The sequence below is a fragment of the Podarcis tiliguerta genome (assembly GCF_965153285.1).
Source record: "Podarcis tiliguerta genome assembly, chromosome: 4".
NCBI lineage: Eukaryota > Metazoa > Chordata > Lepidosauria > Squamata > Lacertidae > Podarcis > Podarcis tiliguerta.
The window spans coordinates 12688616-12810511 of NC_139537.1; the positions used below are offsets into that span (position 1 = coordinate 12688616).

Here is a 121896-nt window from a genome sequence, read left to right on the forward strand (position 1 = left end):
AGAAATAGTACCTCGGGTTAAGAACTTTGCTTCAGGATGAGAACAGAAATCATGCGGCGGCAGCGGGAGGCCCCATTAGCTAAAGTGGTACCTCAAGTTAAGAACAGTTTCAGGTTGAGAACGGACCTCCGGAACGAATTAAGTACGTAACCAGAGGTACCACTGTATTTATGAAGCATTCCCTGTAACTACAATAAGCTACTTTTCAACTAGCCATTCAAAATCTAGACGATTTCATTTGTAAACCACTTTGCAATCTTTACAGGTGAAATAGAGAAACAAGATAACACATTATTAATCTATCCTTTTTAACTGTATTTCTTATCCTCCCTTCACACCAGGTCACCAACTTCATATTTTGGAAAATAGTTTGTCTCTCAATAGATCATTGCCAAACTTAGCACAAGGGTTCCTGAGGTGGGAAGCAGTGATCTCTGTCAACGTCCAGATGCTGAACACCATTATGATTCAAGATGGCAATTTGAAATATCATTTCGGCGTGACTTTGCCTGGTTTTGGGGGGGCATAGGTTTGGTTGCCTCTTGAAAGATTGTCACCAAACTTGACATGCATGTTTCTGACATGGGGGTGGCAGACTTTGGATGCTAGCCACCATTTTGAATCAAGACAGTGGACTGAAATGTCACCAATATGGGCCTCCAAGCCCACAATCACTTCCTCCTTCCTCTCACCTCTACAGGAAGTTACCTCCTTAAGTACTTCCTGTTGACCTGGGAACTAACTATATACACAGGGAAGAAACCTGGTTTATGCAGAACCAAGATTCAATATGCAAAACCCAAAAGAGAGATGTAACATTACTGTGCACATTAAAGCTCTGCTCCTTCCGAATGGAACACTTTTTTTTTCTTTTCTTTACAACTAAAAGTTTGCAAACCTTTTACCACACCTTGATTAAAATTGGATTTTGAAGTCTTTTTTGAAAGCTAGACTGTTAACTAAGCCAGGGCGGGACCTTTTTCAGCCTCTTATGGGCCAAGCCAGAACACACAATTGCGGGCTGGAACCAACTAATCGGCATCATTTAGCTGCACATAATTAAGGCCTTAAATGCAAGTTTCACGAACACAGAGGATGTCAAATTATAGCTGGTGAGCATGTTCAGCTTGCTCTGCAGTATTTTTTCCTCAGAAATTGTTAGGCATTAAGAACTGCCCCAGACCTTGAAAAACAGCCTTTAAAATTATGGAGTTGGAAAATAATAATAATTCAGTCTTAACACACACACACGTTTCCAACTTTTACCATGTTGACATTACATTATTCAAAATTACACACACACATGAGCACAGACATTCATGAAGCCCAGAATGCTTTTATTTTAAATGAAAGTCAATATGTGCAACAGTCAGCCTGCACTAAAATACTTTGGAGGCTACTGCATTTAGTTCACAAGACTGAATATCACCCCACCCTTTCAGCATTGTAATAAATGTGAAGGCTGACTACGCATCTAGACATAAGATCATTCTTTGCAACCTCCTGCAAAGGCTGCTGTTAAATGCAATTAAACAACAACAACTAAAAATAAAGGCATGATCCGAAACGTCTTCCCAAGTCCTCAGTCAACACTAGGCAGATACAACTGTTGGCGCCTGTTATTACCGTATTTTTCGCACCATAACACTCACTTTTTTCCTCCTAGCAAGTAAGGGGAAATGTCGGTGCATGTTACGGAGCGAATGCCTACGGATGGCGGGGGGATCTGCTGCAGTCGTGAGCAGAGGATCCATGGTTCCCCTTCCTTCCCTCCTCCGTGGCTCACTCTGAAACAGCAAAGTGGGAGAAGAGCCGCTGCGTGGGGAGGAGAGAGGGACAGAGAGCCTGCTTGCTTTAAAGGAGCAAAGCGGGAGAGGAGGCTCCTTTAAAGTAAGCAGGCTCTCTGTCCCTCTCTCCTCCCCACTCCTCTTATAAGAGCCTTCTCCTCTTATACCCCTCTTCTGCATTATTAACAGCATCCTTCTCCACCCACCCCACGCGTGTTCCTTGTCCCTTGAGTGCTTTTCCTTCCCTCCCCACTTAAAACGTGGTTACAAAGCATGGATCCACATGGATCCTCAGGATTTTTGCATTGGGCTACCCCAAACTCACCGTCAGATCACATGTCTGTGGCCACAGCATGAACCACAAAAATCATACATCCACTTTTTCGTTTAGAATATTTTTTTTCTTGTTTTCCTCCTCCAAAAGCTATGTGTGTGTTATGGTCGGGTGCGTGTTATGGAGCGAAAAATACGGTATTTACTAGCATTATTTAGATGACCCATGCAACACAATTGCTAATCTCTATTATTACTACTACAGCTATATCCTACCTCTTCTCCAAGGCATTGTTCTCCTCAATTTGACAGATTCCCAGTTTTCATTTAAAATAATAATAATAATAATAATACATTTCTACCATTTGTAGAATGATAGATAGCACAACATGGACCAACACTATCCGCCTGTGTTTTTGTAAGAAACTATTTTTCCTATTTTGCGCATGGTTAAGTGGTCTAGAGGCACTGGAAGGGATGATGCAAGCATTTTCTTTATTCTTAGTGAATAATAATAGGAAATAAAGAGAAGACTATTGAAATTGTAAGAACAATTACTAGACAGCAAGACCCACTGGCAGAATTGAGCTGTAAGAGTCTGGGAGGGAGTTTCAAAGGGTATATGCCCCCACACAAAACGCCCAACAGAACAAAACACACTTCCTGATAAGATGGTATCTTCAGGGCACCCGCTCCTGCAGAGCTAAGTGATCTATTAGATATGTAAAGGGTGAGACAGTCTATATTGTTGGTTGTAAGACTCTGGGGAGCAAGCAAGTTGCTTGCGCTTATATGAAATTTGGTTGACGTTGTCATGTGAGAAACACAGTGTGGGAATTACAAAATGCCAATGTACCTTTATAGATTCGTTGATCGTGATACTTATCTTCCAGAAAGTGAAAGACCTATCATCACGACTCTAAATTTCCTGTTTCTTTATCAGTGTAACTCAGAAGCTCTGTTTTGAACATGAGCCGGAACTGGCCGTCAACTTCAAAGACATGGGTTGTTGTTTTTTAATGCCATGGCACAACTCTGCCTTCCTCAAGCCTTTGGCAAGGGATGTGTTGCGAGACCTGAGCCCAGCAACAAGGACGATGACTGGGATCTCCTTTGGAAGAATTGCCTTTGTTTACCTTTCCGGATTCCAGCCTCCATGAGTTTATCATTCAAAGAAAATATACTAGTAGCAACAGATTAAATGATATGATCTTCTGCCAAACTGTACGGTTCTTAAGGTTCAATCCTGCCAGTGTGTCTGACTGTCCAGCAACTATTCTTACAATTTCAGCAGTCTCCTCTTTATTTTCTGCACCTTGATCAGATTTTTAAGGGAGATTAGCCCAGCTCATTCACCAAACAAGCTCTTAGTAAAATTTATTGAAGCTACATTGCATGCAACAGCACACACATTTGCCCAGGTTGCAATCCTATATCCACTTAGGATTGCAATCCTATACCCTGGGAGTAAGCTCCACTGAAACTCAATGGCACTTTGTTCCACATGCATATGTATATAGGCTTGTGCTGTTAAATCTCAGTTGCTGTAAACTGCAGGAGGGGGAGAGAGCTGTTGTGATCAGATCCTGCTGGGGGCTTCCCATAGGCATCTGCTTGGCTATTGTGAGAACAGGAAGCTGTACTAGATGGGCTAGCAGGCTCTTCTCAGGTTCTTATCTCTCACTTCTGAATTTTCAGTGAAGAGTTACAGGTGGGACTACGACAGCTGGGAGAGCTCAGTTGGTAGAACATGAGACTCTTAATCTCAGGGCCATGGGTTGGCTACGTTGGGCAAAATATTCCTGTACTGCAGGGGGTTGGAACAGATGACCCTAGTGGTTCCTTCCAACTCTACAAATTATATGATTCTAAGAGTAACCTCAGGGTAACACCTGGCGAAACTGTCCATTTACATCCCTGTTACGACGTGCAGAATTCAAAACAAGATCTCTCTCTTCCTCTCCTTGCCCCTTCCCTCCTGACTCCTTTTATTAGTTTCATTTTCTCACACTGCGTTTTCTCCCCAGGACAATTACTGTTGTTGTTGTTTAGTCTTTAGTCGTGTCCGACTCTTCATGACCCCATGGACCAGAGCACGCCAGGCACTCCTGTCTTCCACTGCCTCCCGCAGTTTGGTCAAACTCATGCTGGTAGCTTCAAGAACACTGTCCAACCTTCTCGTCCTCTGTCGTCCCCTTCTCCTTGTGCCCTCCATCTTTCCCAGCATCAGGGTCTTTTCCAGGGAGTCTTCTCTTCTCATGAGGTGGCCAAAGTATTGGAGCCTCAGCTTCATGATCTGTCCTTCCAGTGAGCACTCAGGGCTGATTTCCTGAAGAATGGATAGGTTTGATCTTCTTGCAGTCCATGGGACTCTCAAGAGTCTCCTCCAGCACCATAATTCAAAAGCATCAATTCTCTGGCAATCAGCCTTCTTTATGGTCCAGCTCTCACTTCCATACATCACTACTGGGAAAACCATAGCTTTTACTATGCGGACCTTTGTTGGCAAGGTGACAAAGATGAGTCTAAAACAAGCAGGCGACTGCTTTCCCTTCTGCAGAAATTTCAAGCATGCACCCCAGGCCAACCTCTTCCAGACTTATCTAAAGCCAACCGACCCTGTATTTCTCATGCTTTTAAAACAGAAGTATGGTTTGTCATGGTCCAACAGTGATTGCCAAGTTTTAGGCCTGGAACAAATTACCAGCCCATTTTATTCCCAAGATTTTATGTAGCTGGCAGGTATGACTTCCCTTTATATGTTCTCATTGTGACAGGGGGTGATCCCATCTGCCTTGAAGGATCCAGATTTGTGAATGGGAGGCTTTCTAAAACCCTCAGACTCGAGGCCAAGGATACACCTATTTATAATTATGATTTACTACAAAAGCCATTAGAAACAGCCAACAGCAAAACATTTAAGGGATGCAAAAGCTTTCAATATTTCAGGACGGTGCCAGCTGTGAAAGGGACAGAACTAAGGGCTTATCCACACTTAACTTACCTTTCCTCTGCTCTTTCTAGGCTCAGTTAGTTAGAGTGTGGTGCTGATAACCTCAAGGTTGCAGGTTTGATTCCCCGTATGGGACAGCAGAATATTCCTGCATTGCAGGGGGTTAGACTAGATGATCCTCAGGGTCCCCTCCAACTCTATGATGAGGTCTGCACTTTAAAGCTCCATGTCCAAGTGTGGGTTGATGTTGGGGGGGGGGCAGCAGTTTGTCCCAGAGCTTTCAGCACAAAAACCCGCTCTTTAGTGCTCAATCGGAACAAACATCAATCCACAGAAAATCTAATCCAAATTGGGGGGGGGGGGAATGCTTAGAAATGAAGGTTTAAAGTGTGGACCTGTGCCTGGAAAGAGCTGGAGAAAGGTAAGTGTGGAAAAGCCCCAAGTCTTGCCTTTTGCATGTACTAGTAAGTGACTTCCTGGCAGGTATACAAACGGAAATAATCCACCTTAGCTGAAGGTGCTAAGCAGGAATCAGTTAACATTCAAGCACTCAATAATTCCACCTGGGAGCATTCTTTCGCTTGCAACAACCTGCAGTCTTGCGACAACCTGCAGTCTCTGCATACCAGCTGAGGACATAACTATATTATAGACCAATCTGTCCTCATACATGCTGACACTTGTTTTTTTTTTTAAAGAAGGCTAAAGGAAACCAAAAGCAGTTGTCAGTCAATTCTTGCTTTCCTCAGTCAGCCTACAATTATGGCCTATGCCTCTGTTAACATGACCAAAGTTCCACCTTTAACAGATTTCTCAAATGCACCTTTGCTGCTGAGAGGTAATATTATGTGTGTAATAATACAGCAAGTCTATCCACAAGTCCTCCTCCTACAGCCATGTATGATACAGCCAGCTGCCCCCCACAATTTAGGAGGGGCTCTATGACTCCCCAGAGGAAGACTTTCCAGGGATTGGAGAAAGAAGATGGGAAACCAAGTTCCTTCAACCGTTCCTCACAAGGCTTGGTTTCCAGACCCTTAATCCTCTTGATCACCCTCCTTTACATACATTCCAGCTTCTCAATATCCTTCTTAAATTGTGGTGCCCAGAACTGGACACAGTATTCCATGGGTGGTCTGACCAAAGTAGAATAGAGTGGTACCATTAATAGCTTACTGTGGCAAGACTGACAAAAACCACGTGTTTCCACCATTCAGGTTACCAGAGGATAACATAATGAGCTTCATCACTGAGTTCTGCATTAAGACTGTGAAAGCAGAACAACAAAAGGGGTCACGTTCTTGTTCTCTCAGCTTACTTCTTCCTCTTGCCACCTTCAGTTCAGATCAAGTTACAGCTTAGAATGAAAATTTAAAAAAACAAAACACCTGAGAAAAGGTACACAGCATATTTTCAAGAGAGACCAGAATCCCACATAGCAAGTTACCATGCCTGGGCAAAGGTGGGTGACTCCCTGCTACAGGAATGAAGAACGGACTGAATTAGCCACTAAACTGCAGCAACAGCCAATTCCACGAGACACTCTCAAAAACAAGAGAACTGGAAACAGCCAGTTCACTGGGATGAAGGGCAGGGCAGGGCAGGGAATCATGCAAACAGCATACAGTATATAGGGGGGAAATCCAGACTCCGTATCAGAGCGACACCTTTATTAGGCCAACCAAAACGTGTGCAAGAATTTCAGGGTCTGCAAAACACTTCATCAGGCTACAGAAGCAGTTCCAAAACTGTGATCTGTGGGCCATGAGCTTGATCCAGGCGTGGCTGTGGATTTGCAGTTGAAGACAGGAGCTGGCACATCCATTTCATTAAGTATTCACATTTTTAATTGTATTTTTATCACTGATTTTGTTTTGGTTGTTTGGTTGAGTGTGTGACTTACAGATGACCAAGAAGACTGCACTTCTTTAACCAGCTCTAATTCATTAGACTTATGCAGCACGGGGGGGCAAAGGCGGGCAGCAAAAGCTCACGGTTTTGCACCACATTAATATGCACCTGGGGACACGGGTGGCGCTGTGGGTAAAACCTCAGTACCTAGGACTTGCTGATCGCAAGGTCGGCAGTTTGAATCCCTGCGGCGGGGTGAGCTCCCGTCGTTCAGTCCCAGCTCCTGCCCACCTAGCAGTTCGAAAGCACCTCTAAGTGCAAGTAGATAAATAGGTATCACTTTATAGCGGGAAGGTAAACGGCGTTTCCGTTTTCGGCGATCAGCCTTCTTTATGGTCCAGCTCTCACTTCCATACATCACTACTGGGAAAACCATGGCTTTTACTATACGGACCTTTGTTGGTAAGGATGGCAGGGGTACCTTTACCTTAATATACACCTAGACAGCATCTTAAAAAGCAGAGACATCACCTTGCCAACAAAGGTCCGTATAGTTAAACCTATGGTTTTCCCAGTAGTGATGTATGGAAGTGAGAGCTGGACCATAAAGAAGGCTAATCGCCGAAGAATGGATGCTTTTGAATTATGGTGCTGGAGGAGACTCTTGAGAGTCCCATGGACCGCAAGAAGATCAAACCTAGCCCTCAATGCTCATCTATCCATTCTTCAGGAAATCAGCCCTGAATGTTCACTGGAAGGACAGATCCTGAAGCTGAGGCTCCATTACTTTGGCCACCTCATGAGAAGAGAAGACTCCCTGGAAAAGAGCCTGATGTTGGGAAAGATGGAGGGCACAAGGAGAAGGAGACGACAGAGGACGAGATGGTTGGGCAGTGTTCTCGAAGTTACTAACATGAGTTTGACCAAACTGTGGGAGGCAGTGGAAGACAGGAGTGCCTGCCGTGCTCTGGTCCATGGGGTCACGAAGAGTCGGACACGACTAAACAACAATAACAATATGCACCAGGGAACACACACACCCCAAGGCACAATCTGAAACGCAAGGCTCTCTCCAGCAGCGCTGACCACAGAGAGGTGGCTCCATCCACCAAACTGAGGAGAAGCAACTGGTGTGATCTGCCTCTAATGATCCGGCCCTGCATATATGTCACCTTCAGCAGGATATAACGCTGGACGGGGCTTCTAATGTCCCCTCCACAGATGCATGCTAACCCTGAGCCACACACATAGAACAAAGCAGTGTACATCATTTCATCTCTGGGAGTACAACAGAGAACTTCAGTTCCATAGCTGATACTGCACAGCAGAAATAACTTCAGACATGGCAGTTCTGCCAAGAGGAAAGTCGGATACATTTTTGTCATGTGCTCCTGGAACTTCAGGGGAGGGTGGAGCACAGCAGGTTCCCTTGACTTCCATCTCTCCATTCGGGTTCTTGGTTAATCTCCACTTCATTCTATAAATGTGCTTCCATAGAAGGCAGAAGTCATAAAAGTCTCTTGCCCTGCCCTCTATATATATTTTTTTAAGTACTAACCTGGAACAGTACATTTACAAGTCGGGTAGGGAGAAAAGAGAGAGATAAGACTGTGACAAGCAGAGCAGCGTTCAGATCCATCATTCATCTCCTTGCCGGAGGGCTAAAATAATTCCTGATGCTGCAAGTAGGTTATGAACTCAGAAGAATTCTTCATAAGGTTGTTTTTAACATTTGTAGTTTTCCTTTAACTGGGGCATGAGAACAGGGCAAGTTGTGCAATTCGAATTTTTACAGAGACTCTCAAGAAGGTAAAAAAAAAACCTCAAAAAAGGGCACAGTGCTCAGAACATGCAAACTCATGACACATGCACAGAAACTGCCAACACCCTCCCTAGTTGGACATGCGGGTCAGTTGTGCAAATATTTTACCTGGAAGGGGCAGGTATCTTTGCCCAAGGATACACCCTTACAAGCACAAGGGAGGTGGTGTGCAGAATACACAGGTGTGACCAGTGCTGCCAGCATCGACATAAGCCGTGTGACAATGGAGAAACCAATGCAAGATGAAGCCTCAAGTGCATGCAGACTGCAAGGGCGGAATGCATGGCCATTAATGCTTTCGGCCTCTGCGATAAGCACCTGAAGACCTGCCTTTAGAACCCATTAGCTCCCAACTAGCGCAGCCATAGGTCAAGGATGATGGAAGCTGTAGCCCAGCAACAGCTAGGGTGGGGAGGTAGCTTCCTCAGGCTTGCTTCACACAGCAGCCCAAGTTTTCCGCAGATGCTTCCACACAAAAGCATGAACTAAAGACACACAGCAGGCTGGGGAAGTCAAACGATTGAGAAATGCTAACAGTCAGGGTAGATAGATGGACCAGACTCAGTATAGGGCATCTGTTCCTAAATTTACTTTTGATCTGCAAATTAAGCCAGACACCCTAGCAGGGCAGTAACTCAGAACTGCCACATTCATGTTTATTCCGGGGGTGGGTGGAGAGAAAGACAACTGCCAACCCACCTTTTTTTTTTAGTAAAAAAACCCAAAGTCTAAGTTAGGAACTAAGACAGAACTCAAAGGTTCCAACTATTCTGTATTAATCAGCAATATAAACTTGGCAATGGGTGGCAAACCTGTGGCCCTCCATATCCTGCAGAACTACAACTCCCATCAACTCCAACCACACAGCCCGGGTAAATGGCAGATGTACTCGAGCACACTGTTCAAAACTGGCCAGGCATCAGGCGCGTTTTGCGACTGGCCCAGGTCCAATTGCAACCATGTGGAGATCTCAGGATGCCTGGTTAGCAACTGAGGAGAGCGAAATGTCACTTAGAGAAGGATCTCCAAACTTGTCATTTGAAGCTTGAATTTGTTTTATTCTGGGTTGTTTCATTTTTATGTTTTTATGTGTTATAAGAGATTTGATCTTTATAATATAAAGCAGTGTAGAAATTAAATGAATAATAATAAGGTAAAGGGACCGCTGACGATTAGGTCCAGTCGTGGCCGACTCTGGGGTTGCGGCACTCATCTCACTTTATTGGCCAAGGGAGCCGGCGTACAGCTTCCGGGTCATGTGGCCTGCATGACTAAGCCGCTTCTGGCAAACCAGAGCAGCACACGGAAATGCCATTTACCTTCCCGCTGGAGCACTACCTATTTATCTACTTGCCCTTGACGTGCTTTTGAACTGCTAGGTTGGCAAGAGCAGGGACTGAGCGACAGGAGCTCACCCCGTTGCGGGGATTCGAACCACCGACCTTCTGATCGGCAAGTCCTAGGATCTGTGGCTTAACCCACAGTGCCACCCACGTCCCTAATAATAAAGTCCACTGCAAAAAACAAAAAAGGTGCCTAGACATTCCATTGTGGTGACCGTAACCCAGGTTTAAGGCACCATTTGGAGATTAGATTATATATATTTGAGTTTCTAACACTGCATAGCACCTGGAGACCCTTACCCTAGCAGTGTTTCTCATACTTGGGTCCTCAGCTGTTATTGGATTACAGTTCCCATCATCCTTAGCTAGCAGGACCAGTGATGGGAGTAATAGTTTAACAACAGCTGGAGAATAAAGTTTGAGAAATACTGCTAGAAAAGTATCTACTACAGTGGTACCTCGGTTTAAAAACAGTCCTATTTATGAACAATTCAGTATACGAACTATGCAAAACCGGAAGTAGTGTTCCGGTTAATGAACTTTACCTCTGTCTATGAACGAAAGCTGAAAAATGGAAGGGAACCGGCAGCGGGAAGCCACATTAGGGAAAGCGTGCCTCAGTTTAAGAACAGCTTCAGTTTAAGAACGGACTTCCGGAATGGATTAAGTTCGTAAACCGAGGTACCACTGTACTAGTTGCTGTAGAAAAGATACCGTATTTTTCGCTCTATAACACGCACCCGACCATATCACGCACGTCGTTTTTAGAGGAGGAAAATTCGTAGGCATGCCACCCGTAGGCATTCCCTCCATAACACGCACAGACATTTCCCCTTACTTTTTAGGAGGAAAAAAGTGAGTGTTATGGTGCAAAAAATACGGTAATCTGCTCACCTGCGTTTTCTCATCCAAGTCCCCCTCCACCTCATTCTCAAAAGATATAGGAACGCAAAGGTTTGCACGCAGAAAGTCTCAGGATTCAATCCCCAGTTTCTCCTAGAAGATCTGGGGAAAAACTTTGGTTTGAAACCCTGAAGACAAGGCCAGCCCTATCATTTGGTAGAAGGAGACAGCTGCCTGGGTGTACAGAGTATGCCACACAATCTGTCCTGTACTCTCCTAGGCTGCCCTTAGATGCAGTGGATGGCGCTATCCCAATGCATAAGGTAAGGTTCATGTGCCCAGTCCAATTGATTTTTGCTGCCTAAGGCAGCAAAACGCTTTGGGTTGGCCACAGGCCAACCAGAGCCAGAGTAGCAACTAAACAAAGCTAGATGGAAGAACGGTCTGATTCAGTGGAGGAGCTTCCTATGTTCCTACTCCCAGCATCGGTGAACAGGAGCGCACACGCTCCAAAGATCTGAATTAAGTCGATTTTTAAGATTCACTGTATGTCAGGACATTCCTGTAGAGGGAGGAGATGGGCTTGTGCTCACCTGGTGTACACACTGCCCTTCTCATGCACCAGTAGGACAAAATATTCCTGTTTTACAAGTGCCATGAAAATTCTGAGATCCACCAGCAGAAATGCTACCTTAGGCTAAATATGTCTAGCTGCTCCACAGCAGGCTGAAAACAACAATGAATTTCATGTGACAAAAACACCCGGATCAGCCCCAGGAAAAAGCAATGGGCATGATTTTGCTTTGAGGCTTTGAAAAGTTTGCTTTAATACACCCGACACTCGTTTTGCGGGAAGTAAATAAACCAAGAGCTGGCATGTATTCCAGAGCCACTAGCTTAGCTTAAAATGTTTATTACTGCTTTCCTGTTTCCTTACTCCCTCAGGCGGAAACTTTGACAAACCCAGCTTGGAGGTTTAGATGCAAGATATTGATCCACTGGCAACGCCAGTGCCCTCTTCTCTCTGTCCTTTGCTGGAGAACTTGCTACAGTCCTAAGCACTCTTGGCTGGAAGCTTTCCACACAATAATAGAATCTTGGAAGGGGCCCAAGGGTCATCTAGTCCAACCCCCTGCAATGTGGGGATATTTTGCCCAATGTGGGGCTTGAACGCACAAGCCTGAGATTCAGAGTTTCATGTTCTACCCACTGGGCTACTATTGTTCTTCGCTCTGTGAGTTACTTCAACAAAACAAAAGTGCCACAAGAAAAAAACAGAGAGCTGTGCATTCAGCTAAGAGCGTAGACCCGCTGACATTAATGAACCTAAGTTAGACATCCGTTTACTTCAATGGGCTTTCTCTGAGTAAGGCTAGCAGTGAATATCACCCATAGTCTGGTGACAGATAGATAGATAGATTATTGCTGCCCAAGCTGGGCTCCTGTAGAAGGAAGGGAAGGATATACCATAAAATTTAATAAATAAAAATAATGTTAATCGGCACTCCAATCCACCTTAGCACGTATCAACAGCCGTTCCGAAAGCCGAGTGCATTCCAAATGCCATTCCTACAAGAGAGAGAGAGAGAATATTCCCATCTATTTGGCAGCAATGCCTTAAGGGCAGAGTAAATCATCCTATGGTTATTCCTATATATTTACTGACACACCCTCCTTTTTCCCGACAAGGACTCAAGGTGGCTTACAGATATACAGCTAAAAGCATTGGGGGGGGAGGGGAACCAACTTAAATAAAATATTTTGGGGCAGGGGGAGGCCAGGTAAGACCTGGTCCACATGATGGATCACAAGATGCGGGACATGCACACCATTTGAATGGCAATGCCTGTTAACTTTTTTTTGGGGGGGGGGTCACAAATATTTTATTGGGGGGGGGGAGTTGGTTCCTATTGGGGGGGGAGCACAATTTTTAAAAAGACTGACAGCATCCTAGAGCGAGATAGAGAGAAACTCGGCGTTATTGTTCCAATGGGGCATCCAGAACTTTTATCTTCCAACTTCTATTGCGCGCACGCGCATCCCTCTCCCGCCCCTCCAGCTGGGGAGGGGGCTTCCCGCCCCCCCAACCCGGTCTTATCTCGCCGCCCGGCTGGTCCAGCCCCCCTCCCCTCCTCGTTACCTCAGCAACGCCCCCCACCTGCGAAGCGCACCTGCGCCGTCTCCGCCGCCTCGCCTCAGGAGCCCCCCGGGCGCTGGCGAGCGCTTTCCCTTCCCGTTTCCGAGGCGGCTAGCAGCGACTCCCGAAAGCGAGCGAGAAGCGGCAGAAACTTCCGAGGCTCGGGCTGCCCAGAAGGAGGAGGAGGAGCAGCAGCAGGGTAAAAGCGTTACCTCCTCTTTCCTGCCTCTGTTTATGTGCCCCGAACTGCAGCCGCCCTCCGATGCTTCAGCCGCGCGGGGCGCGCGCGCTAAGCTCCAAGGGCAGCCGGGCGCCTCGCGGGGAAAGAAGGCGAAAGGTGCGCCGCCCGCCCTTGCCTGCGCGGCAGGCGCAACGCCCCCCTCCACCCTTCTGGGCCCTCTGGACCAATGAGAGGCCAGCGGGGACTAGGAGGGCCCTCGGAGGCAGAGCGGGAACGCCCTCAAGCAAGCTTGCCCCCACCTCACTGTTTCCTCTTAACTCTCCCGCATTGATCAACAGGTTAAAAAGCACAGGTCTACCTTGGGAGACTTCACTTTCCACATCTCTCCATTTGTGTTTATTTTTTATTTTTCTCTCTCTTTGGCGATCACTAGTAGCCGAGTAAGATTGTCTTCCATAAACATGGTTTTAACAATAAGACCATGACTGTGGAGGCCAATTCTGGATTCACAGGTCCTTCCACAGTGCAGACATTGGTTTCCATTGCTTCCTCTTAGCACGTTTCTCCCTTGCTTTCTGAGTTCGAGTGTCTTCAAAGTCCATGACACCTTTGGTAAAGGTTGTTCTCCAACTGGAGCGCTCGCAGGCCTGTGTTTCCCAGTTGTTGGTGTTTATACTATACACACACACACACAGTGTGTGTGTAACTTCAGGTTACAGACTCCGCTAACCTGGAAGTAGTACCTCAGGTTAAGAACTTTACCTCAGGATGAGAACAGAAATTGTGCGCCGGCGGCAGCAGGAGGCCCCATTAGCTAAAGTGGTACCTCAGGTTAAGAAAAGTTTCAGGTTAAGAACGGCCCTCCGGATCGAATTAAGTTCGTAACCAGAGGTACCACTGGACACACACATATATACATATACATACATACATGTATAGTTTCTATTGAGTTTTCATTTTTCTACATATCAAATTAAACATCCAATGACTTCCCAACAACCAATATTTTACTATAGCCATTCAAATCAATTTTCCACTTTTGCATCACTCAAATATCATTTCCCCTCTCTTGAATTTATTTTAACGCTGCCAACGTTTTCAGCTGTGTACAATTATTTTCCATACATTCAATAAACATCTTCCACTCTTCTTTAAATATATCTTCTTTGTCCCTTATTCTGTAAGTTGAACCTGCATATTAACATCTTAAGTTGTCAATTCTCTTTTATAAGGGACCTCACTCACTTTCCTTTGGGGGGGGCAACAAAACACTCAACTGCTGTTGTTGCACACATAAAAAAACTTTTCTGGCACCTGGGAATTTCTGTCTGGGTTATTCCCAACAAAAAGGGTTTGGGGGGAAAGGTAGATTTAAACATTTTTTTCAGCTCATTATAAATCATTTCCCAATATTCTTTCACCTTTCTGCACGTCCAACATCTCTTTGTAGAACTGTCCACTTATTCCTGCTCTCTGTTTGCTGCTACTTAACCAATTCCTGTTCCACAAGAGGACCTCCCCTTTTATTAGTTCAGTTATTCAAGTGTGCCAAGGGGGGGTGTAAGCTCTCTCTGTTCAGCCTTCAATCTCATGTGTGATTTGGCTTCCTCTGTGCTAAAGTGCTGAAATCTGGGATTACATGTGTACCAATAACCAAAATTCAGCTTTCTACCATGTGAAAAAATACACGCATCCTTTAAAAAAAAAAAGTTTCAACATGGGTTTTATTTTTCAGCCACAACTTGTCAGAACTCAGTTGTGGCACCTCTCAGATGGGTGCCGTTGCCATTATAAGAGAACAAGGGAGGTGTTCATGGTGAGTTCCAGCGCCTCTTTTTCTAGAAAAATCACACTGGTTGCAACCCTAATCACACCAGGGCATCTTTCCTGAGTGCAGTCATACCTCATGTTACATCCGCTTCATGTTACGTTCTTTCTGGTTACATCCTGCGGTGACCCAGAAGTACCGGAAAGGGTTACTTCCAGGTTTCGCTGCTTGCGCATGCGCAGAAGTGTAAAATGATGTCACACACATGTGCAGAAACGGCGAATCGCAACCCGTGCATGCGCAGACACGCCGCTGCGGGTTGCGCTCTTTTCATGTTGCGAACGGGCCTCCGGAACGGATCCCGTTTGCAACCAGAGGTACCACCGTACTGACACTTCGATTTTTTTTACAAACTAGACGTTAGGAATTAGGGTCCTCAGAGCAGCTGAACCAATATCAGCTCCAAATCTGGGGGTGTCCATCCCAGTGAAGATGCATAATTCTTGTGCTAAAGTAGAAACCAGGGTGTTGATATATTTGAGGGTTTGCATAAACTGGAACAAGGAAGTTAAGCTGATTTCTGTTTGTTTTAGAAGAGGCTAATTGCATTTCTTTCTCTGGCCTGACTTGGGACGATGGAATGTGGTCGTGTCAGTATTCTGAGCAGAAAGGGCAGCATGCAGCAGATAGGAAGAATATGTGGTTGTTTTTGACCAAGCGGGAATATTTTCAGCTAGGAGATAAACGCTGGTTGGGCAGCAGCGGGAAGAAGCTTTCTCCTCTCCCAGCATTGTTAGGGAAAGTTTCAGATGCTTCCCCCAGCAGATGGAGACCTGTTGTATGTGTGTAAAAGGATTGTGGTCCTGAGGTTCCAGTCTTAAAAAAACACATGGTACAATCAGCTGTTATGTTTTCAGGCTGCAGATGGGCATGGAATTTTTCAGCACTCCCCTACATTAAAAAACAACAACCTTGCATTCAGAAAGCAAGCACAGCAGGGAATGTGGGCTGTAGGCCCCTCCAGACAACCTGTTTATGCGGAGGTTAGATTATATCTGGCCTTCATTGAGCTCCTCGCCCCCCCCCCCCCGATTTTTAAAGGAGGTAGCTGTATGACACTCAGCATTCATCCTACATCAGGGTGGATAAAAATCAATGATTTTTTTAAAAATTGATTTTTTTTCATTTAAATCAGATTTTTAAAATAAAATGCTTTTGGAGGAAAAATCTTTCTAAAGATATATTCTATTTAGGTTACATTATAGTCCTATTCATCAGGAAAGAAGGATTTGTTTTAAGTTTTTCACGTGTGCTAAAACTCAGTCTAAGGATTTGGGGTTTTTTAAGTTTAACCACATCAGTTAACAAACATGGATACATATGCTATAATGTATAAGCAAAGGTATTCCTACAATTTTTGTGCTCAATGTGAAGAGCATGCATGGTTGCTCGATGAGTGTGAAAAGCATGCACGATTGCTCGGTGAGCTGCAACAAAACTTGCCACGCCCTCCCCTACCTCTCCTGCCCCAGAGCATTTGAACGAAACCAAAACTGACTTTTTAAAAGTCTGATCACACAATTTAAGATGGTCATTCTGCCTGGGAACCAAGCACCGTTGGAAGGCTGCAGTAATAAAATTTGTAACACTCCATGGAACTCTGTATGAAGCTAGGGCTGCCATCTCCCACCCACCTCTGGCTTTAGCAGCACAGATAAGCAAAACCGTTTCCTCACTTCTTATCTCTGAAACAGGATCAGCATCTCCTGCTATATCCCCTCATGTCAAGCCATTAACGTTTAGCTGTCCTTACTTATTTAGGGACAGTTCCCCAAAATCAAAGTGAGGAGTGAGCAAATTTGCTAAAACACCGCTTAGTATGATGCCACCTCTGTTATTACCATTGGTTTAACTGCTTCGGTCATTTTTTGAAGACACACCTTTCCTTGATTATTGCAGTTGAGACATACCTTTTCTATGTTAGAATGCTTTATTGCGCTTCTGATTGCTATTCTTAGTAGTCTGCAATGATGCTTTTATTGTACAGTCGTACCTTGGTTGTCAAACGCCTTGGTACTCAGATGTTTTGGCTCCCAAACGCCGTAAACCCAGAAGTGAGTGTTCCGGTTTGCCAACGTTTTTTTGGAAGCTGAATGTCCGACGCTGCTTACACGGCTTCCAATTGAGTGCAGGAAGCTCCTGCAGCCAATCAGAAACCTTGGTTTTCGAACCATTTCAGGAGTCGAATGGACTCCCGGAACAGATTAAGTTCGACAACCAAGGTACAACTGTACAGGCACTTATGTGCGATCGACTCACACACAACCGCATATACGCATGGTGCTGGGAAACAAATTAATTGAATCATACCAGAAAATGGTGGGAAACAGCTGAAGAGTCCTTGTGGCTTGTGAGGAGGCCCCAGAGCTCATCAGTAAGGGCACAGAAAGCCCAGAAGAGGCCATAGATGTAGAGGGGCTGCTCGGCCTCCCTGCCTAACGGCTGACACTTGGGGCAGCGCAGCAGAAGCAGCTGCTTTCCTGCACATCCTGCAGCCTCCAGCTGGCTCCAGAGATCCAACTCTAGATATTTTTGTCTGGATTGGAAAGAGAGCTGGAGGACAGCAAAAAGAGGCATTTAGAGGGTGCTCCCCACTTACGAGATTTTCGCTTATGCATGGAGGGGCCTGGAATGCAACCCCTGTCAGCATCGCCCTTGAGCCAGTGTCACCAACTGGACTCATCTACTTCAGCCCCAACTGGGCTAGGCGAGCTGGGTAGCACTTCCAGAAGACCACCTTTCTCACAGGAACAGGTCTAAGTGCTGTGGACTCACAACTCAGAGCTGTGAGCACCGCAAATCACTCGAACAAGAAGACAGTCGTTGTACAGCAGAGTACAGCAGAGCATAAATCACTCGGACGACAGCGCTGAAGAATATCTTCTTTTATTTACTAACAGCTACTGTACTATACAAACTATATACAAATGGAGATGCTGGAGTGCACTGAGTGTTTCAGCTGCTTTCTGCAGCGACCTTATCTACACAGAGATAACACTCAGTCTTTTTCTCTCCCTGACTGACTCTCTCACTGACCGACTCTCTCTTTCACTGACCGACTCACACAGACTCTGGTGCTGGAGCAGAATATGTAGATATCAGAACACGCCTCCTCCTCTCTGCAGAATCAGCAGACTGCTCAGGAGATTCTTGGGTATGGGAGGGGTGAAATCTCCCCAACCCCCACATAAGTGGGGTGTGTGTCTGTATATCTTTATAATATTTGTGTTTTTACATTTTCTGTACAGCGCTTAGAGATATTTTATATTTTAAGTGGCATATAAATGCTTTTCTAAATCCAGAGGTTGACATAGGTAGTATGGGGAGGGGGGATTTGTAGAGAGTTGGACCCAACTCAGGGAGGGTTAAAGATTTTCTCTGAGCTGTTTAGCAACTCAGGTTTAGCAATGTTACACAAATGACTTTCTACTGCAACTAAGGTCCTGTAAGACCGAAGTCTCCTAGCAGTTCAGATTTAGCAAAATTCAGTTTTCAAGGAAACTGGGGCGTTCGAAGGAACTCCTATTTTAGCTATATGTTCAGGGTTTCTGCAAGACGCAAATGGTTTGCTTTGATAACAGTGCTGTTGGGTGGCTTGCCTTAATGGTCAGTCATCATGTTCGGGACATCTTAATAATGTGAGCTGGATGGGGGTGGAGGAAGTGAAGTTGAGGTACTCACATTCATGGTGGGAAAGAAAGAAATTAGGCCTGAAATAATTTTTCTCCATTTAGTTAAAATGGGTCTGCTCCCGAGGCCTGGAACAGGCAAAGCTCCCAATACGAATGCTACAAGTCCTATAGCCTGCCTCTCTCCTGTTTCTAGTTCTCATGATTCTTAATGGTTTGCCTGTCATGTTTGATTTATCATCCTTTAGTCAATAAATGCTTAAATCGAGCGTCTTGAGTCAGCTTGAGTCATCTGTTTGCAGGCCTAGCCCAGCATATGTCATTTGGCTAACGGGTGACACACTGGCCATTGACTTTCATCCCCTCGCCCCAAGACTCTCATTTAAGATGTGACAAGAAATCTTTTCCCACATTGGTCTTGTCTGCTGAGCAGAGCTGCGGACTATATTCTTTTCTAATTAGAAGGAGCCACAAATCACTTCAGAGGCAGCCTCTTGATGGCTGCCATTTTGTTTTTCCTACAATGCACTGGGCATTGTGTTGGGCCAATGCATTGGCGGGCAAACAAAATGGCGGCTGATAGCTGAACTGCAGCCACAGAACCTCTTGAAACCCAGTATTTTCAAATGTGGCTCTCCTCTCCCACTCACTGGCTCCAGTGTGAACAGGGACAGAGGTTTTTTTGACTCAGTCCTCTATGACTACATCTAGCCAGGGTTGCCAAGCAGCGGCGGAGGAAGTCTGCGCGCACCCAAGCCACCGCGTCTCTCCCACACCCACCTTCTTCCGCTCCTGTTGCCAAGGTGGCACCCTTGGGTGCAGTGATGCTCTTGAGGTCTTCCCCTGGTGCCCACAAGACCTTGGGATCCCCCTGCTCACTATCTGCTTTGATCATGAGGGAGTGAGATTGGTTACCTTCTTAAAAGGACACAGAGCTGAAGGGAGGAAGTTGGGGAAATTCCTTTCTCCCACTTCTTCTTTCAGTTTTTTTTCCCAAGATTCAGAGTAATTGTACTGGATCTGACTTTTGTCCAGGTCAAGTGAAAAAGTGAAGTGTGTGTGCACACACACTTATTCTTTCTGTGTTGGGAGGCAGGGACTGATTTGGAGAGAACCAAAAGAGGGTGACACTCATGGTATTCACTCACAATTCCAAATGTGCCCACTTATGAGTTGGAAAGAAATTTGACCCCTTTTGCATATAAAGGTAAACCTATCTAATTCACACTTTCCAAAGCAATAACCAAAACACAGCAATCCTTCAAAAGTCACACTTAAGTGAATTTTGCAATGCAGTTCTCTGATGTAATGGTGCTTGCAAAAATGCTATCTATATATCTATATCTATATATACATTGGGACGCGGGTGGTGCTGTGGATTAAACTACAGAGCCTAGGACTTGCCGATCAGAAGGTCAGCGATTCAAATCCCCACGACGCGGTGAGTTCCCATTGCTTGTCCCTGATCCTGCCATCTTAGCAGTTCGAAAGCACGTCAAAGTGCAAGTAGAGAAATAGGTAACACTCCGGCGGGAAGGTAAACGGCGTTTCCGTGCGCTGCTCTGGTTCGCCAGAAGCGGCTTAGTCATGCTGGCCACATGACCCGGAAGCTGTACACCGGCTCCCTTGGCCAATAAAGCGAGATGAACGCCGCAACCCCAGAGTTGGTCACGACTGGACCTAATGGTCAGGGGTCCCTTTACCTATCTATATCTATATCTATATATCTATATCATCTATATCTATATCTATATCTATATCTCTATATCATCTATATCTATATCTATATCTATATCTATATCTATATCTATATCTATATATCATCTATATCTATATCTATATCTATATCTATATCTATATCTATATCTATATCTATATCTATATCTATATCGATCTTCTTGTTTTCTTTCTTTACTTTTTAAAACCACTTAGGATTTGTTGTATTTAAATTTAATTACACAATAAAAACTATTAGGGGGAATGTGCATAAAATTAATATATTAATGAAAATAACATACAAAATGCATTATATTAGAGAAAATTGCTGGCAAATCTCTGTAGTCCAAACTACATACAAACACACTTATTAGGATAAATTCACACTGGATGAGTAAAATTCACAAATTGCCTCAGGAATGTTGACAGCTGAATTTATGATTGGATAAATGAGCGATGGAGAGAATCAAAATTGGCATATCTTTCCATCACTAGTGCCAGTGTGACTAAAATGGTTGGTAGCCCCTGACTCACTGGGAGTAAGTTGCTACAGGGAATAAGGTATTGGTTTTCTTGGGCTGAGGACTAATGCTGGAGGCCAGGCAGAAAGCTCATAGGGGCCGCCCTGTCTCGTAGCAAATGACAATGGCGACTGATTTAAAGGCACAGTCTTGACACCTCCACAGAATCCAGCAGCTGTTTGAAAGCGAACAGTTCCTAATAGACAGGAAGGCAGTGTAAACAAATGCCCTCCTTCTCCAGCAAAGGGAAAGTCACCTTTGGCAAATATTTATGTTGTAGGAGTGGATCTTTCGACAGAGAATGTGGTAGCACCGGTCAACCTGCAAAACAGATCTTGCAGACGGTTTAATAAATGACTCAGGCAGCGCCACCTAGATTCACTGGTGCTTTTTAACCAAGCGGAAGAGCATGTCTGCATATACCACTTGAATATACCTGAATATACTATTTGAAATATTTCCTGACCACTTTGGGGCACACAGACATATCCTCCAGTTCAGTCTTATGTACTCCTTAGGAGTCATTCCATTCATCGGGGTGCCTTTCCACTGCTCCTATTGTTGTCCATATGATATTGGGTGTGCCTCACAATTGCCTGGTGTGTGTGTGTTGAAGATATAAAGCAGGTGTGGGGAACCTCTGGCCCAGAGGGGTCCCATTTTGGCCCGTGAGGCTGTTTTCCCCAAACCACACTCATCCACTCCGACATGTGACATTATACGTGACATCATCGGGTGTGGAGCAGGTACAAGTAGCTACAAAGGAACAACCGGGAGCTTAAAGTAAGCTCCCAGTTATTCCTTTGTTGGAGCAAGGCACACTCCTGGTGACTGGGAGCGGCCGCCGAGACCATATAACACCAGTCCTGAAAGATCTTCATTGGCTCCCAGTACGTTTCCGAGCACAATTCAAAGTGTTGGTGCTGACCTTGAAAGCCCTAAACGGCCTCGGTCCTGTATACCTGAAGGAGCATCTCCACCCCCATTATTCAGCCTGGACACTGAAGTCCAGCTCCGAGGGCCTTCTGATGGTTCCCTCACTGTGAGAAATAAGATTACAGGGAAACAGGCAGAGGACCTTCTTGGTTGTCATGCCTGCCCTGTGGAATGCCCTCCCTCCAGATGTCAAGGAAATAAATAACTACAGTGGTTCTTCGGGTTAGGTACTTAATTTGTTCCAGAGGTCCGTTCTTAACCTGAAGCACCACTTTAGCTAATGGGGCCTCCTGCTGCTGCCGTGCTGCCAGAGCACGATTTCTGTTCTCATCCTGAAGCAAAGTTTTTTACCCGAGGTACTATTTCTGGGTTAGTGGAGTCTGTATCCTGAAGCGTATGTAACCTGAAGCGTATGTGTCAGGGGTTCAGGAGCAGAGTCACAGGAGAGGGAGGAAATGGAGAGCGAGGGGGAAGAGTCTGAAGGAAATGTAAGCGAAGACAGCAGTCCAAGGTCTCTGAGTCTCTCCAGTGACTCGGAAGATTCACAGAAAGGGGCCCCCATAGTCAGGGCAAGGGGAGTGCCCAGGGGGGCACCTCAGGAAGAAGGGGCCAGAGGGGACTCAGAGAGTAGCAGCTGGAAATCCGGACCAGCGTCCCCCCCAGAGGGCAGTAGGGGGGAGGAGTCCCAAGCATCGGGATCAGGTGGCGCGCGGGCAGCGGGAGAACGTGAGGCAGGAGGGACCAAACCCTCGTCAGGGAGCGAGGAAACGGTCATCAGGAAAGTTAAACGCGCGCGCGCGCCAAGTTCAAATGTACAGGAAGGCGGCAAGGTGGGCAGCCCGGGTAGGGAGCCAGGTCCTAAAGCCCGCCGAAGAGAGGGGGAAGAGTCAGAGGGGTCAACGTCTGCATCAGAAGAGTCCAGGAGGGAGGAGACACCGGGGGGTAGTAGGACCCAGAGGAAGAGAGAGAGAAGGAAGAGGTGGAGTAAGATTAGAGTGTTAAGCTGGTGCGCAGGGGGGGAAGACTCAGATGGAGCTTCGCCGGTCTAGAGTTCAGACGTAGAGCTGGGACGCTGAGGCTTTGAAATGCAAACTATTCTTCAATAAAGACTTTGATACTATACTATCGGCTAGCGTTGGTCCTTGGTGAGCTGGGACCCGGAGCCAGCTCTGACAGTAAGCTCCATCTCACACTGAAAAGTTTTGGCACCAGGAACCTCGCCACGTGAGTCGACGCAGCGAGGGAAGAAGAGGGGTGCTTCCAGAGCTCACAACACTCAGGCAAGATGACTACGGAAGAGCAAATAAAAGCCCTGCAAGACGCGGTGACACAACTCAGCACAGAGGCACTTGCATCCAGGAAGAGAGAGGAGGAAATGGTTAACGCCTGCCGGGATCTCCAGGTCAGGTTGGACGTGCTTTCTAAACAGGGGCAAACGGGATCCAAGGCAGAAGGCATTGGCTTGGGGAGAAGGGGAGGCAGCCTCGTATCGCATTTCGACGGGAGTTTGCAGCAGTATCCCAACTTCAGAGCAGACCTGCTGTTTGCGCTGGATCTACTTGACAAAGACTTTAGAGATGAGAGAGAGAAAGTGGGGTTTATCTTGTCCCATTTGCATGGGGAAGCCAAAACGTGGCTGAGGAATCTATGGAGGGACAATGATCCAGCGCTCCAAGATGCGAAGGCTTTTATTAAAGCAATGGACTCATGTTTTTTATCAAAGGTAGACGTCGATATTGCCAGGAGGGACATACATGGACTTAAACAAGGTAAAGCCAGCGTGAGGCAGTACCATGCACGCTTTTTCGGACTAGTTCATGCCCTGGGGTGGGAAAAAGATTCTGCGCCAGTCAGAGACCTCTTTTGGGAGGGGTTGAATGCAGATGTAAAAGCGGAGATTGGAAGGGGGGAGAGACCAAGGAGCACCCAGCAAGTAGTCCAGAGGGCTCTGGAAATCGGGGTGCATCTGGAGGAACGTCCTTGGAACAGGGAAGAAGGGCGTTGGGGAAGGGCACCAGCCAGAGCACCTCCCTTCTTTCCCAGAGAAGCAGCGCGTGCGCACTCCACACCCTCGCAGGGAGGGGGAGAAGAGCCGATGGAGCTCGGAGGTGCCAGGGCTCAGTCAGCTACCAGAGCCCTAACACCGGGAGCAGCCAAAACGAAGCCTCCTAGAGGGAACAGGAAGTGCTACATCTGCGACAGTGCTCAACACATGGCGAAAGAGTGTCCCCAGAGGCTCCACAAGCACACTGCAGCCTCTGCAACAGTATCAAACACAGCTTACCAGGGAGAACCACTGCAGGGAAACGGCAGAGTCTGGCTGGAGGAAGAAGCACTGGGGTCCAGCCAGACAAGTCAATGAAGCAATCCCCAGCACTTTTGCAACCCACAGACCCCCTCCCACCCAAACCAGTGGTGCAGCTTACAGCGTCTCTCCAACTGCCCGATGGACGCACTCTGGAGGTGCCGATCACCATTGACTCCGGCAGTAACGCTGACTTTATAGGACTGGAATTCATTCAGCAGCACAATATACCACTGCTGCCAGCCACGCTGCCACTGAACGTTGTCACGGTGGATGGCAGAGACTTGTTAGGGGGGCAGGTGGTGCAACAAACGCAACCAATGGTGATGCGGATTGGAAATCACCAAGAAGTCATCAGCTTCAATGTCACACACCTGTCGGACACGCCTGTAGTCTTGGGCATGAGTTGGCTGCACAGGCACAGCCCAGCATTGGCGTGGTACCAGCGCCAACTGACCTTCGGCTCCTCCTATTGCGCGGAACATTGCATCCTTCCTAGCCCGGAAGAAGGAGGGGACGACCCGCAGCTACAATTAGGCACGCTGCAAGCAGTGCCGCGCAAGTACGCAGCGTTTTTGGAGGTTTTCTGCGAGAAGGAAGCGGACAAGCTGCCTCCCCACAGGCCCTATGACTGCAAGATTGACCTCCTGCCAGGAGCGACGCTGCCAGCCGGGAAACTGTATTCCATGTCTGAAGACGAGCTGCAGGAGCTCAAGGAGTTCATAGACCTCAACTTGAAGCGCGGTTTCATCCGGGAGTCGAAGGCAGCGGGGGGCAGTCCTGTATTCTTTGTGAAGAAAAGGGACACGCCCCAAAAGAGGCTTGTAGTTGATTTCAGGCTCTTAAATGCCAAGACCAAGCCCACGGCCTTTCCCATGCCCAAAATAGATGACCTGCTGGCAACGGTGAGGAAAGGACGCGTTTTTACAAAATTGGATCTGCGAGGGGCGTACAACCTGATTCGCATACGGGAAGGAGACGAGTGGAAGACTGCCATGTTCACGCCCCTGGGCACATATGAATACAGAGTTATGCCCTTCGGTTTACAAAATGGCGCCCACTGTTTTCAAGCCTTCATGCATCACGTCCTGGCGGGTCTCCTCTACAAGACATGCGTCTGCTTCTTGGACGACATCCTGATATTCTCAGAATCTGAGGAGACCCACGAAGGTGACGTCAAGGAAGTTCTGCAGAGACTGCAGGAGCATCGGCTGTATGCCAAGCTGGAGAAGTGCCAGTTCGACAGGAAGGAGGTGGATTTCCTGGGCTACAAGCTGTCGGACAAGGGGCTTGCCATGGACAGCGCCAAGGTGCGCGCAGTGTTGGACTGGAAGAGCCCGCGCAATCGGAAGGAGGTCCAGCGGTTTGTGGGGTTCGCCAACTTTTACCGCAAGTTCATCAAGGGGTTTGCGATGCAGACGGCGGCCATTACCGACACGCTCAGCTCCAAGAAGAAGAAGTTCATCTGGACGGAGCAAGCGGAACAGTCCTTTCAGAACCTTAAGCGTCTCTTCTCGTCCGAAGGGCAGCTACTGCATGTGAATCCCAGCAAACCGATGAGGGTTGAAACAGACGCCTCAGACAGAGCCGTGGGCGCCGTACTGTTGCAGAAGGACCCGCATGGGGACTGGAGACCGTGTGCCTTCTACTCTAGGAAGCTCAGCAAGTCGGAGCAGAACTACACCATCTGGGACAGGGAGTTGCTAGCCATTCATGCAGCATTCAAGGCGTGGCGGCACTTCCTCGTCGGGGCCAAACACACAGTGCAGGTTCGCACGGATCATAAGAACCTGGAGTACTGGCGCACGGCAAGGTTCCTGAACCAGCGGCACATCAGATGGGCGGAATTTTTTGCGGATTTCGACTTCAGGATAGAATACATCCCAGGCGACAACAACATCATGGCGGATGCACTGTCCAGAAAGCCGCAATACCTCGAAGAGGCGGCACCAGCAGCGGCCAAGCACATTTTCGCTCCGAAAGCGTGGGCGTGCGCTTCAGCAACAGTGGACCTGGAGGCGGTCCGTCGAGCACTGCAGGAGGACCCCTTCGCACAAGCCAAGATGGAGGAGGTGCACAAGGGCACGGTGAAGGACGACGAGTTCCAAGTACGAGACGGATTGCTCATCCGCAGAGGAGCACTCTATGTACCGGGAGACGACCTCCGGGCGAAAGTACTGCAGCAGTTGCACGACGCACCCACCGCCGGGCACTTTGGCAAGGAGAAGACGGCAGAACTAGTTGCCAGAGATTTTTGGTGGCCCAAGATGCGGGGGGAAGCGTCGGAGTACGTCTCGAGGTGCGACACCTGCCAAAGGGCCAAGTCAGTGCACAAACCTCCGGCGGGACTGCTCGAACCGCTGCAGACCCCGAGCGAACCGTGGGAGAGGGTGGCCCTGGACTTTGTCACGGATTTACCCAGCTCAAGGGGTAAAACGGCAGTGCTAGTGGTGGTGGACATGTTCACTAAAATGGCCCACTTCATTCCATGCGCGAAGGTGGCCACGGCAGAACAGACCGCCAAACTGTTCATAGACCACGTCTTCAGGGTGCACGGTCTGCCACGGTCTATCTTGTCCGACAGGGGGCGCCAGTTCATTTCGAACTTCTGGCAGAAGCTGATGGGTTTCCTGAACGTCAAGATCAACCTAGCGTCGGCGAGACACCCGCAGACCAACGGCCAAGCGGAGCGCGTCAACGCCATCATGCAGCAGTACCTGAGATGCTATGCAAATCAGCAGCCGGCAACATGGGTGGACTACCTGCCGCTCGCTGAGTTCGCCTACAACAACACGAAGCACGTGTCCACGGGGGTGACACCGTTCTTCGCCAACAACGGGAGGCATCCCAGAACCTTCCCGGGATTAGGGAGACTGGGGGAGGGAGAGCCACAAGCAGCGGAAGTCTTGGCGGCAGAATTGCAGGAGGTTCACGAACAGCTTAGGAGGCAGTTAGAGCTTGCAAAGCACGCATACAAACTGCAGGCTGACAAGCACAGAAGGGTTGGGGAGGACATAAAGGTGGGAGACTGGGTGTGGTTAGCGGCACACGCGGTGCCGGCCAGATCACTAGCTAAGAAGAAACTCGGACATAAGCAGCTAGGACCTTACCAAGTTGAAGCACGGATCAATCCGGTGGCTTTCCGGTTGACACTTCCGGAGGGATCCAGAATGCACCCAGTATTCCATAGGTCGGTGCTCACGCCCTACAAAGCACCTCACCGATTTCAGGCGCAGGACACGGCACCAGACCCAAATGGGGAGACCCCCCCAAGGAGGGAGTCGCCAGGAAGGGAGCCCATCAACCAGGTCACAGAGATTTTAGACTCGAGATGGGGGGAAGAGGGAGTAGAATACTTTCTCGCCAGTGAAGGTACCCCGGCCAGCGCCAACCGTTGGGTGCCGGACTATGCCCTGAACGAGCCTCTTCTCAAGGAGGAGTTTCATGCCTTGTTCCCACACAGGCCCATGCCAGCCGAGTATTTCGACGACTGGCTTTTCACACCCACGCTTTCAACCAGCACCTTCCAGGGGTTCACCTCGGACGAGGAACCAGCAACGGAAACACGTTCCCCGGAGGGCTCGCCCTCGGGGTTTGCCTCAGACCGCTCGTTTTGGTGGGACGATCGAGGAGAGGAGCGGTGGAGCAGGAGGTGGCTGAGGGGTCCTTGGCGGGCAACGGACCCAGAGGACACCGAGGGTAAGATGGACATGGACGGGCTGGGGGAGGACGTTGGGTTCGAGCATGGCGGCACGGAGATGGAAGCAGAGGAGATCGAGGTCGACAAAGACAAGGAGGACGAGCCGGACTTATCCGGATGGATGCACGCCACGGGGGACGAACTGTATCCGCCATTCACCCCCACAACGACGGAGCACCCAGCACCCCCGCCGGAGGAGGGGGAGGGGGGAACGGGGGGCTTCGAGGGGGGGATGGATGTCAGGGGTTCAGGAGCAGAGTCACAGGAGAGGGAGGAAATGGAGAGCGAGGGGGAAGAGTCTGAAGGAAATGTAAGCGAAGACAGCAGTCCAAGGTCTCTGAGTCTCTCCAGTGACTCGGAAGATTCACAGAAAGGGGCCCCCATAGTCAGGGCAAGGGGAGTGCCCAGGGGGGCACCTCAGGAAGAAGGGGCCAGAGGGGACTCAGAGAGTAGCAGCTGGAAATCCGGACCAGCGTCCCCCCCAGAGGGCAGTAGGGGGGAGGAGTCCCAAGCATCGGGATCAGGTGGCGCGCGGGCAGCGGGAGAATGTGAGGCAGGAGGGACCAAACCCTCGTCAGGGAGCGAGGAAACGGTCATCAGGAAAGTTAAACGCGCGCGCGCGCCAAGTTCAAATGTACAGGAAGGCGGCAAGGTGGGCAGCCCGGGTAGGGAGCCAGGTCCTAAAGCCCGCCGAAGAGAGGGGGAAGAGTCAGAGGGGTCAACGTCTGCATCAGAAGAGTCCAGGAGGGAGGAGACACCGGGGGGTAGTAGGACCCAGAGGAAGAGAGAGAGAAGGAAGAGGTGGAGTAAGATTAGAGTGTTAAGCTGGTGCGCAGGGGGGGAAGACTCAGATGGAGCTTCGCCGGTCTAGAGTTCAGACGTAGAGCTGGGACGCTGAGGCTTTGAAATGCAAACTATTCTTCAATAAAGACTTTGATACTATACTATCGGCTAGCGTTGGTCCTTGGTGAGCTGGGACCCGGAGCCAGCTCTGACAGTATGTAACCTGAGGTACCACTGTATCTGACTTTTAGAAGACATCTGAAGGCAGCTATGTTGAGGGAAGTTTTTAATGTGTGAAGTTTTATTCTGTTTTTAATATTCTGCTGGGAGCCGCCAGAGTGGCTGGGGAAACCCAGTCAGATGGGCGGGCTATAAATATTATTATTATTATTATTATTATTAACTCCATCAGCTGATGAATGGGGGCATCAGACAAAGATGTTTGCATTGAAACTGCTGCTACAATAGAAGGGAAATGTGCCAGGTTAGCTGAAGCATTGATGAAAACCACTTTGTGCTACTGAACCCTGGAGGAGACAGGTATGAACTCACCACCCAGAAGTCGATGGGTGGGGAGTTCAAGCCCACCGGATCCACCGAGTGACCTAGTTTCCTATAGAGAACTCCACTGTGCACCCAACTCCTGCAGAAAGGAAGCTTGAACTTGCCACCCGTCACTTTGCCACCCACAAACCAGAAACTATCAAAACCTTTAATCAAACAGCGGGAGAAGTTCCGGCTGCAGAGTAGCAGCTTGCAAGAAAATGAAAATTAAAAATGACTTGACTGGAAAAGAACAGGATGTAGACTCTGCCACCACTATTCTAAAGCAATGAGATAAGGACAAAAATAACAAAACAGACCACATTTGACAAGCCTCCCAGGAGTTGATTAGTTTAAATTTCCTTTCGTTTTGATGGCTTTAATTGGCGATCGTTTCATTTCGCATTCGTAATGCTTGTGGATTTGAGGCGGTGAGACACAAAAATTAAAAATTAAATTTATGAAGGCAAGCATGAGGGTTTGCTACATGTCTGAGGGTCAGGCTATTCTCATGAGTATAGCGGCAAGAAGAAGAAAAAGTGGTAACAAGCCTCTGTTATGGTTTTTAGTGTTGAACCATGACCAGAGAGACCTGGGTTCAAACCTTCCCACAGCTATGAACTTGGAGAGTTACTTGGAGCAGCTACCATCTCCCAACATCTCCCAACTTGCTGGTTTGTTGTGTTGATAAAATGGAGGTGGGGGGGAGAGATCTTGGAGAAAGAGTATGACATAAACACAGCAAGTAATATGCATTTATATGAATTTTTATATTGTGCATAGCCCTGAGATCTACAGACGAAGTGTGGCATGCACATTAAGCAAACAAACAAATGACAAACAGATAAAAACCATTCAATTTAAACCAGTTCAGTTCTTAGGTCTTTTAATGCCTGCCAGTCATTTCGTAAGTGCTTCACAGCAGAACAAGTCAGAATAAGGCCAGGAATAACAGGCAGATGACTAAGAGGCTGGCGTCCTGTAACAGGCAAACTCAGCCCTACAAAATGCTGTTTATTATTTCTTAAAATCTGATTTTTAAGGCTTTCCCCCTGTCCTTTGCTCTGCCTTGAATGTTTGCCTTTTCCACATGGAGGTTCCTCAATGAAGCACAAGAGGGAGATGTTTCCCCATTTATTTATTTTTTACAAAAAGAAAAACTGCCAAGGACTTTTCTCTGAATGGAAAAAAAGGAGGAAACAATTAATCAATGGGGAGGTCTGTGGGCGGCCATACTGATGCGGTTACCGTGGTGACCGGGAGAGTTTATGTCTGGAACCAACCAGGAGGCAGCAGCCGGTAATAGACTCTGCCTACCAGCCCCCAGGAGAAAAATAGGGTAAGGATTCTGCCCTGGGCGGGGTGGGGGGCTGGGAAGCTCCCCTAGGGACACCCCTGAAGGGAATGACCCAATCCTGATGTTGAGACACCTGTGCATTGGGGCATCCCCTGCAACCGAGCTATAGGTACCAATTGATAGTCTTGCTCTCACCTGTGCAAAGCTTTTGTTCTCTTACACTTCTGGTTTCAAATCCTAGGCTGAGTTGGGATCGGCTTTCTTACGCACCTTATCAATGAGCCCTTTGGGTTGCTTTTAAACCCCTGGCTTCATGGTTGCCCCCCCCCCCCAAAAAAAAAAAAACACCACACTTTTCTTTTACTCAAGCCTTTCCTCAAGTCTTGGAGGACATTAAGGAACTGTGAAAAAGACTTGCAGAATCGAAAGTGGAGATTCTATGTACTTTCCCTTGTCTGTTTGTTTTGTAACACAAGAAAATCTTCAATACTTTTAAAAAATGTATTGGAGGAGTGGCAGTTTCATATATATATATATATATATATATATATATATATATATATATATATAATTATTTTTTGTGATCTAAAACAAACAAACAAAGAAGGGAAAGGACATATAGAGTCAACACTTCCAATTCAGAGAGTCTTTTTCACAGTTTACATTTGGTGTGAGACTCTGTTGCCATAGACATTGGGGGGGGGGAGGGAGAAGGTTGGGGGCTGGAATAGTGGTCTTTTCATTCTATTGCATAGTGTTTGTGCAGGGTTTTTGTGTCAGTGTCTCATAGGTGAGAGATTGGAGGGTTCGGAGCATTCTGTGACATTTGCTTTGAGGCTTGCTTTGGGAAAGCAATGGATAAAAATAACAAACAATAGCAATAGATAATAACCAGCGTTTTAAATTACCGACAAGACGTTTTGTGTTTTCCATACTTGTAAAACTTCTTTTTGTTTTGTGGAAAGCGGCGAATTAATGTAATAAATATCTTTTTTGAAATGATAATAATAATAATTTTGGGGGGGTTTTTCAAATTGCAGCTTTACAGTCACATACCCTACATACAATATAAAGAACATAAAGAATCTCCTGGATTCTTCTCTCCTCCCCTTTTTGGGTCCTATAGTTAATCATTTCCTCCGGCATCTTTTATAATAATCCAAACCTTTTGCATCTCCATTATATCCAAAATTCACCATTAAACTACAAGTGTTATTCCAATCCTGCTAACAATTTTAACTGTTTACAATGGTGTGTGTGTGTGTGTGTGTTCCTCCCATTCTTTATTAAAATTTTGGTTTTCCTTATTTCTGAGTCTTCCAGTCATTTTTGCCATTTTGGCATAATCCATCAACTTAATCTGCCATTCTTCTCTGGTTGGGACTTTATCTCTGGGCCAATATGTAAATGTAATAAACATCAATCCAAAGGACGATGAGGGATAATCACCCCAATTTTTGCCTCTGTATTTAAACTTGCATAGGCAACGGACAGCAAAGCCTAATTAAATCCAGGGAGATTATTTGAAGAGACAACCCATTTTTTAAACAGACAGGCAGAATTCCTTGCAAGAGTTGTGTTTTTAAAACTAGTTGGGGGGGTTGCTTTTTGCTGTTACTGCCTCACAATTATTAAAAGTACAGTAGTCTTGTATTACTTTTGGGGTCTCTGAGCTCATGTTGCATAAATGTTAGCAGGTTGCAGGACCTGCAGTTGCTCTGTTGTGTATGGTAATTTTGACCAAATACTTTAAATTGTGTATTCAGATACGTCATGATGCATGAAAACATTAATTATGTCCAGGGTCTAAAGTTATCTGTCTTCAGCACTTCACACACGGTGCCATGCAGTGCTTTTTTTCTAAAAAAAATGTTGAGGGGTACAGTGGTACCTTGGTTCTCAAACGCCTTGGTACTCAAACAACTTAGAACCCAAACACTGCAAACCCGGAAGTAAGTTTGCGAACTTTTTTCGGAATCCAAACATGCTCCATTTTGAGTGTTATGCTTCTGATTTGAGTGCCACACTTCCGTTTTGAGTGTTACTCTGAGGCCTGTCTGTTTTTGCTATTTTGCGTTTTTGTGGCTCTTTTTCTTTTTTTTTTGTGACTGTGTGGAACCCAGTTCAGCTACTGATTGATTGATTGATTGATTGATTGTATGACTACAGTACAATGTTTACTGCTTTCATTTTATGGATCAGTGGTCTCGTTAGATAGTAAAATGCATGTTAAATTGCTGTTTCAGGGGTTGGTTGTTTCTAAAAGTCTGGAACGGATTAATCTGTTTTGCATTACATTCTATGGGAAAGCGTGCCTTGGTTTTGGAACGCTTTGGTTTTGGAATGAACTTCCGGAATGGATTAAGTTTGCGAACCAAGGTACCACTGGGCTCTCATTTTCCTACTCATATTGAAAAACTGCCCCTCAATGAGGCCAAACTTAGATTCACAAAATGTGTACCCCTGCGTCGTCCCCCCCCCCAAAAAAAAGCAGTGGTGCCATGACTGCAGAATGCATGCAACGGTTTCAGAACAAAATAAGAACAGGGGAAATGGGAAAACCTTTCTATGCTGCCCTGATCTGTTTTCTTTGCTTCCCCAAGGTCTCGTTCAGTCTCTGAAGACTTAAACCATGGCGAAAGACAAGAAAAAGAAGGAGAAGAAGGAGAAGAAGGGGAAGAGGAAACAGCCCTTAGGACACATGTCCAAAGAGCCTCGAGTTTATTTTCCAGAAGCTCTGCTAGAGTATCAGTACGTATTGTTTCTGCTTGTTGGCACCCAACTGTCTTGAGAAGCAAAGGAGTATGCCTCTTGGGGTGAAGTTGAACCACTGTTGTTCGCAGCACCAAAGTGACCTCCCTGGGGCGCAAGCAGTGCCGGATTTACGTATAAGCTAAACAAGCTATAGCTTAGGGCCCCACTCTCTTGGGGCCCCAAAAGATTTAAAGGAAAAAAAACACCAGGACATACTTTTTCAAAATATAAGATATAAAACCAATAAAATAAAAACTACATACAGTGTCAGATCAGATGGCAGTGGTGGTTGCTCGTGAGTAACCAGTCAGGATTCAGACCTGTCTTTTACAGTTTTTATTTTGGTGCAAAACTATTTACAGTGCAGAGCCACAAGTTCGTGTCTGCCTCAATCGTTAGCAGAATCCAGGAGTGGTTGTTTCCAGGTCCTCCCCCTACATAAGAGCTTCGTCGCCCCCAGCCTTTTCCTTCCTTCTTTGTGTTTTACACCTCTGCGCAGGGTGGGCGACGGCAGAGGCGTGCTTCCCTCCTGGCCGGCTTGGCCAGGAGTGGTGCTGAGGCTCCTAGCAGCATCCTCTGGTCCCTTCCTCTCTTCCCCACTGGAGGTGTGGCTTTCCTCACCACAGGAAGAGGAACTGTTTCACAAGATTTTCGGAGGTTCCCTGTAACACGACTGCTCCTCTGTTTCCCTACCCTGTTCCGATGGCAGTACCCTGACATCCAGCAACAGTGTTTTGTGTTGTGTAGGCTCCTATGATGTAAGCAATGGGCCCCGCCTGCTAGCCTGCTCCCTAAAATATCACTGGTTTGCTCATTTCTATATATGGGGGCCTGCATTCTGCATGGACCGGTTGCATGACAACATGTGCAAATGGCTTGAGATACCTATTAGGTCCATAAATTACCATAGAGCATATGTTCAACACCAAAAACAGTGACAATTTGTTGTTGACAAAGGACAGCTGGACATATTAAGGGCCCCATTACCTTCAGTAATTAAGGGCCTCACCAAACCTAAATCCGGCCCTGGGCACAAGCCTGGGTGGTGTGTATGGAGATTGTGGGCTGGCCAGATAACAAGCACCCTCTTGATGTGGTCCAAAAGGAAAGCAGAGCAAGACATTTGGCACCAGCCGGGCTGCAGGAGTTGCTGGAAGGAAGCATGCAAGGTGCCATCCAACTGTCTTAGGGATTCCACTTTTTGATTTGTGTAGGGTTTCCTCCTTAGTAGGGTGGGTTTGATTTAAATAAAATCGATTTAAATCACGATTTAAATCACTAGTCGGTAACACTTGATTTAAATAAAAAAAAAATTAATAGAAAGACTCATTCTTGCTGGTCTAATCTTAATATTTACATCCAGATGAAGGTTTCATTTCTGGAATAATAAATTTTCAGAGTGGTTTTTACAGTTATATCGAAAATTGCTGATTTGGTTATACTGTTATACTGTCTATGTGACAGATAATTATGAAATTATGGTGAGGTTTAATAAGTTAACTGTTGATATTTGGACAACTTTTCTGCTGTACTTTACTGGAAGGAGAAAAACAAGCATGTCCTTAAGAACAATTTATTTAACTAAAATAATAACATTATAGGATGTGTATCCATGTTTGTTAACTGATGTGGTTAAACAATTTTTAAAAACCCTTTGAGTTTTAGCCCACATGAAAAACTTAAAACAAATCCTTCTTTCCTGATGAATAGCCTTTGGACCATAATGTAACTTAAATAGAAAACTACCTTTAGAAAGATTTCCTCCCTGAAAGCATTTTATTTTAAAAATCCAATTTAAATTAAAAAAACCCAATTTAAATAAAAAAATTATATGTTATATATTACACACACACACACATAGGCATCTCTTTGACCATCATCTCGACCCTTCTAGGGAAGTAGAAGCTGTTCACCTACTTACGCTATTTATTCATAACCTGTCCTTCGAGAGGTTCAAGGCTGGCTTGCACGTCACTAAAATCACAAGAAAACAAATTAAAAGAAAAACATGAAAACAAAGACACTGGAGTAGAACCCTGAGATGGAAGAACAGCATAAAAGGTGCTAGAAGTTTGAGCACACCAAGTGTTGTTGATGTTGTTGTTGTTGTTGTTGTTGTTGTTGTTGTTGTTGTTGTTGTTATCTCTTACACTCACTCACCTTCTTTTGCTCCTATTGACACTCTTACCCATGGGTAGGGAAACTAAGGCCGGGGGGCCGGATCCGGCCCAATCGCCTTCTAAATCTGGCCTGCGGGCGGTCCGGGAATCAGCGTGTTTTTACACGAGTAGAATGTGTCCTTTTATTTAAAATGCATCTCTGGGTTATTTGTGGGACATAGAAATTCGTTTATTATTTATTTTTTCAAAATATAGTCCGGCCCCCCACAAGATCTGAGGGACAGTGGACCGGCCCCCTGCTGAAAAAGGTTGCTGACCCCTGCTCTACAGCATGTACCGAAACCACTTTCTTGACCGTTGAACCAACCCACTATTAGTCTCCTCCCTGCATGCGATCAGTATGTATAGTAAATTAAGAACCTCACTTTAGGAACATCTGGGGGGCTACTGTTGGATTCCAAGCCTTTATCAGCAGAAACTGGCAACTCTCCCAGGCACCCGGCTTGGTCTCCTGTTGACCTCCCGGTCTGCTCTCCCGGCAGGGACCAGGCAGAGGTCGCGATAGGCGATCCTTCTCAGCGTGAGAAGAACACACCCCTCTTTCCTTCCCCCCCGGCAGGGGAAAGAGATAAGACAGAAACGTATTTACATGGCTTTATTCCTGTCTTTGCAGTGTTACAGAAAATATGTCTGCTCTCCTCAAACTCCAGCAGACGACTGAACAAGCACTTCCTGTGCAGCTCATATTACACTCTGAGCTAATTCCGGTGCTGTCTGTTTCCCACAGACACTCCCAACATCACATGGCTTTTCCAAGCAATCAGCTTGCAGCATCATTGCTTCAATATCGTAACAGCTACTGGCTCTTCTGCCTTATTGTACATTTGTGGGTAGTAGGACTTTCCCTCCCACCCCATCATAAGAAGAGTCTGCTGGATCAATCATTGGCCTATCTAGTCCAACATCCTTTTCTCCCTGGGGCCAACCAGATGTCTGTGCTCCTGCGATTCTCAGCAACTGATATTCAGAGGAATGCTCAGGGGCAGACTTTGGTCTCTCACGTTTCAGCAGTGCCCTGTGCGAGGCCAGAATTCTGTGTGTCGTCTCCCCAACCCACCCTTTGCCTTCCATTCTGCTCAATTCGCTATGTCCTAGTTGTGACACCCTAGGCTTGGCGCCCGGTGCCCTGCCTAGCGCCGCACTGCCCTAAATCTGCCTCTGGCACGATGCCTCTCACACTGGAAGTAGAACACAGCTGCCACAGTAAATTTGGCATGGGGAATCTGAATTATTATTATTAATAATAATATATTTATACCCCACCCATCTGGCTGGTTTTCCCCAGCCACTCTGGGCGGCTCCCAACAGAATATTAAAAACACAATAAAACATCAAACATTAAAAGCTTCCCTAAACAAGGCTGCCTTCAGATGTCTTCTAAAAGTCAGATAGTTGTTTATTTCCTTGACAACTGGTGGGAGGGCATTCCACAGGGCAGGCGCCACTACCGAGAAGGCCCTCTGCCTAGGTCCCTTACTTCTCGCAGGGAGGGAACCTCCAGAAGGCCCTTGGTGCTGGACCTCAGTGTGAAAGGTATAATGTCATCACATTTCAGGAACAAAAACCTATGATGAATGTAAGTGCAAGAGCAGTCTGGCTTGCTGCGGTGTCTAGAAACTTACATATTCCATGCTTTTGGATACATGAATTTGTGCCTTAACACTTCTTTTAAACTGAAGGGTATTTAAAAAGAAAAGAAAATATAGTGCACAAATATTTGAATGTTTAATTTATTTGTATCCTGCTTTTCCTCAAAGAGGTTCAGGTAGAGTATTTTCTTGGTAGCACCGTCACTTATCCTCTGCATTTTAATTATCTTCAGAATTCAAATAAAGGAAGAGATCATCGATGAGCTTCTTTTTGAAATAAAAAACTTGGAAGCGCAAAATGACCGAAACAAAGAAAGGGTATGTAAACATATGCTTCTGTTTTGATTTGGGGGAGTGAGCACAGCTCAGCTCTGTTTTGCAAGCGGAAGATTCTAGGTTCAACCCCAGTTGGTTTATTCACATGCGTAGAGAATTTTATTTGTATGCTGCCTCTCCACAATTCAAACCATGCCCAAGACGGCTTACAACATGAAAAAAATACACAACTGCAGCAAAAGTAGTAATAAAATTTCAAAAGATTTAAAAAACACATAACTGAACTGAACAACTTCCGCATGAGATTTCACCCCTCCCATATCCAAGAATCCGCTGATGTTCTCTGCTGATTCTCCAGAGAGGAGGGGCGTTTTTCTGCTCTCTACTTATTCCACCCCAGCCTCACATCAAAGAGAGAGAGAGAGACTGAGTGTTAGAGAGAGATCGTGTGTTGCTGCTAAGAGCAGCTGCAAACACTCAGTGCAGTTCAGCAATTTTCGTTTAGACCTCATTTAGCTCTGTATATAGTTGTATATTATAGTTGTAGATAGAATAAAAGAAGATATTCTACAGAGCTGCTCTCCGAGTTGTTTATGCTCTGCTATACTCTGCTAGAGTCTGCTGTGTGACGACTGTCTTCTTGTTGGAGTGAATCCGGTGCTCACAACTCTAAGCTGTGAGTCCACAACACTTTGACCTGTTCCTGTGCAGAAGGTGGTCTCTGGAAGTGCTACCCAGCTCACCTGGCCCAGTCGGGGCTGAAGTGTATGAGTCCAGTTGGTAGCACTGGCTCAAGGGTGATGCTGACAGCGCATACAGCAAGGTCTAAAATAAAGATTCAAAAAACCAACATCAGCAACTCCCCCAACAACACCCCAGCCAGAGTGTCTGCTCAGTAGCCTCTGCATTTGTAGCTGGAGTCAGTCCAGGCCAGTTGGAAGAAGGCCTGCAAAGCAGGGAGCTGGTCTTCCAGGAATCATAGGCAAAACAGCATCTGCAGTTCAAAGGATCAGGTAGATTAGGAGATGGGAAACAGTGCTAGTTCCAGGATTAGGAGGAAGAGGGGCTCTGCCCATACGGTTTGGGGGGCTTCTTCTCGCTGTTGGCTGTTCACTTGCTCTCTCTCTTTGGAAGATATGAAGCTGCCCTATACCAAATCACATCATTGGTCCATCTAGCTATCAGGCACCACCAAACTCAGCCCTCCAGATGTTTTGGGACTACAATTCCCATCATCCCTGATCACTGGTCCTGTTAGCTAGGGATGATGGGAGTTGTAGTCCAAAAACATCTGGAGGGCTGAGTTTGGGGGTGCCTGATCTAGCTCAATACTGTCTAAAGGGAAGGGGGCTGGAGAGGTCTAAGTAGGTGCTGTATATTATTATTATTATTATGTAGCTCAGGTGTGGGGAAACTTTGGTCCCCCTGATGTTGCAGAACTACAATTCCCATCATCGCTGGCCATTAGCCATGCTTGCTGCGGCTGATGGGAGACGCAGTTCAGCAACATATGGAGAGAAATAGGTTCCCTATGCCTGGTGTAGTTACTAGCAAGTTTGGAAGCTACTTGTGAACCAAAATAGGGGATAAAAATTCCTACTCTAATTTATTTGGTAATAATAATAATAATAATAATAATAATAATATAATAATATCTTTATTGTCATTGCCCCCTTCGGGGACAACGAAATTACTTGGCTGCTCCATAAAAACACTAATTAAAAGAAATATAGTAAAATACATAAAACACCAATTAAAAAAATATAGTAAAATACAGCAAAGGAGATTTGATGACTTTCAAAGTCCGGGCTTCCCATTCAGGGCCGAGATCGCTCTGGAGAAGAAGCTGTTCTTAAGACGGCTTGTTCTTGTCTTCATCGTCCTGTATCTCCGTCCCGACGGCAAGAGCTCGAAGAGACAGTGACCAGGATGCGATGGATCTTTTACTATGTCCAGTGCCTTCCTATGGCACCTTGTGGCGTAAATCCGCTCTAAGGTGGAGAGTGGGCAGCCAACAATGCTCTCTGCTGCCTTCACAACCCTGTGCAACCCCATCCTGTCCTGGGTAGTACAGCTTCCGTACCACACACATAAGCCATAAGTAAGCACGCTCTCAATGGCACAGTGATAGAAGGCAAGCAGCAGTTTCTGCGGAAGATGGTTTTTCCTTAGTATTCTCAAAAAATACAGTCTCTGCTGCGCCTTCTTCACAAGCCCCCTTGTGTTGACACTCCAGGACAGATCCTCTTGTAACTCAATGCCCAAAAATCTGAACGTTGTTACCCTCTCCACACAGACCCCATCAATCAAAAGTGGCTGGACATTGCTCTTCTGTCTCCTAAAGTCCACCACAAGTTCCTTTGTCTTCCTTGTATTTATGAGCAAATTGTTAGCTCTGCACCACTCTGTCAGCCGCTCCACCTCATCTCTATAATCCATTTCACCCTCCCTTTCAGAGATGAGCCCAATCACGGTTGTGTCATCTGCAAATTTGACAACCCTATTACTAGGGTGAGTAGCGACACAATCGTACGTGTAAAGAATATAAAGGAGCGGACTGAGTACGCATCCCTGTGGTGTTCCTATGTTAGTCTTAAGCATATTAGAGGTATAAGGGCCCAACCGAACCCTCTGGGGGCGGTCTGACAAAAAGTCCAATATCCACCCACAAAGTGATAACGGAAGCCCCAGATCTTCCAGTTTAGACATCAGACGTTGTGGTAGAATGGTATTAAATGCCATTTAGACATGATGTTAGACAAGCAATGGACTCAGGAAAATGCATGTATATAAGTAGATCTGTCGTATGCAATAGAATGATAGAGATCCGTCGATATATTTCCACTGGATTATTCTGACAATTGTCACCATTGCAGGGGGCGGACGGGGGGGAGGGGTATGTTGGTTTATTGTGAATTGCTTTTTTGGATATTCGATTCTGCAATTTTTTGCTTCCGTTTGCAATTTATACCCCACCTTCCCATAATGTATTCCGATATACAGTGCTGCCTTGGTTTAAGAACAGTCCGGTTTAAGAACGCTTTGGTTTACAAACTCCGCAAAACCGGAAATAGTGTCCCGGTTTGAGAACTTTACCTCAGTCTGAGAACAGAAGCCGAACGGTGGAAGGGCACCGGCGGCCGGAAGCCTCATTAGGTAAAGCACGCCTCAGTTTAAAAATGGTTTCGGTTTAAGAACGGACTTCTGGAACGGATTAAGCTCGTAAACTGAGGTAGCACTGTATGTTGCTTTGCTTGCCAACTTGACCATCCCAAAGAAAAGGCACGATTAAAGTGAAAGAAGTATCATTTTGTCAAAAAACTTTCCCCCTCAGAATCAGCAGCTAAAGAACGAGCAGACTTCGCACATCCGAGCACTCCTAGCCGCCCTGAAGGAGCAGGAAGAGGCGTTGTCGAAAGTTGAAATTGTTACCAGAGACGATGTAGAAAAAGCGATGAAGGAAAAGTGGCAGTATGTTAGGGATCAGGAAAAACTCATTAAAGGTGAGCTGGCGCTGAAATCCCTCAGTTGCTAGCTCAAATCCCAGGTGGAGTGGAGGACGCGATCTGGGACCCAGATCAGTTAAACAAGGACCTATAGATACAGTTTGGCCAAGAGTAGCCCGAGGGGTGCCTGGGCCCAGCACAATTTGAGATCTCTGGTGCCTTATACAATGTAGGCTATAGTGAGTGTTTTCTCAAAAGAGCATTCCACAGGGCCTACTCTGTGGTGCCCCCCATCCCCAGCTGCCAGTCACCTAACCTCCAAAGTCTTCTAATGCAGCTTTTAAGGTATGGACAGATTCTTATGCGAGTCCTGTTAATTAGAAAGGAGGAGAACATTTGGACTTCCTCAGGTTTGTAATATCTTCAGACAGCTCTGATCTCTCTGTGTGCTTCTAAGCAAGCACTATCTGAAAACACCAAGGGGGACAAAGAACAATGCACCATGGGGGGTGGAGAGATAGGATTTTGAATCCAATTCTGCAACAGTCTTTGCCCAGCCATGTCTAAGTGTCGTATCTTTGGGGAGCAAACATTGGCAATGCTTGTAGAGCGCCAAAGCACCAAGTTACAGTGGTGCCTCGCAAGACGAAAAGAATCTGTTCCGCGAGTCTCTTCGTCTTGTGGTTTTTTCGTCTTGCGAAGCAAGCCCATTAGCGGATTAGCGCTATTAGCAGTTTAAGGGCTATTAACGGCTATTAAAGGCTTAAGGGATTAGCGGATTAGCTGCTAAAAGGCTATTAGCAGCTTAGCGCTTTAGAAAAAGGGGTTGGGGAGCAGAAAAAAAAACTCAAAAATCGCAAGACATTTTCGTCTTGCGCAGCAAGCTCATAGAGAAATTCGTCCTGCGAAGCACCTCTGAAAACGGAAAACCCTTTCGTCTTGCGGGTTTTCCGTCTTGCGAGGCATTCGTCTTGCGGGGCACCACTGTATGTCTATTCCTTTCCTCCCCCCTCCCCTTTTATCAAACGCCATGCTGAGACTCCGTCGCTCCACACACATCAAATTGTTAGAACTTAGCCTGAAAGCAAGCAAGGAGCTCAAGAGCTGGTGCTGTCTGATAAATATTAATGATCTGAAATGGGGAATACAGGAAAATGAAAAAAATAAATAAATCCCAGGTGGAGATGATCATTTCTCATTAGCAGTTTGGGAAAGCAAAGGCTATCACTCCTAACACAGCATTTTTTTCTTCCAACCAGACATGCGGTGCCAGATACATTACCTCGAACAAAAACTCGTGCAAAAGCAAGCCGAAGTGGATTACTGGCTGGCGTACAAAAACGTCGGGAGCGCCGAACACGCCAAGCAGATTGAGTGCCTGGAACAGGACATCCAGAAGCTGAAGGAAGACCTTGAGGAAATGACGGGTGAGTTGCCCTGGGCTTGTACTTAAACCAGAGACTGAAGACCAGAGATGTCGGCCCAGACGCGAAGAACTAGAAATAATTATCATTTCCAGCGTGTGCTGGAATCTCTTCTAAAACGTATTCCCCCGTTTTCTGCTTTACCTTTCTCTTTTCTGATGGCTGGGGTTCTGTTCTTGTTTTCACCCCTGAAGAGTTTTTTAGGATTTCCCTGGAAGAGACGAAGGAAAGAACCGACAGATACATGCTGAAGCAAATGGAGCTGAAGAAAGAATGGGCGCTTGAGGTACTGATACGGCTTTGCAATTCTAGTCTTTTAATCATTATGGGCATGATCTGAGCACTTTCTTTTTTCTTCCTTTTTTTTTAAAAAAAATTATTAAGCAATTTCAACATAACAAATTATCAAACCATATAATCACATACATTATTCCCCCTTTTCCTGTTGTTGTTTAGTCGTGTCTGACTCTTCGTGACCCCATGGACCAGAGCACGCCAGGCACTCCTGTCTTCCACTGCCTCCCGCAGTTTGGTCAGACTCATGCTGGTAGCTTCGAGAACACTGTCCAACCATCTCGTCCTCTGTCGTCCCCTTCTCCTTGTGCCCTCCATCTTTCCCAACATCAGGGTCTTTTCTAGGGAGTCTTCTCTTCTCATGAGGTGGCCAAAGCATTGGAGCCTCAGCTTCAGGATCTGTCCTTCCAGTGAGCACTCAGGGCTGATTTCCTTCAGAATGGATAGGTTTGATCTTCTTGCAGTCCATGGGACTCTCAAGAGTCTCCTCCAGCACCATAATTCAAAAGCATCAATTCTTTGGTGATCAGCCTTCTTTATGGTCCAGCTCTCACCTTTTTTCCTACCCCCCCCCCTAATCCCTCCCTCCCTCCAAGGACTTTCCCTCAGCTCCTCTCTCTGATTTCTCTACACATATTATTCTCTGCATGTTATAAAGTTATACATATCCTCATCTTATCTACCTATCATGTTACCAACCAATAAATTTGTGTATGTTTATTCAAAACCTGCCAGGGAGTCCAATTCATTTTGCTGACTTTTTAGATAATTTGTAAAAGGCTCCCATTCTTCCTTAAAGTCACAGTTGTCCTTGTCCCGCAGTTTAGCCAACTCTGCATAACTCATCAGTTTTTCTTGCCACTGTTCTTTCATTGGGATTTCTTCATTCTTCCATCCTTGTGCTATCAAGATTCCTGCTGTTGTAGCAGTTGCTTTTCTTGGCAGGTCTTGTCCTACAATCCCTAACAAAAATGCTTCTGGTTTTTTTACAAATGTCATTTTAAACATTTTTTTTCAATTCATTGTATATCATTTCCCAATTTTTTAAACTTCTCTACATTCCCACCACATATGGTAAAAAGTCCCTTCTTTTTCTTTACATTTCCAACATATGTTTGACCTGGTTTTATACATTATTGCTATCTGTACTGGTGTAATATACAATCTATACATCATTTTCATACAATTTTCTTTCAAAAGAGAACAATCTGTAAATTTCAAATTTACCTTCCACATGATCTGAGCACTTTTAAGTTCATTTGACGTCTGCAGGAGGGATTTACAGCCCAATCCTGTTCTTGCTTATAATAATAATAATTTTATTATTTATACCCCACCCATTGAGTCTCGCTGTATGCTGTGGGGCTTATTCCCAGGTATGGGGGAACAGGACTGCAGCACTAAGCACGTACTTAACTTCCAATTTAAGTCAATGAGGTCCAAGAGGTTCTGGCTGGGTTTTATACTCATAAAGTAGGGTTGCCATATTTTGAAGAGCAAAAAAGAGGACGCTATGACGGCTGCCCCTGCTATATGTAGGCTATAGAAACTGTGATATATTGCTATGGGGGGGGGGCGGGAGAAGAGAAGAGGAAAGCAAGTCTTCAACCACCTGTTATGTCTCCTCCAGAAATAATAGCCAGAGACATTGTGGCAAATTTTTAAAAATACACCCGGACAGAAATTTTACCCCTGAAAAAGAGGACGTGTCCTGGAAAAAGAGGACATATGGCAACCTCACAAGCTTATTTGTGACATTCCTTAGAGAGTAAAGCAGAAATGCCTCTCTCATTTATTCCTTTTACATGAACTTGCTTCTGTATCCTGCCTTCCAGCTGCTCCTCAACTTATTAAAAACACACACATTAGAACAGCAGCGATTGAAATAAGAGTTAAAATGTGAGCAAGAAAGGTAACCCAGGTTAGATTGGGAGTGAAAGAAGAAGACGTATACTGTGCCTTCGAAACCTGTACTGTACTTGGCAAAATAAAAGCTTTTTCCTGCTTTCTGAAGGTAAATAGAGGCCTTCACATTCTTGTCTTCTCCTCAGATTAGTCTGCATGCTCTCTAGAGGCCTTTCTCAGCCTCTTGTTAAGATGCGATTGGTTGGCCATTGGGGCAGGGCCTCCTTTGTGGTGGCTTCCACCTTCTGGAATCCATCAACCACCAAGATCCCCCTTAAGCCTTCCTGTCAAATAAAAGCCTGTTGTATCTTGTGACTGAACCTTCTCTTATCTCTTTCCTCAACGCTACGAGAATCTGTTACCAAACTGAGAGTTAGCTCATTCGTTTGCTGTTCCACAGGCAGCGTAAAATTGTTTTCATTAGCCTGGCATTCAGAATAGCGCAGATCGCATCCATATTTTATTCTGGGATGCGTGTGTCTTTATGATTTATTACCATTAATGTTTTACGTGACGGGTCACTCAATAGGCAGCTGCGAAGCTCTTTTGAAAAATGGGAAAGCGAAAAAGAAATGTAAAATTAGATATATAGAAGGAAGTTTTGTGTTTTTATTGTTCAAAGTTTTGGATGTTCCTCTGTGGGTATCCTGTCTAGACGATCACTTCCTTCAATGCAAAGGTTCCAGCTTCAGCTGCGATTTCATGCTTTCTTTCCTCAGAATGCTGTCAAGCATATTGACAAGACCAGCTGCCGGGAGATTAAAGAATACGAGTGGTTAAAGGAGGAGGTAAGTATATCTGGAATTGTAATCTGGATTTCCAAGGAGAGGCACTGCCAATCAGTGCAGACAGTATTGAACTAGATGGACCGATTGTCTCCCACTGCTTCGTAGACAGGGAATGGTGGTGGATGGTCAGAGGTGGAACATACAGTTTAACTCCCCGACATCCACAGTTCAAAGGATATTGGGTGGATAATAATAATAATAATAATAATAATAATAATAATAATAATATAAATTAAAATTGTATACTGACATTCATCCATAGAGCTCAGGGCAGTTCACAGCATAGAATTATAATACTAAAACCACAAAATACATAGTGAAAAAAGAGAGTAACAAAAAAACCATAATGCCCACACGTCACATTTAAAATGGCATCGGATGTCAGTCAGCCAAAGGCCGGGTTGAAGAGGAACATTTTTGCCTAGTGCCCAAAGGTCTACAATGAAGGCGTCAGCCAAACTTCCCTGGGGAGAGAATTCTACAAATGGGGAGCCACTGCAGAAAAGGCCCTGTTCTTATGTTGCCACCCTCTGGACCTCATGTGAAGGAGGCACACGAAGAAGGGCCTCAGATGATGAATGCAGAGCTGTTTTAGGGCTTTATAGGTCAAAGCCAGCACTTTGAATTGGACCCGGAAACTCATTGGCAGCCAGTGGCGTAGCGTGGGGGGTGCAGGGGGGGCCGGCCGCACCAGGCGCATCATCGGGGGGGGGCGCTTGCACTCGCAGCTCTCTGCCCCTACCTGGCTCACTCACTCTCTCTCACTGCGGTGCTGGCTGTGCGAATCCGATCCGAGCTGCCGGGTCGTCGCCCACTGTGGAGGGGAGGGTGCCAGGCGTGCGGTGCAGTGCGGAGAGAGAGCGAGGGACTATCTGGGGGAGGCACAGTGCAGCGGGGGGGGGGGGCGCAAATTACTTGCCTTGCCCCAGGTGCTGACAACCCACGCTACGCCACTGTTGGCAGCCAATGCAGTCGGGCCAGGATCGGTGTACAGTGGTACATTGGGTTACAGACGTTTCAGGTTACAGACTCTGCTATCCCAGAAATAGTACCTCTGGTTAAGAACTTTGCTTCAAGATGAGAACAGAAATTGTGCTCCGGCGGCAGCAGGAGGCCCCATTAGCTAAAGTGGTGCTTCAGGTAAAGAACAGTTTCAGGTTAAGAACGGACTCCAGAACGAATTAAGTTCTTAACCCGAGGTACCATTGTAATATGCTCAAACTCTTTTGCCCCTGACCACCAAATTCTGCACCAGCTAAAGCTTCTGAACCGTCTTCAGAGGCAGCCCCACATATAACGCATTGCAGTAATCCATAGAATCATAGAATCATAGAGTTGGAAGAGACCACAAGGGTCATCGAGTCCAACCCCCTGCCAAGCAGGAAACACCATCAGAGCACTCCTGACATATGGTTGTCAAGCCTCTGCTTAAAGACCTCCAAAGAAGGAGACTCCACCACACTCCTTGGCAGCAAATTCCACTGTCGAACAGCTCTTACTGTCAGGAAGTTCTTCCTAATGTTTAGGTGGAATCTTCTTTCTTGTAGTTTGGATCCATTGCTCCGTGTCCGCTTCTCTGGAGCAGCAGAAAACAACCTTTCTCCCTCCTCTATGTGACATCCTTTTATATATTTGAACATGGCTATCATATCACCCCTTAACCTCCTCTTCTCCAGGCTAAACATGCCCAGCTCCCTTAGCCGTTCCTCATAAGGCATCGTTTCCAGGCCTTTGACCATTTTGGTTGCCCTCCTCTGGACACGCTCCAGTTTGTCAGTTTCCTTCTTGAACTGTGGTGCCCAGAACTGGACACAGTACTCCAGGTGAGGTCTGACCAGAGCAGAATACAGTGGCACTATTACTTACCTTGATCTAGATGCTATACTAGATCTGGTAATCTAGAGGTTACCAGATCATAGACAACAGAAGTTAGGCTGTCCCTGTCCAGGTAGGGACACAGCTGGGCCACCTGCAGAAATGAGCTGCTTCCAGTTTGAATGCCTAGCATAGGGCTATCTCGGTGGGCCAACGGTCTGGTTTGGCAGAAGGCAAAGGACTTCAACTCAGGGTTTCATATCTCGTGGCAGGTGGCAGGGTACAAAAAGGAAGTGAGCGAATTGGAAGCCTCTGTCCACGAACTGGAGAAGGAGAACATCTACCTCATCAACAAACTCTTTGAGCGTAGGATGCAGTTCCTTAAAGTTCCCAGGTAAAGGTGTTCTCCTAGCATTGCACAAACACTGATGAAGCACAGGAGCTAAAGAGTTGACTTGACTCTTTGGCCCTTGAGCAAACTAAAATATGCCAAACAGTAAAATAAATAAATAAATAAATAAATAACCTGATGTTTTATCATTTACTAAAACACATACAGTGGTACCTTGGTTCTCAGACTTAATCCATTCTGGAAGTCTGTTCGAAAACCAAAGCGTCCCCAAACCAAGACACGCTTTCCCATAGAAAGTAATGCAAAATGGATTAATCTGTTCCAGACTTTTAAAAACAACCCCTAAAACAGCAATTTAACATGAATTTTACTATCTAATGAGACCATTGATCCATAAAATGAAAGCAATAATCAATGTACTGTAAAATAAATAAGACAGTATTGTAGATGATAAAAATTAAAATCCATTCTTTTTCTTACCTGCACTGAAGATGGTCATTGTTTGGATGGGGGGCTTTTATCCATTTCCGCAGTCACACAATCAATCAATCAATCAATCAGTAGCTGAACTGGATTCCACACCCTCACAAAAACAAATTAACTGAAAAAGCCTCAATAACGCAAAATAAATAGCAAAAACATCGCGCCAAACTTAATCCATTCCAGGAGTCCATTTGATTTCTGAAATGTTCGAAAACCAAGGAGCAGCTTCTGATTGGTGCAGGTGCCTCGGAAACAATAGCCGACAGCCGCATTGGACGATCGGCTTCTGAAAGACGTTCGAAAACTGGAACACTCAGTCCAGGTTTTCGGCATTTGAGAACCAAGGCGTTTGAGAACCAAGGTACCACTTACCAATGTAAGCTACCAGTGCTTATCTGACAGGCACCGTCTCTATTGCCTTTTCGGCACCTGTTGGAGACATTCAAGCCGATTTCCTAGCCTATACATACCTGTACTGGATTTGAAATTGTTTTTCAATTGGCGTTATTATTGCTCTTTTGCTGCAAAATCGCATCGAGACATTTAATAGGAAGCAATTGGCAAATCGAATAAATAAACAAATGTGCAAGCAAACAGCTAAATATAAAGCTGTAAGCCACTTGATAATTACAAAGGAAAATATCCTTCAGAGGAGCAGCATTGGCATGGAAAGGACAGAATTAACAAGCTGCAGCTCTGCTCTTTCGCATTAATTTTGAATAAACGAGTCGTCTCCCCTAATCAGTAATTTGGACGAGTAGCTATCATTGCCACGCTGACTGGAGTCTCTGCAAATTGCTCTTGGCAAGGGAATAAAAGCCCTGCCCGCTTTCATTGCTGGCTAACCATCCCAATTGTGAAACAAAAGGCATTTTAAATGGTAAATCAATGTAGGCAAGGGGGCAGGATTCCCACTCACCCACCCAATCCTGCTTAGTTGGGCTATGCAAGTCACTTCCTTATGGGGAACTGGCATGCTCGGCCAACGCAATATGATTTAAATGGTGCATGGGCCACACTGAGCAAGCCTTTTAACCTTCCCACTCATCAGCTGATCAATCAGGAAGAGTTTTGTAGTGAAGCTCATCCTAAAACGCAGGAGAAAACACTTCATTTGTGCAAGCCCCTTAACGATCGCAAAGGGTTTTGCACTGAACCTCGCTGCTAAAACTCAGCTTTCCCCCCCTTCTGCTTCAGAGAAGGTGCTTTGAAGTCCCGACTTAGGGACTTCAAAGTGGCCAAATCGTGTGGTGTCATCGTGACATCAGGTCGGTGACTCCACCCACCTGCCAAATTTGGTCCACATGGCCAATCCTGATGAAGATTTGAGCCGGGGAGCCCAAAAGGCACCCGATCCTTGCCTTCGGAGGGGAAAGGCGGCTGTTCAGTAGCAGAACATATGCTTCCGTGCAAAAGGTCCCATGTTCAACCCTGGGTGTGGCCTTATTGTAGTTTTGTACACTGCCTTCGTGTATTTCTCTGAAAGCTCGGTTTATAAGTATTTAAAGAAAAATATGAACGTTAACAAGAGCTCAGGGCATGCAAGAGAATAATTCCAATGGCAACAACGTGAGTATGCACTTTAAAGATGTGCTACCGTTCTATGTTACAAGACAGAATTTCAAACCTTTTGATGTTGCTTCTTCTCCTTTTCATTTTCCAGAAAGTTATTTCTTACCCAGGGAGCTGGCCTGCTGATGCTTGGAGACCAGGAATATCTTGGCCTTTCTGGTAATCCCCTTTCTATTGAGTTGATTGTAATAGTGATGCAGGCCTTACAGCCTTGCCTCCCTAAGAAATGGCCCTCACAGCCCCGTGATAGTTTATCGGTGAGAAATATCCCACTGTAGACATCCTGGAAGCTGGTGTAACTGGAAAGCTGGGACTTAAGAACCAACTCTGCCATGCTCTGCCTCACTTGTTAAGGGAACTCAAGCATTACTGTATGGTTAAGTGCTTTTGCCCCAAGCAAGGGTCAAACAAGTGTGGAATACAACTTCAGAGTGTGCAAATCCCTACCTGGATGAGGGAAACAAACACACAAAAACACACAAAGTTATGTCCTCTGTGTGTGTATTCCCTTTCTTCATTCCACTTGCTGTAGGACTGAAGCTGTCCTAAAAATGCAATCATCTTGCCAGCAAGCTTCTCATGGGTTGGGAGTGAAATGGGTGTTATGTTCAGTTTTCACCCCCATCCCTGATAAAACAGCTGGTCGCTGCACGGTTAGGCCAAGCGCAGTAGACTGGGCCAGGCAGGCTGTACTATTCTCATTTGGCTGTCAGAAAGAACACAGGTAAATACATCAGCTCGGTAGGTTAGAGCATGTTGCTGATAATGCCAAGGTTCAGTCCCTGTGTGGGACAGATCCTGTACTACAGGGGGTTGGCCTATATGTTCCTCGGGGTCCTTGCAACATGACAGTCCTATTATTCCATCCTAATGAATACCAGGCCATGAACAGTGTTGCTAGTTGTGGATTGGCAATATCTGGGGTTTTTTAAAAATGCCTCATCGGTCCGGATGGAGAACATAGGGGGAGAAATTAGACTACTGTACAAAGGTGTCCAGCTTTGTATCCAGCCCTGCCAGCCCTGGCATATGGCCCTCAGAAGTTTCCCCAGGAAACAATGTGGCCCTCGGACTGAAAGACCTTACCCCACCCACCATTGCATAGCAGAATAAATTTCAAAGCCCAGCAAGCAGTAATAGATAGAATTCCCTCTCCTCCGCCACCACCATTGTTGCAGCAAAGTTTTATTAACAGGAGTATTGCAAGAAAGTGTTTTCCCTCCCCTCGCCTCTGCAGAAGTGGAAGCTGAAAGTACATCATTAGTATCGGAAATGGTTCTCAACGTGGATCACAAAGACAGACAGGAGACAGCAGAAAATCTGCTAGATGACAGTTTTGAAGTGATTCAAATGCAAACAGATTCTCTTGGTCAAATTCTCCCCCCTATCCTGTACGAAGACTCAAATGATTTCAAGGCAAGTATCTACTTTCCTCTTCTCTGCGTTAGGATTTTAGGTAGAAAGGGTGAGGTAATAATGTGCCCAAAAGGTTTGTGCTGACCTGGGCAATTAAAACTGGTTTGTTTGTTTTTACACACACACACACACACACACACAGTCCGTTTGAGCCTGATCATGCCCTCAGCAACATAGCTCCTAAAAACGGCCAGGAGTTGACCAGGATATTATTTCCTCCCCTTGTGCATGATCAACAAAGTCTACCCGGAACGCAGAGATCTCACCCTGCACTCTCACTTAAGACATTTTGCAGGGTTGAAGCAGCCACTCTTGAAAACCCACTAGACGAAAGGGTTTTCCGTTTTGGAGGTGCTTCGCAAAACGAATTTGCTATGGGCTTGCTTCGCAAGACGAAAATGTCTTGCGATTCCTGGGGTTTCCCCCCCCCCAGCCTTTTCCCCAAGCCCCTAAGCCGCTTAACAGCTGATCGCTAAGCCGCTGAACAGCTGATCTAAGCCGCTTATCAGCTGATCTAAGCCGCTAATAGCCTTTTAGCAGCTAATCCCTCAAGCCTTTAATAGCCGCTAATAGCCTTTTAGCAGCTAACCCGCTAATCCCTTAAGCCTTTAATAGCCGCTAAACCGCTAATAGCGCTAATCCGCTAATGGGCTTGCTTCGCAAGACGAAAAAACCGCAAGACGAAGAGACTCGCGGAACGGATTCTTTTCGTCTTGCGAGGCACCACTGTATAGCTCTCCCCAACATTTTATTCTCAAGCCACCATGAGGGGTTGGGTCAAGTGGCCCAAGCTTACCCAAGTGAGCAAGGATTTGAACAGGAGCTGTTTAGTACTCCTCCAGCAGCAGCCACTACCAGCGTGGCAATTGTGGATTGTTATTTCTATCAGAGATTTGCTTATTCGTTTATGCCGTGGTCATTTTAAGATGCAGGGGAGGGCGGGATGTTTTCTACTGGGTAACATGCTAATCTGTGTCCATCTGAACTCCAGGAGTACAAGGATCTGGGGCCCCTGGCAGTGAAATTGATGACTACGGTGGGCCAGACTATGCCAGTTCACGAAGATGCCAAGGAAATGCCAAGCAGAACAAAGCTTGAAGAAAAATATGACGCCAGCCGGCCTCAGCAGCGCATCACCTACCAGATGATCAAATCCGTATTTCATTGAGAGCGAGGAAGGTAGAGGCTACTGCTTTTCTTTTCAAAAATAGGCTTCCGGTTGTTGGAACCCCCCCACCCTTCGTATGACACTTAAATGTTGACTTGCATAGCAAAGATGTTAATATTGGGTACATTTACAAGGGTATGTAGATTGCGTATATTGTATTCCCATTCCTCCTATGCACCAAATACAGGATCTGAATTACTATTGCAAGTGGCTCTGGTTTGATTTTTGCCGTCCGTGAAGGTTTAATGTAGTCATTTCGTGAAATCTTTATACCGTTTGACTGGAGAAAAATCCTCAGTGCTCCTGGACCCATGAGTCTCACAAGATATGGCACCAACTTACATTTACCAGTGTTACCAGGGCCATCGAAGACCTTCCCACGTGTTCTCAGTTCTTACAACCAACCTGCAGGATAGTGGCTTGTTTAAAACCGCCTTGGGAGTTTGTAGAAAGGGGCGAGATCACATCAAACGTACATTTATTTTTTTTGTTCTGACAAGTTTTTCCAGTGGGATGTGTGCTTCTCTGTCATATGTACCCAATTTGCATTACTGTACAGTGGTGCCTCGCAAGACGAAAAGAATCTGTTCCGCGAGTCTCTTCGTCTTGAGGTTTTTTTCGTCTTGCGAAGCAAGCCCATTAGCGGATTAGCGCTATTAGCGGTTTAGCAGCTATTAGCGGCTATTAAAGGCTTAAGGGATTAGCGGATTAGCTGCTAAAAGGCTATTAGCGGCTATTAAAGGCTTAAGGGATTAGCGGATTAGCTGCTAAAAGGCTATTAGCGGATTAGATCAGCTGATAAGCGGCTTAGATCAGCTGTTAAGCAGCTTAGCGAACAGCTGTTAAGCGGCTTAGGGGCTTGGGAAAAAGGGGGGGGGGACCCCAGGAATCGCAAGGCATTTTCGTCTTGCGAAGCAAGCCCATAGCAAATTCGTTTTGCAAAGCACCTCCAAAACGGAAAACCCTTTCGTCTAGCGGGTTTTCCGTCTTGCGAGGCATTCGTCTTGCGGGGCATCACTGTATTTTAAAACTCAAGTTCTTTATGTTGCTTTGCAACATCTTCAGCATTTTGTACATCACCTTGGGGCGTGAAGATTAAATGAAACAGTGCCCCCAAGAGTGGAGGGAGAACACAGCCTTATCCCTCAGTTTGCTCAATCTTCTTTTAAAGACATCCATGTTTGTAACTCTCACTACCTCTTGTGGGAGTTAATTTGACAGCTTAACTATGTGCTGTGTGAAAATGTTCTTTTTGTTGGCCCTGACTCCACTACTAGCCAACTTCAGATTGGTTTCTGCTCATCTGGGCTTCTAAGTTGCTTAGCTTCCACCATTCTGGTTAAAAGAAAAACTGCTCGCTAGCACACAACCTTTGAGCGGGCTTTTTCCTTTCTGCTGGACAATGGGATTTGTGGCTTAAACAAAGCTCCTTCTACAAAAGGCTGCTCGGCTAAGCTTGGCTGCTCTTTGCTGTAGTTAGGTACCTCATGAGAGATAGGTCCTGTTCCATATGAAGACAAGGGGAGAGAGAGGACTTCTCAACATCCACAAACAACTTTGGGCATGGTTGAGTGTGTAGAGAAACAGTGTAGGGCTGACCACCTGATTTTTTGAGCTGGCAGGGCTTAGGTCCCAAACTTGTAAGCACAGTCTTAAGCACAAATACTGCTTCTTTTGTGGAAGTTACTATCAAGGCTTGGACATGCAACCTATTTTCAATAGTTCAGGCATCCCTATAGAAGTGAAGGGAGGAGTGCTCCCTCTAACATAGAAAAGCACCATTTGGAGAATTCCAGTCTGGTCTTCTCCCTAATACACAGCCTCAACAGTATGGCCCAGTCAAATTTTATTACCTCAATCTTGACAGGTCATTGGGCTTAGCTGAACCAAAAATAAAAATACAGTGGTGCCTCGCAAGACGAAAAGAATCCGTTCCGGGAGTCTTTTCGTCTTGCGGTTTTTTCGTCTTGCGAAGCAAGCCCATTGACGGAGTAGCGCTATTAGCGCTATTGGCTAAAAAAGGGCTAAAAACGGCTTTTTTTAGGGGGGGGATTAGCGGTTTTGCTGCTAAAATGCTTTTAGCAGCTTAGCGACTCAGAATAAGGGGTTTTGGAGCAAAAAAAAAATTCGATTTTTTTCGTCATTTTTCGTCTTGCGAAGCAAGCCCATAGGGAAATTCGTCCTGCGAAGCGCCTCTGCAGACGGAAAACCCTTTCGTCTTGCGGGTTTTCCGTCTTGCGAGGCATTCGTCTTGCGGGGCACCACTGTAAAAAAATGGCACAAGTGTAAAGTTGGCACAATTCAGGCATTCCCCCTTTAATGGCAAATTCAGCCACCCCCAAAGGGTTTTTAACCTGAGCACAGGACTTGATGAAATTGGATTTAGAAGGATAGCTGAGCCCTAAATGCAAACCATGTTCAGCTGTGTTTAAAAGTTGTCCACATACATCTCCACTAATGCAATGGACCAAGTTGCAAAAGCAGCCAAAATGTCAATCTCCACTCACAGTGTATCAAAGCACATTTTACCTTGCAAAATGGCAACAAAAAAACCAAACAGACCCCCCCCCCACATTGTAGACCTTCATACTATAAACAGAAGTTCTGTGGAAGCTGCATTTTATTTGAAAATCCACCTTTTTTTTTTTGCTAACGTACTTTTAAACATTTTAAACAAAAATAGAATCTGCGGAGACAATGCAGCAAGTATGCTTAATTCATGTACAGAATTGCTTTCATGCCTTTTGACTATCCTTCTTAAGGCCCCAGATGCCACCCAAACTGGTATGATTGTATTTACACAAAGCACCGATCAACAGTGCTGCTTCAAATTCTGCAGAAAAACTAAAAGGGTTCCTACAACATTGAAAGGCCAACCCCACCAGGAAGTTCTCCTGCACAAGCCCCTCACCAGACCGGACTGAATGGAGCTTCTGCTGAGGAACTTGGTGGTTGGGGTTGTGCCCTTTAGTAAAGACACAACTTCTCTTCTGAGTTTTTATTCTATTTCACGATACATGATCATGGAGCTGGCACTAGCAAATAAAGAAGAAGAAAAGATCGAAGGCTTTTTTTCACGTAATACCTCAGAAGTTTGTATCGGGGTTCGCTTGGTTTTTGTACAGAGAAGAAGGAAAGTCTTTAAAAATGAAAGCAATTCCTCACATTCATTTTGGAAAGGCCGTACGTCAAGTGTAAGATAAATGACATGCCAAGCACAAAGCAAGGAAAAAAGTTCATCCCAGAAGCACCAACATCTGGTCGAGAAATTCTGTGCTCCTCCCAACCAGTCAGCTGTTTTTCTCCCCCCCACCCCTTGCCAAAATCCTTAACAGAACTAATTCCCATGGAGTTTGGACAATTGGTGTTTTCAGACCATTGAACGTACTCAGTGCTCTGTGTAGTTTGGGTGCGTTACTGGAGTGAAGATGCACTCTGAATCAGAATAGTTCTCGTGAATAAAAATGGGAAGAGAGGGAGGGAGGGAAGGGGGAAAAAAGAAACTCCAAAAGGGAGACATACTGTATACATCCACGCTCATTTCCCCGCAAAGGAGGCTTTGTGATACATTGTTACTTAAAACTGATAATCATAAATAAATACAAACAATAATACATAAAGGAATGTCTATGCAAACGGAATATATAATTCTTTTTTTAAAAAGTTAAAACTTTCCATTATTGAGTCTAACATTTGCGATGACTGCAGAGAGGAAATGGCAGAATTAAAAGGGTGTTTTCGGATTTGATCCCCTAGAGAAAGTCGTTGGAGTTAACGGTAAGAGGATGCCCAGCTCTTCGTTCCAAGCGGCAGTTCCAGGTGCTTGTTGTACCCTTCGTGGCAAAATAAGAGGCTTCCTTTTGTGTGTGTGTGTGTGTGTGTGTGTTATTGACGGAGAGTGTTAAAACAGGTGGCGAGTTACTGACATGATTAGAAGTCACCAGGAAGGGGGAGAAAGAAAAAGAAAAACAGATCCCACACCAAAATTGTGGCAATTCTTGGTTTTATACCGAGAGTGCTGCGGGGGGGTTCAAGGCTTCCCTATGTTGTTGGTGCTCCTACTGCTGTCGTGGGGGCCTTGTGTGGTTTTACCAGGCCGTTCTAGTGAAGAGGAGAGCTGAGGCATCACTTCTGATTTGGCTGGAAAGAAGGGTCTGTCGTCGAGCACGGGTCTTTCTGGAACTGTTCCTGTCCCACCCCTTCTGGTGCAGTTACATGAATTGTATCTGAGGAGACAAGAAAGGCGTCCATTTTACGGGTTTGCACAACTAACCTGCCCTCCCCCTCCAAACGTCCATTCACTGGCCATAGGCTAAGGAGGTTCCAAGGTGGCAGACCAGGAATACAGAGATATATAGCGCTTCAGTATAATGAAGATCAGCATTTCCCTATTGCATGTAGAATGTGCAGGTCTATTCCCATGTCCAGAGAGCCAGAGGGCACATTGGCAACGACTGCACTTGTATCGCCCTCTGGGGCGATAAGCAATTAAACTGTGGGCTGCAACCCTTGAGCTGCAGCCGAGAGGATGGGAAACTGCGGTCATAAAGCTGGCGAAGGAATCGCAGGTCATTTCTTCAGGTGACAATAAAATGAACAGAAAACAGCATTATGGCAGTTATAGGAGGGATTATGGATTTCTATATGGTACGTCAAAGCACATCTCTCTTGAAAGAGACTAGGGCTTTAGACCTAGGAGGCTATGCAAAAAACAAAACAAAACAAAGGTGTTGACAAGAGGTGGGGGGGAAAAGGGAATGTACATTTTCTGGAGCATGAACATTCCAATAAATGGGAACGAATTATGCAATGACAGCCTGTCAATCCACTTGCCTTCTTCCCACAATGTGCTCAGTTGCAGGGCTAGTGAAGATTCTGTTCTGGAGAATGTGAGGTTCAGTTATTTCACATGGGGAAAGAGGGTTGGGGTGCATGAGAAGTCTAGCATTAAGGGCAGAGAACCTGTACCGCCCTCCAGATGCTGGTGGACCACCTCTAGGCTGGATTACTGCAACACATTATATGTAGGGCTGCCTCTGAAGACGGTTTGGAACCTTTAGCAGGTGCAGGTGGCCAGCTTACTCCCCAGGCAAGACGGTTTGAGCATTATTTACACCAATCTTGGTCCGACTGCACTGGCTGTCAATGAGTTTCCGGGCCCAATTCAAAGTGCTGCCTCTCCCCATATGAACCAACCTGGACCCTGCAACCATCATCTGAGGCCCTTCTTCATGTGCCTTATCCACGAGAGGTCTGGAGGGCGGCAACATGAGAACTGGCCTTTTCTGCAGTGGCTCCCTGTTTCTGAAATGCTCTCCCCAGGGAGGCTCACCGGACATCTTCATTACGTATCTTTAAGCACCAGGTGAAAATGTTTCTTGTCAACCCGGCCTTTTTAAAGGTGATTGTGGGAGGGGGGCTATGAGTTTTTGTTTTAATTATGCATTCTCATTTTGTATTTCTCTGTTGTGAACCGCCCTGGGATCTTTGGATGAAGGGTGGTATAATAATAATAATAATAATAATAATAATAATAATTTTCTTCTCTTGCATCCCACATTAGCAGCCGTGGTTTATAGCAGGTCACAGAATAACAACATGCAAATTTACAAAGCCCCAGACTGTGTCATTTTAATGTGAGGATGAATATTGCTAGGGACGTTAGCAAACCGAGGCATTATCCGAGCTTGCAGTGCCCCCAGAGTTAACATGCAATACCTAAATTGTCCTATAAGAAATCCTGGAGGGAGAGCTCTGCAAAAGGATCCTTCCCTGAAGCTCTGTGTGGACTCTGAGTGGATGGGCTGGATGCTGCAGACAGCTGGGAAAGAAGATGTCAGAGAAGGAAAGAGAAAAAGAAGGCCTCAATGACAGAAATATGAAGGCAGAAAATGTAGTGATGGAGAGGAGGGGCTTAAGAAAGGTAGTTAGGACTGAAGTGGGCTGGTTAAAAAGAAAAGGTCTGATTGCATGCTAAGTTGAAATCTGCCCCAATGGTATGACAGATGCAGACATTAGAAGGTTACCTATAGGCAAAGGTGAATTTCTGGCATGTGACTGGCAGAAATCACCAGCACTTTATCCAGAGGGGATGGCAATGGTCTCCAATAGTTACCAGTCCCAACTAGGCACAACAGAGTGTGTTTCTGAAAACAGCAGAAGCTAGACCTGAAGTTAGCTTTCAAAACAACCTATGACAACCAGGCCTCACTTAACATTTATTTACATTCCATGGATGGCCAATGTGCAGCATTAGGTGCCAAAAGCTGCATAAGCAGCAGAAAGAGGGCCGCATGTGTCTGGCTGTATATCCTTCTGTTCTCTTGAGAAACATACATATCTGTATTAACATTAACCATGAAAAATACCATACAAACACTTGTTCACTGTTAACTGCTGTGGTCTTACACTTTCTCTGGTACAGGGGGAAAGTAGGGCCTGAAGGACAGAAGTGGCTTGCAAGGGATGAGGTTGACAAACGTGGGCCAAACTAGACTTTCACAGCCAAGTAGTCCGTGCCTTGAACAGCAGCAATGCATTCTGCACGGGCACACTTTTTAAGAAAAGAAAACCTGATTTCCCGTAATAGTTACATGGCGTAATTGAGCGGGGAGGAGAAGCCTACTGTATGAAAGTGAAAATCCACTGGGCAGCCTGACGCATGCATGGAGCAGCCCTTTGTATCCAAGCCCAGGACTCTCTCTATTAAGAGCATAACATTAGACCATAAGAAGACCCTGCTGGTATCCTGGGCTCACAGTAGCCAACCAATGCCCATGGGAAGCCCACATACAGGACCAGAGTACAAAAGCACTCCAACTGGCAATTCCTAGCAACAGGTTCTCAGAGACGCATTACCTCCAACAGCGGAGGCAGAACACAATCATCATGGCTTGTAGCCACTGACAACTTGATCCTGCATAATTTTGCCTAATCCCCCTCTGAAGCCATCCAGAGTTGGTGGCCGTCTCTACTTCCTGTGGGAGCAAATGCCATAGCTCTACTATGCTCTGTGTATTTTTGTTTTGTTCTTCCGGAATGTTCTCTCCCCACGCCCAAACAATTCAGTTTCCTCAATTTGCTTGGATCAACACAGAACGGCAAACATCCACCAGAGGGAGAGTCAAATGCAGCTGACAGATGGGTACGGTCTTTCTGTTTTGTTAGTGCACATTCCTGCACAAAGTGCAAGGGACTGCCCCCCCCCCCGGTCACATTTATCGCCCGAATGATCTGCACAGCATCAATGTGTGCAATTGCTTAACCTATACATCCCATAGCCATTCACTGGCAGCATGCTTGTTTTATGCAAGATGTAGTTTATTTGTCACGTACAGTTATTTTAAGATACGGCCACTTCATGGCCATTGCTCAGACCTATTACCAAGCCCTCACTATCCAACTAGCCCCTTCCTAAATGTTTATGGCTGGTCTCCCAGCTGTGACCAAAGATGGCACATTGGAAAGGTCTTAATGATAGAAAAGGCAACTTCAGAGCTGTGGAGAAGATTTTCCAGTCCTTGGTGATGGCAATCCAATTGATTATTTCAAATAGAAACACACACCCACACCCTGATTGATTTGTGTTTTTTATATATAAAATCAAACACATCTACTAGCCTTCTTTGAGACTAGGGAACATTTTTTGGCTTCTCTTTGAAAGAATCAAATCGTTTCAGTCACTCCCAAGGAAGTTATTATAATCAAAATCCTTGAACAGTGATAAATTTTCTTCTCTGAATGTAAGAAGTCGCCTCCCCTTTTGTACAGAGAAAGAATAATCATGGGAACAATCAGGTGCAATTTTTCACACATGAAAAAGGCGAGATGCCGTCTCTGATGCAGTCCTGGTTCACCCAGCACTCTAAATGTTCCAAGTGGCGAGAAGCTATAGTAGCTGAAATATTTTAACAGTTGCTACAGCCACCTGTGAAGAAGCTCCTTCCAACCTTTGTGCCCCCTGCTCACCTCCAAGAGCACACCAAACAGGAGAGTTGACCTCCTTTTCCCTCTGTTGCTGCAACAGTTGTGGAGCAACAAGCTCTCTATGGAGAGCTGCTGCAGTTGGGAGCCGGTAGCTTGAGGATGGGGAAAATGGTGCTCCAGATGTTGGTGTACTACAGCTCCCATAATTCCTGGAGTCCAACATCTGGAGAGCCACATGCTCCTCATCTTTGCTGGCTGCTACAAGCCTCCTACCACACGGAAGCCAAATCAATGAACGCCTACATGAACTAGGGCTTGCCGTTTCTGAGTTTAAGGGACCATTGGCTAAACAAGGCAGAAACTAAATGTTGTTTTTTTTCCCTAGTAGGCGGTGTCTGGAGATGATTAAGTGGATATGGAAGAGGAAAGCGAAAATTATGTAGATGAATGAAGAGGAGGGAGGTTCCATGAATGGTCTCTTTCAGCTTCATGGCACTGATGGAAGTCAAGACTCATCCACTCAAGTTAGTTTTGCAACATGCTCAGTTCGTGTTATGTGGAAGGCACTCCCGCTGGTGCAGTTTTGCTAACAAAAGAGCTGCCAAGACCAACAGGTGACCAAAGGGGAGACGCTCTTTCAGAACCCTGAAGCAGGCGCTGGGTACACAATGCGTCTAGTGTGGAGGAACAGGGGGCAGAGCAAGAAGCCAAATACTGCCAGGGTTCAGAGCAGCAAACAGGCTCCCACAACGGGCCTTTGTTCCCTTTCCCAAGAAACGCTAATAAATCTGACATCAGCACAGTAAAGCAGAGTGTAAGGAGGAATGACAAACAGCTCCATCCAGCAGCAAACTCAGCAAGTGCCTCAATTAAAGGGTACATTTCCCAACATCTGGGGTTTCCAGAGGAAACCTATTTCCTCACCCATTATGTACATAGTTAAGATAAATCTAGACATTCACAAGAGATGCATAGTGGAAACTGCTGTAAGACATGTCATCACTTCTGAATATGTGCCAGGGAAGAACAGCAGGCGGCATAATGCTTCCACTGTCCGGAACGAAACTACCAAGCAGGATTTGACCCAGGTCCTCTCCCTGATATACTAGGATTTTTATGAGTGGGTCCTTTACATATCAAATGTTCCCCAACAATGCTAGTACCTACTTGCATTCTGAAGTGGTAAAGTCCCATCTTCAGGAAGGCTTCCTAATTTATGCATCCAGCTGAACAGCCAAATTCTCATTCCCTGCTTACTAAGGAACATAGAGCTCCTTCCCCAAAGCTATTTTAGACTTACAAGTGAAAGCCACTGCACCTTCCATTGCTTTAGGAAACTATTCAACAGACTCAAGGACACTGAAGGATTCAGCTTGTGACATCCCATCTCAATCTCAGGAATAAATCCCAAGAGTCAAACCTCACATTTTCTCACCAGGGAAGTACAGAAACCATGCCCTACAACCTAATATTTACTAAGAACTGGATGCATTCACGTGATACCTAGGTCAACATGAACAAATATACCTGTTTCTTTCAAAAGGGAAAAGAACTATAAACATCCAAATCAGGGAACAGTTTGGGCCTCAGGATATCAAACTTTCTTTCTTCCATCTCAATATATGTGCCACTACCTTTGGAGTTCTCGGCCAAGCACATCCCTTTAGTAACACACAATCTTTGTTCATTTTTACTGAACCAATAAGCTTTAGATTGCTGATCAACATATCATCAATAAATCACCAATGGGTGCAATCCACCAAACAGCCTTGATTCATTTGATGCAGGGTTACATCAGGGAATGTTCCATGGACAAACATCAATGAAGCAAAGTTTAGTGGCAGTGGCCAGCAGGCCTCTTCACTTGAAGTGCACCTGCTAACAGAGGGTGAGTTGTGTCAAATATTTGTCAGTCCAATGGCTGGCAGATCTGAAAGACCTACATTAACGTCCTAAGCTCAACTCCCAAGTATGCACAGCTAAAGAATAGCTTGTACCCACCACTCTAGATTGTCTCAAATTCTGAATATGTTACACAAGCAACAAAAGAGGAGCCACAGAGTACAGTGCAAATATAAGGGATGAAAATGGTGTGTGTGGGTGTGTGGGTGGGTGTGTAACAGAAAAAAAACCAAGTAGTAGTTTAAAAGTTACAGCAGGCAAGACTCTATGATTAAACCTCTTGATTTCCATACTAGAATAGAAAAGGGAGAACTGTATGTGCCACATCCTACTGGAACAAGCTTGGGTCCTTTTGAGGGCAAATTTAGGGCTGATTTCAAAGGCGAAAAGTTTCCTGCAACAAATGAACAAACATGACAATTGCACACACATCTCTTCTGCTGTGTACAAACGCAATGTGAACCCACAACTGGCCACTCCTTCCCAGAATGTGTACAAGCGGATAAACAACTGCATGCATGCCACCAATCAGTGCCTGCTACACTTGGCTAGCCTGTGGTTTTGTACAAAGTAGTACCATTAATGGAGGAAATTGCCACTCCTGAAGTGGCACCTAGAAAAGCTAAGTTTTATCTGCAGCCTTAATCAGACTTTCTTCCTATCACCTCTTCTCTCTTTAATAAAGATCTAGAACACCCCTGCTAAAAACAGTGCCACTCTGACACCTTAGCTTTGCTTTTCAACAGAAAACTGAACAGTACTATTTGCTGCCTACTCTTCTGATGCTGAACTCTGGCTCCTCTCAGTCCTGGTGAACATGGCCAGTGTTAGGAACCATGGGAGTTGTAGTCCAGAAACATGGGGGGGGGGGGACACGACACCACAATGTTTGCCACTGCTAACTATGAAGAACTGCTGCTCCCTCTTCCTTACCATCCTCTGTCTCTTAATACCTGAAAGCACTCTCTTCTAACGACAAGATGCCTTCTCAAACTTTCCTTCAGCGCCATCTCTTCCTGGACTATCCTCACCTTGCTTGCTAAGGGCCTTTTGGCACTGTTAGCTTTCCTCCATCCCATCTTCAGCATTCCTTCCTTGGGGCTGCAAGTTTCCCAGGCTGAGCAGGCTTAACGGTTGAAGCAAAAGTAATGCACCACCTGACAACATGACCAAATATACACACAATGCTCTTGTTGACTAGCTTGTGAGCTGCCAGAAGCATACGGCTTTGTAGGCCAGTTCCACACCCACCTGGGCTCCCGATACAGGACCAAAAGGATTTGGAGGTCTCATGACAGGTTGGCTGTATATTAAGGTTGGTTGCGTCATTACTGGTACTCCTCCCATTTGGGATGGCTAAAAATCCAGAACAGCAAAGAATTAATTTCATGCACAGCTCTTTAAAAGTGACCACCACCAGAAATTGCCTCCAACTGTACAGTTTAGTTAGTGGCACTGTAAAGGAAATAATTAATGGAAGATTTAAAAAAGCTTCCAGCAACCAAACATTGGGAACTTTTGGTCTGTGTTCCTATGCACCTTTCCACGCTTTTAGATAGGCTACTGCTTCACATTTCTACATTGAGCTGAAAACTTTGAAGAACATCTAGTGTGATATACCAAGCTCTTTCACTTTATTCATTCCTGTACCAGGCTAAGATGTTTTCATTTTTTAAAAAGCTAAGACAGCAGCTATTAAAATCAACAAATATCTTAAGACCAGCCATTAAAACATCAACAGGCAAATTTAAAATTTGCTCAGATAAAGTGTCTTAACCAAGGATCAGAAGACTGCAGAGGGGGCTGAATAGAAATTCATTTAGATTTCAAATGCTGGGTTGTTAAGGAGGCATTGATTTTCCACTTAGCCCTGAACACTTTAGAACTAATCTGCAGTTTAGCTTCCTGTTGCATTTAGCATAAGGCATGCCCAACATCTGAGGCTAATCTACAAGGGTGTCACCTTAAAAAGGAGTGCTTTCAAACTTCCTAAGTTTCAAACAAACTCCGTATCTTGCCTGGTAGGAGCCTCTTTATATCTGCCAGAGGATTCTACATATGTTCTAGGATGGATACTGTTCCCATGTGGTGTTGGCCAAACCTACTAGGCTTCACCATTGCTCTGTATGAACAGAATGCCCTTAGAACACACACTGTATGGCTGCACATTTGTGGGGCAGGGGGGGCTGTTTTTCAAGGAAGCTCATTTCACCCTTATAGTCTCAGTGAGAAATGCTAAGGCTTCCTGGAATTTATTTTTAAAGTAGTCACTGTGACAGAAGATAGGTGGAAGTAAAGAACATTAAGTATTGCATTTTTTTGTCTGGCAGAATGAAAAAGGTCAAAAAACAAACAAGTGGGGCTAAAATTAATCTGCCAGGTATGTGGCATCTTGTTCAACATGTGCGTTGCAAGCACACCCAGAAACCCAAAGGAAATGGAAAGAGCAAGCTACGATAAAAGCGCTCCTAAAAATACTTCAAATGAATATAAACATTTACTGACCATTCCATACCCCATCATTCCTGTTGGCGTTGTAGCAGGATAGGCCATGACGGGCGGTGCCTAATGAGAAAGAGACAACCTTAAGCGGCATGCAAATGGAAAAGGCTTCACAAACAGCAATGAAATGCTTTTGACTGTAAATATGAGCATCTCTGACAGCTGATCAATTGATATCTGACAGAGCCAGAAACTGGCCAGTGAGCATCATGGTAACATCCTTGCAGGTAAGCCATTAGAGTTTCTTTAGCTGAACATGGCTACAAATGTACAAGGTAACACACTATATAGCTGGTGCCCAATAAGTTGGGAGGGCATCACTTCAGGCCCAGGATTGCTTTACAGACAATGTGAACCTAGCATCCTGGATAATAATAATAATAATAATAATAATAATAATAATAATAATTAGATGCTTCCCCAAAACAAGAAGTCGAGTGCTGTCAAACAAAGCCTCACTTGATGGGCTTCATGCAACCAGTAGCTGAATAGTCAAGGAACACCCCAGGCTATAAGCATAAAGCAGACAGCTGCCTGTCTGAACAGGAGCTGTTCTGAGTTTTCTAAAAAGGGCCAGGTAAAAAGTTTGTTTCTGCTTACAGCATTTATAGGGAGTTTTTAAATTTGGCATGTTTCTTTTTTATGTAGGACTCGATGTTTGTTTGTTTTGGCATATCTTGTCAGCTGCCCCGGAGACTTATATGGAAGTATAAATAGTTCAAGAAGATATTTTACATCAATGCACAAGTTGAAATCCCATTTTAACAAAGATATCACAGCCAAAAAGACCTCCCAGCATCTGAAAGGGACAGACTGGGGTGTTCTTTCTGCCAGATATTGTGATGTTTGACAGTAGGAGGGTAACTTATGAAGCTTACCACCTCCTCCAAACCAGTGATACTTTAAAAAAAAAATCAAAAAAAAATCTGCTGTTCCATATGCAAGACAACTATTACAGGAACTGGGCGTCTTGCTTGAAGTAATTACTTTGAAACTCTGCTCAAGCCCTCTGGCTTTGACACTCTTGCATCATACAGCAGAAGTCCTAGAAAGTGGAGGAATCTCTAAAAAATATGGCAAAGCAGAAAAATATAGACGTGCACAAGCAATCCTGGAACTTTTCCTATACAAACCCTCTGAGCTTAGGGATAAATAGAACAGCATTGTTTTGTATCATGCCCTTAATCTGTAAGAACTGTTTCCGTAGGAGATTTAACTCTCCAGAAACAATATCCCTACTCTCTGGGGTAGGGATGGGAAGAAAAGAACCATACAGTGTTTCAAAAATGTTTACTCCTTTGAACTGTAATAGCCACTGGACAATGGAATCCAACTTGCTATTGGCTAACATGGTTAATGAAATGACCATGATTAATATTCATACAGCCATTAAGCAAAATATTATGCATTTGCATACATATGGCCATACATTTGCTAGGCTTTTAGGAGCTGAAGGCTGGCTTAGGATTTCCCCACAATGAAGAGAATACAGGGAAAGACCAACAGTAACATGGAAGGAGAAACCAATTGGGCTAAACTGGGATCACTATAGTTAAGAGCTAAAGAATTAAAGTCGCTTAAGATTTTGGATGTAAAACAACACAGTTGCAATATCCACGTGTAAAGCAGATGGGGTGAACCACACACACGGTAGCTGTAGAAAAGCGGGAGTGGGGGAACACCCCACAGTCAATGAATAAACTTACCTTAAAACATTTGGAAAGCAAACCCATTAGTTACTTCATTCTTTAGCTCTTATTGACACAAGAGAAATTAGGTTGACTTGTCATTTTAACCACTGTTACTTGTCCTTTTAGTGCTGAAGGGAGATGCCACCCATCTTTGAAGGATAATTCAAAAGTTTTAAGTCTTTCAGATACACAACCAAATGGGTGAGCATTTTCACTTGGTCTAGTATTTGGGGACGTATTGGTCTCTCCCTATTTGAAATCAAGTCTGCAGATAGTGAATTGTGAAGTCGAACAGAAGCCTGTGAAGTTTCATGCAGTTATTTCACACGCACAAATGCCTTTTTTGGTTTGATTTATCCACCAAATGCATTTTTAAAAAAGGCAATACAGACACACGCACCAGCTATCTCGCAGCAAATGGCAGAGTTTAAAGCAAGAAAAATCATCTTAGTATTTTTCCATGCCATCATTGGAGGAAAGAGGCCCACAGAACACCTTGAGATCTGGATAAGCTAGATAGAAGCTGCTCAAGGTTGTCGTCATGCCCAAAGATCTTAACTCAAGAGGGAAAAAAAGTGTGGAATAGCAGGATTATGAGATTCTGCTGTAGTGGTTAATATCAGCATGCCAGTTTTGATTGCAAAAAGAAAAAAAAAGGCTGCAGGTTTTGTTCACTTACGTATTGTGGAAAATGCATGCCATTCTGTTTTCCCCCGGAAGAACAATTACATAATGCAATAACACTGGATTAGAAATGAGTACTTACACAACAGAATATACACACAGAGCATTTTAGTCAAAAAGTGAGTTCAAACCCCTCCCCGAAATATAATTTTTGTAATCCAAAGCCACTTAAGCATCTGGTAAAAAGGACACAGACAAGGTTGACGAAGCCGCAACACGACCTCTGCATTTGTACATGTTTTTCACATGCTTTGTGTTGGCAAGTTTTCCATAAATACTGGAATCTACCGGTACCAATTAAAGGGAAAGCACTCACAAGGGAACCAGAACAGGACAAACAGAGTTAAGGCAGAGGATGAATGGAAGTGCGTTAGTCCTTCCTATTCTAACAACTCATGAAAACCATTTAGGAATCTCACAGCTTCAGGTGAGACTTATCAGACAGGAGCTGTGTCACAAGGCAGTTCAGCACAGCTCCTAAAAGGAAATTATTAAACATTTAGAAGCAACCATCTCCAGGAATGAAAAGTTAAGGCAGAACGAGATGCTATGTGGGACTGAATCAGATTTCCCTTACAGGGCTAGTGCATGGGCTGGAACATTTGCTGGAGAGGTTTGGAGGGAAGGACAGGGGACTCAAGCCGCCCCTCCTTTTACAAGTGTCTTTGTCCCAAGTAGCTTATAAAGGTTACAGCTAACATTGGGTGGGAAAGTGGCATTTGAAGGTCATTGTCAAATGACCATTATCTCAAAATACACAGGGCTGGAATGGTGCCCAGTTCAGTCACTAAGTTCCCATTTTAAAGCACAAAAATAGTAGCACTGGCAGGCCAGAATGTCTAGCAGTTAGCACGTGCTTAATTCAGAGCAGTGTAGATGGCCTTACGCATTTGATCCTGATTGTATTAGAGGCAAAAAGCTGTTCTCTGTAGCTTTTAACACTAGCCCTCCTTCCACAGTTATCCTCTCCTGTCACACATGCCTGCCCAGAGTTGTAGTATTTTATTACTTGAAAAGCCACATATATCTACTGGTAAATGATTATGAGCCACCACTTCCAAGCATGTTAAAAAAATACACCAGGCTAGCAACCGTCACCTATTATTATTTTCCTGCAGGCAAGTCAACAGCAAGAAGGCAACTGATCGAAGACATGAGGCATCTCTTTCCAATTTCTCTTAACAAGTTATATGACAATACAGGCAGCATCAGACATGAAGTTTTTGCTCCCTGCCTTGCTTTCAGTCACACCATATCTTTTTAGCACAATTCAAATCCTCCTTTGTGGCTATTGTGCCATCACATGGATCTGGAGAAGTCACAGCTTGGAACCTTTTAGAGCACTTTTGGGATGTGGAGGGCTCCTGCCCCCTACAAGTCCTTTATGACCTACTGAGACTACAATTGTTTCTCTTTTAAAAGATTGCTCAGGCTTCAAGGAACAATGCACCTCAAAATACAGAGTTTCTGGTGAAGGCTTAATATCCAACATAGGTCTCCTTTCACAGGGCTTATGATGAAATAAAACTTTAAATTATGATGCTTCCCTCATTAGAATGTACCTTTATTAAAAGTCAGCATGGTGCAGTGGATTGGGCATCGACTTGGCACAAGGAGACCTGGGTTCAAATCCAGTATCAACCAGAATCACTGGCTGACTTCGCACAAAACCAGTGCAACCTCTTTGTGAATAAAATGGTATAAGGCTATGGCTTGATTTAAATCATCTTTCCTGGCTTCCTAATACATGTTTCATAAAGCTGTGAACAAGTGCTGGGGCTGAGCATTCCTTCTTCACTCGTCCCCTTGTGATGGCTCCAAAGCTTCATTCCTTGCTTGTACTAAGCCAGACTTCCCCATTTCACCTGAGCTATTTCGTGGCTTCATATGAACCAGGGGTGGGGAACCTCAGGCCCAGAGGCCAAATGTGGCCATGTCCCTCAAATGTGGTCCTGCTCTGCAGGTGATTCCACATGGCTGCAATGTATCCTTCAACTAGGAGAATGATTCTTGTCTGCATGCATGTGTAGAAACCTCTGGTGTTTACACAGGCTAGATTCCAGTTATGGTACTAACGGAATAGTAATATGTGTTGCTCCGCCTACTTTTGCCTCTGGCTCCACCTACCACTGACATGCAGGCCCTTGAAAGTTGCCCATCAGGGAATGTTGCCTCCGTCCCATCCCTGATATAATCAATGCTTAAAATTCATCTCAACCCCTTTTGTGTATGCTTATATTGAAGTATCATAGTGAAATTGTGAGACAAATGGATTAAAACTTCAACCTGTTTGAAGTATGGCAGTCCAGGTTAGATACACATTTTTCTGTGCAATCGTCACGAGGCTGTTAATGCCACGAGACCTCTACATCACTCAAGGATACTATATCAGCACAGTATGTTTGAGTACCCAGGTTGCCAACCTTAAAACACAAGCCTGACTCCACTGGGATGACTCTAGCTAATAAATATCCAATTAAACATCACCTAAATGAAACGTGTCAAGTTGTTTTAGGCTCCCACGATAAGTTCTAAGATTCTCTGTCTCTCCTGACAAAATTCCTATAGCACTCCTACACTTTCACAGCATATTTTGAGCTGCTGGAATTCTTTCAATATGCCTACAGCAACTGCTTACCATTGTTGGAGTGTTCCATGCTGTTGTTGGTGCAACTTTGGGTTGCCAGTTGGAGCCTCCAGTTAGTTTCTTTTCTCCTGGCTGTGTCCAGTTCACATCACTTAGAAAAGAAAAGGGGGAAAAGATTTTAAATCCAGGGGATGGAGGGGAATCTAGCTGCCTTTCTTGCAGACATGTTTAAAAATAAACTAAGTTTAAACAAGGCAAGGTTAGAGCAATATTTCTTATCCTGAAACTATGTACCTCAACATCTCCCTGTTCAAGCCTCCAAAAATAGATAAAAAGTTTTTAGATAAAAATGAAGGCAAAGAGCCAGTGTGGTGTAGTGGTTAAGAGCGGTAGTCACGTAATCTGGGGAACCAGCTTCGCGTCTCCGCTCCTCCACATGCAGCTGCTGGGTGACCCTGGGCCAGTCACACTTCTCTGAAGTCTCTCAGCCCCACTCACCTCACAGAGTGTTTGTTGTGGGGGAGGAAGGGAAAGGAGATTGTTAGCCGCTTTGAGACTCCTGAAGGGGAGTGAAAGGCGGGATATCAAATCCAAACTCTTCTTATCCATTAATGCACACTACTCTAGAGACACCAGCACACAATTGGCTCAAGCCTTACATAAATAGGCCAAAGGGACCAAATGTAAGGCAAACATGCAGAAAGAAGCAAGAAAGCAGGCAAAGAGAGTGTACAGTCCCTGGATAATAAGACTTGGGTACCTAGAAGTCTGTAATCTTGAGGTGAACTGATTTATTGCAAGATTAACTGTTCATATACAGCTTCCCTAATTCAGAGTTCTCCTGCTCCCACCCCCTCAAAGACATTCGCTATCCTACTCAGAAATGGGAAACCTGGGAGGGGGAAGGGGCAGTGTTACACCCTCCCTGCCAGGTTCATCTCAAGAACCTTAGTCTGCATTTGCTGTACAAAATTGCTGCAAAGATGTGCTTAATGGGTTAAAACACCTGCATATTGCTGCAATGAGGAAATACTCACTTTTTAGTTGTTCCATTTCCAATGCCCAGATCTGTTACAAAACAAGAAATAAACAATTGGAAGCTGCCCATTCATTTATTTCAATTATCCAAAGAGTTGGTACTGTAAACTTTACATAAAATCTACTTACTGCCCACAAGATTGGCTAAAGATGAATCCAGATCATCCAACACTAACTTGTTAGGTGGACCTTTTGAAGTTGGAAGACTCTGGTTTTGAGAGGCCACTGTCGGTTTTAGGAGTCCACCTAATTCATCAAACCCTTTAAGAAAAGCCAAGTAGTATTAAAGGCAATGGAATGCATGTCAATGTAGCATGAGGCATCTTAAAATCAGTATTTTTAAAGTCTAAATGGTATAAAGCTGCAATTATTGTTGTTACTGTTATTTTGCAGTGGAGAAATGGAAAATTCATACATTCAGCACCCAAGATCCAAAAAGAAATGGTAAGAGCACTGGCAGCAGCAGGAAAACATTGATTGATTGATTGATTGATTGATTGATTGCATTCATATGCTGTCTTTCTGCCGCAGAAGTCAAGGCAAAGTTGGTGGCTTTCAGGGCCCTGGCCTAGTCTTCCTTGCTGTTTCAGTAAAATGTCTCAAGCAACAATACAGGTTTATTGTAGCGTAAGCTTTTGTGGATGAGAAACTACTTTATCAGATTTCTGAAAAGGTTGAGGCATCACAGGAAGTTGTCCATGAAAGCTTAATCCCAAACAAATGCATTAACCCGTTTTATCAAGCCAAAAGATCCAAACAGCTTTTTAAAGGCTGGCACCAAATATTCTATCACCCAGTGTGATTTTTGTGCATCTTTGAGCAGTATTTTAAAAAGGGTACTTTAAAAAGAAAGAAAGGAAGACCTACCACCAGAATCCACAGGTACATTTGAAGTTTTGTTGCCAAACACAGACTCAAAGTCAACATTAAGGCCTGCTGAGGGCTGCGATGGAGCAACAGGAGACTGGGTGAACCCTACAAACAAGACATTTAAAAAGAGCTTATTTATATGCAGTATGTGAACTCTCAACTTGCATGTAAGTAGCAGCTCTATAGCCATAAAAGGATTATGGGCATTCAGACATTGAAAAGGAGCCTGCAAAGAAAACTTTCCTTGCAGAACTGCATGTTACTGCAACTTGAGAGGAATAACCCATGAGGCAAGAACTGATGGACTCAAGTTTGCATGTTGCATATAGGCAAGGAGCAACAACACCCCCCCCCCAAAGGCACTGGAGTAGGCTTCACAGCAAGAGTTCTGCAGTACTAGTAAGCCTTTCCAGTTTCAGCCCTTTAAGGCAGAATTTTTCAAAACAAGATGGCCTGGTGCAGTTATTCCATTTTGTCACTGCTATACTATCTGAGAGCAGATTTATTTTGAAGCGATAATAGACTCCTAGTTTCCTATTTCAGTTCACTACTTGCAAAATAGCCACCTCTGGGATTGAGTTGTATTCAAAATCACTCACTGGTGCTCCCAACTCTTCCCACCCTATCCCCCCCCCCCCCACTCCCCATTTTCAGACATTTTCCCAGGCACATAAATTGCTACATCCCAAACATATCAATGGGACTTAGGACCTACATATCACCTACTTTAATCCTGAGGATTCTGAATAAAATGCCCATAAGCACAGTCAGGCACGTGTTTTAAAATTCATTTCCACCTGGCACCAATTTGACCTATTTTGCTTTTTAGAGACTTGAGAACTTCTTGCTAAAATGGATAGGTTTTTTTTAAAAAACCCTCATGTAGTTGCAGTATTACATGAATGCTTATGGCTACTTCAGCACTGAAAGCAACTCGGTAGTTTAACATGTAGCAGCTACCAGTTTCTTTAGGCAGAATGCTAAAGCTGCATATAGCACCAGGCTTCCTCATTTTATTACGACACACTATACTGCTAAAATCCTATACAGACTGTCTGCTCCAGAAGGCTCCCCTAATCAGATCAGTACCATGCAACAGAAGAAATGGGAAACATAAAGGTGGACTAAGGTGGCAAGGGATTGAAATACAAATTTATTATATAAACATATGGTCCTTTTAACATCTTGTATACTGTAAGCAACTCTGGTTGCTCCCCCAGCCTAGTTTATAAAGCTGTAGATAGCACAGAAGAGAGACACTAAAGTCATTACAGGATGCAGCATTTTTCCCTACAAAGGAAAACTGAAGACAGTTTAGAAGAAACAACACGGGCACAATAGAATTTAATAGTGATGAACAGTATTGACCAGCAGAACACTGGAACTTAGGCACTGACTATAGCATGAGAGGCAGCCAGTGAAATTTCAGCAGATTCAGGATAAAAGGCAAAACGCAACAGAATTTGTTATAACAAGATGCATCAGTTCTCATTACTGGCTATCGATAATCAAGACAGAAATGGATCAAACTTCAATGAGGAACAAGGGGTGGTCATCACTACTATGCTCTTGCTTGTGAGCATCCCAAGATGGACTTGATGGACATTTGATCTGATCCAAATGGTCCTTAAGTTCTCAAGACTGGAACATGTATTACACCAGCACTGTGATGGCTAAATCAAAAACAGCACTGGGCACTGTTCCACAAGGGAACTTGTTGCACTAAGTACAGTTGGCCCATTTCAGAGAGAGCAGTGCATGCTTGCAAGGACAAGGACACACACACACACACACACACACACACCACTTAATGAGAAGACCAATGTGCCTGTTTCATGGGATCAATGTTTGCAAAGTTCTTATAATTAAAGCTAAAACATTTCCAGGATAAAAGAAAATAAAGACAGTGGCTTTCAGTTATAATGTCATGCTGGGTGCTTTAGAAGTGCACCCGCCAAATCGCTGTCAATTGCCACTCATTTCAATCTGTGATTTTCTATGAACAAAAAGTGATACAGTGAAAAAACTGATTAAAGCAGTCTTTAGATTTGCAACCTTTTCAGCAAGGACAGGCTAAGATATTTTTAAAAACAAGCTGGACCCATTTTGATGCAACAGTTTTGGAATTATTTTTAAGTGTTGATCAGCTGATGAAAAGCATACAACTCTCCAGCTTGCTTACAAACTGAAATGGGCATGTCTGCATAATTTTACCCAAGTTTACATAACTAAACCAAGTTCCTGGGCTTCAAAAGCCTTTTACCTACCTCCAAATAGGCCAGCTACAGTTGAGGGCTCACTGCGGAAATGGGAAGCGTTAGGAGGATAAGCTTGAGGACCACAAAAAGAATCTGATAAAGGCATAGGAAGCAGAAGAGCAAAGAAGGAACAGTTACAGAGAGAAAGGAACAGGACACTCTTATCTGCTTAACCAATTATTTGGACACTAAGTTAAGACAACAACTACGTGACCTATAACACACACACAAGCAATCTAGCAACAACTTCTAAAAAAAGGGAGGTTTTACACTATCTAAAGACAGGGGGGAAACATCATCAAATGCCATGTTTTACACCTCTGAAAACAAGCAAGTGTAAAACCCTCAAGGCATTTATATTATACCTGAAGTAAAGTGACAGAGCTGAAAAGTGGATGCATATTTGGTTTCCACAAAGGGGTTTGATTCAGTAAATGGATTGAAGCGATCTAGAGAACCACAAAAGAGTTAAAACGAAAGTCATACGATGACATGGTAATCTTAGAATTTACGCTTCTGGAGGTCAAATTGTGCCACATCTAGCTTGGAATGGAAACTCCATGCGGCCAAGGGCGCATAGCTGGACATAAATATTACCCCATGGACTGCATACTGCACACAGTAAGTAGGGCAACTCTATATGTGGCTCATTTAGATGAGCAACACGGTAGTTGATATGCCTGTAGCAAAGGCTTGCCTGCTTTTAGGGGGGAACTGCCCCCAATTCAGTAACCTCTGGGTGTTGTTTTAGTTGCTGTTGTGTTGTTTTAGTTGCTGTTTTACAAATATAAGATAAAACAATAAGGCTGGGAAGGAATATAAAGTCTCCTCTCTCTGCCCTCAATCCCTAAGTAGTTGCCCATCTGAATTTACACAGCTACCACTGCACTACATTCTGTAGGTCATGTATTTACAACTGGGAAGGGAACTCAAACTGTCATTAGGTAATAGCTCATTCGTTTTATCTTTCTTTTCTCTCTTTTGAAAATCCTAAGTTTGCCCAGAATAGTCTGATAGTCAAGAGAAAGGGAAAAGCCAGTCAGATGGTACATTACCAACGAACATCTCATGAGTTGGTGTCCTAGAAGTGAAAGTGGGTAGTACGTCAGAAGAGACAGAGAGGTGATCGCTAGATTTTGTGAGGAAAGGATTTAGGCTTGGAACGGCATCATCAACAGCGTCAGCAGTAGAAGTGAAAGGATCTGTGCAGTCCAAGCAGAGCAAGAAGGAGAAGAAGAGGAATAGGGGTGGGGGACCAGGTTAGCTGTGCATTAGTCAGGAACAGCATAAGCAGTTCTGCAAGTCAGTTTTGCTTTAAGATTATCAGTTTGCATTCCCCCCCGACACCTACATAAATGGCTTATTGGCAAGAGGTAACAGGCATTCTCTAAGTTATCTTGATTCAGGTATTTCCTGAAAAGGACACTGTCTTAATACTCTGGTCTCTGGAAGTCAGAATCCACCTACAACATACTGCGCAACACCTTTGATATAGAAGAATTCCTTCAGCGCAGCACCTCTATCTGGGATCATCCACCCCCAGCCCCTGGGCTTTCCCCAAGACTTGCCATGAGCCCTCACTATGCCCATACAATTTCCTTTCTTAAATGCCTTTTTATCTCTCAAGTTCTAAAAAAAACCTTGCTGTTTTGACTTCTGGGCTCAGTTCACACACCATGGTAAACCATAGTTAACAGCTATGCACAGATCACTCCGATTTCACACACACCCCCTCGCAGAAGCAACAAACCATGATCCCTGTCTCAACCAACTGGGGATTGTGGCTTGTTTCACTTAAACAAAACACAACTGCTAAGTCAAGAACAAACCTTGATTTAACATTGGGGTTTGTAGCAAAGCAAGCCACCATCTCTGGTATGGAAGCAACACTAAGGGGTCATGGTTTGCTGCTCCTGCATGCACTGGGGGAGGAGCAAAGCAGAAGCCACCTGCCCATTCATGGTAAACTATTAACTATGGTTTAACATGGTGTGATAAAGCTGCTAGAGAATTAATATTTAGGCTAAAGTCATACAGCCCTCACTCAGTTCAAAACACAATGTGATGGCACAGGCTGCGGCCTACACTATGAGAAGGAGGAGAGTAACTCAGCTAACCCAACCTCTTTTTTGGTCTTCACTGCTATTACTAAGCGGATGTTTTTTTATCCCTGATTGCCTCTGGAACAGCATTTAGTGGCCCAACCAGCTCTCTTTACTAGATAGGATGGTGAGGAAATTAGGTGTGGGATGAACAAGACTGCAGACAAAACAAGACATCAGACAAAAAAAAAATGTAGTTTGTACTAAAGGTTTTCTGTAAAGTAGTAATTTAGAGAGTTTTTTTCTAATCAGTCAACCAGAAGACCAAATAAACATATAAGCAAATGCATCCAGCTAAACCTTGTCTAAACTATTTCCCTGTTCAGTGTTTATCAGTAAAGCTGTTTCCAGCCCGCTCTGTTCAGTTTCAGGAGTCTTACCGCAGCCCTCTCCATTTTGTCTTATTTCTGACTGAAGCCTTAAATTTGCCAAGCGTGCTCCAACTCTAACCAACCAAAACCCACTCAAACTCGCTTCCACTCTCCTTCAAACTCTTGGCCAATCATAAGGGCAGTAGAGTTTTGTTTAAATTTCTGTTTCCCATAATTTGTTATGTTTATTTTCTCCCTCACACTTCTGTTTCCTGGGCTGTACTTTAACTTCCAGGTCAGAACCACCTCTCAAAACCATTTTCTGATACCCCCAAAACAAGATGTAATACAGCTGAGAAGTTTACTTCCTGCACAATGGTAATGAAAAACAAATTGCCAATCACAGCTATAGGACAGGGGTGCGAAACCTCAGGCCTGGAGGACAAATGTAGCGCTCTGGGTGTCTCTCCTCAATCCTCAGGACTCTGTCCATGCTGTGCCACCCCACCACGCCTCTGCTGCACCCTCCTCAAATACTTTTGCCTGGCTGAAAGTGGTCATGAACTGTGATGATGTTTGCTGAGATGAAGAGATGTGTGCATACACAAAGAAACCTCTTTGTGGCTATTGCAGCTGACTGCACAATGGCAAGAGCCACATTTGTCGGCCCACCCACTGCTGCTTCTGGCCCCGCGAAGGTTGTCCATGACAGAATACGGCCCTTGGGCTCAACAGATTTCCCACTCCTGCTGTACGGATTACATTTAAGTAGAACTTATTTATCAAGTGAAGAAAAAAAAAGGGGGGGGAGAGAAGCCTGAACATGGTCTACCATCTTCTGAAAGAAAAACCCTGAAAAGCAGGTTTACATCCTTCATACAGAAAATTCTACCCATTTCTAAATAATTCTAGTTAACATTTTCAGCAAGGATTTGTCCACAAAAACAGAATATGCTGATTCTACTTCAGCAACCACAAGCATGAACGAAGCTACCAGAAAAACATGTCTACCATCTTGCCTGGCCCTCCACTATCCCACAAAATATTTTGCGGCCAGAGAAAAAGAGTGCAAAGCTGTCAAAGCTATGAACAAGAAAGGACAAGGATTAAAGGCAACTTGGCCAAATTACTACATATACTTCCGGGGGGTGGGGCAGAGGACATGATAGAAGGTGCATTGCTGCAAGAAGGCTCGTTTGAGGGAATGAAGCCCCAACATGAGCAACTTTGACTAGTACACAGATGCCTTGACCATGGCTTTAACTTTGGAAAGGCAGCATACAAATAAAATGATAGATATTACATGGGGTGTGTGTGTGTGTTGAGGTATTACCCAACATATTAAATACATCTGAATGGCTTAAGCAACTGAGAAGTTCAACACGGTAGGTCACATCTTATGCACGTCTGACTTGTGTGATTTTAGCCATACACACATGAAGGCAGGCTTGTTGAAACTGTGCAAGTTAAATCCAAGGAAGGTGGAGAGCTCTTTTGTGTCAGGGGTGGCCCAGCATGTAAGGAGCTTCTAAGCTGTCTGCCTTTGGAGACAAGGCCTGTGCAATGCACCAGCTCTGGGATGTTCACATAAGATTTTACAGGAAATCAGATGGCCCTGCAAGCATTTCAAATTAGTGTTTGCAGAGCAAAGGCGAATCATTCTGAGACTCTGGACTTTGCTCCATAGTCCAGACTTACCTGAAATCAAGCCTCACAATAAATCACAATGACTAGAAAGATACAGCTATGATTGGGGCTAAACAGGAAACGAAGTTAAGCTATGCGCTATGATACACCATGTTTTGTTTCCAATCCTTCAAAATACGGTGTGAAGAATTATCTGTCCCAGACATTTTAAAAAAAATCTTTTTACCTAATTTAACAAGGCAGGAAAGCTTAAGAGTCTATGAAATATTACTGATGGTTATGAGTGACTATGAAGTAACCAAAACTGGGATTTAACTGTGAGTTTCTTACCTCCCCAGGTCCCTCCTACTTGTGGCGCAGAGGATATAGGATGCACAGACGGATGAAAGGTTGGCTGCAAATCAAGGAGGTCATTTGGCAGCTTTGATGTACTATGGAAACAGATGAGGGCAACTATCAAAGACTTGAGCAACATTGCCTTTCTTTCATAAAACTTAGCAAAGCTATTCAAACTATCATAGTGTTTTCCTAAATGGAATGTGTGTGCATGCATGAAATGTGGCAGAATTTAGCTCACTGGATATCCAAGGCCAGGATCAAAAGGAGGCATCAACATGCCCAGAGGGATTGACTTTTCCCTTTTGGAACCGCAGCCACCCCCATCTCTTTCCAGTATCAAAGGCAGCCTGCTGTAAGGTATTATTTGGAAGGAGGGAGGCATACCATTGGAGTGACAAAAGCACAATGACTCCCTGGGCTCATCAAATTAGTTGTGTGGTTCTTCACATGCTAGCACAGGTTTATTGCTCCTACTAGTTGCATTGAATATATAGCACAAGTGGGAGATTCACACAGATACTTAGGAGGTTTCATTTGCCAATAATTCTTCTGTTTTTAAAGGCTATGCTGCAAGTTTTGCAGTTTGCAGAAATGCAGATGTAATGAAGCATTCATTTGGTTGGGCTAAACTCATGTTTATTTTTGCTGCTTACATTCAAAGCAACAGTGCACACAGTCATTTCGTGAGGTCCCACCACGCAAACCATTCTGGGTATCAGACTGCATCAACAGTACACTGACTGTTGTACTGTTCTTCTCCAGCACTTCTATAACAAAGCGGTGCTCACAGGTCAAGTCCACAATTGCTGGTGATGGTATCCATGTGGCACCAGAACACACAATACTTTTCACTGCAATCAATTTCATACTAAAACTCCAGTTTTACATCTTTTTGAGAGGCTTTATGGAGTTTGGAGCAGTGCTACTCAAAGTGGTGGTCCATGGACTGGTGCCAGTCCATGACCCATCAGCTGCCAATCCCCAGTGACCACCACAGCCCAGGTTAGATGGGAAGCTAAAGGGACCAAATATGGTACCAGTCCCTGGCAAATTGGAGGTGGTCCACCACATCAGATAGCTTGAGAAGCACTGATCTAGAGAATACGTGTGTGTTTGCACAATGGAGCGTCTCATACTTTTGTAGATCATCAATGCTGGATCAGCAGTGTGCACTGAATATTGTTAACCCCTGCCCATAATCTGTTTAATACAAAAACAAAAAATCCAAAACTCTAAGCATCTTTAATTGCATAGGACAGTTTATACTGACAGGCCCAGCTACTGAATGCAGATTGTGACACTGCTAAAAAGATGTAGCTCTGGACCACTGGAAAAAACCATACAAATTACAGCACATTTCTACTCTTTCCTGGTAAGGCAAGAGTGTCCTGAGCAGTTGCATACTTAAGAATTCAAGCATCACTGCCTTTCTTATACATTTAACCAGGATGTTTGGCTTATTCTCCCTTGGCACTAGATAAACGAACCTTACAGTTAGTTTATGTCAAAGCCAAATAGCTACACAATAAATAAAATCTACAGAACAGTCTCATTTTAAGGATGTACTTTGGCTAGAAGCATCCCCCCCCCCCCAATTATGAGCAGTTCTGACATACATCAAGGGCATACCTGTTTGAAGAACTAGGTGTGGAAAAAATGTCAATGGTTGGTGTAGTCATTATGCTTCCTGCTGCATTAGACACAGGAGAGGAGGCTGTTGTTAAGGAGTTATGAGGTTTCTTTGCAAGTTCTTTTAGACGTTGTTCCTGATGGGAAATAAAGACAATTTTTAAAAACAACGGGTTTTTTTGCTTAGGCAGTTGATAAAGTTAAGCAGAACAAAGCCCTCAAATAGCTCTATTAAGACCTCTAAAAGGGGGCAGGCAAACTACAAATGAGCAACAGTGTACATTGTTGTGGTTTTACATTTTCTTATAAATGGTTCTCTGTGTGACCCAGTAGTCCACTACCACAAAAAATTCAGGCTAAAGGCTTTGAAAATAATAATTCTATATTCTACTTCTAATTTCATCCTCATATATATATATATATATATATATATATATATATATATATATATCTCCCAACTTTAACAGACAGAAAGCTTGTTCCAACCACCCAAGTATTCATAGGCAGCTTTTAAATGAATGTGAACAAGCCATCCTTGTCAACTGTGATCCACTGTCTTATATACACAGCCTGCTTTTTCGTCTTTGAACACTGTATATACTAAGGGTGGGAAATCTTTTTCCATACAGTGGTGAGTGTGGTCAGACATACAGCTCCCTCTATCCAGGCAAGCAAGGGGTATTATCATAATTCAAAAGCACAAGCAATAGGGGAGGATGCAGAGCAAGGCAAGTGAAGGGTGTGACCTGGAGGGGATGGCAGAGTTCAGAGCTAGACAGAGAGCTTTGAGGTCCCTCATACTTGCTGTGCAACCATTAGGCAGCCTATATACCACACTCAGTACAAAGGAAAAATCATGCCCACCTTTAAAGCTTTTAAACGTGCCTGCTCTTCCTCTAGTGCGGCTTGTTTTTCCCTTTCATCTACTTTGGTGAGCGACAGGCCGGTGCTTGCGAGGGAAGAGACTGCATTGGAAAGAGTGGTAGCCCTAGGAAAAGTTGACAGAAGGAAACCTGGCAGTTATACAGACGACACAACAGAGAAAGATGCTCAACAGAGCTCCGCTTTGTTTTTTCCCAACCTATAAACATACAAGACTCTTTTTTCTTTTGTAGACTTAACCCTGGGAAGCAGATTTTGCCTGTGTTTCTGTACAGATTGTACATATTTGACGGGAGGGCAATTTGATGGAAACACTTGAAGTCAGCCATGCTCCGTCTATTTCAGGATTCAGTTTATTCACAATGGAATGCGCCCCACTTGGCCTGATTGTACAAACAACGTCAAAGCAGCACACAATCTCTAGGACTTCCGAGAGATAAAATGACATAGCGCTGTTAGACACCACTTCGGTCTAGCCTAGATCACATGCATTTTCCTTACTGGTCCTGAAGTCTAGAAGCTATATCAGTTCATTTCAAAGTGTGTGACCAATGCTATATTGGTGACAAAGGCAAGAGAAAGCTGCTGCCACAACCTTCTGCACTGCTGTTGTGGTTGGTTTGCAGAGATAAGCAGGTCGAGTTTTTCTAGCAGTTGTGGGCTGCATCAAGCCAAGTCATGCAGCATATCCTGCCTTGCCTTCCAGTGAGCTCAAGGTGGCATGCATGGTTCCCCCTCCCTCTTCTTATGCTAGCAACCCAGTGAGGCAGGTTAGGCTGAAAGACTGACTGGTCAAGGTCACCCAGGGCTGAATCTTGGGTCTCCCAGGTCCCAGCTTGAAACTCGAACCATTACACTTTAGATTTGCTGAAATCAACTGGTGTTAATTACATCACCTATTACATTTATATTTGGTGTTTGGGAAAACGTAAATGGCCACGTAGGAAATGTTCAAATTTGGAAATAACAGAGGGTGTTGTGTTACCATGACTGCACCCAGATAAGAACACCTGAACAAGTAACATTCTTTCGATTTTTACAAATAAGGACACATGTGAAGCATATTTGAGGAATCTTCAAGCATTGCCCAACATATGGTGCCAACTACAAGGAGAATTTAAAACATGCCTGCTTGCAGCAGTAGAGTCTTTGATTTTCTTTCCTTCTAAGGAGGCTAAGTGCTGTTCCAATGCATCAAGAAGGCTGCTTGGTGCCTACAAAAGAAAATCAGTAGCCTTTGAGAAATTAAAGGCAAAAAATGTCAGGTCCTCCAGTCGCAAAGAATTCAACAATAAGCAGGTAAATACAGGCAGCAGCTCTTAACAGCACCATCACCAAAATTTTATTTAAAATGCTGCATGGTACATGTGGCCCTAGATTGCTCATTTTAAAAAAAACAACCATCCATGCATTGAAGAGAAATACAAAAGGACAGCACAAGGAAAAAATGGCACATTCATGAATGAGTAGTCTCTTTATGTTCCAAGGGTAAAACTTGAAAGCAGCTACTAAGCCACATAAACATGTTAATGCACTATTAATCTTTGCCAACCTGAATTAGTATTTTGGGTGCAAATGCTTATATAGACAGCTGCACCTCTATTACAGAATTTAAACTGATTTAAAATTTAGCAACCTACTGCTTCAAAGTATAGTAGTTTAGCAAGGATCATTAGCTTTGAAACAGAGCAACTGAGTAATGTTCTGAAGTCTGACGATGGAACCAACAACAGATTCAAACCCCATTTTTTTTAAAAACCCTCCAATTTAAGAACATGGTAACAACCAATTAAAGCATTAGTGATTACACCAAGGTCTTCTGATTATGAAAGGCCAAACGGACATGCATAACAAATGCATAAAATCATCTACCTGAGAAAGATCTGGTATGTCTCCTCTGTCTATCCCCACTTGCTGTAACAACAAATAGATTTAATAAGATATAGGCCTTAACCATGTTTGGCTAAAGACAGGATGAAGAAAGCACAATGAAGGTAACATGAAAGGAAAAAAAGGCTGTTCTACACACTATGAAGGATCGTATCACTCAAGAAAAAAACCTGTAAAGAAAAATATAAACTTGCTTACTTTAGTGTGTCAACGGTATATATCAATAACACCCAAAGCAGCCAAGGTCATTTTTAATGATGTTGTCAAAAACACGTGCATAGAGATTTTACCAGCTCTGCAGTCCTTCACTTTTTGTGTCATATGATATAGAAGGGGATGAAGAGCCTCTTTTCTGAAGAATAAGTGATCAAAATCTAGGAATGGCCTTTTGTTTACAATACAGTTTATTTCAGCAATGGAATAAGCAAAGTTAATGCTAATAAAACAGGTTTCCTCTTGGACTCCTGACGGCTTGGAACTACAATCCTAGTCAAATTGCAAGCTTGTGCACATCCCTTTGCTGCTGCCATCAAGACTGCCCCTTTACATTAAGAGCAACCTACAAAGAACTGCAGAAGGAAACAGGGAGCAGGGCAGAGAACTTATGAGAACCTTTGCCACTCATTCTTTCCCCAATGCAATGAGCTGAATGTGTGTGTCGGAGGGTGCATGTGAGACTGAGCTCAGAACAAACATTCTCTGTGACCCAACTCACCACGCACTGCACCTTAGTTGCAGAAATAGACTGGGGCTTCTTCTACAGCTGTGGCAATGGGAGGCAGGAGGGCCCAGGAAAAAAAAGCAAGTGGAAAGGTCATGTTATCCCCATCTGCAGTGTTATTACGGGGAAGGGGAGAGAGCTCCGAGCTCAATTTCTTGTCCCAGATGATGTGAGGATGCATACACAACACTTGCCAGCAAATGCTTTTGAGGTTTTTTTAGGGGGTGGGGAGAGCTGGATATCACAATAGATATAGTCCAGGAATGACTAGCCTTCTCTGGTCTGAGGGCAGCATTTATTGTTGGCAACCCTCTAAAGGGCTGCATGCCAGCAGTGGGCACAGCCAAAACAAAAAGGGGGAATAGCTAAAGTTTCATCCTTTTGCATGTCACCACTGCTAGTAGGTCAAAGCACTGCAGAAACAGGAAGGAGCATTCCCTCGTTTCTAGAGTGCTTTAACATGCTAACAGTGTAGGCACAGGAGGAGAAAAGTTACCACCAAATATGCTGTGGGCTAGCATTTCAATATGCTTTGTGGGCTTGAGGTGGACTATGGGCTTACAACCCCTAATATAGACCCTCTTCTCCCCTAAATATCCCATGTGTCCCTTCAAAACCCATTCATTGTCACTGAAGCTTAGAAATAGCATTACACATATTAAGTTAATGCAAGATGGAACAATTCTCCACCCCAAAACATGAGTATACTTTTTTCCATGTGAGGAATTATCTAAGAAAGGCATGCAGGGATGAAACTTGTGCAGGATTGCCATCCTTCCATTCTATATGTAACAGCTCAAAATACTTGGGTGTACACCACCGCAAGGCTGATTCATTCACACACATTACTTGGTGTCATATGATCGATCTCCTAGGCAGCTCCAAATGAACCAATATTCTCCCCGCACCCTAACTTAGTGTACATGGGTCTTTAGCTCACTTTAAGCATTCTAGCTCAAAAATATTGATCACCATTTGATCTCCATAAAACTCTCATTAATAGCATTTAGTCATTTTGAATGATGGCAGAACTGGATGGACCAGTAGGTTTTACCTCTGCAACTTTGAGAAACTCAGAAATCCTTGTCATTCTAGTCAGAAACTTCTTATATATGTCAAGGCCTTCTTTGCACTGATTCTTCTTCATGTCAAAGTATTTTTCTACAAAATAAGAGAATTTAAAAAATAAGAGTCATCAATGTGTTTGTTTACAGTTTAATAGTGCTGATGTCATTTAAACAAAATGCTAAACCATTACAAGAATTACCCTAGCCACCTCCTTGGTTTGCACATTACCCCCTCCTCTGGTGCAGCCACAAGGAGATTTGAAGCTTATTTTTTTATTAATTGCAGTTTGGTGTGTCACCCAAAACCCTCAACTGTTGTTAATCTTAATGATGGTTAGTGAAAAACCCCCAGCTTGGACAGCATGACAAACTGCAGTTCATCTGAAATTGAAGCAAAAGCTTCTAAAGTTATCAGTGCAGCCAAGCTCGTTTTTTCTTTTTCTTTTTTTTTCGAGGGGGGTGAGTGTGCAAGCCTGGGCTAAGTTCATATTTGCCAACCTCAGCTATGGCTCACCCTAATATCCAAACCAGCCAAATGAGTAAACCAGTCACAAAGATCAGAGGTGTTTGCCAAGCAAATGGATAACCTTCACCCTTCACCAAACTCTTCTTCACTCTGTCATGTGTTTATGTTTAGGCTCAAGAGCTGGAGATAAGGCGCAGGAACAGCAGTTTCAAAGTAAGACATAGTAGGAAGCCTCAAGTTCTCAGACTGAAGTAAAAGTTAGAATCATAAGTCTATAGTTATAGTTAGAAAGTAAAACCCTGCATTTGCAAAGGCTGTATTTAAGTCACTCTAGACATATTACTGAAGAACAACTCCTCTTACTCAAGCCTGATTTTGTTAACGGTGACCATTTCCCTGGAGCAGGCAGAAAACCAGACACCAAAAAGTGATTGCAATGTGACTCCTTCAGTCCAGAAATCTATTTTACAGTGAATGCACAAAATAGAGGGTGTCAACAGCCAGAAGGGAATGGTATTAATCTTGTGCAAATCTAGTGAGTGTCAAAATTGTGGAGTTACTGAATTAAATTTTCAGTGTTCACAGACTAAACTCAATCAAGTTTATTTATTTACATCCACACACTTTGGGATTTATTTACTTTTACTTTCACCTATTTGGCAGGAGTTTGTCAGCATTTGTTGTATAGTAGTAGTATGCCAAGCTTTATCCAAATATCTCAGGGTGATTCACAGCATAAAAATGTGGGAAAACCCCAGAGAGTACATAAAACTAAAACAAAACAATAACCACCCCCTCTCACAATGATTATGATTTCAGATAGAAATTAAATATTCAACATGGTGTAGAAGGGACAGGCAAACTAGGAAAATTTTCCTCAACAAAATATAACCCAAAACAAAATCCCAAAGTTATTCTAATGTTGTGAATGAGCATGTTCTGCTGCATGCTACACCACAATCCTCATTTTACTTTACAGCAACCATTCATGTTATAAGCAATCCATGAGAACCACAGTGGCCTACCAAGTACTAGTAAGTAGCTTCAACTTTTTTACTGGCTCAACTTTCATTCCTGTATGGACAACCCAATGTATAAAGATTTAGCAGGTAGGTACATACTGTATACCAAAGTGAATATAATAATAATGGCACAACTGGGCCATACCGTACCATGCGCTAATCTTATTGCAGATACATTGCATGAAGAATCTAAGAACAGCCCTGCCGAATCAAACCAAAGGTCCATCTAGCCTAGCATCCTATTTCCAACAGCAGCTAAACAACTGTCTCTGAGAAGCCCACAAATTATAGCACGAAGAAAATAGCTCTTTCCCATTGTTGCTCTTGTTGACTGCCCCAGTCCCTTTCAACTGCAGCCTGAAAGCTGGAAATACTTCAGGTGAAACATTTTTACCTTCAAAGATTAAGTGCTTCAGCTGCTATATTTCTGCTGCTTGGGACGCCATTAAAGAGAAGCAGGAGCATACAAAAAGAGTTGCCTACCCATGCCTAACAGGATTCATTGTTTATTTGTACAAATGCATATATGACTGCCACACACTAACTTTCCCGTATCAACTCCAGCATTTCCTCTTCACATTGTATGTGGGACAAACCCTATTCAGAAGCACAAAGGAATGCCTAGCCGACTCCACTCTCCTCTGGAGGTATGGCAGCTCTCCATGAGGAAGTATAAAGTATTCCAACCCACAAATTCCACTTATGAAAGCCGCCCTAAGGAGAGAGTGCCAAAAGCTAAATTAGTTAACAAAATTGTCACCTTCCCTAAGATCCAAAGAGAAAATTGTCAGCTTTGCAGATTGGTTGTGTGGTAGCTGGACAAGAAAATTATAGTTCAAGCAAGTCATTTTTCATGCCAAAAATACTCCAGACTAGCTTGCGTTTAGGCACCTACATATTTCTGTTTACATGTAAAGAGAAGCAGCTCTTTAAGGCAGTTTAAAATTGTCTTGCAGGAAGTCAAAACAAAGATCACTGTCTTGCCTACTAAGTACAATGAAGAGATGTAAAAAAAGTAGTATTTACCCAACAGGTTAATAATCCCTTCATTATACGCTGCAAAGAGTCTAATGGCATCTTTGAAGAGAAGCATGAAGGCAGCATTAATTACACCATTTGTAAGTTCATTGCTGTTGACCTGCCGGTGAGAAGAAAGAAGTTAGTTCAATTTGAAAAAACATCCACGGCTATCTCCTGTCTTCAGGTTGCAGGGAAAAGATCGGTCTTGCCTTTTGACATTGTGCACTATAAATTTGTGACATGACAACCTGGTGAAATAAAGGCTCTCGTTGGCTTTGGGAACTCTGCAGCAGTTGCACAAGTCTTAAAAACACACAAGCGGCTTTCCAAACAACAAGGGTGTGTGCCAGTGACCCCCAACTACCACGCAGGTGCTGGGGAAAGTTGCTCCTGGTGCTCTCGGTTCCTATCAGAACATCTGTCTATCGCTCCCAAGAGAACATATAGTTTAAGATATTTAGCGTTTGCCAACTCAGAAAAATTACTGCTTGCATCACCAACACATATTAGAACCAAACATTTTCTTCCTCATAGGAGACTAAATTTGAACATTTTTTTTTTTACTGCCTTTATCCAGAAAGGGCAGAAATTTAAACAGGGCATTTATAAGGCATTAAGAGGTAGTGTTTTATGAAACCAGGAGTAGGTAGTCTAGCCTTTATTGATGCCATAACTAAAACACTTACATTGAAATCAAGAAGTGCATCCATCTGGTTTTGTATTATTGGTACTGTTTTTAGGAGTTTCTCAGTATTCATAGTCCTCATGACTCCATCAGCACTAAGAGAAAGGGGAAGTGAGAAACACACCAGTAAGCAAAACATATTTGGCATGATGCACACAGAGATGGCTGACACAGGGTGTTCCGCTCTTTTCCCTCCCCTTTTCCCTGCCCCTGCAACCTACGTGCATGCATAAAAGCAATAGGCCAGACCGGTAAGGATAATAGGAGGCCTCTTGCTCTCTGCCCAGACCGTGGAATTTGTCTGAATACAACAGGGAAAACTGGATGTCTTGCCCCAACTTCCAGCCCCAGGAGTTGGGGAAGTGGGCCTGCAAGGGGGATTTCTGGCCTTTTGATTCTAGGTGTAACTGTTTTGGGGGAAGAGGGGCTTGGTGCCAACGCTGGCAAGCTTTGCAGTTTCATTTGGATGTCAAGTTATTGGATATTGGTAACTTCATGTTTAGATATGCAAGGCATTTTAAAATATTTTAAATCATTGTGTAGTCGTATGCTACAGTGATTGTATTTGTGAGTTAAACTACTTAACTCACTCCTACTCTAGGTTTTTAAGCAGGGGTTGGATGACCATCTGTCACGGATGTTTTAACTGAGATTCTTAAAACTCAAAAGTATTGCATGGGGGCGGGTTGGACTAAATGACCCTCGGCGTCCCTTCCAGCTCTGATTCTATGATTTTATGATTCTACTTGCTGTGAAAGCAAGCAAGAAGATCAACAGCAAGAGAAACATTACTAAGTTGAGAGTAACTCAAGAGCTATCCAAGTTCCTAAGTGTCTCAGTCAAGTTTTTAGAGGTGTGTCATGACTATTAAACATTTTAGACTCAATTAAAGGAACAAAAATGGCAAAGCAGAATTCTACTGATCTTTCTATTTTTTAGACTCTTAACGTCAGTCATTTCAAATTTTCAAGAACACAGAAGTCACAAGACCTTTGAACTACTTTCAGTACAAGTTGTATCAGCTGGTGTCCAATGAAATCACTGTGTGAGTTAGTCTGCTTGTGCAAAGGAACTTCTCCTCCTGTCCCCTTCAACCCCTCAAATCTACTCTGCTCATGAACTTCCTATAAAGCAATGAATAGTAACTGTTAAAGCAGTATGATGGACTAGATTGACATCTGGTCTGACACAGCAAGGCTCTTACGTTCATATCACATACTGCCTTTTAAACTTTCCAAAGTTTCAAAACAAATTTGACACACAGCACAGATCATTGCTGTTAAAATAACACAAATCTAAAGCTTCCTTGCGCGTGTAGAACTAGTCACATAGTTGACTGCAATCGCAAGTGATTACAGACGCAGGGCTGGCAGAGACAGGATAAAAAAGTCTGATAGCACAAGGCACAGGGATGGGAGCAAAGGGCTGGACTTCTATGGAAATGCAGATGCTACTGGTGAAGAGTTTTTGGAATGTTTCTTCTCCCAGACTACTTGACAAAACACCAGCATTTAAAAGCTCATTCAAATACGCTCCATAATGTTGACTCCCTCTAGTATATACTTTTTGAGTTTTAAGAATTTTATATCCAAAAATCTTTTCGAAGACTGCCTTCCTTTCTCAGCCTTCATCAACTTAAAAGCCCTTGCTGCCAGCTTAAAAATAAAATAAAAAATATTGAGCTTCCAACTTCAAGTCCAGAATTACTTCTTAATTAAACTTGCTTGTCACTTGGCACTTTTAATTGTCAAATTTAATATGACTGTTTTGACAAAATGTGTTTTGTGGAAGCTGCAAAACTCACTGCAGTTATTTAGATCAGCACTACATCAACCCTCTGATCTGCAAAGTTCTTCCTTTCCCAAAAGCACACACACATGCACACAGCCTTCTAATTAAAAAAACATACGAATAAAAAACACCTGGGAACCAAATCATTACCTAGCTGGAACACAAAGCACAGTGGTGTAAAAACAGATCTTGGTTCCATTGGTAGCAAGACTTAACCTTCTAGAGGTCAATTATTCGTTTGAAGTTGCATTTTTACATTTAAGTAAACTTATGAGTAATTAGAACAGAAGCTATAAACGGTAAGCTACACCTTAAAATAAATTTATTCCAGACAATGTAATCCTTACCCTCTTTTTACTTTTGTGAAATCAAAAGCTACTTGTCTGTAGGAAACTGCTTTTTCATTCAAATACCTGCTATATCTTCTGATAAATGTGGACATATCATACCCTAAAGAAGAGAAAGACAAAACAAATTAGCTCCCTGTTTTGCACGAACACTTATGACTAAACATTAAGAATGTAACAATTTAAATTCACAGGATCATCATTTGGACCCTATGGACAAATATATCTAACTAACTATGAGAATCAAATAAATTAAAAGCACAGATTTCCATATACAAGTGATTTTACACAAAGACATGCCCTGAGCTTCCTCTTCTCCCACATTTCTCCTCTGACTAAATTAGAACTTGTACATCTCACTCTCTAACTGTAGAAATCATTTTATGGGCCAGCTTCATTAGCTGCATACTAAAGATGATGTCTGTGTTATCTGTTATTTCCTTATGAATGTTAATGAATTTCCTTATGAATGTTAATTCGGGGGGGGGGGGGGAATGTGGACATTTTACTATTCAACTGCAGACTGTTGTAGAATATAGAGAAGTCCAAATATCTTTTAAGCACTTGGGAGAGGTCTCCACCAGAAGGGTTACACTTTTCAGAATGATAACTGAGTCCCAAAGCAATGATGCTGCTATAAAGACACCTTCAAGGATGTCATGACTCACTTGAAACAAACCAAACGATTTACCTTGCAATCCACTTTTGTCCAAGAAATTGCTCAAGTTAAACAATGTGTTCCTGGAAGCCAGATACTGGATAAAACGCTAGAAGGGATAAAAAAGACTTTGGATTATTTGACTGGAATTGTACGTAGCTCTTTCTGTGTATCTTATCATTAACATAGAGTGACCTAGGTCAGAATGCCTATAAGCCAGGCTTCCCCAATCTGATACCCTCCAGGTTTTGGAATTACAGCTTTCATTAGCCCAGCAAGCACAGTTTGGGTCTCAAACTACAGTTTGGTGTAATGTCTGAATTGATTCAGCTGTGATGTGGTGAGTACAGAAGAGAAATCTTCTCAAATTGTCCAATCCAAATAAGCAAACCAGAGCAGTTCCCATGCTGGCCTCTCACGCACGGATCCAAAGGCACTTCAAATGCCTGCTTTTTAAAGCAAACTATCCAAGTTGATGAGCTAGAGCTATTTAGACAGGAATACCATCCTGGAAGTAAAAAATAGGTATTCACCTTGTAAGTCGAACCACAGTGCATGCAGTCTCAAGAAATGTAAGGCTGGTTCTGAATACAAATATTTTTGTGCTCATCCTTTTAACTGGGGTGGGCATAGTGTGTTCTCTTTCATTTTCTTATATTTAACTTGTAATAGTGTCATCATGCTGCAGTTTGCTTGGTCACAGCAAGTGGCAATATGAAGTATAGAGTGATGAGAGGCAGTGAGTGGGCAGCCCAGTTGAGCTTCAGACAAACAGCTGGAACAGGATGCAGCAGCCACCCTGCTCTGCCGGCTCCACTGTCTGCCAGCCCTGGGATGTCTACCCAAAGGATCCACAGTCCAAGGCTGGCTGTCACTGCTACTGGCCATCTTCTTCATCCCCAGCCAGCCTGGAGATCATCTGCTGCTTCCACATCCCAAGCAGCTGATCAGGATGCAAGAGCAGCAGTGTGGCAATGGGGAAAATGGCCAGAAGTGGCAGCCAGCCAGCATGTGGATCCACTGCTATCTCCTGCACCACATACCAGGCATTGCAGATAAGTCAGCAGCATGCAGGATAAAGGCGCACCCCTCAGGAGAAGCAACTGGGCCAAAAGCAACATCCCCAGAGTTCCAAGGCTGCCGTTAATGCACACACCCTGCCCCCTTGTTCCTTTGCCTGAGTCCTACAATGACTGACTACACAGATGTGAAGGTAAACACCCAAGGTGGACAAAGGAAGACCATCCATCTTTTTCACGGCTGCAACCCTTCATTCAGCCGGGGCGATTGGTAAGATTTAAAGGGGAGTGCGGAGTTTGGTGAGCAATGCAAGCAGGAGCACAGCCCCCAGTACAGTGGTGCCTCGCAAGACGAAAAGAATCCGTTCCGCGAGTCTTTTCGTCTTGCGGTTTTTTCGTCTTGCGAAGCAAGCCCATTGACGGATTAGCGCTATTAGCGCTATTGGCACTTTAAGGGCTAAAAACGGCTTTTTAAGGCTAAAGGGATTAGCGGTTTTGCTGCTAAAATGCTTTTAGCATCTTAGCGATTCAGAAAAAGGGGTTTTGGAGCAAAAAAAACCCCTCAAAATTTTTCGTCAATTTTCGTCTTGCGAAGCAAGCCCATAGGGAAATTCGTCTTGCGAAGCGCCTCTGCAGACAGAAAACCCTTTCGTCTTGCGGGTTTTCCGTCTTGCGAGGCATTCGTCTTGCGGGGCACCACTGTATATACTGGGTGAGCATTTTAGGTCTTGTTTTACTGCTGTTTTTATATTTTTCTTGTTGTTGTATTTATTTATTTTTTGTCGTCCTATAAGTCACTTGGAAGCACTGGTGTAAAAAGCAGCAAAAGAATATATTAAGATAAATATATATTCTAGCACACATTGAATCCCATTTGGACAAGAAGACTGGATCACTACAACTATGACCTACTCTGAACAGTGAATGAACTTACATGCATTGGTGACATTTAGCCAGTAAACAATTTAACCATGTGGTAAATGATGCAGACTTCAAATGACTCATATTAGTCCCATTCATTCGTCAGCCAGCCAGCCCACAAGTGCCTTTTCCTTCTCTGGTTACACCCTCATCAATGCCAAATACATGAACTGAGCAGTATAAATAAAACTTTTGTAATAGCATAGTATGAGGTAAGGAAGTGTTTTAAGAATGAGATCGTGAATGTATTTCACATGGTGATGTGGCACCATTGTTCTGCAAAATGCCCTACTTCATCTCCCCTCCCCTTCAACAGGAAGGATTATGGTTCTGTGATATAAATGAATTCAGGCAATATGTAGCCAGAAAAATAAAAAATAATCATTCATGTTCAAACACTATCCTCAGCATTTCCCCAAGTTATGACTGATCACATGCATTATGGAAATGCACAACTGAACAAATGTGTTAATAGTTTTACTGAAGGGGTGATATATATTTAACCAAAACAAAACAAAAAACCTGTTTTGAGATGCGGAACCTAAGGAAGACTGTGGAATGCAAAAAGCAACATTACTCCTCAGAAATTATTGCAAGCTGATTATTTCTAAACTGCCCTTATTACTTGTTCCCACCCTTTCTGAATTTTCTATAGTTCAGTTCTATAGCTGTAGACAAAATTAACACTATCAATTTTCACAAATACTATAGATCAAGTTGTTCACACTTGATCTATATCCTCAATGTCTTTCGACCAGATCCCTAACCACTGGCCATGCTGGATTCAGTTAATGTGAGCTGAAGTCCTGAGGAATACAGGTTACCAATCCCTGTTTCAGAGACACTTACAAACTTATTTATGGCATGTAAGTGACCAAGATCATCCAAATACGCTTTCACAATTTTTGCCAGGGAACATGCATTAGTTAAGCCTCAGGCTGTTTTTAAATACCATTCATTATCCCCAATGCAGGGCAAAAAGCCAGGTTGCACTGAATAAGCCAATTCTCTAATGTATGAGTGATCTGCAGTAATAAGTTACCTCATTTCCGTACACCATTAGATGGTGTGTTGTGATGAGTGACTTGAATACCACCACCCAGCTACTGTTCATTGTCCTTTCGAACAAGCTGTCCGCCAACTGTGGGATATTTACGTTCATCTCATTTGTGCACTGTATTAAATCTGCAACACAAAGAAATTCTCATTGATATTTAAAACAGCAACAGGTTCCATTCAATGAGTGAGGAGAGAATTCTATGGACTACTGGCTGCATTTGCACATCACGTTAAGTCATAAACTGATTTGCTATGGAGCAGAAGCCCACTACTATACACTGCTGAATTACTCCCTTCATCTAGCTGGGAGCCATAAACCTTGAGTCCTGGCTTAGGGTGATGTGTCAACCAAGGCTCATTATATTATTATTTATTGAACTGATTAGTCTTTTTATGAAAACTCAAAGCAACTTACAAAAATAGCATACAACCAAACCATGTTTGTTCTCGCAAACAAACCAGAACTGCTAAGTCAGTAACAACATTGTGGTTTGTTTGGTGAGAAAGACAAAAAGGACTGGGTTCCAATAGCCACACTAAACCAGGGTGTGCAGTTTCTTGTTCCCAGCTCAAAGGGAAGAAAGCAACGGGAGTGATTCAACAGTGTGCACTAGCAAGCTGCTATGTCGTAGTACGTTTATGGCTTTCTATGACATGTGAACACAGCTGCTCATTTGGTGTGGGATTTCCAGGGCACCTTCAGATGATGCAGGGAGCCTGAGACCCAAGAGTAACAGTACACTCTGGAGCATATGCCCCAGTATCCTCTGCACAATGCAATGATCCCCTGGCAAATGCTCAGGGTTCCTCAGATTCCCTGAAGGATAACAGTTGAGGGGGCGAGGAGATAGAGAAAATGAAGCAGGTAACTAAGACTTTAGAATGAGGTATGCACTGGAAGCTTTTTGTTCAGAAGAAGAGGGGGTGGAGACAAAAGTTTAATAAAACTTATGAACAGCATGCAGAACAGTTTCTATTCATCCTCACCACACCAAAATTCAGTGAAACTGATGGGTGGTAGATACAGCAAAAAGCAATCACTCTTCATACAGTGCAAAATTAACATAGGAAATTCATTAACATCTCTATTGAAACAGTCTTTTAAACTTATGTGAACAGAAATAGCACATGACATTCATGAAAATAGAGTATAAAATGCAGAAGACCCACACTGACACCTCTAGAGGTGTTCTTCTCACACAAGAATCCACCCAGACCTGCCCCCAATATAGCCAACAAGAAAAGTTCTTACTGCAAAGTGATGTAGCCTGAACTTTATCAAGTGCATGCCATAAACAGGGGCTGTTCCATGTGCCCACAGATGTATTTTCATGATTATACAGAACCCCAAGTAAAGGTTCTTAAGACTTTAATCATGGGGTTTCATATGAGAGAAGACTCAAGTTTACTGTACTTAGACCATCTATTCTAGAGCTTTACATGTAGTAATCAGATATCTAAACCAAAACCAGCGTACTTAAACTTTACAATCTGACCATGTTAATAAAACAGGGCAGCAACATTTGGCACCAGCTACATTTCCTAAACGCATTTCGAGCAAAGCCTGTAGTATACACAGTAGTAGTCAACACATGCTACTGAACTAACAGGTCCAAAAGACAGCTGTACATGGAAAAAATTACATTCTTCTTTGGCGATCACTTGTAGCCGAGTAAGATTGTCGTCCATGCATGAAGCCACAGCAGTTTGAAAATCAAAATGGTTATTTTGTGAAAGCCAGTTTGTACTAGTCCTCCCTGTCCTACAATATGCTACTCCAATAGTTCTGCTAATACAGTCAAAGTAGGCTGGTTGACTATATCAATGTGTGTGTGTGTGTGTGTGTGTGTGTGTGCGTGCGCGCGCGCACACACAGAGAGAAATCTGAAAGAAGCATCAGCTGCCCTGCCAAACCTTTACTAGTTGTTTTTCCAAACAAGTTATAAAAATCATCCTCTTAGGAGGCACAATGCTCAGTTCATCCCAGAGACTTGATTTCTGGAGACCGAGTGATAGCAAGGCCAATTGCTCCAAGCCACAAGTATGCAACTCAAGAGAAATTTAGCCATGTTAAAGGACTTGAAGGAGGAATAAGAAGACAAAGCAGACTCAACAGGCTAGAGACATAGCAAGCAGGTCATTTGTTTATTTTCAGGCAGATTGTACCAACAGAAAGATTGGGAAGTTGCCTTTGATGATCATGCTTCCTTCCCCACAGCAGAAAATGGCAAAAGCCTTATCCAATTTTGCATTCTTTGTGGACCCAAAGCCACTGCAAATTTCACCCTAAGTACCATCGGGGGGGGGGGGGTAACATTTGAATGGCACCAAAGTAGCTTTTCCAATAGTTTCACAAGCAGCAACTTTCCTTTAAAAAAATGCAATTCTACTTCCCCACTGAAGTGCTGCATAAAATGAGTCATGTTTGGAACCCTATCTGTATACCGCTAGGGCCACTTCAAACTAAACTCTTCCATATGCAAGCACTGAATGCAATACTATGTTCCAAATACTAATACATGCCTAATGTGAGAAGTGGCTTAAATTTACTCATGGGTGCTGGAATCATGTGAGAACCCAACTTTTCTCCCTTCAAAATAAAACAGAAACAAGGAAAACAAAAGCCAGCCAAAGGCTTTGACCATTAGCAAGAATAAAGCTCAACACCAATACTTTCTTCAAAGTTAGAGACTTATCTTTGGCAGCCATAGAAATACTTAAGCGATTTAGCAGATTAAAAATGTTAAAGCAGCATTACAGTCATCTAACCTAGCCAGGCTGCCAAGATTTAGTTTAATGGTTTTAATGTTAGCGAGCCCAGGAAGAAGGGAACGGAGGAGGCAAGGGCAGAAGACAGCAAAACAGTCTACAGGAAAAAACACACAGAAGCCAACCCTTGGTTTTCTTCTTGCCTGAAAATTCTGTAAATGGAGTCTTAGAAATAAAGACTTTAAAATACTCATTGATGTAGTATTCACTGTTTCCTTACCAGCCCAAATAGTTTCCTGCCTCCAACTTTCATGACTAAAATGTTAGCTTCCAGTTGCTGTCAACTGAAGCAACTTGTAACAAATCCAACCACTGTTCAGCTTTATATAAAGATGCACTATTCTATAGGTTTTGTTCAAGACTCAAGGGGCTATAAACACCTAGCTTCCAAAGACCTTTAAAGTTTTGGCCATATGGAGAGTGTTACTTATGTGCTGGTTCAAGACGAGGGTTTGTAAAATAGGAAAGGAAACACAAAGCTCTCTGGATTCAACTTTTGGTTGGGGCTTACATCATTCACACCTACAAAAGCAAGCTGCAGACCAAACACATGCCAAAACTATTAGTTTTGTGCCCAGTGTCTGCATATTTTCTGTGTTTTCATTGCCGCCTCCAAGTTTCACTTCATACAATGTTCTCATTCATATCCAATAATCTGGAAGCATTTTTAAGTCTCCAATCTACCATTCTCTGGGAAAGAAGCCCCCCTCCCCACACCACATCTGGACATGTCAAGAGCTCATAAGGTTTGATGGGCATTGTGGAAATTTAACTAAAAAGAGCACACATAACATTTGGTCTTCCACACCTGTTCAGAAAGGATTCAATGACTTCTGAACATGAAGAAACTCTACAATGCTGTAGGGCTAGTACAAAGACTAAAAGCAGTTTTCAGGATAAGTTCAGTATAGGGCCGCTGCCTAAAATGATATATCCATGAGAAGTTCTTTTTGCGCTTCTACCCTGTATTGATTCAGCACACCTAGAAGTGTTGTGATATCTCAAAGGTTTACCTCAGCCAATGATATACTGGGCAGGAAAAGGCAAAACACAATATCCTGATACTGATGCACAATATCCTGATACAGATAAGTTATGCAATGTTCCACAGGAGAAATGTGATACAGGGATGCAGTTATTGGAGGTAGAATCAAACATAATATAAAGTTCAAGCTTCAGTTCAAACACATTTAACATATAACAAAAAATGTATCATGCTTAAGTAATAAGCTAGTCAAAGAGCAAAACACTAAGATAAGGAGTAGCTTCATTTCCTGTCAAAACCCTTTAAGCTAGCACTGGCAAAAGAATACTTTTAAAAGACCAAGATATTTAAGTACAAAAGAGGAGAGGAGAAATTTGGGTCCCTTTGAACAAATGGCCCATGCCAATTTGCTGCTTGGAGGTATTTTCACAGGACATACAAAAAGTATTCAAATTTTAATTATATTCTATTTTTATAGTTAAGGTGATACAAAGACCTGTAATATTTTGCAGATAAATTATTGTGGTACAAGCAGCCTTAAACCAAGTACAGTGGTACCTCGGGTTACAGACACTACAGGTTACAGACTCCGCTAACCCAGAATTAGAGTTTACTTAAAATTCTAGGATCTTTTAATTTTAGTAAGAAGATTTATATCCCCTTGCCTTTCATTATTACTTTTGATCAAATGACCATCAAGGGCAGACAACAAGAGTACAGTGGTACCTCGGTTACAGACGCTTCAGGTTACAGACTCCACTAACCCAGAAATAGCACCTCGGGTTAAGAACTTTGCTTCAGGATGAGAACAGAAATCGCGCTGCTGCAGCGTGGCGGCAGCAGGAGGCCCCATTAGCTAAAGTGGTACCTCAGGTTAAGAACAGTTTTGGTTAAGAACGGACCTCCGGAACAAATTAAGTTCTTAACCTGAGGTACCACTGTAAAACCAAGATGCCCTGTTTTAATAGACACTGCAGCATGTCACATGCATTCAGTGCATCGCAAAAACTGATGGCAAGATCTGCACAACAGCTCTAGGGACTGACCCAAAGGGCAGCAACTGAGCTCCAATTTCCTCTAGCTTAAGTTCCTCACTCACTGACTCACTTTCCCCACCACAAAAAAAACCACTTCTGGGGCTCTAAGAATGTAAGAGCTGTGCTAGATCAGACCAGAGCCCTATCTAGTCCAGCATCCCCAAACTCTCCTTTACAAAGCCAACTTCCTGGCTTTCTTCTGCTGAATTCAGACTTCCGAGTCTCACAACTTCAATTAAAAATCATGTTTCTAGTTCCTAAAGCTGCAGACAGAAACATCACACACAAATTAAGGGGAGGGACCCAACAAGAATTAGAGAATTTGATGTTTAACTTCACATTTTACTTCATTTGACAACTGACCTGAAATTATTAGGAGGGAATAAGCCCTATGCATAACTTTACATACTGTGAAGTAAAGGAACGTTAATACCATAAAAAGGGTGGGGAACAGTAAGACATAGTCCATACCTGTCTACCTTTTTATGTGGCCCTTTGAACTTTATAGCCTTATCAAATTGGTTTCACCTCGATCTTTATCAGGCCATTATTTCATCTCTGTGGGGGATAATTAGCCACGTAAGTAATTTAAGAGATGCAACTGTCCAAAGGGCAACACCTACACAAGACTGGTAGAAACAAAAAACACGTTTCTGTCTCCTCACCAAGCAAAGCATAGAACAGTGTAGAACAAGACGAGTGTAGAACAGCCTTCCTTCAAAGCCTTTTCACTATAATTTTGTGAAACAAAAACTTACTTGACTATTTTGAGAAGACTGGAGTTGCCTTCTCAGTGTACTTTTTCTAAAAGGAGACAAGCAAGGATCATCCAGGGAATTGCCTGGGAGTGATGAAAGCCCCCCTTTCTGTTTATTTCCAAGTTTCTTCAGCGTGTTTTGCACAGGACCTAACTGGGAGTGCAGATGAGGGAACAGGAAAGAAGTGTACTTGCCAAACTCTGTGTCACGAAGCCCAATTGACTAAGTGCTCCTCCACTAAAGCAAAAGTACCTAACAACCCCCCAAATTTTAATATCCATAAGGTTGTCTCAGTATTTGTATGTATACCCTTCAGAAACTCATTACTTCCATCTTCCAATTAATTTAAGCTTCAGTATCACCAGGGAGCATTTTTTTTATTTCATGTCCCAATACCATTCTGCTTCAAACCCATGAAGGGGAAAACTTTTACCGTACTGTTACTGCCCAGAAAGTTAGGTAGGTCCCTTAGCTCTGCTGTGAGATGTGGAAAGTCCCAGGAAATACATGTGAAGCAAACACATGCTTATCTAAAGTTTTTTAAATAGTAACATATTTCACTAAAGGTATTCATCCCTCATAGCAGAGTAAGATTGTGACCATGAACAGTGAGTCTGTAAGTGACTGTGGAGGCCAATTCTGGATCCACACATCCTTCCACAGTGGGGACATAGGTTTCCAGGCAGCAGGTTAACATGGTGAGGGTTTGCCAAGCATGCCTTCCTCTTACATTTCTCCCTTTTGTCCTGAGTTTGAGCATCTTTAAAGTCCATGACACCTTTGGTAAAGACTCTTCTCCAACTGGAGTGCTCACAGGCCAGTGTCTTCCAATTGTTGGAGTTTATATTACATTTTTTTTAGATTTGCCTTGAGAGAGTCTATAAGCCTCTTGTTGACTACGAGCATTACGCTTTCCATTTTTAAGTTTGGAATAGAGTAGTTGCTTTGGAAGACTATGATCAGGCATTCGCACACGACTAGTCCAAAGAAATTGATGTTTGACATGGGTGATCTTTGCTTCTTCCAGTACACTGGCATTAGTTTGCCTTTCTTCCCAATTGATATATTAAATATTTTGGAGACACTGTTGATGGAATCTTTTGAGAAGTTGGAGATAGTGTTTATAAGTGGTCCATGTTTTACATGCACACAGTAAGGTTGGTAGTACAATAGCTTTGTAAACAAGCATTTTGTTTTCCCTGCAAATGTTCTGGTTCTCAAACACTCTGCACTTCAATCGGGAGAAAGCAGTACTCACACAGCTCAGGCAATGCTGAATTTTGGCATCAATGTGGAAAGGTAATTGCCAAGGTAGGAGAAGTGATCAACACTTTCCAACGTTACACTATGCCACTGACACAGGTAGGTAGCCGTGTTGGTCTGATGCAGTCAACATAAATTTAAAAAAATTAAAAATAGCCCAGTAGCACCTTAAGAGACCAACCAAGTTTGTTCTGGGTTTAAGCTTTCGTATTTTTATTTTTTTATTTCGTATGCCACTGACAGTTTGCTATAATATTTTAATGTAGGTGTGGGAGGCCACTTTCCCGAAACCACAACCAGTGGAAGACATTAGCTGATGGCAGGATTCAATTCTGCTGGGTGTTGCTTCACCAATGCATTCCTTGTGGGAAAGGCGCCGGTGACACAGACCTGCAACCAACAGGACTGATCCTTCTGTCACCAGTTTGTGAACAAAATACAATCTTGCTAGTGTGTGCTTTGCTAATTCAATCCTTGTAGGGAAGACACTGGCAAAGCAGATCCCTGCAGCCAGCAGGTCTGAACTCTTCATTCATCTGCCATTGAGCGGAGAGTTCAATCCTGATGGGTGCTGCTGCATGAGGCTTTCCGCCTGGGGAATGTGCTGGTGAAGCAAACTCCACTCCTCCGCAGATCAACTTTGACAGGTGGGTAGGACTTCCCATCTATCAGCCACTTGATGCTATCATGATGTCAGATGATAGAACATGAGGGTGGCCTCATCACCTGCCAAAGTTGGCCCATGGGTGTGTGGGGTGGATAAGGATCTGGTTCCCTAAGCCAGATGCAGTTAATGCTTTAATGACATATGGATAGCTGGACTACAACACTCTAAACACAACCCAGGACTTGATCAGCCCAGCATGCCATGTAAAACGTCAAGCATTATGTATCTATAATGCTGACATTATTGAAGGTGGCTTTATGGAACAGTATACTAAATATCCTCCGCTACTGCCACGATGGTAAATGGAACCTTCCACATTCAGAGGAAGGAGAGATAGCAGTGAGGGACAGCTTTTGACTGCATGCCCCGCTCAAGCTTCCTGGAGGCATCCTATTAGTCCCTGTTGGAGGCAGAATGTCAAGCTAGATGGACTTTGTCGATGCAGTAGGACTTCACGTTCTTACAGATAAGCACCAAGAGAAAAATATTGTTCTCTTCCAGTTTATTATAAATATGGCTACATACCTTTAGCTTTTACTATATCCTGGGTGCATCTGGGATATACCAAAGGAGTTCTAATCTGAGCTTTCACTATATCAAGCAAATGAGCTAGACACCCCGCAGAATGAGGTGGGAGCAAGCTGGCTTGAACCTTACATTGCAAATTTCACATGTGTTAGTTTAAAATCAAAATAAACCTTGTCTACCTCCTTCTGACAGGGAACACAAGATATACCTTCAGTCTACCTTACAGCTACGGAAACCATAAGAGCTACAAAGTGGTGAATTTAGGTGCTATTTATAGTTCTTTAACCTTTTCTGCCATCCCATTTTAAAAATAAATGGAAATGCCCAAGATCCTAACTAGAACAAGACAGTTGTTATAACATGTACTTCTTGGAACAAAAACTTGTTCTTACAAGAGCGGGTGCATACTGCCAATCTAACAAAGAATTCAGATTGGTTTATCGTAAAAGATGTGCTCTGCCTAGAGCTTGTGTGTTTAATTTTATTTGGTACAAGACAGTCTAGGGCAAGGAATTATCATACAATTATCCTACACCAGACTGTTTTTCTTTAAATAAAGTAGTATCCTTCTGTATTAGCCAGGGCAGGAATTTGTCACAGTTCTGATAGATATAGGACACAATATAGATTTTAACCTCTGGGAGAAACTCTGGAAAAGCGACTTTAAATTTATAGCATGTTATTCTTTGAAGGAGAACCACCTGAAAATGATTCACAGATGGTATTTAACTCCAAGTAAGCTTGCTAAGATTTACAAGACAGAATCAGATAAGTGATTGAAGTGTAAAGAGGTGAAGGGAATGTTCTTTCATATGTGGTGGACATGTAAAAGGGTAAAAGAGTATTTTGGAAATGATTTTTAATGAATTGAAAAAAAGTTTTAAAATTAAACCCCCCCCCCCCAAAAGAAAACCCCAGAGTCCTTTCTGTTGGGGATAATTCAGACTGAAAACCCCAGGTGTCAGGAAAGGCTATCTATGTATGCAACAACTGCCGCCTGTGTTTTGTTAGCCCAAAAATGGAAAATGAGCAAGGTCCCAACCAAAGAAGAATGGCAACTTAAGTTGACATAATATGCACAACTTGCAGACTTAACATATAGAGAACAAGAAGAACATACAGTTAAGGAAGACTGAAAAATGTTTATTGAATATATATTGAAAATAATTGTGTACAGAACCAGATTCCATGGATATTTCTTTTCACTGTTCTAGGTAGAGAAAAATGGAAGGGAGCAGCTCCCAGGACATCCATAAATATTTTGCTAGCTGGGGAAAGATAAACACGGTACTATGGCAGCTGCCAGGAGCTTCATGAGCCAGTAGAGATACTTGCACATTTCTACTCTTGGGGCAATCACAACTCACCAAAGGAGAGCAGCCTATTCCAAAGCAAAAAATAGCTACAATATATGTTATGTGCCTTCCGGTTGTACCTTGCAGCTCAAAAGCAGCTAATCAAGAATCAACTACTCAAACTGACTGGCATTAGACTAGACAGAGGGTGGGGTGGGGGGAGAGAGATGCAGCACTAGAATTTGGCTGCTTTCAATTTTGGTTTGAAAGTAAAGGTCAATTCAGGTTAACATATTGAGTTATAAACAATTATACACACAATTATTCATCTTAAAACTTGTCAGATCTTTACAGGTATCTCAAACAAATCCAAAAATACTTTTACAGGAAATGCAGGAATCCATACAGTTTAATGACAAGACAATCCTGAAAGGGTGTAAGTGCAACATTAGCTAAGAGGCTTATCACTTGGGTAAATATCTTTTGTAGGAGGAAGACAAAAGACATTCCTAGGGGCTGAAGAAGCAGAGGCAAGACAGACTTTGACATCAAAAGTCTTAAATCCAAATACCAGGAAGTTTTAGACAACTATGCACCTAATCAAAGTTCACTTCTCTTCCTGTTATTAAAACAAAAGGAATGTAGGTCTTAGTGTTAATTATAAGCCTTTTGGTAGTCATCATCTAGCATCCTTCACCATACTAGCAGGTAGCTGCACTTAGAATTGCTCAGTGTACAAATAACAACATTCAAGGTTTGCCTAAAGTTGCCCTCCTTGCCACACTGCTCTTTAAAACATGCTGTTCAGCTGGCTGGGGCTGATGGGAGCTGAAGTCCAAAACATCTGGAGGGCACCAGCTGGGGAAAGCTGCTTTAGCAGCAAGTTTGTTTCAAAGCATGCAAACATTCGGGGGTGGGTTTACATAACTTTCACAAAATCTGAAAAAACCATGGCACAATGGTTAGAGTGTTTGACAGGAAGCAGGGAAACCCTGGTTCAAACACCCACTCAGCCATGAAATTTGCTGAGTGACCTTGGGCCAGTCAGTTTCTCCCTCTCCCCGAATTCTCTCACACGGCCACTTAGGGATAAAATAGGGAGAACCAGGTTAAAGATTATGATTTATTTTTATATCCCACCCTTCCTACAATCCAGATCTGGCAAAAAAGATCAACTAGAGGAAACAAGACACATTATAATGAGAGCAATCAAAACCACAGAATCATAAATCAGATACAGTGGGTGACTATAGCATACCCCAATAAAAGCAAATTTCAATTAAGATCAAAAAGCTTGGACAAATAAAATGTCTGTTTAAATGTACCTACCACGAGAGCCAAATGAATGTCACTTGGGAGAGTGTTCCATAAGCTGAGTACTGCCAATAACACAGGTTGGATGGTAATGCGAGAAATTTCAGTACGGTACTTAATTCTCCAGACTTCAATTAAATGTCATTGCAGGTACATTACAAGAAGCCAGATGGCCTTGCTGAGGATTCTCCCCTTCCCCCTGTAAGCTCTACAGCAGGCATGTCCAAAGTCTGTTTCAGGGGCCTAATCCGGCCTGCCGGTTAGTTTAATCCGGCCCCTGTGGCAGTTTATCAGTTTATTTCCTGGGGTAAAATCTCCCAAAAAGCTCCAACAACTTTGTGGTAGAACTGTAAATAAAAAGCTCAACAATTTTGGAGTAAAGTTGTATAAAAAGCTCAACAACTTCAATCCTAAAAAGAGTTCAACAACTTTGGTTGGCCCTCATGCATGTTCACTTCATCAAATCTGGCCCTCTTTGGAAAAAGTTTGGGCACCCCTGCTCAAAAGTATGATCACACAAAGGACACCTCAGTGGCTATTCCTCAGCTTTGCAGCTCTGCAGAACTGAGGTACAGAGATGTGGGCCAATTTACATTTATATGGATTTTTTTAAAAAAATCTAGTTCTTGCAATGATTGGCAAGACAGCTTCAAACTGTCTATACTTATGGACAACAGCTCTCCAGGTTTTCAAATAAGAGCATTTTCCAGCAATATAGGCTTCAACATGCTATAGGTTACTTGTCCTCCAAATCTGTATCACAATATGGCCAGGAATTCCCTCTTCAGCTCTACTCCACCAACAGTAAGCTATTTAATTAGATTTAAAACATCCAATGTATTACTTTGCAAAGGAATAGCCATCTTAACTCTGTGGTAGCTAAAACTAGAAGTCCTATGGCACATTAAAGACCAACAAGTGTATTGGGGCATAAGCGCTCATGGATTAATGTCCACTTAACCAGGAGATCATTGCATTTGATCAAGCTTATTGAAACTCAAAAGGTCTGAAAATAAGGCATCCAAAAATATCATGAGAACCACTTCCTTTCTTTGAAGAGCCTCTGATGTCATAAAAGGAATGAATAGCACTTGAACTGTAGCACTGTACAGGCTACAGTAATGTTTCCCAACAACATTCAGACTTCAAAATGATGAAGCGCTAAGGCCTCAGGAAACTGATGTGGCTGCTGAGAAAGTTAAACTGTGACAAGACTTAAAATATGCCATGTAGGTTACTGATCCAAAGTTAACTACTGTTGTTCTTCAGACTCATGCCTTTTTCTAAAGAGAACAAATTCCATTCAAGTTTTCATATATCCTGCAGAGCCAAGGGTCAATGGTGAAAGCATGTTAGCTAGGCTCTCTCTGAAGAACTGCTTAACACAGCTAAGCAGTTTGGGGTGTATGGCCTCTTGTTGATGAAAAGCCATGCCAGAGTTCAAATGTTACATATATTCCCAAGCATATCTGCTGAAACAACTTAGTATGATAATACAGGAGGTATGTGAACAGTAAAAAATATACCCAATTATCTAAGAAAGCAGCACTGAGAATCAAAGCAAAGTCCATCATTAATGTCAACTATGCAAATATACCAACAAGGAATACTGGAAATATATGTGCCTCTGAGTAAACATATAATGGACTGAACTGTATGGGCCCTAACCACCAGATTCTCAAATAAAGCTGCTTGGTCACCACAACTGTGATTAACTGTGGACTAGATGATCCTCCAAGACCATTCCGACTCTACAGTTCTATGATTCTATGAACACAAAATCAAGGCACGTGAACATCAACAGTTAATTAATGAGGGGTCTTCCAAATACTAAAGATCTTCCCAAAAGGTTTTAAATTATTGACAGAAGCTGACTTATTTGCCAAATGTAAGATTAGTCAACATGTGTTTGTGGTCTATTGTAATTTTGCTGCTGGTATGATATACTGTTACCATAATCGGTTTTTCCAGTACACGATTTGACTTCCATAAGAGACTGTCAAAAAAATGGAATGAAAAACCAGATAACTTACTTTTATTCAAAATGGGGCATCCCTCAGTAAACCCAGCTTTGTTCCCTTGTTCAAATGTCTGAGTACAAATGCAAGCCAAAGGAGTATCTTGAGTTAGGTAAATCCAAAATCCATAGTTGGACAATTTATCAGATACCATGTTACATAAAGAATGGAACAAGAAAAACGGTTCTCAATGTTTCCCACTTATGATGGCTATTTATAACCTCCACCATCAGAAAATGAATGAGGGAGTGCTGTTGCTCTTGGTCCTGCTTATGGACTTCCCATAGTTAGCCACTGCAGGAAGAGGAAGCTGCAGTAGATGGGCCTTTTTCAGCTAATATTTTTTTATTATTAGGCTCTTCTGTACTGTCTAGTAGTCCACTGTCACAACACAAAGTCTCTCCTCAGTATTTTGAAGCACCACACACATTGGTCTACCTTTCAAAAACATTTCTGTTTTTTAACATTGATGAGCCATTTTATTGTCTTTTTCAACATTAACATCAAAAAACGTCCAACTGCTTTTATCTTTTCTGATTTTCACAATATTCTTTGCTGTATTCTTTTTATCTCAAGCTATAAATTGTGCTAGGGAGATTTATCATTTTCTGGGTTTAAATAAGGGATCAGCTGGTAGACAGCCAATATTTTGTGCAGTACTATATGCTATGATTAAAGCTTGTTGCAGAGATAAAGTTACCACATGCTGCACTATGCATCAGCTCTCAATAAATAAAACTGGGAAAGGCAAACAGAATAAAGCTGCCATTTAAGAGGCCCTTTAGGCAAACATTAAAAAGGTACAGCTTCTCCTACCCCACTTTTTATTAACTCATTATACCAGAGGCAGCTACTGACCCAAGTTTGAGGTGGCTTGCCTCAGAGGTGGGCAGACTTCAGGCTTGCAGGATCAGGATTGTTTTGTTCTAAAACCTTGAGGTTCATCAACCAAAGCCTGGGGCAAAAAAGCACTTAAATAAATAAATTCTGTGTCCAGGAATTTGTTTTCATCACCAAAATAAAAATGCAACTTATTACCACACACACACAAACAAACAACCTCCTGCTTATCCCAAGTTTCCATCATTTCAGCTATAAAATTTAGGCCAGGGAAGAGTCATTTTGTTGTTGTTACTCTTGTTGAACAACTGGGAGGCATAAATCCTTGTTGATATACCTCAAATAACCAAACAGTCAATCAGCAGATCAAGATGGATATTTTGTCTATCCCTGGCTTGCCTGACAAAGAAGGAGGACTTGAAAATCCTATGCTAATCAAGTATTGTTGCACAAATCTTTAACATCAGGGCCTCACGAGTCCTGCAATATTAAAACAATCACTTATCGCTCTTCCTAAAGATCATTATTAACCCATTGCTTTGCACAGCAGCACTGAAGTATGCAACAGGTTAAACCACCAGCCTTAAAACAAGATATCCTAAATAATCATTGACAGATACTTTCATGGTAAGATTAATGGGCATATGAGAAAGGACAATGTACAACCTCCCTGATGGTATAGACTCTGCATACCAAGATTCAGCAGGTTTCTGGAACAATGCCATTTGGTGTGGCCATATTTCAAGGAGCCAATTACAATTAACCAACATACTATAACAGAAACGTAATCTAAGAAGGTGTTTTACAAGAAGGATGCTGCTTCTGCTCTGAGTACTATTGGCAAGTCTTTCATCACTTGGCTTCCAATGTTACAATACCACATTCTGCCCACAGAGCTACCTTCTTTGCATCCTTCTTGGCATCATTTTGCAACAGAACCCAATAATTTTATTTAGCTGAGCAAACTGCAGAATTACATCAAAATACTACCCAGCAGGAGCAGTACTCAACAGGTAAAAACTCCGTCAAGAAGTAGTAAATCAGACCATCATTTCAAGCATAAAGTAGACTGTTTTGCTTTGCAGCAGCATCTGAAATATATCTAAGTCAAGAATGGGAAACCTGTAGCCCACCAGATGCCCTAGCCAAGCATGCAAAGTACAAAGTCTGAAATATCTAATTTGCAACAAGGATTTCACACTAAGTCAAAGAATTAATGACAGAGTATTATGAATATGAAATTGCTTTGCTTTCATGAAAAGCGTAATTGTCAGAAAGTAGTTCCATCCATATGGAGTATAACTGACACATGTTGGCATACAATGCGTTGATTTTTAAGGCAGGGAAAATCCTGGTTTTGTTTGAGTCTAAGGGCTTCAATAATTGTATTGACAGTGTCATGGGTCCAACAATAACACCATTATAGAGGGCCCAAAGCCACTAGTAACATGTCAAAGCCAAAAATCTGTAGGCTTTAGTCTTAAAGAACATGCATCCATACACCCAAGATAGCAAATGCCTTAACTGACCCATATAAAGTATCCACAGAATAAGAAGCCCTCTAATCTTAACTGCTTGTTTAAACCAAGGTGTAACAACAATTTGCCATGACATTAACTCTTTAGGACTGCTCATTGTACAGCTAACAACTATTGAACAAAAAAGTAGTATTTAGTTATTATAACAACAACAACAACAACAACAACAATTTATTATTTATACCCTGCCCATCTGGCTGAGTTTCCCCAGCCACTCTGGGCTGCTCCCAAATTGAGTGTTAAAAACAATACAGCATTAAATATTAAAAACTTCCCTAAACAGGGCTGCCTTCAGATGTCTTTTAAAGATAGGATAGCTGCTTATTTCCTTCACATCTGAAGGGAGGGTGTTCCACAGGGTGGGCGCCACTACCGAGAAGGCCCTCTGTCTGGTTCCCTGTAACCTCACTTCTCGCAATGAGGGAACTGCCAGAAGGCCCTCAGTGTCCAGGCTGAATGATGGGGGTGGAGACGCTCCTTCAGGTATACAGGACTGAGGCCGTTTAGTTAGGCCCAAGGCAGGCAGAAAGCTATTATAAGTAAAACCAACACTGCAGAAAATATCCTAGCAGATGTGGCATGAAGTAGTTCATAACTTTACACAACTATCATGGAAATGCAATGGTCAGAAAGGACTCTGTAGGGGGCTTTACACACTATCACTTGAACTCAAGTAAAATGCCTTGCATGATCAGCGGCCCTGTTTTAACGGAGACCCTCATCTCCACCCATACTATGGTATGTGTGTGTATGCCTAATAACATTTAATTGAACTCAAATACAAGACCCCTGTTTAACACAGTGAAGGTCTGGGTCCGGGGAAGCATGAGGTACACAAGGACATTGGGGTGACATCTGCATGTGCATCCACACATCCACACAGGTTCCGACAAATACCTGAACATGCCACTAGTTTTCTTAACCCAGTTTTTCCTTTAATAAAAAATAAAAAATTGACTTTAGTAGTTGCCACTGCAGTACACATATTTTGCCCAAGTTTTCATATAGAGAATAAGCATATACTTGACATTTAAATGCAATACTTCAGTGCTAGTTTTACAGTATCCATTATGCTCATCATCAATACCTAATCTAGACGGAATGAGATTACTTATGAGCCTGTTTGACTACCACTGACCTGAATATGGAAAGGTGTAGCTCAGAAGCTGGGAACATTTAAGTATTCCTTGTCCCTTGAGTGCCATGCCAAAAAAAGATCTCAAATTAAAATTGTAGCACACATACTATGCAAGAACAGAAATAAGCACCTCCGTACGAAAGAAGTGTAAGGTTCTACAGTACCATGGGGTAACAATCTAATATGGGCTGCAGGCTGAAACCTAAAACCTAACCTAAACCCTTGGCTGACTTCATGCCCTAGGTACTGTCCATTTAACCACCAAAAAGTACCAAGAATACAGAGTCAAATGGGTTTGCCCTTTGCCAAGTCACAGGGCGCCACTCAGGAACTTTACATAGTCTGTTATCTATGTAGTATTAAGTGAAACAAGCATGTAGAGAAGTGGCTTGAAAGATGCTGTAAACCAGGAATCCAGGATTCAGATTTTTCTGCACACCCTTGTTGCATGAAACACAATACAATAATGTTAACAGGTGCCTAATCAAGGAATATAAACTCTGTCAGGGATTTATTCATTATAAGAAGTGTTGATATATTCTAGATTTTATTTATTGCTAGGCAACTGAAAAGAGTTATCTATTGTTGGATAAGATTGTTTTCTACCTAAATAATTAGTTCGTCTCCTATACCTGGATTAACATAGCATCAGACAATATTCTAATCTCATTTTTTAATTTTTTTCAATTTATTTCAAGTACTTATAAACTGCTTTTCATTTTTTTTAAAAAAAAATCAGAACCCAGTTTACAAGAAAATCAAACAAAATTAAATATTTGAGATGCTATCCGAGTCTATTTCAACCCTGACTAAAATAACAAGACTTAATTGAATATTTCAAAAATGGTGAAGGGGGGGGGGGGAGATGTTGAAACAAAATCTGTCTAGTTGTCGTAACTGATTTTAGAGGAAGTTTTAGTTAGTTTTACTTATGGAACAAAATATTTTCAACATTTTAAGCAAAATAAAGCAGTGCTGCAAACCACAGCAAAGCCTCAAAATTGCCAATGATTAAAATATGAGAGACTCAACACAAATTGTGTCAACGGTGATACTAAGCACTGTAGTTCTTTTACAGATGCCCAACAGAAGTAGGCATGTTGCAGGTCCATTTTACCATCCTCATTTTCCACAATGAATTAAGCACATCTTGTTAATTTATTTGACACCCACATTACAACAGATACCCAGCACAAATTCTGATCATCGTTTCATGAGCCGTAGCAAGTCTTGACTCATGCACTCCCCTCTCCTCTGTGTTTACAGCAGCTGAGCTCCTTCAATTTAATTTCACTTTCTCTAGCAGAAGGGTCCACCCTCTTGCTACACGACGCAATTTCAAATGATATCTCTTGTGCCCAATACTCTGCCAAAACATTTTCGGAATTGGGAAATGAATGCTTGATCATGAACTTTTCGGAAGCTTGGGGGGGGGTTGCTTTCAAAGAAAGCTTTTTTAAAGTGAGGTGAAATTGTACTTTGAAAATTAAAAGGAACAGCCAGAAACGCAAAAATATTGATGCCTCAACCACATATTATGCACGAGCCAGGTGAGGTGTATATACAGTATATACAGAAAGCTCTTGATGTATTGATGTAACAGACCAGCTGCCTGAGCTTAGAATTAGCTACTGCTTGGGGGGGGGGGGAATTAGCTACTGCTATGTTTGATTTACAATGCTGCACATGCCTTTAAAAGAAGCAACAAGGTGGTCATTATTCCTCCTTCTGATTCGAAACTGAGACAGATTGTGATTTGTCTGTTGCCAATTAGTCCACAGCTCAAACGGGATTTGATATCAGATCCTGTGGACCAATCTGCCTTTTTGTGATGAACACAGACTAGAGCAGTTATGTATGACAGCCCTGTGATTGAAGGATTCAGTAGGAAACATAAATCTATATGTATTGTACATGCAGATATATTAATAGTTTGCAACTGTTTTACAGTGAGAGATATTAAATCAGGGATCACAGTTTTAAGTTTGAAAGGAATTAGAAAATTTCCGCCAATACCTCCTCTCAGGTTTTCCCTGTAGCATAGAGCATGTGACAGTATTCTAATAGCAATATTGTTAAGACAGAAAATCTTTTAAACTAGGATAATTACATCTCAGCAACAATGCTCCCCACTAAGCTGAACTGAGGCCAAAGCTACCTTACTTGTCAATAACCAAGTCTGCAAAAAAGGTTTTACATGATGTCATTTGATTGCGATTTCATGAAACAGCATATTTTTTCTAGAATAATGAAGAGTTTCAGTTGCTAGAATACAATGTCTACTCATACCTTACACTCCAGTGTGTGCTGTAACTTTTGGAATGCACTTTCAAACAGTTGTTTTTTACTCTTTACGTCTGAATATACTGTACAGTGGTTCATTTGCGTTGAGATGGGCAATGCTGGTTACATCTAATCCTAACATAAGACAAAACTTTTTCAATTTCCCTCCTGAATGTTGGCATTGGTAATTTGAAACAATAAATCTTATTTTATACTTGAAGGAATTTTCAAATGCCTTCTAGGAAACAAGCATCAAACCCAGCAAATAAAATGCTCTCCAAAAAACTTCATGGAATAATTCCACATGTTGTAATTTAAATATTAAAGTGTGTGAGGTCTGAAGTTATACAATCAATCCCAATTTGAGCAGCTGTACAAATTACACAATTCAGGTTTGGCCCAACTTTCAAGAATTCCTGTGAAAGAACAACACTGCCAGGCTGACTGTATGTGCCAGACCATCTCCACAAGAGATTTTCTCCCCTATAGAATTAGATCCTCGTCCACTCCAACCCACAAAGCAATTACAACTGAGACACAAGACAATCTAAACATATAATGTACATATAAGAATACTTTTATTTCCTCAACTAATTATGCTTTAAGCAAGGAAGGAAGGAAAATTAGGTGCTTGGTATAGTGGAAGATTGCAAAGGGAGAATTTTTCAATCCCAGGATTTCAGAGGCAGCAGACCATATGGTAAAAGGCATTACTAGGAAGCTGGAATACTTCTAGTATCAAATGAATGTTGTCAGTTAAGGGATTAGCCATTCAGTATCCACATGCTGCTTACAGAGAGCAAATAAGGAAGAACACTGTGCAATCAGGCTTTTGAAGTCCAAAGCATTCATAAGCCCAGATGTTTCTCCTTGAACTCCACGATTCCAGCTTTGAAAGCCTTCATAAAGTTTTTACTTAGTTGCCAAGAGAACCTTACAAAACTAAATTTACCAATCTGACTCAAGGTGGGCTTTTTATTGAATGCTAAATATCTGAGAACCCCTTTTAGTTTTAATAGTAATACATGTATAAATGCAAGGTACTTTAATTGGGCTAGTAAAACTGCAATCCCAGCTACCTGGGAGTAAACCCCAAGGTATTCACTAATATTTACCTCTGAGATGGCATAGTTTAGCAGCCTGTGTCAGACACACTTCTGAGACATGTATTGTTTGTCACCCTAGACAGAGCTGCACCTCAGAATACCATCAATACCTTATTGAGAATGACCCAACAACCATCACATGAATACAGTTACACTACTAGAGATGCTTTTAAAATTTAGAAACCAAAAATACACATTCATTAAATAGCATGAAATACCTCACTCAGAATCCAGGCCTTCATTTGTGTAATACTGTACTTAAAAGTTATCCTAAAGGGAAATTACTAGTGCTACTTACGGGTACTAGCAAACAAGTTTTCTAAGATAGTCTAAAGGAGATTAAAGGAAATCTACTTCCTTTGGAAGTTGCTATGACACACTTCAGTGTAAAAAAAAGACTAAATCTTCCTCCTCCACTTCCAACTCTGTAAAGGAAGACAGAACCATCTGCCAGCTCTCCCCAGATAACTATAAACCAGCCTCCCCCAACCTGTTGCCTCCCAGGATTTCTGAGATTACAACTCCCATCAGCTCCAGAAAGTATGGCCAATGGTCCAGGAAGGTGATAACTGTGGTCAAAAGCATCAGTATCACCAGGATGAGAAAGGCTGTTCTAAGCAATGAAAGCTACAGTATAGCCACAAGCAGAGTACAACATCATCACATTCATGAATTAATAGTGAGTCAGTAAAATTACATGCTAAGGAGAAAGCGTAGCCATTCTCCCACCATCTCATAAGAATGTGACACGGCTGAAATTTTCTTTCCAATATCACATATAGTGCTCAGACCTTACATATGAACAGTGGCACAGCGTGGGTTGCCAGCACCCAGAGCAAGGTGCAAAATTGGGGAAGGGGGATAGCATGTTGCCATGGGTCTTCCTCCCCCATTTTTAGCATAAACTCTGAGGTACAGGCTTCCCCAGGAAGTGCTGGATGCAGACTCAACCCGCTCAACTAGAGCTCCTCAGGCGCCACAACTCACCCTGCACCAGCCACTTCAGCTCTCCATAGTGCACTCACAAGAAGCTCTGCCAGTCCAACCCAGGAGCCAACACACTGCCAATCAAGGCTCATGTGGCCACCTTTGTTCCCACTGGGTGCTCCAGCAATGCCAGCAATTGTGCGAGAAGCATGTGGTACACAGCATCTGTAAGCAAAGGACATGGATCTGATTTGGTGATCCATCCCAGCTGTGGAGGAATTGGAAAGAAAGCCACCTCCTTTCCAGCCATGCAACACTTTCGGGACCACTGCAACACAGTGGCATTGTGCCCAGGGCAACAGTCCCTGTGCTCCCCCATACTATGCCACTGCATATGAACAAGATTTAAGCCACCAGGTCTTCCCAAAGAGTTTATGGCATGCAACACCTACAGCTGTTAGTGCAGGCTTCCTCAAACTCGCCCCCCCCCCAGATGTTTTGGCCTACAACTCCCATGATCCCTAGCTGGCGGGACCAGTGGTCAGGGATGATGGGAATTGCAGTCTCAAAACATCTGGAGGGCCAAGTTTGAGGAAGCCTGTGTTAGTGCAATCTTTCCAAAGCAGAACCACAAACTTGAGTACTCTACCTGCTTGTCAAACATAAACCCAACAATTTGTCCTCTGCTTCTAAAACTGGCAGGGTGCAGCAAGCTAACCCCCCCCCCCTCAAAGCTTTAAAGCAGAGACCAGGCTTTGAAACATCTGTAGGACAAGTGATAAGAAACCAGCTGGAACTCTCTACAGCTGCAGATCACTCTTCTAGGCAGATAAGGTTGTTTGTTTTCATCTGCCATCAGGAGATTTCTACAGGAAAATTTCAAAGAACATATCATGCACCTGCTGTTCAGATGCGCATTAAAAAATCTTCTCAAACCAAATGTAAGAGCATGCATGGAACCTCTCCAAGCTGTTCCATCAGCCTTTAATGTCAATGGTAATTCTGACTATGTATTATATATTTTTTAAACTGCCAAAAAAAACCCCTAAATAGTGAAACTAATATATTTTCACATAAGCACTCTTTTTCATAAGAATCTGGGGGGGGGGGGTGTTAATGAACAAGGAATCAGGGGAAAATAGAATAAAAGAACATGGAGTTTGTGGTCAATTACCTGTAATGGAGAATGCATGAAGTAAGGAATAGGCATCATAGGATAAAGCATCATATGAAGTATGTTTCCCAAGTGGTTGGTTGCAACTTGAGCACAGAAAGCTTGCCTTTTTTAAAAAAAAACCTCAAAGTGGGTACCAAAATTTGCACCCACTATCAGGTTCTACATTCACAGGACAATTTCATAAACATACAAAATACAACAGTCCTGATAATACAGCAGAATTAAAACTTACTTCCATTATGGTGCTGCTCAAAGCCTGGTGATATCAGACTATTAAAGAGCTTCATAATGTTAAGATTCCCATCAGTCACATGCAACCCACTTACTTCAATACTGAGCCCACACACCCATTAAGAAGCAGAAGACTTCAAACTTATTTTCACTATGCAAACTTGTAACTTAAAAAGTGCATAGACATCTCCATCATATTACAAAGTAGGAAATGAAACAAATGACAGGACCCTCAAAAGAGGAACTAAGTACCTTAAAGTGGCATTCACAACTTTATGAAACTACGATAGGCAAGGAATACAAAGAAGATGCTTGCAGGGATGCCTTTGGGGATACTACATATTAGCTTTTTCCTTGGGGATCTCACATTAGAGGCAGCCAGAATTATCAATGGGTGAGGTGCCAGACTCAAAGTGAAATTCCATTGCCTCAATCTACCCTGCAAAATGGATGGTTACAAATTTTCAGGGGTGGCTAACCTGTAACCCTCAAGATGTTACAGAATTCCTGCTCCTATTTCCTTTAGCCTGCATGACCAAAGGTCAGGGATGATGGAAGCTCAGGTGCAAGAACATCTGAAGGGTCACAAGCTAGTAGTCCCTTATTAAGCTGCTTGAGTATGGAGACATTTGAAGATGAACAGTGGATCCCACAGCTGGACCCTCAAGTGCTTAAGTGTTTATTTGGTCGCAATAGATTAACATGACCATATTTCAAGCTTTAACAAAAGGTGCCAAGACGGCATAAACATCATTCCAACTTCTAAGCAGTCATTTCCCCAAACCTTTCTCACTTCAACCGGGGTACAGAAGAATCAATTTAAGAGGCTCCCAACTACTGGTGATATCTCTCATGTATGTACAGAGACATACATGTCCACTTAGACATATACAGTCTGCAAAACTCAAACATTCTGAGAATTTTCTGCAAGCAGCCCTGGCAAGAAGGTTGTTATTTTTCTAAACTGCAACTTGGAAAACTTTTATTCTCAGAAAGCTGTCAAAGCTAAAGATACAATTGCACTACTTATGTACTTCAACATTTAAAATCTTGATACAATGTAACTTCAATGCAGAAGTAGATGGTGTCAGTTCCTCTTCTAAGCAGAATTTCCTGAAGATGAGCAGCTAGGCCACAGAAGTAGTAGTAAGTGGTTGCACCCAAAGTCACGTTCTATAGCAGGAATGAGAAATGACTCCTCAGAAGTTGTTGGATCAGTTCCCATCAGCCCAGTCAGCATGGCCAATGACCACAAATGATAGGAAGTGTGATCCAGTAACATCTGGAAGGCTACAGGTTCGCTATCCCTGATTTATACACTAGACAAGGGGTACAATGGAAAGAGAAACCTGAAATAAGTAACAAGGTAAGGGAGACAAGCTCAAATTACATATACAGAGACTGTCAGGAGAATGAAGGCAGGTTTGAGACAATTCAAATATCAGGAGGTGTGCTTCATTTATCAGTTAGGAGGAAGATTACAGTGCCAAGGGAAAGATGTAGCATATCAAATAACAAAGGCAAGTTTCATAAAGGAAGTGGTGAACTACTCAGTGTCACACTGGAAAAAAATGCCTAAGGATAATGGTTGTACTGAAACTTTAATTGGTTTGATTGGTAGATTAGTCTAATAGTTAACCAATTCAGTAAATGAGTTATTATTGTTACTATCAGCAGCAGCTATACTGTTTCTGACAAACCATTAGAATAGGAAGAAAAATAAACTAGCCAGGAAACAAGCAGCAGCTGTAGCTAATTAAATCATTAATCCTTATACTTTTTCAATAGGCTAAAATGGTACTAATATTGAAGTTGCACTGGTTAAACATCTGGAGGAGATCAACTAACAATTCAATGGTTTGGCATGGTTACAGTAGACACTGTACTTTTTTTTGGGGGGGGGGTATCAAGAGAATGCAATGATTTGATTCCCAACAGATCAAAAACGTTTTAAGAGATGACACAGTAGAAAACCACTGAAAGATTGGGGACCAAAGTTGAAGAACACAACATGTGTCTTACTAGGTCCAACCAAAATCCAATCTAGTCCAGGAAGTCTGCATGAAGACAATCACCATTCCCCACTTTTGTGTGCCAGCAACCATTCGGCTAAAAGCCACTGATAGACCCTTCCTTTCTAAACCAATTACACGTATATTCTAAAGTAACTGCCCACAATCACACTGTGAGGTAACAGGTTCTTTAATTTAAGACGAAAGGGTGTCAAACACTGTGGGAAAAGAGGGGTATAAAGCTTCATAGAAAAAAAGTAAAAATTAAAACTGGGGGGGGGGGGTGATGCTGTGCTGAACACATTTCTTAAGTGTCATGTTACACGGTATATTAATGTACCATATGATCTCCTTTTTATTCCCTTATGGTAGAGTGAGTGTTTGTGTGTATATATGGTAGGTACTATCTATCTATCTATACACACACATACACACAAGCACATATGTGTGTGTGTGCATATATATATATATTATACGTATGTATGTCGTTTGGAAACCAAGCATCTAATAGGCTAAATAAATGAAATGAGTAAAAACCAGAACAGGGGGCCGTCTCGTTTCATCTCTCATTTCAGAGGGGATGGTGGAAAAGTGGGAGTAGAAAAAAAGGGGGGGTGTTCGTTCCTACGTTGAGATATTGTAGCAAAGCACAGGAACTGCAATCCAAGTACAGTATTTGGCCGGCGAATAAAACCGGGCCTGGACGGGCAGCGAGCTGCTCGGGGAGGTTGGTGGGGAGGGCAGAGAAGGCGACAGCGAGAATGGCGAAGGTCGGGGCGGGGGGGGGGGGGGAGAAGCGGGGAGAGAGAGAGAGAGAGAGCGAAGAGAAGTCCGTCTCGACTCACAGTCCAGGTGCTTCTTCTTGGGGCCCATCACCTCGTGCGTGGTGGCCTTGCAGACGGTCTTGGACACGGCCGAGCCGGTCACGCTGTGCTGCGCCGCCGTGATGCGGTCGGTCAGGCTCTGCCCAGACATGGCGGTGCCGGATTCAGAGACACTCCGCTGCCGCTGCTATTCCTCAACCAGGCTGGCGAAGCAGGGACGGGGAAAGGAGGAGGAGAAGGAGAAGGAAGGAAGGAGGGAGGGAGGGAGGAAAGGAGGGCGGTCCCGGCTGGACTCAACAACGCCGCCGCGGCCGCTGAGGACGCCTGGCAGCGCTCCGCCTTCGGAAGGGCCGGGCCTGTCACCCGGGAAGAGGCTTCTCCTCCTTCCTCTTTCCTCCTCCTCCTCCTTCCCCGCCTCCTCGGCCTCGACCACTAGCGCGGCCTGCCGCTCGGCCGCCGCCGCCACCACCACCACCGTAAGCCTCCCTTCTCCTTCCCTCACGCACACATGCACAGCTGGTCGCCGCAGGAAAATGGCGGACGGAGGAGACGCTCAGCTCCACCTCAGAGCTTTCCGGGCCTCCGGCATCACGTGACGCTCTTACTCTTTTTCTCTCTCTCCCCACCCTCCCTTCTATCGCCCGCCCGCCCTCCCCCCGCCTAGCCACGTGACATGCTCTTTAAAAAAATTAGGGCCACACCCCCTCCGCCCCTGCCACGTGACATTCCATCGCCGCCGCCGCTCTTCCCCCTCGCCGCCCGGCCCGCCTCCCCGCACCCACCCCGCGGCAATGCGTCTTTCTTGCCTCCGCCCCTCTCCCGCGTAACAAGCAGGAACGCGGTGACGAAATCGGTCGGGAGTTGCCGCGCGACGCGCTCTTTCCTCCCCCGCCCCCCCCCGCCTTCTCTTTTTAATCGGTAACGGTCACCAACGGTCTGAACGAGTGGGCGGGTGGGGTGAACTCGTAACCGTCGCAGGGCTTGAGGGAAAATCTCGGCCTCGGTATATTCCCGCCAAAAAGGGGGAAAGATGGGCCTGTCGCCATACGTGCCTGGCTTGCCTCCCATATTGTTCTGCTGGCAACCCGCCCTTTACTTTGGACTCTAGGCGAAGTACACAAGCACCTGCAGGAATTACCGCATTCAAAGCGATGATGACGTGGCTCATGAGGGATTATGGAGGAAGCGGGGTTGAATTTATTGCAGTGTTTTTTTCTTTTATTGGTAAAACATAATATTGGTACCTTTTCATGGGATCATCTGGTCCAATCTCCTGCAATGCAGGAATCTCAACTGGAGAATCCATGACAGATGGCCAAAATCTACAGTGGTCCTGACTCAAAAGAGTGTGACACACTCAGCCACCTCAGTCAGCAGCAATAATTCGCCTGTCTTCACCAGCAAGATCCACCAACTCATAGTAGAATGTCCTCAAACCTCCTTTCCACTGTAAGATGGCTCTTAATGTCAAAAAGTTCTCCCTGATGTTTAGTCGGAATCTCCTTTCTTGTATCTTAAAGTTCAGGTCCTACCCTCCTGAGAAAGAGAAAACAAGTTTCCTCTGTCTTCCATGTGTCAGTCCTTTACATATCTCCTCCCAGTCTCCTCTTTTCCATGGCTAAACATACCGTTCCTCATAAGTTTCGCTGGTTTGAGAAATGGTGTACACACATGACATTGAACACAACCCACGTCTATCCTTTCATTTTTAATCAAATTCTACGTTTTGATGCATTTCCCTGCAAAGCAGCTTTGACCCAAGTTGGAAAAAAACACGACCTGACTATGCTGAGATGGCCAAAATGACTGAAAATCAGGAATAAGGATGATAAAAACTTTGACAAAGACTGGGAAAAAATTGTAATATATTTGACAGAACACTGTAAATAGTTAAAAACGTTAGCGGGATTGAAATAATGCAATCTTAAAAAACCAAAAGGAGAAAATAAAGATTTATGGATATACAGTATGGAGCATAATATGATATGCACTGAAAATTATCACTAGTGGACCCCTCGAAAGGGAGGATGGAAGTCTGAGAATTCAGAGAATTCTATACTTTTGGGCTGTATTTTTCTTATTTGAGAATGTAAAACTAAATTGTAAAACCAATAAAAATTATTATTAAAAAAAGGAAAAAAGAACAAGCTAGCTGTGGTTTGAGTCAGTAATGTGTATACAGCCTTAGAGTTGATGCATAAGGAGAGATTTTCTGAGATGTGTGGGACTTTAGTCGTCACAAGGTTTCATAGTTAAGCATTAGCACCTTGACTCAAAGCCTGATGTGCATTGACAGCCAGTGAAGATGGAACACAACTGGGTGGATATGCTTGTGATTCCTGGAGCTCATCTTTACCTCACTATTTCCCCCAATACCTAACAGAACAGCTTTTTCCATATGTCCATGCTCTATGGCATGGATGACTAATCCCTGCTCCTCTAAGTAAATTCCTTCCTTTCAAGATTTGACTAATTTTTGGTGGTAGCGGGGGGGGGGGGATGTATGGGTAGCTCTGGTGCCCAATAATGAAGATGTAAATCACCCCTCCCTGCTCTTAAGACTGATCATTGATGAGTGGGGCAGGGCAATGAGCCCCCCTCAGTGGATCATCACAGACCCCTGTGTCTGCATGTCCAATATGTATGCATGCAGGCAAGCAAACATGGTCACATCCATACCATCATTAAGTCATAGGGTTGCCATATGTCCTCTTTTTCCAGGACATGTCCTTTTCTCATGGGTACGTAAAAAGAGTCATCAGAGAGGTCCATAGTGAAAAGTCGGCAAATGTGTCCCTTTTTTTGCTCTTCAAAATATGGCAACCCTACATTGTGAGAGCATTTAGAGCACATGGTTTCCCACAAAGAATCCCGGAATTGAAGTTTATTCTTCACAGACATACAATTCCCAAGATTCTCTGGGAGAAGTCATGAGCTTTAAATGTATGGTGTAGAAACCTATAGTTTCAAAGGGAGCTTCATGGTTGAGCAGGGATTTGAACTGTGTCTGGCTTTCCCATCTAAGGCTCCATTCTTAGCCCTGCTTACCTGAGAGTAAGCTGTATTGATTTCAGTTCAACTTACTCCTGACTGTACTTAGGATTACAAGTACTGTACGGACTTGACCAGGATTTTGAACCAGCATGTTGCAGACACCACAGCAAAACTCATGACCTAAGGACAAAAACCCTAACTGAATCACCACATAATACGACAAACATCCACCACATGATAAAAGATTATATCCATGTAGTAAACTATCCAAGTGAAGACTTGTTCGGCATGAATCATCCTAATGGGGATTGATGGGTCATGTGTGTTGCATCTGAGCAGCACAGTTCTGTGGGCAACTGCAAAGGTCTATGAAACTTGAAGCTCTGAAAAAGAGGAGGACATTTCAGTGCTGGAGGCGGAAAGCTGCATGAAGGCTGAAACAACTTAGATTCCACCCCCCTCTCCGAAACAGAGTTGTTAGCTAGAATGTACGGGTGGCCAACAACTCAGAAAATGTGAAGATGCTACTGTAACAAGCTCAGGAACCTTCCATGCACTCACTTGCCTGCAATCAGACAATCCAAAGAACTGTCATTGCTATCTATTATTCTCAGCTGCTACTTTAACCATGACCAAGCCCATTTCCAGATGCCTTTGTTGGCTCTCCCTCATCTTCTGCATCTTATTATGCTCCTTGTTTTCCCCTACCAGGCCCCATACATTCTGTACTAGGTTTCTTCTTGCAGTTATGTCCATGAGTAGCTTGAGACTAAAGTATGGGCAAGATGGAGGACCCTTTCCCAGTATATTTAAACCCAATTGGGATTTTAAAATGTGCAGCACTGATGAGACCTGCAATTTACGCTGCATCCGGTGCACTCCCACCAATAGTTTGGGAAGGATAAAAGGTAAAGGGACCCCGGACCATTAGGTCCAGTTGCGGCCAACTCTGGGGTTGCGGTGCTCATCTCGCTTTATTGGCCAAGGGAGCCGGCATACAGCTTCCAGGTCATGTGGCCAGCAGGACTAAGCTGCTTCTGGCAAACCAGAGCAGCGCACGAAAACGCCGTTTACCTTCCCGCCGGAGCAGTACCTATTTATCTACTTGCACTTTGGCGTGCTTTTGAACTGCTAGGTTGGCAGGAGCAGGGACCGAGCAACGGGAGCTCACCCCGTCGTGGGGATTCGAACTGCCAACCTTCTGATAGGCAAGCTCTAGGCTCTGTGGTTTAACCCACAGCGCTACCC

The 121896-nt window shown here is 43.6% G+C and overlaps 3 protein-coding genes across 63 annotated transcripts in view; 1 reads left to right on the top strand and 2 right to left on the bottom strand.

Moving 5' to 3' along the window:
- Nucleotides 1–13418, bottom strand: part of SYTL2 (synaptotagmin like 2) — a 66363-nt gene extending 52945 nt beyond the window's left edge. For 12 of the 46 annotated variants that reach the window (XM_083435971.1, XM_083435967.1, XM_083435963.1 and 9 more), the window contains exon 1: nucleotides 13222–13378. The gene's annotated coding sequence lies outside the window, so the exon portion shown is untranslated. Of the gene's footprint in view, nucleotides 1–13012 lie in introns of all 46 variants that reach the window. The other 34 variants (XM_083435989.1, XM_083435978.1, XM_083435969.1 and 31 more) reach the window with 16 other exon arrangements.
- A 16954-nt stretch (nucleotides 13419–30372) lies between these two features.
- Nucleotides 30373–52117, top strand: CCDC83 (coiled-coil domain containing 83). 2 transcript variants are annotated; one of them, XM_083436663.1, is made up of 11 exons: nucleotides 30373–30490; nucleotides 33052–33199; nucleotides 37205–37289; nucleotides 40582–40750; nucleotides 41953–42120; nucleotides 42312–42403; nucleotides 45036–45104; nucleotides 47192–47313; nucleotides 49418–49485; nucleotides 50564–50742; nucleotides 51734–52117. In XM_083436663.1, exons 2-11 carry the CDS (start codon nucleotides 33081–33083, stop codon nucleotides 51908–51910), a joined length of 1248 nt encoding a protein of 415 aa, XP_083292789.1. In that variant the 5' UTR covers nucleotides 30373–30490; nucleotides 33052–33080; the 3' UTR covers nucleotides 51911–52117. The 2 variants fall into 2 exon arrangements, with proteins under 2 accessions (XP_083292789.1, XP_083292788.1); XM_083436662.1 differs by having other exon boundaries at nucleotides 30463–30617.
- A 2395-nt stretch (nucleotides 52118–54512) lies between these two features.
- PICALM (phosphatidylinositol binding clathrin assembly protein) lies at nucleotides 54513–118442 on the bottom strand. 15 transcript variants are annotated; one of them, XM_083436420.1, is made up of 23 exons: nucleotides 117676–118277; nucleotides 92928–93070; nucleotides 89979–90054; nucleotides 89288–89390; nucleotides 87151–87244; nucleotides 86471–86582; nucleotides 83944–84050; nucleotides 82151–82192; nucleotides 81407–81492; nucleotides 80261–80384; nucleotides 79397–79533; nucleotides 77759–77859; nucleotides 74424–74570; nucleotides 73378–73461; nucleotides 71108–71215; nucleotides 70370–70501; nucleotides 70240–70270; nucleotides 69254–69353; nucleotides 66611–66634; nucleotides 64244–64303; nucleotides 62990–63094; nucleotides 57629–57731; nucleotides 54513–56136 (listed from the first exon to the last, which is right to left on the bottom strand). In XM_083436420.1, the coding sequence occupies exons 1-22, from the start codon at nucleotides 117803–117805 to the stop codon at nucleotides 57639–57641; spliced, it is 2139 nt and encodes a 712-aa protein (XP_083292546.1). In that variant the 5' UTR covers nucleotides 117806–118277; the 3' UTR covers nucleotides 54513–56136; nucleotides 57629–57638. The 15 variants fall into 15 exon arrangements, with proteins under 15 accessions (XP_083292546.1, XP_083292553.1, XP_083292556.1 ...); XM_083436427.1 differs by lacking the exon at nucleotides 66611–66634 and having other exon boundaries at nucleotides 117676–118442; XM_083436430.1 differs by lacking the exon at nucleotides 74424–74570 and having other exon boundaries at nucleotides 117676–118278.
- Nucleotides 118443–121896: the final 3454 nt, after the last annotated feature.

Coding starts and splice junctions, on each gene's coding strand:
- CCDC83 (XM_083436663.1), top strand. CDS start 33,081: ATGGCGAAAGACAAGAAAAAGAAGGAGAAGAAGGAGAAGAAGGGGAAG. Junction 47,314..49,417: donor CAGTTCCTTAAAGTTCCCAG/GTAAAGGTGTTC, acceptor TTCATTTTCCAG/AAAGTTATTTCTTACCCAGG. Junction 49,486..50,563: donor GGAATATCTTGGCCTTTCTG/GTAATCCCCTTT, acceptor TCGCCTCTGCAG/AAGTGGAAGCTGAAAGTACA.
- PICALM (XM_083436420.1), bottom strand. CDS start 117,805: ATGTCTGGGCAGAGCCTGACCGACCGCATCACGGCGGCGCAGCACAGC. Junction 70,502..71,107: donor TGTACCTGTGGATTCTGGTG/GTAGGTCTTCCT, acceptor CTTTTCTTAAAG/GGTTTGATGAATTAGGTGGA. Junction 69,354..70,239: donor GGAAATGGAACAACTAAAAA/GTGAGTATTTCC, acceptor TTCTTTTCTAAG/TGATGTGAACTGGACACAGC.